Raw genomic sequence first — 144179 nt, forward strand, 5'->3', positions numbered from 1 at the left:
CAAGGAGAAGGTTTTATTTTTTTTTTAACTTATTATTTATTTACAAGATTTATCTGCTGCTGATTTAGCCTACTCTTCTCCCTTCTTTGCTAGTCTTCTGTATGGAGTATTATTTTGGTAAAGAAGGGGTAGGATTCTACTCCTGAAAGTATTTCATCTTGTGGTAATCCATTTGAGAAAACTGGGCCTAACGTTCTTTGGGTGTTTGTTCCTCTGGGCTGTAGGAAACAGTTCTTGATTTCATAAAATACTTTCCCTGCTATTTCACCATTTGCTAATTACATATTTTAATAAACAGTAGGGCTGTCAGCCCCACTTTGGGAAACTCTTGGAGATTTGGGGAAGGACTAGGATCTCAGGGGGATACAATGCCATAGAGTCCACCTAACAAAACATCTGGAGATGAGCTGTAATTTGAGGGGCTCCCCAGGCCCCACAAGGAGGCTGGCATCCCTCCTTACCGCCTGGTTCTTTTAACTGGAGATGCCAGGAGTTGGACTTGGAACTCCCGAATGGCAATGATATGATATATGGAGGGTGGCCAAAGCTCACAACAGCTGTGACTGCACTGTGAATGGCTTGAAAGAAGAACATGGTTCTCCTTAATAACAAAGTTCTCAAACACGAAAATAATCAAGAATCACTTTTTCTCCAGGCGCAGTTATTAATTCAGAGACGTTATTGTTGTGAAATGTTGGCATATCAACTGTGGGAAAGGGCCAGTTTCTCTGAAAAGAGTCTGTCATACCTCTGGGGTTGGGTTTAGTGATCATTCCCACCTAAAATGTACATAAGGAAAATTTGGCAAATGTATAATTTCCAACAGGCATATCTGCAGACGTTCCGTGATAATTTTCCTAACTCTGTTTTGTTCTTTAGGGCATTAATTCTATTCCCCAGTGGATCATTAGCTTTCTACCTGTTTTGATTAATTTAATCCACGCTACGAAGAGCTTATCCATGGCTTCATGAACGGAATGGGAACTTTAACTCTTGTTTTAACCTAACCTCCTGCCACGAGAAATCATGTCAAATCTAATTGTGTTGAGGGGAGTTTAAATGCATTTCCCATGACATTATTTCAAAAGCTATATAAGAGGCCTCTGTCTGTTCTTCATAGTTCACTGTACACTCTTCATGAGTTGCAGGCAGGACATTTCTCTGGTGTGCATCTAAATAACTTACAAATCTCTGATATAAGGAGAAGTTAACATAATGAGCAATGAAATGAACATGGACTTCTCATACTTTTCTAGCACCATCTGTATTTGGAGGTAAGGTAAAGGTAAAGGTATCCCCTGTGCAAGCACCGGGTCATGTCTGCCCCTTAGGGTGACGCCCTCTAGCGTTTTCATGGCAGACTCAATACGGGGTGGTTTGCCAGTGCCTTCCCCAGTCATTACCGTTTTACCCCCCAGCAAGCTGGGTACTCATTTTACCGACCTCGGAAGGCTGAGTTGACCTCGAGCCGACTGCTGGGATTGAACTCCCAGCCTCATGGGCAGAGCTTTGAAACTGCATGTCTGCTGCTTACCACTCTGTGCCATAAGAGGCTTTTTTTTTTTGGAGGGGGGGAATAGCAAATCAACCCCTCCCTCCAATTTCCACTGATATCACGGATTTAATCCTGGAGATACTTTTGACATTTTTATTAAGAAGTAATATTATGGCAGCATGCCACCAAGAGCATCAGTGCTCACACGGCACTTCTTGGATAATATCCCAGGATGAATTTGATCCCCCAAGATTCAGAAAAGTCAAGAAGTACTTGTAGACATCTTACAGACTGGCATGTCTATCTCTCCAGGATCACAAGAGCACCAGCATTTAAGGTAAGACAGGTGTATATAAAGTAGAATTTGTGCCAACACAGTCCTAACCTAAGCAGCCTAAAGGGGATTGCTGAGCTTTCTTGAAGGGGGTGTTGCCACCTTATTTATTTACCTTCTTATTATAAAATGTCGTCACTTTTTCGTTAAAAGTTTTGCTTCCCCACTTTTTCAGAGGAATTTTGTTTTTTTAATGGTATTTTTCAGAACTATATACCAGGGAGCCAAATACTGCTTTGGTATTTGGATCCTGTTTTTTTTGGGGGGGGGGGGTGATTTATTTGTTTGTTTGTTTGTTTATTTATGTTCTTTGGTTATTCCCTATGGAAAATATTTCCCAGGGTCTGTTTTTAAAGCTACTGGCACCAATATTGTCACAGAGCTGCAGGTAACACCTCTTTGAAAAATGCACAGATTTCAAGTGGATTGAACTCAGAGGTCCAGTTCTATGGGCTTGTCACCAAGGTGACTAAGCCGCCCTCCACTGATTCCTATGGGAAGAGTCTGTAAAACCTGGGAATTCATGCCAATGTACAACTTGAGAATCACCCAAGTCAAATGGAGTAGAAATGCTGCTGCGAGCCCAGAATATGTAAAAGCAGAGAATCTAGCTAATGTAAAACTAAAGAATCTCTAGCCATGTCAAACTGAGACTCCATTGCCAAAAGCCCAAACCTGATGCAAAGGAATTCAAGCAAAGGGCACAACTTTACAGAGCCAACAGAAACAATTTAAAAAGGGAGGATATAAGACAGACCCAACTGACAAACTGACAGCGAGCTCAGGAAGGCCCAGAAACTCCAGGAAAAAATGATGTCGGAAGGAACAAACCAGTTCTGGAAGCCTTCAGATCCTGACTCCCAATATTCCTGGGTAATTCCACATATTTCCAGGATTTTTCTGGAGTCATTTAGCGGTAGTCTAGAAAATTCCAAATACCACCCAGACACTCAAATATATCAGTAAAATATTAATAAGGTATTTTTTCAGGTATGTATTCTGCTCAGATATATCCAAATGCACATTCTTATTCTATTCTGCAAGGCAGAGTGTTTAAGTGAAATTATGGCTTAGACCAGTGGTTTTCAACCTTCCTAATGCCGCGACCCTTTAATACAATTCCTCATGTTGTGGTGACCCCCAACCATAAAATTATGCAAGGGTTCTTTCAGAGAAATAAAACTAAAACTGACCAAGGGAGTGAAGATCCATTGTTCATGATGGTATATAAATTGCATATAAATTGGTGGGTGCCTTCAGGAGCGGCAATGGTGGCGCCCCCCCCCCCCCCCCGGCCAAGCTGCTCACCCTGCTGCGACCCCTGTGAAAGGGTCGTTTGACCCCCAAAAGGGTCTTGAGAACCACTGGCTTAGATCCCATATTCAAGTTTTATGCAGGAAAGGTGGGATGATTTCCCCATCCTGCGGCAGACCTCTGACTCTGACCCCAGCTCTCATTCCCTAGGCAGCCCCAACCTTCGTAGAGAATGTCAGACAGGGCATCCAGCTCTTTAAAGAAGCGGTGGGAGGGGCAGGGAGCTCTCTCATCCAAGGCCATGCATAATTCATTGGCTCAGGGGCCTGTCACTCCCTGGGACTGTGTTGGGTGAAAGGACTGGCTGAGCCCAGGGCCCATTCCGCACACCTAGGATAATGCACTTTCAATGTGCTTTGGCAGCTGGGTTTTCCTGTGCAGAACAGGAAAATCTACTTCTAAAGTGCATTGAAAGTGCATTATCTATTGTGTGCAGAATAGGCCTTCCCTCAGGGAAGCATTTTAAAGGTATGCCCTGAAGCTGCCAGGGGGAAAGAGCCGGATCTGTTTTCTGGCAGTTGAGAAAAGGGTACGCGGTTAAGCCCTGAGGGGCAACTAGGTGAAAGGAAACACCTACCCTTTGTTCTGTCATGGGACATTTGCCCAATAAGAAGCTACCCTGGAAAGCGAGACCACGCTGGACTCCGGCTGAGCCCCAGCAGATCCTGGCACTTACATTTCATTATGACATTCCTTCATTCGCGTAACATATTACCAAACCGGTGGTGATTTCATATTTCCCTTCTTCCTGTATCCATTAAGGCAGATGTGACATATGATGCTCCAGACCCCTTGAGGATCTCCACATCCTGTGTCCTGAATTAGGCTCCCTCCCGTCAGAAAGAAGCATCCATTTCTTCACGCTGATCCGAAGGGCCTCCTGTGTATGATCAGATAAGCAAACCTGACCCTGGGCCAGTTAATCTCCCCGGCCTATTTATCTTGGCTGACCGTCTTTTTGTCCAGGGCTCCGTGATGATATTTCATCTGGGAGACTTGGAGGTTTGCTTTCATTGAAGCCCTGCTTTCTTTCTTTCTTTCTTTTTTACAGTGTCTACCCCCCTCCCCTCTCCAGTACATCATTACTATAATGAGATAAAGATCTCTAGCTAAGGAATGATTCTTATTATAGAGTTCCCATGTTCCACTAGGAGACTTCCCCAAGGTATATATTAAAACCAAAATGGTCCCACGTAATCATTTAAATCTACAAAACTCAATTCATTTCTGATTCCCTCCAGGCCTTGGTCTTACAAGTGACCTAATCAGGATGCATTCTGAGCATCTCCAAAGAGGGTAGGGGACCCTGGATCCTGTTCCCCAATAGGCTCAGAGAGAGAGACTGAATTATGGTTTTTCTCCTGTGCGCCACTTTGAGAATGGAATGTTTCAGATCTGTCAAAATGAAGACCGGAGTCTCGTTTGGGAGGGAGAAGGGAAGGCACAAGGGGGTGGGGGAGATGAGGTGTTCCAGGTTTGATTTAAGGGGTTACCGATTATCTCAAACAGTTCTCTGCGTGCTATTAAACAGAAACCTCAGCTTATAACAAACTGAAACTTTGGCCTTGTATGAAATTGTGAGGGGAGAATAAAGTACAGCAAAAATGGCTCCTCCTGGCCCAAATCTCAACCTCCAAGATGGGGCTTAAGCAAGCAAATTTCCACATCTGCTCTACGTTTCCTCTCCTGTCAACTGACTTAAGAGGGGAATACAGCTGCCAGGTGACATGTTATCTGAAGCTCTGACCATGAGGTTGGGAGTTCGATCCAAGCAGCCGGCTCGTTGACTCAGCCTTCCATCCTTCCGAGGTTGATAAAATGAGTACCCAGCTTGCTGGGGGGTAAACGGTAATGACTGGGGAAGGCACTGGCAAACCACCCCGTATTGAGTCTGCCATCAAAACGCTGGAGGGCGTCACCCCAAGGGTCAGACATGACTCGGTGCTTGCACAGGGGATACCTTTACCTTTATCTATTTCATGGGGAGGGGGGATATTAAAGCATTTTGGCCTAAAGGTTGTCTGCAAATGCTGTGACTACTTGCTCTAATTTTATTTCATTTTATTATCTGTTTTATTGCCGATCTATGAGTGTAACAAATCAACTAACTTGTTCTTGTATATGTCTTCTAGTTTGCCCTGACATGGACAGCCCCAGCAAACCCAACCCTGTCAGGTCATTGAAGCTAAGCAGGTCAGCTGCGGTCAGTATTTGGATGGGAGACCTCCAAGGATTCTGGAGGCAGTTCCTCCAAGGAACAGCAGAGGTCACAATGCGGAGACAGGCAATGTAAACCACCTCTGAATGACCCTTGCCTGGCTGCCAGGCAGTGCTTAGCTTAGATCCCCTGGCTATTCTACACACAGGCCTTACAAGAGATGAATAACTAATTTGGCAACGGGGGGTGCTGGCATGTGGACAGTATGCATACTTCAAACATGGAGTAAAACTTCGTAAGAATATTTAATTGTATCAATATGTGAGGTTTATCTAAGGTGATGTGCTTGTTAATATCTTATTGACTGCATAATTGACAATTGTAAATTATTTAACAATGAAGTTACCTGGACTGGTTCCAATAAAAGGCAGCGCAGTTACTCATTCTGCAGACAATGTGTGCATATGTACACAATCATAATATGCGCAGCAAGGTCTTTGGGGAACGCCCCAGCGTAGTCCATTTGTTACCGAAATGACTGTGATGACAAACATGAAATCATGCAATCAAGAACTGACTTGACTCCAAAGGTTCTCCTTCAGAATGTCCCATATTAACATTTAAATTCCTTTAGAACAGGCATAAGTCACTTCCCCAGATAATGTTCATCAGTGTTTCCCACGGCAAACCACCTTGGGACCTCACGGGCTGAAGGCCTCTAAAAAGGACATGCCCATTTGACCTTTCACCTTTGATCTTCAGGGCAACATCTTACAGAATTACATAAGAAATCCATTTGCCGACTAGTGAGTTAGCCTTCATGGTTGTTAAGGAATTTATCTTTCAATACAACATACTAAACCAGGCTTTCTCAACCAGGGTTTTGTGAAACCTTGGGGTTTCATGAAGTCCCAAGAAGGGTTTCACCAACTGGGTGGGAGTTAAATTTTAAAAATATATGAAAATTTAATTTAAAAAAATTATCAGGTGATATGACCATATATGGTCATGTTGACCCCCAAAAAAATGGAGACTAGAAGAGGTGGGAAGAGGAGGGCCCCCAGCCATACAAATCCTTACTGGTTAAGGCTCATTGAACATGGTAGTGATTGGAGTCTAGAGAGGTAAGTACTCTCATGTTAACTGTGAGAGTGGGGGTGACATAGGCCCACCCCAGCCGTATTCCTGGGCCAACAGAGTACGTCACTGGGACAATTCTGGCATTGGGAGTGTGAAGGAGCTGAATAGGTCTGCTCTGGCCCTGTTTCTGTCATGGGGGGGGGGGGGGGCTGGATGCAGCAGAGCGGCACTTCCTGTGCTGTGGGAGTGGTCTGGTGATGTCACATCTGGTGGGAGTATCTGGGTGATGCAACTTTGGTGAAATGTGACTTTTTGGGGAGTGGCAGGAAGGCATGGCCCACATGACTTCACTTCCGGGGTTTCTCAAAGCCTAAAGAATGCTTCAGGAGTTTTTCAATGATAAAAAGGTTGAGGAAGGCTGCCCTAAACCGAACAAACCAGCTTGGTTAAGAGCAGTGGCCTCGAATCTGAAGAACCGGGTTTGATTCCCCACACCTCCACATGCAGCCAGCTGGGTGACCTTGGGCCAGTCACAGTCCTGTTAGAGATGTTCTCGAAGAGTTGTGCCGTCAGAATTCTCTCAGCCCCACCCACCTCATAGGGTGTCTATTGTGGGGAGAGGAAAGGAAAGGTGTTTGTGAATTGCTCTGAGACTCCTTTGGGCAGTGAAAAGCAGGGTATAAAACCAGCTCTTTTCATTCTTTATTGTATTGATATTTCTTGTACTTAAATATGCTTTGTTATCGACTGAGAGCACTATGGTGGAGGGCAGAAGGAGGGTCCCTACACTCAAAGTTACTATTACTGTTACTACAAAGTTACTACAAAGTTACTGTTCACTGTATAAAGAGTATTTGCCATACACCCAAAGTTACTGTTCACTGTCCAGAATTTCACTCAAACCCTTGACTTGTGTTTTGTCACCGTTTCCTTCAACCCCGTTATCTTAGCCCGAAACCAGCTTGCTTTCATTTACTGAGCGCAATCCCAATTGTTAGGACAGATTCAAGCACTTCCTCTTCCTGGAACTCACCAGATGTATTTCAGCCAAGTACATTTGAGGCATGTGCAAGTTATTTTAATGAAAGGCTGCAAAAGGCACATCACCAAGGAGTCTTTGGCCCTGCATCGGAATGACTGAACCCCACACAAACAAAGGCCTTTGACCCCTGTGAGCTACGTGTCACCTTTAAATGTGCTTATTGCTACTTGTGTTTTCGTAATGGGACTACCACTTGGAATAAAACAAGGAAGCAACACTGGCTTCCCCCGTGGAAGGGATGGGAAAGAAGGAGATGGGATGACCTTAGCGTAGAGCTTCAGGAGATGGTGGGGTTAAAAAAACCATGCAGGGATGCACATTGCTGCTGCTGTGACCACCCCCCCCATGTCCATGGCCACTACTTGTCTCCCATCCATCAAGTCCTGCATCACCTCTCCCTCCAGTGCTGCCAAGTAGCTGGTGTGATCCGTGAGACTCAGCATGGAAGCTGCTCTTGGTGGAAAGCCCCAACGCCCAGGCTGAGAAGGCAGTCCAATAAATCACATAATCGGTCATCTAGCATTCTGCCACCGTTGCTTGGAATCAGTACATTTCAAGAACGGAAGGTCTTATACACTCTGTAGAAGAAAGATACGGCCCTTTCCGATAGCTACCTTTTATCCAGCCACCATGGCATGCTCCGGTGCAGTTCCCCTTGCATACAAATGAGGACAATCAATTTTCATCCACAAAGGGCAGAGTTGCTCGACGTCACAAAAGTCGCTTCCAGAGCTCCAAACGAGCCCATCGATATCTCTTAATGGTTCGAGGAAGGGAGCAAGCGGAGGACTCTTGCTCCCACTCGTGCACACAGACACGCGCCAATTGCATTACACACCAGAGAGAGATTGCAGCAATGTGTCTTCCTCGCCTGTGGCTGATCCATCACTCTTGGAAGCTGTACCGTCCGGAAGAACTGCACTGCCGCGCCTGTTGTGGGCGGTTATCGAAAGAGCGAGCGCGATCAATAATGTATTTGCCGAGCTCAAAGGGTCACCTCCCACCCCCAGAAATCCTTTGCATAGGAAAAGCAATCCATGGCCCACCACAATTAGAATACGTAAGGACACCCAGTTTGTCTGCTGACCTCAAGCGAACACATTATTGTCTCGGATAGATGTTGTAGTGTTTGGAGCTACCCCCTCCTAAAGACCCCCCTGGCTAAAGCAAGTAGCTGAGAGAGCAGGCCTTCAGGTTACTCTGAAGAGGAGACATATGTTAAAGAACTCTATCGTTTTTCTGTCCTGATGTTGGGATGATGGAAGATGGAAAAATATCCGCTGGCAGAGAACGCAGATCAAGTGTGTCATCGGCCGTGCCCTCAGAGTCATTCTTTCGATAGGAATGGTTAAGGTGAAGGCTGTGAGTGGCATGCCTCTTTCTGGATTTATGGAGATCTGGAGACTCTTTGTCCCTCAGGCAACGCTAGAAAAGGAAATAAAGAAACCTTGAGATCAGTGTATGTTGTGAGGACAAAAATGCTGATTTCGCTTTTTAAAATTTCAGCAATTCAGACTTGGCTTCCGCCTGGCGGAATGAGCTGGCAGTGGAGGTCCAGGCCCTGACGGAGCCATCAAAGTTCCACAGGGCCTGTGAAATGGTGCTTTTCCACCAGGCCTATGGTGGGCCTCCCAGTTCTCCTAGTTCAAGATTCCCTCCTTCAGATGGCATCCAGAGAACACAGTAAAAATTACATAAGTGCCCTGCCATTCCACCATCTACCAGTCTCTAGTTGGCCATTTTTTGCTGTTACAGTGCTGGGATATCCTGGAGTAGGGCTGAGGGAGCTCTGAGAGAACTGCTCTATGGAAACAGCTTTAACAGGACTGTGACTAGCCCAAGGTCAGCCAGCTGGCTGCATGTGGAGGAGGAGTGCGGAATCAAACCCGGCTCTCCAGATTAGAGGCTGCCGCTCTTAACCACCACACCAAGCTGTCTTGGGGTTTGGGAGGGATCTCAGCAGGGCCTAGTGCCACAGAGTTTGCCCCCCAAGGCAGCCATTTTCTCCAGGAGAACTGATCTGCGTAGTAGCTATTTCCTCCCCCTGCTGGAACAAGATGCTTTCCCCCCTTATCCAAATAGAGAATGTAAGAATTAATCTCTAAAAACACTTGGCCTCTGATATCTCCAGGATCGATCTGATAAAAGTTGCCTTTCAACCTTTAATTGCTGGTGGTGCAAACAAATTAATTGTGAGTTTTGTTCTTTGAACTAAGGCCAGCAAACTAAGCTAGAAACTTCCACAGATGTTATCTTTTACTGGGAAAAAATGATAATTGTCTTTATCAGATGAGATGTGAGAAAATACAAGCACGTGAAAATTGACCCTGTGGCTACTTGCAAAAACAAGTGCCAAATGTATCAAAACTCTTTTATCAAAACATTTCTCAGCCATATCACAGTAAGTAAAACTTAAAGCAAAACAGATATCAGGTTATTGTCTTAAATTGCTTTTAGGGATATTTCTGTAAACTCAAGTCACACACACCGAAATCTCACCTAATCTCTTTTGAGAGTCCCATCCAGAGAAATTTGTTTTGCTTTTCAAATTCAGTGCATTTTTATGAGGAAATAGCAGCCTTATCTCACACTAAAGTTTTCTTAACTTAGACGATGTTTGCTTTAGGACCTGTGCACGACATTCCTTTGGTTACACTAGATGTTAGAATCCTAGAGATGAAAGGGGGCATATAGGCCATCTAGTCCAACCCCCTGCTCAATAGAGGAGACAGGAGGGTGTGGTTACGTTGAGGAGATTATCCCTGCTTTTTTGAGATCCCATGGCTATTGTGCTTTATCCGCATCCACCCCAGCAATTGGGAAACCATGAGATCCCATCCCTGTGTGGAAGACACCAATGTTGGAAGCACCTCTGAATTATTAGTAAAGACGAAACCATTCCTGGATGGGGAGTCTTACATAATCCCTTTCTTAAACCTGGTAAAGGGGGCATAATGAACAAGTGCAGAAAGCAGCTAGTCTGTCGCAACGATCTCTACCCCACCATGTATGCACATTTGCTGGAATGCCTGTATAAAGTCAAGGACTGTACAATTCTGTATGTTTAAGGATCTCTCTACACGATAAAAGACCCAGAGTTCATGTTCTCATTAGCACACATAGTTTGGGATGGAGCTCTGTGCTGGGATCCTTCTTTCTCACATGGGTCCATCATTCCCCCCTTAGAACATCTGAAAAAATGCTACCCATCCCCTATTTCAAGGCTGAAACACTGTCAGTGTGTTATCCTAATAGATCCAGGTTTTGCCATAGACCAATGAGCCTTTAAATTCACCAGGAGGCCTGCAGACAGACATTGTAATTTATGAGATAGTAAAGAATATATGAGCTGCAAAAAGTTCCCTTTTTTTGAGATTTAGGCTACATTAAAGATTAATGACAGCTGATTTAGTGGCTCTGGACCTTTACTTCCACAGAGGGTTATGTCACATATAATTTTTCATGGAGATGGTCACTGCTAGTATAAGGTTCCACATTGTTTTAAGCACAAAGCTTCCACAGCAAATGAACAGCAAATGAAACAGCAGGGGTGGCCAAACTGTGGCTCTTCAAATGTCCATGGACTACAATTCCCATGTGCCCTTGCCAGCATGCAGCTGGGAGAGCACAAGTCTTAGCTGTGTCCTCCACTCGCAAGGACTCATGCAGCCAGATTAGATTTATCCAGATTGGAAATGTCTCTTAAAACCTATCAAGTCACCTTTTGTTGAATTACAAGCATTATTGCTAAAGACTGTCATTCTCAAAAAGACATACACCAGAGGTGGATGGGCACCACCCTTCTCCCCAAATTGGGGTGTGCCCTAGGGCAGGGGTAGTCAACCTGTTCATGGACTACAATTCCCATGAGCTTCTGCCAGCGTTTGCATGTCAATGCTGGCAGGGGCTCATGGGAATTGTAGTCCATGAACCTCTGGAGGACTACAGGTTGACAACCCCTGCCCTAGGGGGCTGCTCAGAGATGCAGGCCAAGCCCTTTTCCTCATCCTCCCAGCCCACAACTTGCCTCCTTGCCTGATTGAAGCAGGGCAGAAGGCTGGTAGCAACTTCCTGTTGGACCCCTTGAGGCACGGAGGTCAAGCAGTGGCTTCTTTCTGCAGCGTGGTGGGGGAGAGATGAGAAAGATCGAAGCCACGTTCCCTTCTCTCCATGCCTAGGGTGCACAAAATCTTTGGGCTGGCCCTGGCAGAACCATAACTCCAGGTGACTGGACAGTGGTACAGCAGTTTTTCCTCCAGAAGGTCTTAGGCGACCTAAGGAACCAAGAGGGCCCATTTCACCCTCAAAGCTATTTCTGGTTTAGTGCACTCGTTAGCGAAAACTTGTGGCTCAGAGAGAGGCTGAACTGCTCATAAACTATCCACCTGCTTTCGTTCTCTAGCCTACGGCAAGGCTATGCCAACGCAACTCAGAAGGCACTTGGGCACGAGTAAGCGAATGAGTAAATGCACTCTCCAAAGTCAACAGGGGCACAAGCCTAAGCAAGTCTACTTGGAAATCAGTTTCATTTGATTTCATCCCCCGTAAAGTGTTCTGAGGATTGCAGTCTCGTCTTAAGGATTGTGTTTTAAGGACTGGAGCCAACGAGTAGGTCGGAAACAACTTACACAGGTAAAAAAAATGAGCAGCAAGTAGAAAAGTCCAAGCGAGCACAACAACAGAAGCTCCGCTCTGTGCTTTTTAAATGTTGCATCTTCTAATGGCTCTGGGCAGCCTGGAAGGCAAAGAAGAAAAGATACATTCGTTTCATTATGCTCTGAATTATTTAACGCACAATAGAAAATAAAAATAACCCTTATTTCTCATATGATACCTTTTACTATTAATGTAATAGTGTTACTTTCGTTGTGCTTTCTATCTGATGGGTCCAAGGTGCACTTATATGTCCCACTGTCGTAGATGGTAGCATTTTTTATCCTCAAAGAATCCCGTTGGCTGTTGAAGACCTCCGAAGAAGAATTAAGTTGTCTCGAAGAGTTCTGTTCTTTATTATACTGCAGCTTCTTCCACTCCACCTTTGACAATTCTTCACTCTTTTTGTTGAGCTGTAAAACATTGGCCTTTAATGTCAATGCTGAATTGTAAAGTCCCAAGTATTTGTGGTTCCCTTGCAAACATCAAGCATAAAGTTCGATTCCAGTGGCACCTTTAATATCAATGAAGTTTTAATCAAGTTATAAAACTTTGCAGGTCTTCAAGGTGCTCCTGGACTCAGACTTTGTTCTGTAACTTCAGACGGCTACCCACCTGAAAGAATCAAGTATGCCACTACTTTATCACCTGTATTCTCTCCCTCTTTTCCAATATGTATGTGTGACACGTAGAGGTTCCTGTGTTCATATAAGTATTTTGCATTCCAGCGACTTTTAAGTCTGCACTATAGAGTTTGTATTGACTTTGGGCTTTTGGTCATTCTCAATTTCCTCCCTCCTGCATTCCTATTGCTTGGGGGGGAGGTCTGTTCCATATGTGTTTTGCTACCTCTAGTGGTCAAATTGGTTTACTTCCCATATATCTCCCTGCAGATTTAAACTTCAGGTTTTTATGCTGGACATAAACTGATGTAAAAATCAATTTGACCACTAGAGGGGGCAAAGCACATGAGGAACAGAAGAGGGTGGAAAGCAAAGCAACACAACCTCATAAGCAAGGAAAATGAGAATGGAGGAAAGCCGTTCATGTGGTTACAACAGAATGCTTTTTACCTGGTTTATAGACAAGGAAGATAAGGAAGTTCTTGAGCCTGCTTGAATCCCCAGCTGTGCTGACCTTTTTGCATACTGATGTCCTTTGAAATTCAGAGGGAATTTGGAAGGCATGGCCAATCATAAAATATCCGGGAGCTAGGGCAATTATATCTCTGAGGGTAACATTTTGGCATTTGGGGCAGCAACTCTGTATAACAGGCTGCCTTTAAAAATGAACATGCTGTTTAAAATGTTTCTTGCTTCCAAAGAGTACCTTCAGTCACATAGAACGTTTCTGCACTAACAAATATTGTTCAGATTTGCATTTTTAAAAGGCTGACTTTTCCATCCGTTTCCACATTAAAATCTGCCTTTCCAAGCACAGTCCCAAATTTCCCTCTGTCTTGCTGAGCATTTTGGAAATTCCCAGTTACAGCAATTTCATCTGTCAAGGTGGAAGCTAATTTGGGTCTGCCCAGTGGGGAAATCCATGTATTTGGGTTTTTTCCTGTGCCCACCATTTCGAGTCATTTGGGCCCACCTCTTTCCTCATTGCCATCCTCTCTCCCTCCAGTCCAAAAAGCCTGCTTTTTTAAAAAGGGGGGTGATTGCATGATAACACTGTTTCTACGTCTATAAAAAAGCAGTCTTTCACAGCAGCATCGTATCATGTTAACCTAGGATTTCTTGGGGGGAAGGCAATTCAGGACGCATAGTGGTGGAATTAAGGGGCGCAACAAAAACAAATGTGCAAGCAGGCACCATTTTGCAAAAAGAAAAATAAGAAAAAGGGGAAAGAGCAAAGCATGATGGGAGGCTGCCTCTGTTGGAAAGCAGAAAACATATATGGCAAATTTCAGTCTGGAAATGAGGAGAGGAAAGCCCAAATGCAGAAAGCCTAGAGTCGACTTGCACCATTCAAAGGAAATCCAAAGAGAGGCACAGACCAAATATGAGACCTCCAAGATGTTCCTGTGAGGCAGTGGTTCTCAACCTGGGGGTTGAGGCAGGGCAAGCAGCTTGGCTGGGGGGGGGGGGTGCCATCCACACAACAGCCTTGCAGGGTAGATCGAGATAGAGCGTTCTTCTATATGGAGCAGCGGAAAAGAGTGAGATTGGCATGGTGGGACAAGAGGCAGAACTGAACTGAGAAACCCTGGGGGGGGGGGATTTATATCCAATCATGAACAATGGATCTTCACGCCATTGGTCAGTTTCGGTTTAATTTCTGTGAAAGAACACTTGCATAATTCTATGGTTGGAGGAATTGTATTAAAGGGTTGCAGCATTAGGAAGGTTGAGGACCACTGCCATGAGGACTCTGACAACTGCATTCTGGACCAGTTGCACTTTCCAGAGCAGGACACACATAGAGTGACTTACAGAAGTCCAATCTAGAGGTGACTGTTGCATGGATAACTGCAGCTAGATGCTCTGAGCCCAGGGAGGGCTCTATTTGGCGAAGGTGGGAAAACGCTAGCCGTGCTATTTTTGTGGTAGCTCACAGAAGGCCACTCTGAACTGGTCAGCACCCGGAGCACTTACTAAGTCCCTGAACACTCCTCATTTTCCCAAATGTGAAAAGCTACCTGGAAGGAGAGTGTTTGACTTCTGGGCTGATGGTATGGAGTAAAATCACCCAGCAGCTTTATCCATATTATAAGGAGTGAGTGTGTGTGAGTGTGTGTGGCAGACACAGTATGAAGTGACACTCTGGGCCCATACAGCTGTCACCCCAAAACTGCCACCAGTCCTAATCATCTCCATTCAACAGGGCCACTGCAGTTGCTTGGCAACCTAGCCCTCCAGTAAAAAGGCATCCACATAATCACTGCTCCTGAAGGCAACTCTCATTGGTCCACCAGGAAAGCTGGCCTTGGCCTAGTCCCGCCTCTGTTACCAAGGTTCCAACCAGAGAGCCCCTATAAGAAGTTCGGATTCATGGCTTTAGAGCAGCCTCTCTCAACGTTTTTAGCATTGAGAAATCCCTGAAACATTTTTCAGGCTTCGAGAAACCCTGGAAGTGGCGCAATCATGCAGAATGTGGTTGGGAAGCATAGCTGCGGACATGCCCACCCGGGGTCCCTCCCCTTCCCACTCCCTCCCGACCAATCATTGGCCATTTTGAAAGGGCGGGGGATTTGACATGAGCATATATGGCCATATCACCTGATAAATGTTAAACAAATTGTAAAAATATATGTTAAAATAATTAACTCTCACCCATTTGGGAAACCCTTCCAGGTCCATCAAGAAACCCCAGGGTTTCACGAAACCTTGGTTGAGAAAGCCTTCTTTAGAGAGAACTGTGCTACCTGAACATTTTTGTGGGATCATGTGTGTGGCAATATATAACTTCTTTCCACTGTGGAGTACGAAGCGTTCTGTGTACTGTAAACATATGCGCCCGAAACACACCTTCAAATGTAACCAAAACAAGAAGAACTAAGGCAGGCATCAATACTGCCTGTTTGATCTATTACACAAATGAAAAATGTATAAATGTACGTGTAGATCTCTATCGAGATGTTCTCATTCTGAATGCATACAAATGTTACACGCTCTGGAGCCGCCCTCTTCCTGCCTCTTTCAATGACAAGGCTCTTTAATCCCAATGCAATACACTTCCCCCTTAAGATACTTTCCCTTCACAGCTGAATAACCCTGCAATAATTTTTTGCAGAGGGAGACATCTAGTGGCAAACTGTCAGTTTTGACAGCAAGATTCATCTTCACAGATGTGCAAGGGTTTTGCTAGGAAATCCTGCTTTAATTCCGCACATGGAAACGGCTGTTGAGCGCAGCCACAGTCCTGAAATTGCTTTTGGGATTTACCTCCCCCATTGCCAGTTCTGGCGCTATAAAGTTTTGCATTTGCAATATTTTATATGAACTTTAAGAGCTTTCTTCTTAAATGGCTTAATTACCAGAAAACATCAGAATCAATTTAAGAATGTGCATAACTTCTCTCCATATCTCAATGTAATTTAAAGTAGTCAGTGTAATATTCGGAGTTACAAATACAACCATGCAAACATATATTATTTATAGCAACATACTTTTATCTCAAAGCTGCTGAAGATTATGGAAGTACCTCTACATCAGGGGTGGCCAGACTGGCTCTCCTAATGTCCATGGACTACAATTCCCACAAGCCCCTGCACATACTGGCAGGTGGGTCATGGGAATTGTAGTCTGTGGACATCTGGAGAGCCACCCTTTGGCCTCATTTATTGTTTCTGCATGCTGTTATTTTGATATTCTGCAGCTGCTATTTACTTATTTAAAAAAAATTAAGGCAGTTTAATTTTTAATGTTTTAACTGATATGGCTGAAATCTGGCCCAGAAACAATGAGTTTGGTAAGGTATAGATATTATAAACAAATAGCAGAATAATATTTAAGAACCCATTCTCATACCATGACTAGACTGACAAAATCACACCTTAACCCCCCCCAAACATGTCCACCCTGTTTTTACCCACCACTTCCATAAGGTCTCGTTTAATGTGTCCTTTGTCTAAAATGACATCATTATGCTAACTTTTGGTCTCTTGGGAAAACCCACATTTTCATATGAAGAAGAGAAAGCTTTATGCCCTACCTTTTCCTAAGGAGTCCCAAAGTGGCCTACAATTCCTTTCCTTTCCTCGCCCCACAACAGGCACCCTCAGACAACCTGGACATCCCTAAGTCCCTTAGCCTTTCCTCATAGGGATTGGTCCCTAGGCCTTGGATAGTCCTCGTCACTCTCCTCTACACCCTTTCTATTTTGACCATGCCCTCTTTGAAATGAAGCATCCAGAACTGCATAAATCCAAAGTGGCCATTTTCTACAGGGGAACTGATCCCTTTAATCTAGTCTAGAGATGAACTATAATTCCAGGGGATCCCCAGGTCCCACCTGGGGATTGGCATCTCTAATCAAATCAGATACTGATGCAGATAATTATTGGAGAACATGTCTTACAATGCTGTGGCCTATCTTGCCTCTTCATGTCTAAATATTTTGTCCTTTCAGATTTATTTTTATTCCTCCACATACAAACCAGGCTATGAAAGATCTTCTGATTCAGCTACAGTTGATGCAAGCAAAGGCACATTCTGTCCCGTTAATTAACAGGAGTCATTTAACCCAGATTTCGAGAAGAATGCCCCCCCATCACATTTTACTCAGACAAAATACAGAATGTTTTACCCATTTACATGCTAAAAATGGACTCATTATCATACTGATTACTGGGAATTACTGAAGCAAAATGCTTGCCTGAGGGGGGGAATATCCCTCTGAGAAATGCCCTTCCGCCTGCCGTCATGAAACAGACCTTTACGAAAACTGAATGGCAAAATGAATTTGAGAGCGGGTTTGTTATAGTTACATTTGCTTACAGCCACGTCATTAAGAAACTTCATAGAATCATAGAGTTCAAAGGGGCCCTACAGGCCATCTAGTCCAAGCCCCTGCTCAGTGCAGGATCAGCCTAAAGCAGGGGTAGTCAAACTGCGGCCCTCCAGATGTCCATGGACTACAATTCCCAGGAGCCCCTGCCAGCATTCGCTGGCAGGGGCTCCTGGGAATTGTAGTCCATGGACATCTGGAGGGCCGCAGTTTGACTACCGCTGGCCTAAAGCATCCAGGATAACCTTCAAATTTTACAGATATTGGTAAAAAGTTTTGATCAAGAGTCCTTTTGGGTTTTTTAGAGTGGAGGGAAGTATTGCTCAAAGAACAGCACTGTATTTAGAGTTGAAAGAAACAAACTTTCAAGAGGCCAAATTACAACAGATGTATATATATGCTCCAACCCTCCTCCCCCCAAAAACTATTTAAAAGTTACCTTGTAATTTTAGAATACTAGGAATTCAGGAGACACAGTGTCATGTTAGAGCGTTAAACAAGAATGCGGGGGACCCAGGTTCAAATCTCACTGGATGACCATTAGCCATTCACTCTCACTCAGGCTACTTTACAGGGTTGTTGCTATGAGGATAAAATGAAGGAAGGGGAGCTCAATACTGTGATCTGCTCTGGGTCCCCTCTGGGGAGAAACGTGGGGATAAAACTAGAAATAAATAAATATTTTAAAACATATAATGGATCATCCTTGAGATGATAAGAGATTATTATCCATGCTAGCTCTTTTCTAGTGAAAGGATATAAACTCTGAGATACTGGGCTCTTTTCATCACCTGAGTGTTCCCATTGTCTGCACGCATTTTGCTCCCAGTGTGGTCGATTCAATATTATATTGCTGTATTTCCCTGCAGATGTAAACTGCAGGTTTTGATGCAGGATCTACAGTGATGTAATATCAAATTCAACACTAGAGGGAGCAACACATGTGAAGAGAAGAAAAAACTGAAGCAATAGTGAGACACAAGAGATGTAAATGAGAATGTAGAAGAGCCCAAGATAGAGAAACATACAATAGTGTTGTTCAAGAAATATAGAGGTAGTCAAATTGAGGCTCTCCAGATGTCCAAGGACTACAATTCCCACAAACCCTTGCCAACATGTTGGGAGATGTGATGGGATGTGATGCTGGTAGGGGCTCATTTGTAGTCCATGGACATCTGGAGAGCCTCAGTTTGGCCACCCATGAAGTAATACATTCCAGCATTTTCTCCCATTTAGAAGAAGAGTTTATTTATTTATTTATTATTCTAATTCATTTATATTCTGCCTTTCTCCTCAGTGAGGACCTACAGTGGATAAAAGCATTCTCCCCTCTTCCCTTTTATCCCCACAACTAATCCTGTGCAGGAGGTTAGGCTGAGATAGTATGACTGGCCAAAGGCCACCCAGTGAGTTTCCATGGCATGAGTGGGGATTTGAACCAGGGTATTCCAGAATTTAGTCCAATACTTTTAATCGTTATGCCATGCTGGCTCTTATGTTATCCAAGCTAGATTTAATTGGGGAAATGCTAATAAGAGGGGTAACAATGCAATCTCCACCTATGTATACCAGGATTATTCCATTACAAACACTCAAAATGAACCAGACTGGATTGAAAACAAAAGTGATTTTTATTAGGAGAACAACCAATTCAGTAAATAAACCTGTACACAATATTAAACTCACACACACAAGATCAGAAAAACAGGGTTGAGAGGGTGCGATAGGGGGCTAAAAGGGGCGAGTATAAAGGATAGCTACTGTTGTGATGTGAATTTTGCAAGAGAAATGACTAATATCTCTGGAGGAAAGTGAATTAGCCTGCATGCAAGCAGATGGTATATGTAAGACATCTAAAGAAACAAACACACACAGAGAGGGGTTCTAGCATGTGCCTGAAATAGCAACATTTGTAATTTGACACCAAGGTCTGCAATTTGACACTGTAGCCCCTAAAACGATGCACATGATATGATTACAGCTCTGCTCCATCTTATAATAGTAGGGTTGCCAATTTCCAGACATGGCCTGGAGATGTCCTGAAATTACACCTATATCCCAACTACAGTGATTCGTTTCCCAAGAAAAATAATGGCACCTAAAGGCCACCTTTTCCAGTATCTACCCACAAATCTTTAGGAATTTCCCAAGATTCAGTTGCCAACCCTCCATAGCGACGCTGACACTTTCTATGGCAAATTGAATGAAAACATACATTCAAATGTTCCTTCTGTGTGACAACAAAATGCAACCATTTTTCAAATTCCGAACAAAAATTCATCAAAATGCATTTTGCTGTGGTTTTTGAACTGAGGTAATTAACTTTCAATTCTTTTGGTTGTAGAACATGGATCCATATTTTATCCACAGGAAACTAACAGCAAACACAGGGAGGGACTTTTAGGATGATGTTAAAGGAAATCAAGTTACGGGACTTTATTACCGTCTCTTTGCCATCTCTTTGTAAGTTCAATTGTCGTTTTAGATTACATTAGACTGAAATGGTAAAATTCAATATATTCTTTCTACACCGCATTGTCTTTAGATAAATAAACAGACACTTATTTTTAAAATATTGTTGTAAGACAAGCATGACATCCTTGCTCAGAGGATATTGTGTCGCTTCAGCGGGGTCACAGAAATGGCTCGATGGACTCCAACCATTGTTCAGAAACCCCAGTAAAGCCTTGTTAGCTTTAGAATCTGATCATTAATTCTACATAAACAGCATTGGGTTCAATACAGCCCCACCATCCTCTTTTTAAAAAAAGAGCACTAGAAGTCAAAGGTTAATTGTTCACATTTACTGCACAGTTCAGACTGACCTGGTACAAGACATTTAACCTAAGAACTGCTTGAACTTTACAGTGTGAAATGCCACACTATTTGTCAGAATTACTGTTTAATTGGCCTCCTGAGAGTATTATACACTGCTTATTGATTAGGTCCTCAATAGATTTTTGTGCGTATGAAGTGATTAATTCTCCAATTTGCTTGCCTTGGTACAGTCTGTCATTTTCTCTCTCCCATAACCCCCCTCAACGTTTCGAGTGAGACTAAGATTAGTTATGCAGAACGGAGGAACCAAGTGTAGAAATGCCCTGACTGGTACTCCAAGTCCTACTAACGGCATTAACATTAGGTTGTGTCGGGCATGTGAACCTGCCGAAGAGCTGAGCTTGAGGCCCGAGGCAGGATCGTAATCCCACTCTTGTAATTGGCCAGTGCATGGCTGGATCCCGACTGCCATTTCCAATCAGGAAATTCGCAGGAAGGAATCTACTATTGTTGGCACTTGTATAGATGTTAGGGTTTTTTTTGGGGGGGCGTCTCAGTTCAGTTTGAGTTCTCTGTACTTTAGAACTGGGATCAATAAAGAGCTGAATGATTGTAATGGCCTATGGCTGGAAACAATAAAGTCTTATACATACATAAAGAGCTGAAATGAACTCCCAGTGGCCTGGTCTCCAAACCCATGGATTTAACAGGATGTACCATGGAAGTGACCCAATCAGACCAGAATATTAGGCTCTTCGGACTAGAATCTTTGTGGGGGAATTCCTGGAGAATTCGGGGGTGGAGACTGGGGACAGTGGGGTTTGGGGAGGGGAGGGTTAGCCCAGTATAAAGCCAGAGGGTCCATCCCCAAAACAGCCATTTTCTCCAGCGGAACTGATCTCTGTTGCCTGGAGACCAATTATTATACCAGGAGCATTCCGAGGCCTTAAGACTGATTCATACGCAATGTTTTCTTTTACACTTGGCTATTCTCAAGTTCTGCTCACTTGATATAGGAAACACAGGCGTCTGTAAGAAAGAGCCAACAATGTGCACTCTTCCTTGGCCAGCAGTGAAGAATGGGTGGGTCGGGTTGCCAGATCCAGTTGGGAACTCCTGGAGATTGGGGGCGGAGCCTGAGGAGACAGGGACCTCAGTGGGGTATAATTCCATGGAGTCCACCCTCTGAAGTATCCATTTTCTCCTGGGGAATTGATCTCTGTAGTCGGGAGGTCTGTAATTCCAGGAGATCATGAGCTTCCACCCTAACAATCAACATTTGTGTGCATGTGTGTGTTGTGTGTGTAGAGAGAGAGAATGGCGGAATGTGTATTTTCATCTATGGTACATATAATCTGGAACACTGGAATTTAGGGTTCCAGTTAGGGGTGCCAATCTCCTGGAGGTGGCTGGATATTTCTTGATTTCCAAGCAACAGTGATCAATTCTCCTAGGGAAAATGGCCATTTTGAAAACCAGACTCTCTGGCAAAATACACCATTGATGTCCCTCCCCTCCCCAAACCCCACCCTCTCGGCCTCAGGCTCCAAAATCTCCAGGTATTTCCCAACTCAGAATGGGCGACCCTAGTTCTGGTACACATATACTGAGGCAAGAAATGTGTGTCTATCAGGAGGACTAAAGTGTACAGCATTCTCCGCATACATATGGCAACCCCTAATGACCAAAGACAGTTTATGATTGTTCCAGTTCATACCTATGTCAGCCTTTCTCAACTTTTTTGCCATTGAGAAATTCCTGGCCCATTCTTCAGGCTTCTAGAAACACCAGAAGTGGTGCGATCGTGCAGAATATGGTTGTGAAGTATAGCTGTGGACATGGCCACCCAGGGCCCCTCCCCTTCCCACCCCCTGGCCCATCATTGGCCATTTTGGGAAGGGGGAGTGCAGGTCGACATGACAATATAGGATCATAGGTAAAGGTAAAGGTATCCCCTGTGCAAGCACCAAGTCATGTCTGACCCTTGGGGTGACGCCCTCTAGCGTTTTCATGGCAGACTCACTACGGGGTGGTTTGCCAGTGCCTTCCCCAGTCATTACCATTTACCCCTTAGCCAGCTGGGTACTCATTTTACTGACCTCGGAAGGATGGAAGGCTGAGTCGACCTTGAGCCAGCTGCTGGGATTGAACTCCCAACCTCATGGGCAGAGCTTTCAGACAACATTTCTGCTGCCTTACCACTATGCGCCACAAGAGGCTCTTTATATGATCATATCATTAACACATTTGAAAATATATTAAAAATTAATTAGCTCCCACCCATTCGGGAAGCCCTCCCGGGGCCATTGAGAAATCCCAGGATTTCAAGCAACCCTGGTTGAGAAGCCCGTCTTATGTTCTCTATGCAAATATATCCAATAACATGCATACCCCCCATTAGGCACTAAATAAAATGCTCTTATGTGTGGGAAATGGAAGGAAAGCAAGCGATCAACAGGTTTTTACCTTGTACCAAGAGATTTCCTTGTAAGTGACCTGTGGGTCCCAAACAACTCGACAAGGGAGCAACGCATCTTCGTTGCAGGTTGCCACAACCTCCCTTGTGGCATCAGCAATGCCATAAATCACACGCCAGACTGCAAGACACAAAGAGACAAGTATATATTTACATTATATTATTTACTAGAGGCAAATCCCATTGTATCCGGAAATACAATGGGCGCTAGCCTTTCCCTGCAGGGAGCCCCCGGCAGGCGCACGGAGCATGGCTGGCGGGGGCTCCCTTGGCCGGCGGCCTGACGCGTTGGAGGCGCCGGCAAGAGAGCAACTGCAAGCTGCGCTCCGTGCGGCTCGCAGTTGCTCCCTTGTTGGCAGGGCGGGAATTGGCTGGGCCAATCGGCAGGCGTTTTGCGCCTGCGGATTGGCCCGGCCGATGGTCTGTCCGGAGGAAGGGGCTAATCGGCACCCTTCCTCATCCCGGACAGAGCCCGCCCTAACTCCTCCCCCTAAGCCCTTACAGCTTTATTCATTCTGCGGCGCCCGCAGGCACCGCAGGTTGTGTAAAGATAGTCCACTTTCTGCCCCACTCCCACCCCCCACCCTCCAGGACTCAAGGTGGATTATGCAGTGAGTGTCAATACAATTGACAAAATGGGGGATTCCAGTAACTACTGCATTCAGGGTTTAGACGTCTGGAGCCATCAGAAAGAATGGAAGCGGAGTACACGTATCCACATGACACATTAAGCGGGACCGAGATTTCAAAATAGAACCCTATTTACAATGCAGCAATATAACCCAGGGTCCTTAATCATTTATCCAAGCAAGTCTATCAAACCATATTGTGCAGTTGTGAAGAGCTGGCTTGGTGCAGCAATCCCCTTGTGAAGAGCTGGCTTGGTGCAGCAGTTAAGAGCAGCAGCTTCTAATGTGGCACACCAGGTTTGATTCTCCGCTCCTCCTCCACATGCAGCCAGCTGGGTGACCTTGGGCTCGCCACAGCACAGAAAAAGCTGTTCTGACCGAGCACTCTCAGCCTCACTTCCCTCACAGGGTGTCTGTTGGAGGGAGAGGAAAGGTGATTGGAAGCCGCTTTGAGACTCCTTTGGGTAGAGAAAAGCAGCATATAAGAACCAGCTCTTCTTCTTCAGTAATATCTGAGCTCTCTCAGCCTCACCCACCTCACAGGGTGTCCGTTGTGGGGAGAGGGAAAGGAAGGCAAAAGCTGCTTTGAGACTCCTCTGAATAGTGAAAAGCAGGGTATAAAAGCCAACTTTTCTTCAGTTGTTCAGTTTTTGCATGGTTTGTGGAAAGGCCGGAGTGTAGGGGCTTCCCTGACCTCCTCTGGCAAACCGTTCCACAAGTTGGCAGCCACAACAGGGAAAGGAAACATACGGCTGTTGTAGAATAATTCAATCCCCAAACTCACCTACGGAAGCAGGGAGAACGGTCGTTGAGGACTTACCTTGAGTTAGGCAGAGTAGCTGACAGCAGCAATGTACCGAAGATCTGAGCATGTTGCACAAGCGGTTGAGAGATTTGCTCTTTTCAGGAGAAGCTAAATGACAGAAGTGAAAGATGTAAAGAGCATGCTGCTCTTTACAATGCAGGAAACAGACGGTTCGGGATTTCCCAGCTGAAGGCCCCTACTGAAGGGGAAAGTCCGGCAGGCTTCCCTCAATCTTCTCTTGAATAACAACTGATCGTCATCAGGGAGGGGAAAATGTCAGCAGCTTGATCACAAGGGGGAATCGTACTATTGGATCTGGGGCATGGGGAGATGGAAGGGAAGACTGTTTTCTTCCTTGCACATAGCAAAATGGAGGCACAATGTTACAATTCCAGTGCCTGAGTGGCCAGATTGTTTTGGACATGGAAAGGAGGGAGAGGAAAGGACTCACTGGATGCAAAGGGACATGCGGAATGAAAGGAAAGCGGGTCAGGTGACAGGTGAAGGCACAAGAAAAAGTGAGCTGGAGAAGGAGACAGGAGCTAACCGGTAGAGAAGGATGAGGAGAGATCTGTAGGAACAGGAAAGGGGGGGTAGTAGACATGGGTCATGTTATATATGTGGGCATCCTATGCCACAAGGCATTATGTGAACAAAGGCTTGTAGACTTCACAATTGCTACCAATCACTAACTGATTAGAGCAGGGGTAGTCGAACTGCAGCCCTCCAGATGTCCTTGGACTACAATTCCCATGAGCCCCTGCCAGCGAATGCTGGCAGGGCTCATGGGAATTGTGGTCCATGGACATCTGGAGGGCCGCAGTTTGACTACCCCTGGATGAGAGACTCTGAAAATGGACCAATGAAGTGCTCCCATTAAGGACCAATCAAGTTCTCTGGTGGGCTAGCCAAACTGTATATAAGTTCATGTTGTGTTTATATTCCCCATTCAGTGTTTGGAGTTGGTGTTGGATTGAATAAACTTTTCGGAAGAGCATTGTGGAGGAGCCCCTGCAATAATTTTTCAGGCTTAGAGGAATCCTGATGTCAGCTGACCAGACCTAAATGCCATGCTCCCTAGAAGTGACATCATTTCCTGTGTTAATAGGAGGCAGGCTCAAGGAGGACTGAGTGGGGGAGAGACAGGAGGCAGTTCAAAGTGGAGTAGACAGGCAGATGCATTAACCATGAGAGAACTGACTCATGTTCGGAAGGGGGAGCTATGGAAGCGGCCAGTTCCCTAACTCATGGCTGAGTCCATTAAGGCAGGACGGGCAAGGCTGCAGACCCCCTCCAGACCTCCTGTGGACCCCTGGGAGGCCGTGGGGCCCTGGCTGGGAACCCCTGAACTAATGAGATGGCAGCTTCTGTGCTGGTCCCCCTGCTTTGTCATGCCCCTGCCTTCAGGCCTGCCTGGCACCTGCTTACTGCCCTTGAGGTGCCGTGCCAAAACTCAGGCTTTTGACAAGGGTTCTTTCCAATCTTTCCAGCTTTTTAAACGCCTGTTTCTGATCTCAGGTCTGTTTTAGACATCATTTTATGCTGTCCTTGGACTTGCTTCCCTGGCCTGGCAGTGTTTGTTTGTTTATTAATGGATACCTGCTTGTTTTAATTGTTAGCGGCTTCTAGCACAGCTCTGATGTGGCCCCGCAGAAATCTCCTCAACAAACAAAAAAAAGGACAGAGTGTAAATGGAGGGTTTTGATACGTTGCCAATCTGACCTCCCCCGACAATGAAAAGTTGGCAGATGAAGAATAAAAGCTGGCTTTTTAGATCCTGCTTTTCACTACCTGAAGGAGTCCCAAAGTGGATTACAAACAGCTTTCCCTTGCTCTTTCCCCACAACAGACACCCTGTGAGGTAGGTGGGGCTGAGGGAGCTCTGAGAGAACTGTTCTGTAAGAACAGTTCTCAAAGAACCATGACTGGCTCACGGTCACCCAGCCGGATTGAGGGATCAAACCCAGCTCTCCAGATTAGAGGTCACCACTCTTAACTGCTACACCATGCCAGCTCTCATGAAAAAGGGGCATAATGTCTGTCAACAACATGCCATAAAGATAACCTGTGAAACCCAGTGTGATGCAGCGGTGAGTGTTGGATTAGAACTTGAAGGATTCAGGTTCCAATCTCCACACTGCCGTGAAAGCCCTTGGGGCACTTGCTCTAACCTACCTCACAGGGTTGTTGTGTATAGGGTTCCCCCCAGGCCAGGAGAAAGATGCCCTGAAGAGAAACTTAAAATGTGGTAATGGGCTGCTGCAGCTTTTCCTAGCATGGAAGTAAATAGCATCCCATTAGACCTCTATCTGATTTTTAAAATTATTTTAGAAAATAAAGAAATTATACAAAAGAAGGAAAGAATTACACGGTATTCTGCACAAACTGGATACTGCACTTCCAATGAACTTTAGAAGTAAATTTTCCTGTTTTGCACAGGAAAATCCAGCTGCAAAAGCACACTGAATCCAAATGTGCATTATCCAACATGTGTGGAATACATATTATATTAAAGAGAAAGGATTTCTTTCTCTCCCTCCAGAACTTTGGTAGGCCTAGATAAAGATAACATGGAGGAGGCATTCCCTTTGGGATGGTGGTATAGAAATCTTCTAATAAATTAATTTAATAAAATAAATAAGGTACAAACACTGTTTTAAGTACTTGGATCCTCGCTGATCCTTGTGATGCTTAAACAGGCTCCACCAAAATACATTGTAAGACCACACCCATGCCCTTGGAATGACCTACAAAAAGTTATCCGAAATGGGCAGTGAATAATCTGGAGGATGTGATGACTTAAATGCCGTTGAATTGTCACCTATGCTTTTATTATATTTTATATTGTTAATGTTGTTACTTGTATTGGTTTTAATCCGTTATTAATTTTTAATTGTATTATGTAAACTGCCCTGAGCCATTATGGGAGGACGATTTAGAAATTTAATAAATAATAACAATAATTCTACACTAGCATGAACATTGTATTAAAATGAAAAATCGCATTCATGTCCACAGGTTCTGATGTAAAGACTTGCATCTGGAACTTCTTGCTGCCACCAAGGGCAGAGATATATTTTTAGAGCACCTCATCTCATAATCAAGTATTAAGTTGGCAATTTTAGCAGTGCTTGCTGTAGATCAGGGGTAGTCAAACTGCGGCCCCCCAATGTCCATGGACTACAATTCCCATGAGCCCCTGCCAGTTTGCTGGCAAGGGCTCATAGGAATTGTAGTCCATGGACATCTAGAGGGCCGCAGTTTGACTACCCCTGGTCCATATCATGACAACCATCTGGGGTACCTCCAACAGTTTCAGCTCCTTAAAATGCCACGACTAACGCTGCCTAAGCCAGTGCCTTCGCCTCACTACCCAAAGCCGTCAAGTTTGCGCTCCTTCCAAAGCCTGCCTAACTGCGCTCATCCTGGGACAGGCGGACCATTGCCCGGGGAAAAGGGTCCGTCGGTGCCCAGCCCACCCGGCTCGCGGGGACCGAGACGGAGACCAGGACGGGGAAAGGATGGGCGGAGCGCCGTCGGTCTCGCCTGCTGGTTCCGCAGAAGCCAGTCGGAGTCTGGCGGCGCCACTGAAACCGACTAAACTGCGCCCCGAGCGGAATCCGGAGCCGGCGCTGGAGCGGGGCGCGGCCGCGGAAGCTCCCGGCCCGGCGGGCTGAAACTGGCTCGTCTTCTCACTGGCCTCTGCTGCTTCGGGCCGACGCCGCGTCCCTTGCTCACTTCCTACAGCGGCGAGGAGGGCAGAGCCCGAGGAAGTGCCTCCTTACCCCTCCCCTCGGTCTCCTCCCCTCTCCCGCCCAACTCCCATAGACGGTGAGCTGCCATAGAAGGTAGCAGGAGCGAGCGGGACGCCTCATCGGGGCGGAATCCGATTCCTGGCTGCGCTGATTGGGTGTCCCCCTGCCCCGCCCTCCCAGTCGAAAACGCTGCCGGAGGGAAGGAAGAGCGCGCTTACGAAGCTTCTCGAATCGCTTTGCTTTCGCTTTCACTTTCCCTCCAGCTTCATTTTCGACGGGGAAGGCGGGGCAGGGGCGAGTGGGATGCCTCTCTGGGTTAATTGGATTCCTGGCTATGCTGCTTGGCCGTCCGCCTGCCCCGCCCTCCCCGTCGAAAATGCTGCTGGAGGGAGGAGGAGCTCTCAAGAAAGTTCCCGAAGCTTCCCGAATCACTTCGCTTTCATTTTCCCTTCTTTCCTCCAGCAGCGGCATTTTCGACGGTGAGGGCGGGGCAGGGGCGAGTAGGACGCCGCATCGGGGGGAAATCCGAGTTCTGGCTGCGTTGATTGGGCGCCGCCTGCCCTTGCCCCGCCCTCCCCGTCGAAAATGAAGCTGGAGGGGAGGAGGAGCTCTCTTAAGCAAGTTCCCGAAGCTTCCGAATCACTTTGCATTCAGTTTCCCCCACGTCATGTCGTTTCCAGAACCGCTCCCACCTGTCGCTCCCACGGAGGCCGCGGAAAGCAGCACGAGCCCAGGCCCCCGGCGGGCCTTTCTTTCCCGCCTCGTTTGGTGGTGGCTCCAACTCTTGTTTCGGGTTTGCAGCCTGGCGGCGGCGTTGGAACAACTCTTAGAAGCGGGCCAAGCCTTCTATGCCTGTTTTAGCGAAGGCCGACTGGCCGGCATGTACGCACATACAATCAATATACTCCTACATGCCGGGATAGTAGTTTGCTGTCTACGGCAGATCGCAATCCTCATTGGTCTTCGTCAAGGCAGAGGCTGCCAGGCGACGCCCCCTTTAGAAGGCGTCCAAGTAGATTAAGCCTTACATTCAGCACGGAAGCTCGCATGCAAGCGCAACCCTTCGACGCTGCTCCGGCGCTTTGTCATTGGCTCTGACCACGCCCCAAACTCCGGAAGACCTTTCAGGCGAAACAGCCGCTCGCATTGACAAATGCTTATTATTTTATTTATTTATTTATTTTTGGCGGCTGGAAACCGACGTCCTATGGAGGTGTGGCTGAAGAAATGTCTAAACTGATGGGGTGGGACAAAGTTTTGAGTCCAGATTGCATCTGAGGAAGTGAGCGTGCACACGGGAGCTCATACCTTGAATCAAACTTTGCTGGACTTCCAGGTGCCCCTGGACTCAAACTTTGTTCTGCCGCCTCAGTCCCACAGGGCCACCCACCTGAATCTGGCGACACGGATTCAAGAAGCATTTTTATTTATTATTATAGTTATATTTTTGCTATTTTATTATAGCATGTTATATTTATGCTTTTGGGACTCACAGGAAACGTCTTATGGTATGGTGACCAGATTTTAACATTGGTAAAGCAGGACACCATTGATTACAAAATTAATTAAAACTTTGGTCTATATGGAGCAACAAAAATTTTCATAAAACGCATAGAGTGCAAAAATAGTATATTAATTTCAATATAAGTACAATTTGCCAGGTGCCCCCAGATGACCCTCCAAAAGTGGGACAATCTGGTCACTTTATTTTATGGGCGCTTTCAGCACGAAATAACACACTTTTAAAGCACTTTGCAGGCGGACTTTACTTTGGCAAATAGCAAAAAACTTCAATCCCACAGGGATTTCCGTTCCCTTCAAGACAACAGACGGAAGGCAGACAGTCCAAACGTCTTCGAAGGAGGATCCTCCGCACGATCCGCGAAGAGACGGTGTCTCCTACCCAGTATTAATTTTCGGGAAAGAAGAGCCTGAAGAAAAGCGATTCCTAACCTCGGACGGGCTTTCGTCTCCCGTGAAGTGCCTGTCGCAGGGATGCCCCTGGAGCTTCCATGTTGGGAAGAGGCGGCCGTGCCGTCTTGCATTATCCTTAGCTGAACTGTACTGCATTATATTGGATTAAAGTGCATTGTACTGCATTGACTGGTACTCTACTGTCTTGAATCTCCGGTCAGGGATCGGGACCCTCTTCCGGCTCTCTGTCTCCCGGGGCGAGCAGGAGCGCCGCGCGGGCACCCCGAGACGGGTGGGCGGGGAAAATCCGGGCCCGGCAGCCCCCCTTAACGGGAGGGCCAGGGTCCGGCCTGGTGTGGGGCCCGGGGTGGGCGAAAGAGGGGAGGAGACCCAGGGGAAGCGGGGGTAGAGCGGAGACTCTGCCCTCCTCGTCGCTGCAGCCCGACCTGAGCAGAGGAAGGCGAGAGACTCGGAGTCGGCCCGAAGCAGCAGAGGCCGGTCAGAAGACGAGCCAGTCCCAGCCAGCCGGGGAGGAAGCTTCCGCGGGGGCGCCCTGCTCCAGCACCGGCTCCGGATTCCGCTCGGGGCGCAGCTTAGTCGGTTTCAGTGGCGCCGCCGGACTCCGACTGGCTTCTGCGGAGACAGAAGGCGAAACCGACGGGGCTCCGCCCGCCCCTTCCCTGTCCGGGTCACCTTCCCGGGAGCCGAGAGGGCGGGTGGGCTGGGCACCGCCGGCTCCTTCTCCCCGGGGCAGCGGCCCGCCCTTCCCCCTCCTGGCCCAGGACGAGCGCAGTTAGGGGGGCTTTGGAAGGAGCGCAAACTTGACGGCTTTGGGCAGTGAGGCGACGGCGTTGGCTTAGGCAGCGCTGGTCGTGGCATTAAACAAGTCAGAGATGCCCCAGATAGTTGTCAAGTTATAGACTTCGGTCCTCCCCCCCTCCCCCCCCCCCCCGTATGTGTGCCTTCATACATCTTTTACAAAACAGAAAGATACAAGTTTCGAATATATTTTTAAAAAGGGATAGATAAAGAAATATGCCAATGACATTTCCAAGTTTCTGTACAGCAAACACTGCTACAACTGCCTGCTTAATACTTGATTATGGGATGAGGTGCTCTAAAAATATAGTAAAGTTGTCTCAAAACAACTCCCCTTAATCCCCGGCTCCACAAATCTAAAAAGATTACTCACAACTAACTTGGTCCACTACTTCCTTTAGATGCCTCCTTCCTCCCCAATGTGAGCAAGGGGGGTGATTTCATCCTCCTATCCTCAATTTTATGCTCAAACCCCCCCCCCCCCCCGCAAGGTAGGCTAGGCTGAGAGAGTGTGACTGGCTCAAGATGGCTCAGTGGGGATTTGAACCTGGAGCCTGATAATCTCTGCCCTGAGTATTTTTTACAGCTTGGCAGCACCAGGAAGCTCCAGATGCCCATTCAGCGCAGCCAGGAATGGGATTCTGCCCCAATGAGGCATCCCACTAGCCCCTGCCCCGCCCTCCCCGTCGAAAATGCCACCGGAGGGGAAACAATAAAATCAGAGTCCAGTGGCACCTTTAAAACCAACACAGATTTATTCCAGGTGTGAGCTTTCTAGTGCAAGCACTCTTCCTCAGACTTTGTGGATCTTAAAGGTGCTACTGGACTCTGATTTTATTGTGCTACTTCAGACCAACACTCGTGTGAATTTGAACCAGAGGGGAAAGTGAAAGCAAAGTGCTTCGGGAAGCTTCGGGGACTTTCGTAAGACCATGCCTCCTTCCCTCCGGCGTCGTTTTTGAGGGCGGCCGCCCAATCAGTGCAGCCAGGAATCAGATTCCACCGCGACGAGGCGTCCCGCCCGCCCCTGCCCCGCCCCCGCCGTCGAAAACGGCACCGGAGGGAAGGAGGCGAGCTCCCACGAAAGTTCCCGAAGCTTCCCGAAGCACTTTGCTTTCCCTTTCGCCCACGTCCTGCTGTGTCTGCAACCGTGTTCGCCTGAGCAGCAGACCAGTGGCGCCTCCGTAGTGCCGCTGGCCAGAGGAATCTGCTGGGATCTGGAAACAGAAGTCAGATCCTCATGGATCCTCCGCTTTTGAAAAGTGAACTTCAACAAACCCAAAGACTTCTAGGTATCGGCGCTCCTGCTCACCCCGGGAGACAGAGTCAGAGTTCGGGGTTCACTCTGGTCCCGATTCTGGACTAGAGGGTCAAGACAAAGCAGTTCAATACAATTCAATACAATTTAGTGTGATGGCAATTAAATTCAGTGCAATGCAAGACAATACAAGGACCTCTTCCCTGGGGAACTTTTGTAAGAGGGATGTGATTCTCTCTCCCCAGCCAGCCACAGGCTCTGTGGGCCAGTAGGTTGGCCTGGACTGGGCACCGTCAGCTCTTTCTGCCCGAAGAAGTCCAGATTGTTATGGTTTTGGCCAGTGAAGCTAAGGCATTGACTTAAGGTGGTGTTAATCACAGCATTTTAGACGATTAAATAACTTTTAGATATGCTTGGGATGGTGGTTAGCCTGTAGACTAGGGGTTCCCAAAAGTGGGCAGAGCCAGCAAGAAATTTGGGGGCAGGAGGGGGACAGCGGACTCTGAATTTGTTCTGCTGCTTCTGACCAACACGGCTACCAAATTGAATCTGTAGGCAGTCTAATGTGTTTTGCACGTGCAGTAGACCTAACACCAGGGATGTGGGGGAGGGGGGGACTAGGGATGTAGCCTGGGAGCCAAGGGAGCAGCTGCCCAAAACAGTTTGGGAACCACTGCTATAGACCTTGGTATTCCCCCCCCCCTTTTTTTTTTCCATTATGTTTGTACTCGTACTTAAAAAAAAAAGACAAAAGTTCAGAAACATTTTACAAAGGAAAAAGGTAAAGAATATACTAATGAGATGTCCAAGTTTCTCAATGACAAACACAGCTACAATTACCAACTTAATACTTGATTATGAGACTATATCAAAACAATCTTCTTTGTTTTCTTTGTGTAAAAACTCCCCTTAATATTCTACACCACAAATTTGTACCCACAACTATGCATTCCTATGCCACCTTCCTCCCCAGTGTAAGCAAAGGGGTGACATCATTCTCCTGTTCTCAATTTTATGCTCACCCAAACCCTGCAAGGTAGGCTAGATTGAGAGTGTGTAACTGACTCAAGATCACTTAGTCAGCTTCCATGGCAGAGTGGGGATTCGAACCTGAGTCCCATACATTCTATGGTAAATAGACCCTGCCAAGGGTTGCTTTGCTGTGACCAGCAGACTCAGCAATGAACCCAGACCTTATCCCCAGTCTGGAACGTTCTCACCTGGGCCCCTGAGAGTAAGCCTTTTTCTGTGATTATTGGGCCTTCTCCAGGTACCCAGTTACCTGACATACATACTCACCTGGATCAGTTATCTGGTGGATTCTGAATCCATCAATCACCTTTGGTCCCCTAAATCCTCTGGGGTTTCCTGCCATAAATCAGTTTGAAGAGGTCAAATCCAATGGAAGCCTGGATGGGGGGGGGGGGGCGCTTCCCTGATTGCAAACAGTAGCAGATCAATATATAGATGTCATGTCTTAGTAGGAGGTACTGCCACCCCAAGAGGCACCGATGTCCGACTGCCCCTCCCCCAGTCTGGCATGTCCATAAGGCTGGAGAGCTGGTGGGGGAACAAGACCCACCAAGATCAGAAGACCCTGTGCTGCTGGGTCCTAGCCGTGAGTCTACCCCAGCCTTTCTCAACTTTTTTACTGTTGAGAAACCCCTGAAACACTCTTCAGGTTTCAAGAAACCCCCAAAGTGGTGCAATCTTGCAGAATATGGTTGGAAAGCAGAGCTGTGTACATGCCCACCTGGAGCCCCTCCACTTCCCACCCCCTCCAAGCCCATCACTGGCCATTTTGGAAGGGGGGGCAGGTCAACGTGACCATTTATGGTCATACCACCTGATCAGTATTTAACAACATTTAAAAATATATTTAAAATTAATGAACTCCCACCCATTTGGGAAACTCTTCCAGGGCCATCACAAAATCCTGGCAGAGTAAGCCTGGCCGGCCCTGTCCAGTGCATCAGCGGTACCAGAACCCACCTTGCCGCCTACTTCCAACCCTGAGGGGTCCCCAGAATAGCAGCCCAGGTGAGCTGGCTTGACAGCCTGCTGGCAGAGGGTGAACTTGGCAGCTCACTCTCAGGCTAGATGCAACACATCTGAGGACCCTCCCGCCGACTAAGATTCCCCCCTTCCCCTCCAAATGTCCCAAATGGATTTTTAAAAATCTTACAACGTTATAACATTATAACACTGCTGTGTAAGACTGTAAGACTCCTTTAAAAAAAAACAACTTAGAAATCATGTTGCAGTGCGATCACCCGTTAAAAAAGGGGGGGGGTAGATTTTTCGGAACAGGGAGAGAGGCAGGGAGGGAGGGAGGATGGCAACAAGGAGTGTTCCCAAACAACTCAAAATGGTGGGTGCAGGGAAAGCTGGTTTCTAGGTGAGCTGCAGTGCTCTACCTCTTTTGGGTGGTCCATTGTTAGACCTTTGTTGGGGCCAGGAGAACCCTTAATTTGATGTTGCTATTCCTGCTTTGGACATTTCAGAAAGTGGGGGAGATCCCCCCAAAACAGCCACTTTCACTTTGATCCTCACCCCCTGAACCTTCACCCCCACACTCTCCCCTGGCATTATCTGGAAGTGACGTTGGCCTGTCTGAGTCATTGGGGGGTGATGTTCTGGGTCTGGGCCAGAACTCTATGTTTTGAGGCCAGTTTTTTACCACAGAGTTTTCTCTGAAGCCAGAATGTCACCCTGACATCTCCAGTGTGCCAACATTACTTCCAGGGGACATCAGCAAGCCAGACACTCTTCTGGGGTTGGATAAGGGTGGGGGAGAGTTCCAGGAAAGTGGACCCCTCCCCTGCTGACAGTGTGGCATGGCCTGACAACTAGGCTTGCACACTCCGGTGCAGTTTGGCCACTTTGGCAATTACCGAAGTTCAAGTCTCCCGGCGCTGAAAAGAGGTGGGGCGGTGCTGGTGGCACCCCACCAGCTGGCACCCGCACGCAGGCGCAGAGCGATGTGCTTGCATGCGGGCACCGGCTGGGTCGCCGCTGCCACCGGTGCCCCTCCTGTCCACGCCCCTCTACTGGGTACCTCGGGCTTTGGTGATTGCCAAATGCGGCCAAATCGGGTGCAACCCTACAGTACAACCCTATCTATTGTTGCAGTGAAAATGCTGTTTTAAGTTGTTGACGATAGCCTGGCTACTATATTGTGAACCAACTTAATTTCCCTCAGGGATACCAGCCTCCTGGTGGGACCTGGGGATCACCATGAATGACAGCTCATCTCCAGACTACAGAGAGCAATTCCCCTTCCAGGGGGGGGGGGGTGGAAGGGTTGTTAGGTACATTCTATAGCATTGTACCCTCTCCTCATTTGGCTCCATCCTTGAACCTCCAGGAGTATCCCAATCTGGATCTGGGAACCGTACCTCCCAGCAGTGGCCAGGAGGGACCTCCCAGCAGTGGCCAGGAGGGCCTATTCAGGCCATTTTCAATGACCACCCCATACTGAGTCCCTTACAATAATTTAATCTGATGGTGAGGTTTTTTCTTTATCTAATTCAGGGGTAGTCAAACTGCGGCCCTCCAGATGTCCATGGACTACAATTCCCAGGAGCCCCTGCCAGCGAATGCTGGCAGGGGCTCCTGGGAATTGTAGTCCATGGACATCTGGAGGGCCGCAGTTTGACTACCCCTGATCTAATTGCTCTGTTTTAGGCCTGCAAGGAAGTTGAACATGTCATACCGAACAGAAAAGGTACTGGAGATAGTAGTGCCAGAGGTCAGCCTGTTTCCCCCTGGTCAGTCACGGGGGTGTTGGGGGGGGGGGGAGAGGCCTGAGTAGCACGAGAAAATTAGGAGCCATGATATTAAAAGTCAAAGCCCATGATGACCTTATTCCTTTCCGGGTAACTGAGAAATGAGTCATATGATGTGAAAGTTGTAAAGGGGAAGCACTGCTGAGAAGGTGGTTTTAGGAACAGACGGTGTGGGGGTGGATGAAGAATTACTTGAAAAGGAGAACTGAATACTATGAAACTTTTTTTCCCCTTAGACTTTCCAAGACCTATGATCAGAACCGGGTTAAAGAAATTTGTGGAGCGTACATTCGGGAGGCCAGCCGATAGGTGGCGTCTGGGGATCCTTCGTAATTACAGCTCATCTCTTGACTACAGAGATCATTTCTGCTGGAGAAAAGGGGTGCTTCGGAGGGTGGCATTTCACCCCACTGAGGCTCCTGTCTTCTCCAGGCCCCAATCCAAGAGCTTTGACGCAACTCGCAGAAATCCACATTCTTCCAAAATAACAAATTACATTAATGCTTAATGCTTAATGAATGATAAAATACTCCTATAACCTTTATTAGGTAAAATTTGGTGGTGTGTTTTTTTTTTTTTTTTGCCCCGCCAAGATTTTGTCCCAGTAAATAGAACAAATGAGTTGGGGAAATTAAGGCAGGGCCGTTCAGAAGACTGGTTGTTTCCTGAACCGACTCTAGGTGGCAACAGTAGTCTGCATAGAGGAGCAAAACAGTAAAGCAAAATTGTGTTACAGGTATTGTGTACAGGTATAAAAACAAAAGCTAACAGGACTGTTGAGGAAATGTTATTTGCCCTCCCAGAAGAGAGCACTAGTTGCAAAGCTAGAGGTTCTACATGGCATTCACTTGACTCTGTCTGTTTTCAAAGGCAATAAAAATATTACCTGTACTGGGAGATGAACCACGGGACTGTGACTCCTTTTAGCAGTTTTCGATATCATTAGATACGGTATCCTTCTGAACAGTCCTTTAGGGTTGGGACTATTTTACAGTGCTTTCATTCCTACCAGGATAAAGGTTTCACAAGATGGTGCTGAGAGCCAGCGTGGTTTAGAGTGGTAGACTCTAATCTGGAGAACCAGGTTTGATTCCCCACTCTTCCACATGCATCCAGCTAGGTGACCTTGGGCTAGTCATAGTTCTTTTAGAGCTGTTCTCACAGAGCAGCTATAGCCCCAGCTACCTCACAGGATGTTCCAATTGGGGGGAGTACAGTGTAGGACCCCTGGAAGTGCAGGGGCCATAGCCTGTGCTACATGGATAAACTGGCCCTGCTCTAATTTGGAGAGCCGGGTTTGATTCCCCACTCCTCCAGCCAGCTGTGTGACCTTGGGCCAATCACAGTTCTGTTAAAGCTGATCTTGAAGAGCAGGTCCATCAGGGCTCTCTCAGCCCCACCTACTTCACAAGGTTGTGGGGAAAGGAAGAGAAGGCGATTGTAAACCACCTTGATACTCCTTTGGGTAGTGAAAAGTGGGTTATAAAAAAAACAGCTCTTCTTGTTGTCTACCTTAACTCACAGCAGCTTAGCAAGGACTGTTGTGTTTACATGTGACACAATCCTTGTGTTCGTTGAGCAACAACAGGAGGACTTCGGAGCAGGGATCATGGAGTGTTTTCATCTCTCTGTTTACGCACTGGGAACTTCACTGCCCCAGCTCCTGTGCAGGAGCACAAATCGGGGGCAGATGAGGCACACCAGGCCAAATGCTCCCCCATGTGGGTGCGGGAAGAGGTGGAGCAACCTGCCACAACTAAACTCCAGCCCGCAGCCCAGCATGAAACCTACAGTGCGTGAACGGTCTCAGACTCACACATGTATGCTCTCCTCCTCATGACTGGGGCATATTGGCTAAACATCACATGCCTCCAGCCCCTTGCTGTTTTCTATTCCTTTTCTTCGTTTCAGCTTGGTCCTGTGGAGTTGTTAGTGGTTCTCTTGTGAAACTTCACACAGCCCTGTCAATATCCTGGGGAAGGTGCCAACAGCAACCCCACAGGACATATTAAGGAGGAGGAGAAGCAAAGAAGACGTGGAGGAGAAGGCAGCCACTGCTTTCCCCCACGTACCCGTTACAAATAAAAAGAGAAAGGGGCGCACATGAGTCTGAGAGTTGAATGTCTGCTTTAAAAACCTACTGGGATCACTCAACAAACACATGGATTTTGTCAGGTGTAAAAGGACCTTGAAGGTTTTCACATTCCCATTCATAAATGGATGTTATTTATTGTTGGCCTGATTTCAAGCAAAGTGGTACAGGGATGTGGGTTTCATACAGGGGATTTCCTTCCATTAATGAGCCATCACTGCAGGAGCAGAGGCATTTCAAACTGTGCCGCTTCCCCACACACACAAACACACCCTCTGCCCTTTTCCCCTGCACAATCTTCCTTGTCACAGTAGGAGTGCCAGCTATCAGCTAGTATACACTGGGAGAAAGAAGTGGTGGAGACCAGGGTGTAAACTGCACGGAGCTTTTATTCCAATCCCAGGTCGATTCAGTCCCTGCCCTCTACACAGAATGTGATTCCATTTGGATTTGGGGCGATTTAAATTTTCCTTCTGCAGCAAGAAGGATTGATCCGGAGTGACCCTACCTTTATTGTGCGATATCTTAAAAGGTAAAGGTAAAGGTATCCCCTGTGCAAGCACCGGGTCATGTCTGACCCTTGGGGTGACGCCCTCTAGCATTTTCATGGCAGACTCAATACGGGGTGGTTTGCCAGTGCCTTCCCCAGTCATTACCGTTTACCCCCCAGCAAGCTGGGTACTCATTTTACTGACCTCGGAAGGATGGAAGGCTGAGTCAACCTTAGAGTGCTTTTAATGCTCAATATTTTTCAAATCCAGAGAACCTCTGATAGGCCACACCTGGTCATGTGACAAGCTTACCTTAAAGGAGAAGTTCCTAATTTCTCTCAACTTCTATAGGTCCTGGGTTTTTCCTCCCTCCTCTGCCTTTTTCGATCCTCTCCCCACCCTCTCCAAGAAAAGAAAGAGGCTCCCTGCTTGGCTCCTCTCCCCCCCCCTTCAAGAAAAGAAAGAAAGAGGCTTGGCTCCCCCCCCCCTTCTGAGCCTCCCTAACCACGTACAGAAGACTTTCCTGTTTCAATGGGGAGGGGGGGGAGGAGAGGAAAACCCGAGTTCAAAGCGATCTGAATTCAACAGGATTGACAATGGAATAAAGAAAGTAAGTGCAGACTCTGCCCAGGCTGAATGGCATCACACCACTAGTGCAGTAATCTCAAAGTGACATCCCTAGGGCATGATAACGCTAGGATCTGCCTAACCTCTATTGTAAAGCCATAAAGTTCTGGCCAAATCCTAGAGAATTGTCAGCCCTTTAAACCTCATGCCTGACAGGTGAATCCCTGAAGTTGTGAGGCTGAAAGGGCTAGCAGCCATTTTAGCGATCCATGTCACGCCCTCCCACATGGACATGTGTGCCTGTCCGCTATAAGGCTGAAATGGCAGCCAGCTATTAAAAATCTTTATCTCACTCCCCTCTGTTTGGAAGGGGGGGGGGAAGCTAAACAGAGGGTTTACATGGCCCGACCCCACACCTAACTGGGCAAAAGGTCTGTGAAATATTTGGGAGAGGTGCCTCCACTCAACCTGGAAGAGCAGGCACAAACTGGATTGCGTCCATCCCTCATTTGGGTGGGGCTTTCCCAAGTCTCAAGGGGGAAATTGATGGAAATTGGTTCAACAATATATACGAATACTGGCACCTTTTTAAAAACAACGACAATTAAAGCATTGGGTGGCTGTGTGGATAACATGTAGCTTGCTATCGTTCCTTGGTGCTTTGAATGAACTACATTTCCTTTAACATAATATTTTGTAGCTTTTCATTTATTCATAATAAATTCTGAAATAAGTCAGCTTATCCTTTTTTCTGATGAATCTGTCCCACTGATCCAATGAGGACTGCTGTTATTTATGATGTTTCCCATTTGCTTTTATGAATCCCCAATAAAATTCCTCTCAGGTTTACGGAGAGTTCCCTACTTCCCTGTTGCAGACTACGGCTGCTTAGCTCCTGTTCCCCATCCCATCCATCTCTTCTCTTGCAGTGTTCTGATCTCTCCCATCGTCCTTCATGCATAATTTTTCACTTTCTGTCTCAGGTAACTTTCACGTTCTGCCTCTTAGCTGTGTCGGTTTCACCATTATCTTTAAAGGAGCAGAGAGACATTCATCTGCACTTTCCGGCAAGAGTGATCAGTTCCCATATAGGGAGCCTTCCACACGAGTTGGCAATGCAGATACATATCTAGAGGTGCAAAATGTCATTAGAGCTCTACTGAATGGGCTAGCTGCATCTTTTAATGTGAATGGAGTTGTTCTCTCAGTCCAGGGTCGTAGGTTCGACTCACGATAATTGCTGCTTGGATCTATTGACTGTAGCACAGCCAGAAGAGCATATGTAAGAAATTATAGTTAATATTGACATTCATTTTTCTGCTATGATTCTTTTCTGCACACCTTCAATTATCTCTTACAAGTCATGTCTTTTCCTTTAGTAAATGAAGGTAAATTACACTTCCATATGGTATTGAGCACCAACAAAACCTTCCATAGTCTGACACTAGTAATGTGACCAGATTGTCCCACTTTTGGAGGGACATCTGGGGGTACCTGGCAAATTGTACTTATGTTGACATTTAAAAAAATATATTACAATACTATTTTTGCGTTCTATACATTCTATGAATTTTTTTGTTGCTCCATATTTTTAATCAAGAACCCCCCCCCCCCTCACCCCATCAATGGTGTCCTGCTTTACCAATGTTAAAATCTGGTAACCTTATAGGCTTAACTGAAGCGTGAAGGGAAACTCTTGTGTTGTATTTTGTCTTTAAAGGCATAATCAAAAAGCCATATTGGGCTGTAGATAACTAGGAACTGGACACAGTTGTCTCTGCAAAGTTCTAAACCAGCCTTTCTCAACTTTTTTGAGAAATCCCTGAAACATTCTTCAGGCTTCAAGAAACCCTAGAAATGGTGCAATCATGCAGAACATGCTTGGGAAGCACTCCCAGCCGAGCCCCTCACATTCCCACCCCCTCTAGGCCCGTCATTGGCTATTTTGGGAGTGGTGAGTGGGTCAATATGGCTCAACCCCAGTTGAGAATGCCTGATCTACTCCGTGAGGGAAGCCTTGATAATGATTTGATGTCTGGGGCACCCAATGGCTGTCCTTGGTTGGCAGGTTCACTCCAGAGCCTAGGAACATTTCTCTGCTCAGGACTCTATCTGTACTCCATTTACAACTAGTTGTAGCTCTTGGCTATAGCCTTAGAAAGTTCCAGACACAGCTGTTTCTGTTTAGTAAGCCAACAAATTATAATGGATAACGATTCAAATTATTTACTTCATTATTCGAATAATTACAAAGCAAGACATATATTGTCCAAATGTACTTTGAATGCCTTTTGTTATTTCCCAGTGATACACAATATGCGTAACTTTTGGGAGTAAACAAGAAGGAAAGTAGGTGTCTGAGGTAGATAAAGATCAGCAATAAGTCTCAGGTAAAGAGGAAGTCTGAGGTTTTTAAATCTGAAATAAGATTACGAAACTGGAATTAACTATACTACCCAATTTGTAATCCACTCCTTGATTAGGAAAGTTTTTTAGTAGTGAGTAAAGATACTCACATGGAAAGTATGTAAGAATGGGAGTATGTAAGTAAGAAATACGAATGGAAGGTATGCAAATGAACCTCCTACAGAGTTCACATCCAGCCTTACAAATAGATATAATTTGGGTGTCACAGAAAACATGCTCAATAACCAGCCCATGGGGATTACCCCTCTTGATGCATCCAAGTTTCTTGAAGTAGGCGTACAACAATGTTTTCCCCATGATATATTTAAAAGATACAGAAAAAGAAACCAGTAAACCTTACTTGGTTTTAATAATTTAATCAATTAATCTTCAATGTGGGCTCAAAGCACCTTTTATCCACTGTGCTCACAACAACCCTGTGAGGTAGAGTGGGCCAAGAATGTATGACTGGCTCAAGGTCATTCAGCGAGCTTCTGGTTGGGTTTCTTATGTTTGGATTGTGAAACAGTTATCATAAATTAAGTCTACCCATATTTCCCACATTTTCTTGGAATAGCTTAAAGGTAAAGGTATCCCCTGTGCAAGCACTGGGTCATGTCTGACCCTTGGGGTGGTGCCCTCTAGCATTTTCATGGCAGACTCAATATGGGGTGGTTTGCCAGTGCCTTTCACAGTCATTACCGTTGACCCCCCAGCAAACTGGGTACTCATTTTACCGACCTTGGAAGGATGGAAGGCTAAGTCAACCTTGAGCCGGCTGCTGGGATTGAACTCCCAGCCTCATGGGCAGAGCTTCAGACTGCATGTCTGCTGCCATACCACTCTGCACCACAAGAGGCTCTTTGGAATAGCTTACTAGCAGCCAATGCATAGAAAGTGACTCTCTTAGATACATAAGGATAAATGTCAGAAAGCAGAAAAATCAATTTATTGTGTTCAGACATAGTAGGACCATTTGGAATGATGATGATGATGATGATGATGATGATGATGATGATGATGATGATGTTTTTTTTATTTTTAGCCAACTCTTCCAGTGTTGCCCATGGCGGGTAACAAAATTATTTTCATCAAGAACTTATTCCTAGGTTCAATTGGCAGTCTAAAATAAAATGCATAACATCTTCAATCACTGAATTCTCCCAAATACACACAAACTGGGACATTGGGGGTATGAATGTGCTGTCATAGGTCCTTATGGGGACTTTGTGGAGGATCCACATACAACCTGTGATTGCTCCGCTGCACTGGCTCCAGCCTGGAGACCAAATCAGATTCAAATTTTTGGTTCTTGCTTTAAAGGTCCTTAATAGTCTGGGACCTTCATATCTTTGGGACCACCTCTTCCACTTAACCTCCCAAAGGGCACTAAGGGCTAGCAACCAACATATGCTTAGGATCCATGGCTACAAAGAGATCAAGCTGACTGGCTCCGCCTGGGGGAACAGTGAGATCAGAGCCCTATGAGACCTATGACAGTTTTGCAGGCCTTGCCAGGCAAAGCTGTTCTGCTAAGTCTACAGTTGAGGCCTAGCTGACATCTGATCTCGTAGACCAGTCTTCCCCAACCCCCGGACTGCGGACCGGTACCTGTCCATGGAGCCTTCGGTACAAGGCTGTGGTGGTGGGGAGGGAGGCACAGGCACCGGCGCACCAGTAGGCGCGCCTCCCTCCCCCCCTGTGGCACGGCGCTTGCCATGCTGGGAGCGATCGGTCACTTTGGCAGCCGATCGCTCCCAGGCCCCAGCGCAGTGAGCGCCGTGCTGCGGGGGGGAGGCGTTTGTGCCCGCCAGCGCAACAGCACCCATGCCTCCCTCTCCCCCCCGGTCCCCAGGCCTCCCTGGGGACTGGGCCATTACAGCATCCAAGAATCTAGGTTTGTTACTTTGTTTTTCACCCAATATTTCAGGACTGCTATGTTTGCCCGTGCTCTTAACAAAGGAAGTCCAAACTTCACCCTCATAAAGGCCAGCAGTGCTAGAATTCATAAACACATATTGTGAAGTTTCTAAATTATGAAGTATCGTATTTGCTCTTTCTATGATTCTCCTGCAGCCCTGCAAAAGCTTTGTGTGTGCACGCTAGTCAATTTCATTTTCATTGTCAACTTTCCGCAGGGCCTGCAAGTTGGAGCTCTTCCACCAGGCGTAAGGTTGAGGCCACGGCGGCATCCCGATATTCAACCTGGGATCCCCCCATGTCCATCTGTCCATCTGTCTGATCTGATACCTCCCTCCCTCCCGGAGAACGCCAACATATCAGCAGGAAGATTGGCCCCTGACTGGACCAGGGGATGAGATAGTTAGTGGGTTTTTTTTCGCCTGCCGCCTTAGTAGTTGTAGTATATTCTTAAGGGAAACTATGGGATTTTATTGTTTTATTCTTTTATTCTCTGTAAACCACTGTGAGCCCACCCAGGAACAGCAGTACATAAATCTAAATATAAACAAACAAATAAATTGCCAGTTACCCTCTGTCCAAGCATAGACAACAGACTATGGATCTCATTGGCTATGTGGCATGATGAAACAGAGCCAGCATGGTGCCAGTGGTTAAAAGCAGTGGCCTTTAATCTAGAGAACTGGGTTTGATTTCCCATTCTTCCACATGCTCTTTCCATCCTAAACATTTTATGCCATAAAGCTAGGAGAGGGTTAAATCCATTAGAAACCCACCTTTTGTGTAGAACAGGGGTAGTCAAACTGCGGCCCTCCAGATGTCCATGGACTACAATTCCCAGGAGCCCCTGCCAGCGAATGCTGGCAGGGGCTCCTGGGAATTGTAGTCCATGGACATCTGGAGGGCCGCAGTTTGACTACCCCTCGTGTAGAACTTCAATATAACTCCCATGTTCTTTAATGCTGTCGCTCTTACTGTTGTCATGTGTGGATTCCAGGATAGTGTTTCACTAAAAGTAATTCCTAGATATTTAAATGCACTTTACTGTTCAATCTGTGTACCAAGAACACTCCACGAAAATCTCTTGGTTTCCACCTAGAAACCATTACTTTTGGTTTTGTGTAGTTTATAGTTGGCACCTTTTCCTTGCAGAAGATAAGTTTGATAAATGTAATATTATTCTAGAATGATTAATTTAACTTAATAAGCATCTCTGTATTTGAGAACTTGTAAAGTTTTGCATCCAACTTTCTGTTTACTGAATAAAAATGTCATTAAGAAAAAAGATAAAAATAAATATATGACTCTAAAAAATCATCCATTTTTGTCCATTCTGACTCTATTTTTGGCATATCACTGGTAGGCATAATGACGAAACTCCAGCTCACTTACTATGACCATATCATGCAATCCAACTCAAGGGAGAAAGCAATTATGCTAGGATTGGTCAGAGGTAATAGGAAATCAGGCTGTCAAAGAATGAGGTGGTTAAATATGATCAAAATGAACACTGGCCAGAACGTTATGCAACTAAAAGGAGGTGCAAAATCAAAAATGATGGTGACAGTTGAGCCATTGGATCGGCAAGAGTCAGACATGACTGAATGGCTAACAATCATCACTCAGAAATGTTGACCATTTGCAACGTACAGTTAGATTTGAAGGATTTGGCATAGATTAGACATTAGTTCAAGGTATACCTATTTAATTGACTATATATAATTGTCTTTGCATCTGTATAGATCAGTGATTCCCAACCAAAGCTCCCTGGAACCCTAGGGCTTCATGAAAACACCACAACCTTTCCCCTATATCCTTCCTTAATGGATTCGGCCCACAAGCTGTTCCTGGCATTGCTATGCAAGCAGGGAGCTGGGCACTTCCATTAACCTGAGAGGGCATTCTCACGTGCTTTCCGCTCCTGGAAAAGCGGGTGGAGCCTGGACACCTACTCCCACCTCAAACCACCTCCTTTCTCTCTCACTCAGTTCTCCTTGGGTGTGATAGGGATCCATGGCCAGCTGGTTCCTTCTAGCCTGGTTCCAGGGCTCCTTGAGTTCCGAAAAAAAATCAGGGCCTTCTCCATGGTCAATAGGTTGAAAAAGACCAACAAAGTTTAGTTCTGGGTATGCTCCTTCTGAGCCTCTTATGGCGCAGAGTGGTAAGGCAGAAGACATGCAGTCTGAAAGCTCTGCCCATGAGGCTGGGAGTTTGATCCCAGCAGCCAGCATAAGGTTGACTCAACCTTCCATCCTTCCGAGGTTGGAAAAATGAGTACCCAGCTTGCTGGGGGGTAAACGGTAATGACTGGGGAAGGCAATGGCAAACCACCCCGTATTGAGTCTGCCATGAAAACGCTGGAGGGCGTCACCCCAAGGGGCAGACATGACCCACTGCTTGCACAGGGGACACCTTTACCTTTATAAACTTCCAACATGGGCAGACTTAAACTTTGTTGGTCTTAAAGGTGCCAGTGGATTTAAACTTTATTATCTTGGTGGATGTATGTGTATGAGTATCCCTACACACTTGTGTATACAGGTAAAAAGGCAATATTTTATTTTAAATTACTTCAACCATATTTTCCCTTCTATTGTTTAATGTTACCTAAGTATGTCACTTTTAAATAATTCTGTCTCTACTGTGCATCATGTAGCATTTTTAGTGATCATTCAACCTTGTAACGCTCCCACACTAACACAGATGGATATTAAGTAGTCTGCTGAAAGCATTATTCAGCATTGGAAAGTTACAATTCACTGATGTATTGTTAGTTAGATGTAGAATTATACATTTCTTAACACTAATTGAGACTCAGTGGCTGTATAGAATGTTTGGGGAAGCACCATTACAGCTTTTTATATTATGAGAGTGTAGCCTTTCCATTTGCTGAATTCTCTTATTGTCATCTGTAACGCGGATTCGAATTCCTAGCCATAAATTTGCACTAAAAGCAAAAGGAGAGCCCTGTCGTTTTTACTGCACTTAGACCAACAAATGCAAATGAATATTAAAATAACATTCTGGGATTATTAGTTTGTTCAAAATGATCTTCAAGCGATGTGTCCATATGTGACATACCTGCTTGGAAAAGACAAAGCATGTAAGAGGGAAACAATTCATTTGTTCTCTTGTGTAAACCAAAGTGCTTACTCATCAGTAGCTGCTGCTAGAAACTGTTCGGCTGGTTGAGAAGGGGAGGAGAAAAATCTCTGGATAAATAGTATAGCCCAAGACTCACTGAATAAAGGCACCGTGATTAATGATGAAGTCTGGCATCTAGTGAAACCTAGTCCATTCGGTAAGTAAGATATTTTTCCTTCTAAAATATCCAAAATATCCACAGGCCCTTAATACGAAGTAGTGCCATTAATATATTATCAACACTAATGAGTGTAACCAAACTAATGACAACTACTAAGTCACCAGGGTAGATCTTTAAACAAGTGCTTTTCCTTGTGTGAGTGGTTTTGAGTACACAACTAGTAGAGTTGTAGTTATTCTAATTTAATTATGCTAGATGATACAAATAAGCTATGCAGGGAATTTAATCACAGAATGCTGCTGCACAGGAACAGGTTTTTTGATGATCAGCTTGGGTATGTACATGCGGGAGGGTACTAAATCCCTTGTGTTATGACTGAGTCGTACAAGCAAAGGAATTTTTCCTTTGTTCTTGAATAAATGGCACTTCTCAAAAGCTTTGGGTTTGTGTTGAACCTCTGAATAACTAAGCCAGTAGGACGCTAAGTATCTGTGCAGGGAATGGATACTGCTCGTTTGATGGAGTGAGTTTGCTTTCTTTAAAAGCTTGTGCTGGAATAAATTTAATTCATCTTTTAAGGTGGGGAGAGACTGGCTCAGTGGAAGAGCCCCCGTTTGGAATGCAGAAGGTCCCGGTTTCAATCCTTGGCATCTTCACTTAGAACAATCAGGCGGTGATGGGAAAGACCCATTTCCCGTGACCCTGAAGAAAAACAAGGTGTTATGGGACTCCTGGGTTCAGCATGAATATATTAGAATGGTTTGATTCTCTGGAGATAATTCTGGCAGTAGTGTCAATAAAGATATGTTCTTAACAAAGTAGAAGAATATGCCATGTTTCAAAAATATAACTTCGTCACTACAAATGCATCCTACTTTTCTTCCCTCGTTTAATGCAAATGGTGTGCATATATATTTCTCAGCAAGGATCCTGTAGGGCAGTGACCAAACCCATACATACTTATCTTTCCGCAAGGTTGCAGGATCAAATATCTTCCAGCCATAGGAGTATTTCTCCCCTCCCTCCCGGACAGTCTCACTGACATTATTGTGCATTATTTATTGTACACCACCTTGAAGAAGCTGAGAAGTGAGATAAAGTGGTTTTTAAACAAATTAAAATAATTAAATACAAAAGGTGAACTTGTATCACTTAAGAAAAGTGCCTTCCCCCATCTCCCATGCTAGCATATTTGACATTTTTAATAGTTCCTGCGTATAGTCAAGCCTTGTTGCTAACCAGGGTTAATGTGCTCCCCTCTGATATTCTGAGGAACTGCTATATGAGGATCTCATTCCAGGACAGATATTGCAAATGTGGACAGAAAGAGCTGGAAACATTGGATTATAAGATCTTGTTTTGTCTCTGGTAGGATTTATGTAGAGCGAAATGGCTAGATCCCATCCTGGGGAATTTTGTGCTTGTTGACAGAACTAGGCTATGCCGTTTTTATTAAAGGATGATGAAGATCCTTCCTAGAACAACTAAACCATGGCAATATTCTTCTCCGTGGTGATTAAGTGAAAGGACAAGATGAACTTTTCATGATGGGATGAAGAAAATTTATATTAAAATGTACCACTATAACTAATACAAATCATAACAAGTAATAAGCCTTCTCAGGAGCAATGCAAATAAAAGGACAGTTTGGGGAAAATGGTGCCTGCTTGCACGTTTGTTTTAAGTGTGCCACTTCCATCAAGCATTCTGTGCCATCAATTGCTTTCCCCCCTCTGATATAGTGCATGCTTTTTAAATCTCAGTTATGATGTTAGGATGCTTTTGCATTGTAATACAAAGACAACTCTTTTGTTGTACTTGGAGAAAGCCACAAGAGGCTGCTGGATGAAATTAACAACATTCCTAGTCTCCCTGCATGAAATTGACCAAGGCTCCATTTCTTGCATAAAATTGACAGAGAGTGTTTTGTTGAAGGTTCAGTCTTGCAGGAGGGGGAGACAGGGAGGTGGTGGAACTGTGTTGTAATGCAATTGTGTTCAAAAATTTTTAATACAGCAGGGAGGGGAGGAGGGCTGGCAGAGATACAGCACTGATCAGATCTCAAATGCCATCATTTTGAGGTGGGAAACAGCGGAGGAAACCAATGCAATTTTTAAACTTCCTCTTTAGGTTACTGCAAATTCCTTCCAAGGAATTTTCTCATGATTCACAAAACTCACAGCAAAAGGAAGTGCATTCACTGCTGTGCCTAAATCGTGAGATTTTATTGTGGAAGTAATTCCGTGGAGCTTTATGAGCATTGCCACGTAGTATTTAGTGACTGCAGAAACCATCTGTTATTTAGCAAAGTGAAAGTGAATTGGGTGTTTTGAAACTGCTTTATTCAGCATGTGTGAAAGCGTCCTGAACAACACATTTTGATCTATTCATAAGGCAGTGAGATGGCCAAATCCACTTGCAAAGGATCATGGGAGCAGACTGAAACTGCATTACTCATGTGTGAAAACGCACTAAGCAATGCACTTTCAATCCACATCCAAGGCACTTTGCAATCTGTTTTTACCGTGTGAAACGCCAGAACTCTCTTGCTAAGGGTCACTGAAGTGGTTCAAAACTGCTTTATTCAGCATGGGTGAAAGTGTCCTAAACCAGCTGTCCCCAACCCCTGATCCAGGGACCGGGACTGGTCGGTAGATCAGTTGGGACCAGGTTGTGGCACCTCCTCGTCCTCCTCCCCAGCTGCTGCCTCAGAGGCTGTCCTGCCACCCTGCTGCTGGCTCACCTTTGGTGTTCTCCAGGGGCCGCCATGGCTGGGGTTCCCCCTCGGAGTGGCAGTGCGCAGCTGCTACTGGCAGCGCCCCCCAGTGGAAGTCAGTGGCGCCAGCAGGAAAGCAAGTGGAGCAGGGGCTCAGGCGGCAGCAGTGACATCCCTCGGCCCCGGGCCTCCTCACAACTCTATTACCCCCGCCCCCGGGCCTCAGTAAAATTGTCAAGTGTTGACCGGACCCTGGTGATAAAAAGGTTGGGGACCACTGTCCTAGACAACGCACTTCCAAATCACTCCCGAGGCACTTTGAAACCGGATTTTGCTGTGTGAGAAGGATTGCAGAAGTGGACCAAAACTACATTATTTGGCAACTGTGAAAGTGCGCTTCAAGAAAGCACTTTCCATCCACTCCCAAGGCACTTTGCCCCTGGATTTTACTACGTGCAATGGTTTTGCGAATGGTTTTGGAAGTGGATTGTAAGTGCATTATTCAGCATGTGTGAAAGTGAACCTAACCGCCATTTTCAGCACACGTGAAAAACAACGCACTTTCCATCCACTCCCAAGGCACTTTGCCCCGGGATTATGCTGCCTGAGCGCCCTCAACGACACCCTTCCAGTCCACCTTCACGGCACTTTCCAGTTGGCTTGGTCGCTGTGCGAGATGGCCAAACCCGCTTGCAAAGGTGTGCAGAAGCGGACCCCGAACGGCCTCATTCCACGCCCTTCCCACCCATCCCCAAATCCCCTTGGCCGCTGGATTTCGCCATGCAGAGGGCCGGTTGCAAAGGGTGGCGGGGAGCGGTCCGACCCCGCATCGCTGGGCCTGTGTGCACGTCTTCCTCGGCGGGCCCCGGGCCCCTGGAGCCGGCCGCTGGGCGAGAGGGCCACCGGGTCGCGGGAGCGGGCGGGCGGGCGGCCCCCGGATGACCCAGCCAGACGTGCTGGTGCGTGCCAGGGAGCGCGGGAGGGAGGCAGTGGCGGCGGCGGCGGCGCTCTCCCTGCTGGGCCGGCGGAAGCCCCGGCGTCTTGGTTGGCGAGCGGCTGGCCGGGCTGGGAGGACGGGTCTGCTCGAGGCCCCCCTGCTCAGGGCCGCGGGAGGCAGCCGCCGGTTGCTATAGCGACGGCCCCGGCCCGGGCTCGTGCGGGCGCCAAGCAAGCAAGCAAGCAGGCAGGCAGGCAGTCCGCGCGCTTTTGCCAGCCAGCCAGCCAGCCAGAGAGGAGGAGGAGGAGGAAGGAAGGAAGGAAAAGCGCCGGCCGGCAACAGAAGCCCGCCCGCCAGCCGCCAGCCCCCCTCCGGCCGCCCCAGCAGGTACGCGGGAGGCGCCCCTTCGCCCGGCCCGCAGAGCACCCTCCCCACCCCTTCCGGGCGCCCTTGCAAAGGCAGCGACGCCGTTTTATTACTGCACCAGGCTGGCATTGGAGGGGCGAGGCTGGCACCGCGGGAGGACGACAACAAGCCGCCCGGCCGGGTGCGTTGGCTTTGTGCCTCTGCGGTGTCTGCCCGCCTGCAACAGACGGCAGCGCTGCCCTCCCCTCCGCCCCCCTGTCAGAGTTGTGATGACCGCAGTGTGGGTTGAGGGCGGCGGGAAACTTTAGATTGCAACGGGGGTGGGAGTTGGACGGCGTTGGCTGCCTCGTTTTGGGAGGGGGGGGGGTCCAAGGGGCTTGTGGCTTGGCGCCTGGCTTTCGCGTCCTCTGGGTATGGGGAAGGCGACTGGGGCTGTCTGGGAGCTGGTACGTCAAAGAAGGCTGCATGGAGGAGGGCGAGCTGCATGGGACTTTGGCCCTGGGACCGGTGGAGATGCCACCAAGGGTTTTCCTCCAGTCCTCAATTGCCCCAGCGGTTTAACAGCGCCGCTTGATGGAGGGCATCAGCGAATGGGTTGATTTAATTCATTTATTTGGTGGTTTGGGGGGTTTTTGCTGCCCTGGCGTGGCTTTAAAGACGTCTTGATGCTCAATGGGTCGTTCCATTTGCAACTGGTGGGATTCCTGTTTCCCATTTGTCCTGCAGGAGACGTTTAAAAAAAAAGAAAAAAAGAAAGAAACCCTCAGCAGTAAAGTTGGTGATTTACAATAATGGCAGGGAGGAAAGAAACTAGTTCTCCCTTGGAACTGTTCTCCTGCCACCGGGAGGTGAAGTCCTTGGAAAGTAGTGATGGATTTTAAAAACAAGAATGGCTTAAAGAGTATGTTTCTGGAATTAACAGTCCTGCGATTCGATTCAATGTACACTTCAAGAGCTTGGGGAGTATTTACAGGAAACATGCTTAAATTCAGACCTGGAATGAAAATATCTCTTAAATTATGCCCAAACTTGATGGGAAAGACTTTGCTACCTGGAAGGTGAAATATTTTTGTTTGTTTGTTTGCTTCTTGTTATTTCTATACCGCCCTCCCTTGTGGCTCAGGACCAGGGGTAGTCAAACTGCGGCCCTCCAGATGTCCATGGACTACAATTCCCATGAGCCCCTGCCAGCAAACGCTGGCAGGGGCTCATGGGAATTGTAGTCCATGGACATCTGGAGGGCTGCAGTTTGACAACCCCTGCTCAGGACGGTTAATCCATAACTTCAGTTATAAACAACAATAACAGTGGTCTCCATAACTGAAGATAGCAGTATGATAATATTTCAGATAACATTAACTTACTAACTTTGATCCCACAGGTTAGTCGGTTTGGGATTCAGTTCATGGGGAGGAGTCATTTCAATGACAAAAAAAGAGCAGTGCAAGCCATTTAAAAGTACACAGAATGAAGCATGCATGTATGTTAAGTTACTTCTTCCAGCCACCCCCCCCCCCCAGCATTAATTTCATCTTATTCCCATGAAAAGCTGCTTAACGTTGGGTGCTGTTTTCAAACAGAAATAATTTAGTCTTCTACTGGGCCAGATCCAGAACTGTTTTGCTTTAATTCCCTCATTTATTGAATGGTTTGGGGATTTCCATGGGGAAGATTTCTTTGAAAGTCAGAAGACTTGTATAGTTGCCTAGAAGTCTCTTAAGAATGGGTGGGATAAATGCCACAGTGGATAAAAAGGAAGACTAGTAGCAAACATCAGTGCTCTACATCAGGGGTAGTCAAACTGTGGCCCTCCAGATGTCCATGTGAATGCTGGCAGGGGCTCCTGGGAATTGTAGTCCATGGACATCTGGAGGGCCGCAGTTTGACTACCCCTGCTCTACATGAATACTGGGTACAGTGACATTATTTGTGAGTTTGTGGGGAATGCAAATAAACCAAAGTGTTTGATTGCTCTGGAAATCTTACATCTAAAACTTTGTTCAGCAATTATTAGCACTAACAATACTGCTCTTTCACTGGAACTCTGCCAAGTAAGGTGGATTAGACCTGAGTTCGTACAGGGTTATGGCTGTGTCTTAATCTAAAACAATGCATCTTCCCTTAAATGTTGTAAGGGATGAATCCTAAAATAGTGATCTGCAGGGGACTGGCTCTATGCGCAGGATGCTAGATGGACCGCTGGTCTTATTCTTATCTTCTTATGCTCAATGTAAAATTATTTTCTTTCATTGCCTGTCAAGGTATTATGGATCAAGTTGCTTTGCTGAAAAGCTGTTTCTTTCTCTCTGCCCTTTCTTCTGACACCTTTGTGTTTGTGAAACGTGCAGCATACAATGACGTGTAATTGGTAGCTCAGCACAAAAAGCCAGGATGTTGCTAGACTTTTTCCTGAGAGCTATATTAAATAGAATGCATGCAATCTGGTAGTGAAAAGTCAGCTGCGTATACGTTGTTGTTTTTTTCAGAAAGCTCTGGATCACTGCTTCCATCATGTACGTGGCACAAATGAAGGAAAGTGCTGGAACCCAATGAAAAAACCCTTTAAAAACAAAAAAGAAAGCTATAATCGCATCTTCCACTTATCGTATGCATGTTTTCTTTTTCACAGCTAAATCCCCCAACTTCCCCAAAAGAAATTGTGATAGAATCATAGCCCAATATACCGAAGCACTTATATAGAGTAATACCTTATAAACGCTCCTTGGGTTTCAAAGACCAGGCTACAGCAAGCATCCTGGTAACCCATAAAGACAAAATGAGAAATAAATCAAGATGTTCTAAAGCCAGGAGTGAAGAAAAGGTGGAACAGGGTCCCTCTGCCCATATTGTACATCCTGCTATTTTGGTTGCTATATAAAAAGCCTGTAAATGTGAAATCTAAAACAAAGGGAGGAACCCCTAAAATGAACATAAAAATACATTTCTATAATGCAATATGCATGAATTACACAGAGTTTTAAAAGTTCAAATGTAGTGAATTGTGCAAAATAAGGAGATGCACCTAGATAATTAGTACCATATGTAATCGGAAGTTTACACCCAGAATAAAACATAATATGGAAAATGGTACAATAAGTGTGAAGACTTGCAGAATAATACTGCTCAGAATGCAAATGGTGTCTGTGCTGTGCAGTATTATGCACTACTTAATCCCTTTTAAGACACGAGTAAAGGATCCAGCTTATCTAATATTTTGTGCCAAGGCCATCTTATGCCCTCTAGAGCCTATCCACTTGACACATAATTTGGGCGAAGGGAAGAAGCATGGCTTTGAAAAGGTGGGAAGCCGCTGGTAGAAATACAGTATAACATCTCACATGCATCTTCTCAAAGCCCTGGGTACCTGCCAAAAGCAGCTTCAGACGCATCCAGACACTTGCCCAATGACTCCCTAGAGACTGTGATTTCATTGTTGCCATGGCTCACTAATGGGACCGTGTAGGATATGTCTCAGGAAAACCTCCTGTGGCTGTTACAGACATTCTGAAGTGAAGTTGCTTCTGCCTATTTATTAAGTTAATGATGTAGCAATAACAAGCTATTGACATCCACCTGCACCACAAGGTTCTTTTCAGACAGCACACCCTGTCAGCCCAGGTGAGACTCCCTGTCTTAAACCGCAAGGTTGCGCTGCTCTGAAATGTTGTCTGAAATCATCCGTTCCTTGCCAAAGAACATCAGATACACTTTAAACCCAGTGGCGTATCTTATTTTACCAGGATGTTCCTAATTCCAATACTTCATTCCTCTGGAACAGACTTTCAGAAAAGTGTGCCTATATTTATTTATTTTATTTATTCAATCTTTAGCCCACTACTCCCAAAAGGCTCGTGGCGGGTTACAAAATATAAAACCCCCAATAAAATTCCCCTAAAAACAATATAAATTACACAGTACCCAAACAAGAAACCAAGGTGCAATGTGGTGGGTTAAAATAACTAAAGGATCCCCCCTACCTAAAACCTTCAGGGAGGGGATATGGGAGAATTGATCTCCAACAGCCTATAAGATGTTAAAAAAGAGGGGGGGGGAGAGGTCCAGATCTTCCTTAGCGCACTGGCCTCAACCGTAGACCTTCAGCTTCCTAATGTGTCTTGTTTTTGACATGATCTGAATCTGCTTGCAGGAAAGAGCGGTATAAAAATCTAATTAATGTAATGCAAACCGCCCTGAACCTTCTGGGAGGGCGGTATATAAATATGAATGAATAAATATATAAATAAAATAAATAATCAATAACAGCAACAACAAATTCATTTAAAACAGAGAATGCTTGAGAAGCTTTGAGAACTTATTTGCCTGTTTGTCAAGGGCCAATGTCCAAAGCTTACTGAATAGCCAGACTACATTTACCTAAGCAACTTTTGTGATGTATGAAAATAGTGTTTTGTGACATGCACACTGTATGGGGTTTTATTAATTTTTTTTGATGATTCAAAGAAGTGATATATGCTTTCATGTCTATATTGTTTAATTTGAGATTGCTGTTGGTGAAGAGGCAGACGCAGCACCAGAAATAAATATTTGGAAAGCAAAAATGATCAGGATAGATCCCAAGGAGTCAAGCAAAGCAGAATTAACTCAGCAGGTCAAATTACTCCAAAAATGAAGATGCTGTGACAAAAATAATCACTTATTGAATTTCTGACTTTTGCATCTGTTAAAGAGATAAGAGCTTTAGTTAAGAACCATTTCCAAGCTGTATCAAAGATGCCTTAAGTTTGGTTTAGTAAAATAATCTAGAGAATTCAAGCTGGTCTTCTCAGAGAAGCCTGGACCACTGCCTTTTGAGCCTCACCCCCAATAAGCATTAAAAAATGACACAGGATATACATGAAAACAAGTTGTGAAACTTATCAAATGCCTACAAATTAACCAGTGTCTAAATTGGAGGTCTTCTTTTTGAATTTGAGGTCCAGACCAAATGACGCCCTAGTCCGAGTAAATGGTACTGGCCTTTTTGATTGATTGGTTGATTGACTTATCAGTTTGTTTCTTTACTGCCCTTCCTTGCAGCTCAGGGCTGTTTACATCAATAGAACAACACTAATAACAATGGTTTCATAACAATTCATATTCATACTAGCATTAGCAACATGAACACTTTAACTATGACACCAAAGGTTAGCCAGTTCAGGATTCAATTCATGGGGAGTTCAGGATTCAGTTCTGGGGGGGCCAGTAGATGGTGTTGATTTGGCCAACCTCAACAAAATGCCTGGCGGAAGAGCTCTGTTTTGCAGATCTTGCGGAACTGTGCTACCTCTACTGGTCTGATTCAGTATAAGGCAGCTTCATGTAAGTTCATGTATTCTGAAGGGTGACCCAAAGAACCCTCTAGCAGTGAGAATATGTTTGTTTCCTAGGGGGTGGTTACTGTAAGCCCACACCTGGTAGGCAGCCCTTCACACAAACCGTTCATGCTGAAGTTGAGACATCCTCATAATGTGAGTTCAGAAAACAGAGGAAACTAACGATTTGCACAAAAGTCTCTTCCCTTCCAGTGTCTGTGGTGAGCCTTCTCGCCAGAAACAAAAATCAGTGGCCAAGAGGCGGAGGGTTGGTGAATGAGACGCAAACTCTTTCTAGAAGCTCTTTCCAGAAGGGACAGACCAGATCTAATGGGATGAAATTAATGCAAAAGAATTTCCGTCTAAATATCTAGAAGAAGTTCCTGACAAAGCGGTTTCTCAGTGGAACAGGCTTCCTCGGGAGGTGGTGGGTTCTCCATCTTTGGAAATTTTTAAGCAGAGGCTGGATAGCCATCTGACAGAGTGGCTGATTCTGTGAAGGCTCAAGGGGGTGGCAGGTTACAGTGGATGAGCGATAGGGTTGTGAGTGTCCTGCATAGTGCAGGGGGCTGGACTAGATGACCCAGGAAGTCCCAACACTATTATTCTATGTCTAGATTCAAAGCCTGTTCCTAAGAACGGGCTTTGAAAGGGCCCCCCCTTAAGGGAGTGGGCAGCCCCTCCCCGCAGTGGCACTGCTGTGGGAGGCTCCCTTTAGGCCTGGCAGCTCCCTCGCCACGGCAACAGAGCTGCAGGGCCTACAGGGAGTGCGCAAGCCCCCCACCCCAAAGGGAGCCTGGCACGCTGGCTCTGGTCGGCTTGGTGGGCGGGAGTGGGCGTGGCCAGTCCGGATGAGGGCCCAATCAGGACGCACCACGCGTCCCTATTGGGCCCTCACCTGTACTGGCCATGCCCATTCTCCTCCCACCAAGGCCTTAGCCAAATATGTAGACAGCAAATGCTGTTTACAGATTCTTCTGTAGCCCTGCAAAAGCCCTGTGTGTGCACACTAGTCAATTTCATGCTCTTTGCCAGTTACCCTCTGTCCTAGCATAAACAACAGACTATGGATCTCATTGGCTATGTGGCATGATGAAACAGAAGCCAGCTTGGTGCCAGTGGTTAAAAGCAGCGACCTCTAATCCGGAGAACTGGGTTTGATTCCCCGCTCCTCCACATGGCCTCACCTACCTTGCAGGGTGCCTTTTGTGGGGAGAGGAAGCATAGGCAACTAACTGTAAGCCTGTTTGTGACTCCTTCTAGTAGTAAAAAGCAGGGTACAAAAAATGGCTCTTCTGCACGGGGCAAATCTGCTGACGGAGATAATGTTGGGGCTAGAGTCACAGGACATGGTGCTCTGTTCCAGGGTACTGGTGTGGATGGTAGTGTCAAAGCTGTTGTCTTCCAGGGATCTGGGGCCTCCTGCAGCTCTTCCGGCATATAGGGGGCCAGTGAGTGCAGGGGACAGAGCGGGACTGTTCGGCTTTCACTCTCTGTCTTGGTGTTTGGGGGGGAGTGGTGGGGTTGACGTGGAGCACACACTTAGCCTCCCACTGTCTTCCCTGGTGTGTGGGAGGAGTGGCGGGGCCAGCATGGCTTCCTGCCACCCTCACTGTGCCACCATCCCTGTGGCCAGGAGAGCAGAGGGATCAGGGCAGGCCATGCAGAGAGTGCCTGTCTGGCTTTCTGTGGCTTCCATGGGGGCTAGGAGGCTAGAGAGCAAGGTTGGTTGGCTGTCTCTGCCCTGCTCATGGTGAGTAGTAGTGGAAGCGTAGGGTGGGTGGTGCAGTGCAATGCTGGATGGGTGCCGCCACTGTCTATGAGGCCGGGAGAGGGGAGCGCAGCAGGGCGGGGCAGAGCACAGCTGGCCTGCCATCCCCAGCTCTCAGGCTGACCGGCTGAGGGCTTGCTCCCTCAGCCATGGAAAGTGGGAAAGAGCCTTCCCACGACATGACAGTCCTCTGATTGGCTCTCATTTGGGGAGGGCCATCACCCTATTGGGCAGATTGTCTCCCAATGAGGGCCAGTCAGAGGGCTGGCATGTCATCGGATGGACCCTTCACATTTTATGGATGATGATGATGATGATGATGGTGATGATCAGAGTTGCTTCCTAATTTCATCGCACATCAAATCATACCTATGCAACAAAATCAAATTTAAAAAGCAACCTTCAAAACAGAAGAAGTTATATCAGGCTATCTTCTTTGATTCATTCGATTACTAATAAACTAAATCAATTATATCAGGCTATCTCAACCAGGGTTTAGTGAATCCTGGGGTTTCTTGATGGCCCTGCAAGAGTTTCCCAAATGGGTGGGTGGGGGGGGTTGTATATTTTAAAAAATGTTAATCATTTTTCTGGTGATATGACCGTATATGGTCATTTCAACTTGCCCCCTCCCCCAAATCACTACTCATGAGCCTGGAGGGGGTAGGAAGGGGAGGGGCCCTGGGTAGACATGTGCACAGCTCTGCTTCCCAATCATATTATGCATGATCACGCCACTTCCAGAGTTTCTCAAAGCCTGAAGAACGTTTCAAGGGTTTCTTAACAGTAAGAATGTTGAGAAAGGCTGAGTTGTATTCACAAAAGCTCACTATGCTTATGTACTTCACAGTCTCTTCAGGATGGCTTTGGCAAGGATACGGTGTCCCAAACAATACAAATTGAATCCCGTGAAACTGGACAAGTAAAGCTCCGGGGGAGAAACACAGTCACTTGCTATTACTCTCAGAGTGCCCTTCGAAAGGAAGCGAATTAACCCGTTGCATCAATTAATTGTCCTTGTGAGCAATGAACGGGATTTTGGGAAACATCTTAGAAAGAGACTCATTCTGCGAGCCCTAAGCAAAACATTTCTGTACACATGCACTTTGTCTGGAGAACACGCAGCAATTTGGATCCGTGCCTACTCATTTAGCTGCTCGTTCAGAAAGGTGATACCTGCTGCTGAGTCGCTCAGCAATTCTATCTTTTACACCAGGGATAGTCAACCTGTGGTCCTCCAGATGTCCATGGACTACAATTCCCATGAGCCATGGACTACAATTCCCATGAGCCCCCTGCCAGCAAACGCTGGCAGGGGGCTCATGGGAATTGTAGTCCATGGCTCATGGGAATTGTAGTCCATGGACATCTGGAGGACCACAGGTTGACTACCCCTGTTTTACACGGTCTGCTATTTCCAGAGTCGTTGGTGTACAATCAACAAAGAGCAAACACCTCATTATGTTCCGTGTGGGCAAAAAGCCATTCTGTTTCAAGCTTTTGGGACAGGACTTTACAGTAACACAGCCATAAATACGATTGTCCTCCTGACCCGACGGCACACAGCAGTGCTTGCTTGTGTGAGCCATCTCAGTCTATTGCTTAAAAGGGTCTTACTCCCTGCTTGTTGTGTGTGGATGGCCCAGACTGAAGTGTGAGACAGTGGGACGTCTGTGATAACTCTCTATGCAGAGAAAGGATCAGAAGATTTTCCTAGACCGATTTCGCACAGAGGGTGTAGCATCGGGCTGCCTCCCGCCGTTAAAGCTGGGAGGAGTTTCCTACCGCCATATGTGGTACCGTCCCACCAACACTTCCCCATGTGGCCTGAAGCACTCCAGTCACATGAGGGAGCCAGGCGACAGTAAGCCAGGAGGGACCATTATGGTTCCTGCTGCGGAAACCGGATAGTCTGCCGACACACAGCCATGCGTCAGCAGAGGCCTCGTTGGTGCCCTGACTGCCTACTGGAACTCTGAACTGCATTCTCTTGCCCCATGGCTTCTGGGTGCCTGGGTTGGGCCAGGGCCAGTGCCAGACCCTGGCTGGTGTCAATGTCATGTGGAGTCGGGATTTCCCCCTGCCTCTGGATGAGCAGTACGTCAGGTCACCTTCCCTGTGTGGAATCGTCTCTGGTGACGTCCTGGCCTTTCCACGGTCATCTGGCAATTTGGGATTTAGCCTGTGAAACTTTTTTCATCACAGGACGCTAGGAACACCCCCCCCCCTTTTTTAATGCTGGGTTTCCCCAGCTTTTATTTTTTATAGAATATAAAAGAAAGAAAAAGAATCACAATAGAAAGTACAAAGATGCAAAAATATTGAAAATATAGTTATGATTCACCCTTATTTAACTTATACATTTATTTACTGTCTGTATATAGCCTGTATAGTGATGCCATAATTCTTTGACTTCTTCTGCTGGCCTGTGGTTGATTAGACTCTTTAGTTTAGCCATTTTCGGTCCATTTTGGGCCAGGTGTCTTTTGTGATTTCATAGCAAGTATTGCATCATTGACTTCTTGAGCTGAAACTTTTTGATTTAAAATCCTACAATGTTCTTCTAAAAATCTCTTAATCAGAATGGTCCTCAGAAAATTCAGTTCTTTTTCTAAGGTATCTTGTTTATCCACTACTTGTTATAGGCTTTGAAAAAGAATTGTAAATTGTACCCTTTTCTGATAGGTATTCCATTCCTTTATATTTCAGTCGAGTGATGGACTTTTTCTGTGAGGTTTTTCTGCAGTTTATACTACATTATCAGAATATTCAAAGTCCTTTTGTTTTAGAAAATATAATTTCTTCCTCATCTCTTCTATTTCAATGTGGTCTCTCTTCAACCTTAAAAGCTTGATTTGTTTCCAGATTTGCTTTGACTGTGTAGTCTGATGTTGTTCCTCCAACTGATGTAGAGAGTCGTGAATTATTTTCAGTTCTTGAGTTTTCTTCCCCTCCTAATCACAGAATTTTGTCTGATTAAAATCCCTTTCATGTAGGCTTGCTGGCATCCCAAACTGTAGAAAACTGCACATCGGTAGTTTGATTAATCTGAAAAAATTTTTGAAAATCTGCTTCACATTACTATAATATTTGATTACCCTCAAGAATATAGTCATTCATCCTCCATCTTCTTAAACCACTTTTTGGTAATTTAAGTCCAGTTCCAGTGGTTTATGATCAACAAATATGTTGGGCAAAATTTCTAGGTTGGCCACCATTGAAAGTAATGAATTAGAGAGCCAGTATTGGTCAGTTCTGGAATATGAACCATGTTGATGGGAATAATGGGTATACTTGCATGCTTGTAAATTAAATTCTCTCCAAATGTCAACCAGTGATAAATGCTGAAAATTAGACAATGCAAGCTTTGATAATTTGGCACCATGTTTTTTGTGCAACTTAATCAAGAAATGAATTCGGAACAGTGTTTAGATCACCAATTAAAACCACATCTGTATCTAAAATATCTAAGTAATTTTGAAAAAAAATCAAAAATTTGTCCTAAGAATTATTCACAGCATAGATATTTATCAGAATTAGCTTCTTTCCATCAGACAGTGGGATCTTAAGTGTGAGATAATGACCCTCTGGATCCCGTAGCAAAACATCGACTTTGATATTTGAGTTTACCAGATAGATTGCCACACAGTCTCTTTTGGACTGTGACCAAGACAGTATGAACTTTCCCCAACCTTTTAGTATCTAAGACTTTGTAGTGTTTTTGTTTAATATGGGTTTCTTGCAGACTAATAATAGCAACCTGAAAAGTTTTTAAGGGTCATTCAAACCATTAACATTTACAGAAAGTATCTTTAATTTGTCCATGGCCTTATACTGTGCTAGAGGTGCCCTGTAGACTGCTGTTATCTTGAGGTGCCTGTTGACCAGGTTCCTGAGAAAGTTGATCAGCTAAGTCTTGTGCTTGCTGAAGAATATTAACAATCCTTCCTGTAGGCATAATAACTTCCAAGGAAAATGGAATCTTCCAAAAATACCTGATCTCTATTTGACGTAAGAAACAGAACTGGGCTCTTTTATCTAGAGTATTGTTGGGTTAGAGCCTCTTGTGGCGCAGAGTGGTAAGGCAGCAGTCTGAAAGCTGTGCCCATGAGTCTGGGAGTTCAATCCCAGCAGCCGGCTCAAGGTTGACTCAGCCTTCCATCCTTCCGAGGTCGGTAAAATGAGTACCCAGCTTGCTGGGGGGTAAACGGTAATGACTGGGGAAGGCACTGGCAAACCACCCCGTATTGCGTCTGCCATGAAAACGCTAGAGGGCGTCACCCCAAGGGTCAGACATGACCCGGTGCTTGCACAGGGGATACCTTTACCTTTTACCTTTTATTGTTGGGTAGATCTTTGGATAGAATATCTTCACCTCATGTCCTGCGATTTTAAGAGGGTCAGTGTGGGTTTTTTTGAAGTATTGTATCTCAAACCACCTTGTTATCAAAGCTCGTTATCTCTTGGGAGTTTCTTTCATACAGGCACTCTGGAATAAACTCTGTATACCTTATCAATCTGGATATCGCTGTCTGAAATATATTCTTCAAGAGAAGTTATTATCTCCTGGTGTAAATCTTGTTTGCCAAAACCTTCTGAAGCACCCTTGATTCTGCTTCTTTAGTAAGTTCTTACACAAATAGTTCTTTTATAACAATGAAGGAAAGGGGGCAGGGGAGAGAAAGAAATTCCAGGAACAATAAAACTCACAATTCCGATGAACTCAGACCAGGATTAATTTTAAAGGTGCTGATCCACATCTGCAAAGTATTTAGTCCACTAGGACAGGGGTAGTCAACCTGTGGTCCTCCAGATGTTCATGGACTACAATTCCCATGAGCTCCTGCCAGCGTTTGCTGGCAGGGGCTCATGGGAATTGTAGTCCATGAACATCTGGAGGACCACAGGTTGACTACCCATGCACTAGGAGGTTCATAAATGGAGACAAAAACCCAAGAAAAAGATAGAAAATACTACAAAGAAAAAATGGTGGAGGCGGCGCTGAGACAGCAAACACAGGAGACTTCTGATCTATAGGATTATACTTATACGGATCTGTTTAAGGCCACTGGTACCCCTGAAGAGGAAAGATAGAGGGAGGAAAACACACCTCCCCCACTTCTACCGATCACAGCCACGAGCAGCCCTCACCTGGTTCAGGAGCTTGCTTGAAAGCAAACTTATTGCACTGCCATCTTCTCCACCCCCCCCTACCCCCCGGAAACCCTTAAGTTGTTCATACTTGTTTTTAAAACTACAAGAGCTCTTCAAGAAGGAAATATTGACAACCCAAAGCTGAGAATTTAATTAGTTGACTTTAAGCTTTGTGTGAGTGTTATGTTCATAGAAGAGGAAAGGATGTGGCTTCTGTTATTGGATATTGATATGACCCTGCTCATAAATAGATTCAAACTACATCCAGGAGTTTTTCCTTTCCTTTTTGCTCTACATTTAGCCTTGCTTTGACAGTCTTTGTATCTGAAGAAGTACGCTTGCACACAAAAGCTTATATCCAGAATTAGCTGTTCTTAAAGGTGCCTCTGGACTCAAACTTTTTTCAATCATGAACATTTTTATGATGTTGCATCCGTATGCTTGTATTGTGTCTGTGGACCTGATGAGGACAGACAGGATCATAGCTTTCAGTGTAATTGACCAATGTGTGGCTTGATCCTGTCTACCAGATCCAGTCAATTCAAACTGAAACCGACCAACAACAGGAAGATCCATTGTTTGCTTATGTATATAAGTTGGGGGCTGTTTTTTCAGTGCACTTTTTCTTGTACCATGCTGAGGTCCTAATAAAAAGCTCAAATCGCTTCCAGTGTCCATGTCCACCTCTGAATTCACAGATTTAACAATTTGTAAACTGTTGTAGGACTGTTATTGAAGGGCAGTTAGGGAGAAATTGCCAAGAGGGTTAAAAAAGAGGGTTTTTAAGGAACTTTCATCTCATGTTGTAAATTGTGCCTTTTGGACATTTTTGACATTGGCAATTTATTTAGAACAAAAACTGCTAGTTACGCTAACATGAACATCCTTTTACAAATAGCAGTAATATATATTTGTGAAGGAAGAAAGGGAAGGGGAGAAACATGAAATCCAAATAAAAGAACACTAGTATAATGCAATAACACCGATTTCAGCACGAAATAAATCCTTACTAGAGAGATCAGAGGATTTAAGACTAAAATTTAAACTATATCTGCTTTAAAGTAATTCATATTCCCCAATGCTTGTATGATTCTAATACTGCAGGATTGACATGTGATTTCACACAATATGATAGAGATGTGTTTGTATTCTGGTCCAGGAGACTAGAAAAATACATACCACCACCCAGCCTAAAAACGGTCACTTGCAAAAGAAATACAGATTTTTAATATTTTTTTTGCCATCAGTAACCTCATAAGGCAGGGATGGCCAAACTGTAGCTCTCTAGATGTCCATGGACTACAATGCTCGAAAGGGCTCATGGGAACTGTAGTCCATGGACATCTGGAGAGCCACAGTTTAGCTAACCCTTCCGTAGGGTAAGAGATGTTCAGACGTGGTTTATTTGCCTCCACATATAATTCCTTCACATTATGACCCTGGTATCCCTTGGAGGTCTCCTATCCAAGTAATAGTCAAGGCTGACCATGATGAGATCAGGCTAGCCTAGTTTCTCCAAGCCAGGGCATACAGTTTTACCACACCTTTGTTCACTTTTCCCACTTTCTCCCTAATTTCTATACATTTGTATTGCTCTCAACATTGTTTCTATCCTATTTGTACCTCTCTTTGACCTTTTCCGCACCAGAAATTTAGCACAGTTCTGTGCTCATCCAGATGTGGGGCTTTCTTGCTTTTGGATGACATCAATGCTGGAAGCAAGAACTAGCCCCACAACCAGATAAGTGCTTGTTGTTGTTAGGTGCGAAGTCGTGTCCGACCCATCGCGACCCCATGGACAGTGATCCTCCAGGCCTTCCTGTCCTCTACCATTCCCGGGAGTCCATTTAAGTTTGTACCAACTGCTTCAGTGAATCCATCCAGCCACCTCATTCTCTGTCGTCCCCTTCTTCTTTTGCCCTCAATCGCTCCCAGCATTAGGCTATTCTCCAGGGAGTCCTTCCTTCTCATGAGGTGGCCAAAGTTTTTGAGTTAGAACAGCAGGCCCATTTGCAAGTGGAAGCCCCCCAGCCTCAGACCCTGGCCCTCCCGGACGCACAATCCTTCTTTTCCCCTTCAAGGATCACCGCCTTGTCGTGGCAAAGGGGCTTGCATAGCTCAGTGAAGCTATGAGCTATGCCGTGCAGGGCCACCCAAGACGGACAGGTCATAGCAAAGAGCTCTGACAAAAGGTGATCCACTGGAGAAGGAAATGGCAAACCGCTCCAGTATCTTTGCCATGAAAACTCTATAGACAGTTCCAAAAGATAAGTGCTAGACCAGGCCAAATTCCTTCTGAGGAAAAGATCTTTTGGATACATTAGCTGAAAGGACAGTAAAAAAATACGTATTTGGAAAGGTCTGATAGAAGTAATTTTCTGCTTTGAGGACTGATGTTTTGTTTTTCAACTTCTGTACTAACAATATTAATCCATGTGACTGTTCTCCATACAGACTATATTTTAAGTCCGCAGTGCCTTGCATTGTAAGGCCAGTGGCAAAATAAGTGTTGGATCTACATTATATTCCAACAAGATGTACTTCATGCAGATGCCACAATGTTCATGAACTCACTGCTAAGGAAAGGAATGGAAAGTACATAGTGATCAGCTGATTAATTGTGCTAGAAATGAGCAGTACAAAAACCCTTACTCAAAGCAGTTTTGGTTTTGTTTTTTAAAAAGTAAATTGATATTTAGTATGCAGAATCTAATATGTGCTTATTGAGATGCGATGTGATGCAACCCTTTTTAAAAGGTACAAAGTTCATTTTATTGTTCTAGAATGAAAGCACCCAGCTTGGGGTAGTGGTAAAGAGCATTGACTTCTAATCTGGAGAACCGGGTTTGATTCCTTATTCTTTCTGATCAAGCCCGCTGAATGATCTTGGACTAGTCACAGTTCTCAGAGCTCGCTCAGCCCTACCTACCTCACAGGGTATATGTTGTAGGGAGAGTAAGGGAAAGGTACTTGTAAGCTGCTTTGAGACTCCTTCGGGTAGTGAAAAGCAGGGTATAAAAACCAGTTCATCTTCTAGCCTAATACCAAAGATAGTTCGTTTATTTAAATGGTGTTAGAGCAGAGCAGTAATAAAACACAAATATAGAAACATTTTTTTTTTCTTGTTCGTCCAGAAGAGAACAGCATTTCTTCTGGAGAATGAAACTCATTGGGCTAGAAGATGCTTAAAGTTTGGTATGGTCAATTTCTCCTGTGAGGTAGAGTAAGTTCTGTGTGCATGACTGTCCCAAGGTCACCCATGCATGATAGAGTGAGTATTGAAAACTGGATCGTCAAGATCTTCCAGTCTGATACTCTTACCACTGCACCACATTGGCTTTCACAATTGCTGTTGAACAGCAGTGGTTGCCACAGGGCCTAGGTGAGTCACGCAGGTCATTCAGTAGCTGCCAGATCTGACGTCAGTGAGTCCTTCCTACAGGGCAGGAGGTAAAGGAAGAGGGGTCAACTGAAAGGCCAAACAGCCTGGTAAGAGCTCCCCACCCCCACTCCTTCTATGCCTTCGCTTGAAGGCTGGCAGTGTTTGTTTTTTTAGATGCCTAGTAACCCTCACAATATGAGCCTCTTGTGGCGCAGAGTGGTAAGGCAGCCATCTGAAAGCTTTGCCCATGAGGCTGGGAGTTCAATCCCAGCAGCCGGCTCAAGGCTGACTCAGCCTTCCATCCTTCTGAGGTCGGTAAAATGAGTACCCAGCTTGCTGGGGGGTAAACGGTCATGACTGGGGAAGGCACTGGCAAACCACCCCGTATTGAGTCTGCCATGAAAACGCTAGAGGGCGTCATCCCAAAAGTCAGACATGACTCGGTGCTTGCACAGGGGATACCTTTACCTTTAACCCTCACAATGACCACTGAGGGCCTTCTTTATTACAGAGAGTTACAAAGAGTTAGTTTCAGGTTTTTCTGCAAATCCAGGGCTTTTTTCAAGCCTATAGAAATATCTCTTTATGGCTTCAGTTTCCAGAGAGGGCTACATTAAGTGTTGGGCATATTGACAAGTGGAAGAGCTACAAGGACTTGCAGGGGCGTCTCATTCTCCTTTCCTCCACTGTTTTTTCTTCTTCCTCTTCACTGGCAGCCCTCATCGTCTCTCCTCTTTTCCTGCTTCCTTCTTCATCAACCATCCTATTTTTATCTGCCCACTGTCTTTGGCTGTATTGATATTTATTTACTGAATTTATGACCTACTTTTCTCCACAATGGGTTTCTCAACAGTAAAAAAAAGTTGAGCAAGGATGCTCTAGCCACTCTGCCATTTTTATTTTGTCAAATTCAGTTTCTTAAAAAAAAACATCAGATGGGAATTTGGCCAGAGAACCTAAGAAATGTTCAAATGTTCTTTGAGGTTGCATGGCTGTTTCCAGTGTAATTATTTTTTAAGAATTGCATCCAAGTATTAAAAGAATCCTTATGACCTGAGGGGTTATTTTCTGTGTATAGCTTAGAGACCCCCTCAGAGCGGGGCAATCCTAGCGGGGATTGTCACAGTAAATCTATAAGCTGCATAATGGCTCTTTTGGGCATGGCACATTGACAGCAGAGAAGTAGCAGTGCTTCATTTAGATGCTACTGGATCACAGAGTCCTTCAGACTTGATACCCTGCCAATGGGACTGCCACAGTTCATGAATTCATAAACCCTTCTCCGATCTCTTGTCTGTCATCTTGGCTCACGCGTAGAGCTATGAAAGCGGACATTGTTCTGTATTGGGAAGTAAATCTAATGTTGCAGAACACTGATGGAATAAACAGGATGTCCTTCTCAGTTCCAATTTACGAGGGATGATGTGAGAAAGCATTGCTTGGGCCAGATTGAAGCAGCGTTTCACGCACTTCAAAGTGTGACATGAGCTTTCCGTCATAGGGTACTGACAATGATCAAGGGAGATGCAGATTGCTCTTTTCCCCTCTCTGCACTGTATGTTAGTTTAGGATTTAGAATAGGCATGTGCACTTCAGATCGCTTTGGTCAGAAATTCTCTTAAGCAGGGCTGTTTCGGGGACAGATTGGTCCGAAGCACAAAATCCCACTAAGAGACAGATCCAAAGCAGCAAGGCTGTCTATGCTTCGTACACGGCTGTTTACAATTTAAAGGGGAAGGCAGACAGAGGGAAACACAGAAAGCCTTACCTTGATGTTCCTTCCTGCTCTGTCTTTCCTGCCCTTTGCCCAGGCTCCTCCAGGCCCTGGAGCAAAGGGGAGGGAGGAGGGAGGGAGACCAATGGATGGGCTGCCTGTAGGAGGCCAGCCAATCATCACTTCTCCCAGGCTCATTCCGCACACGTTGGATCATGCGCTTTCAATATGCTTTCGCAGTTGAATTCTGAAGTGCACTGTGCAGAATGAGCAGAGGTTATTCACGGGGATGGAAAATGCTTCCTGAGCATGCTCTGAGGAATTCATTATTTTACACAAGCCAATTTCAATCAAGCAGTTTGTAATGAAGGATTACAAATCAAATACCAGACCGAGTACAAGAGGGTGTTCATTTTTTTCTTCACCTCTCCCATGGCCCCACAAACTCCCACGGCAAATTTCCCATGGCAGATGCAAGTGGCAACCCCAACAGAGTAGAAGTCTCACTCCAATGCTGTGTCCAATTTTTTCATTATCACTGTGGGCATTAAAGAACAGTTTACCTCTATAGACATGCCTCCCAGAGAAGGTAGACAGAGAACTTAGACACACAATGCATTCTTCTTAGGAACTGTCAAGCAGGTCGTTCTGTGAGTTCCTGTGCAAAACTTGATTCCCAAATGCATGGCTTGATTCTGAACTTACCTGTGGTAGTCAGGGAGCATGGGCTTTAGAGGTTCCTCTGTGCCATTTTCCCAGCCTGAAACAAAGCCCTTTTGAAGGCTGCATAAAAGTTTCCCTCAACAAAACAGACAGGCCCATTATGCACAGAGTGGAAGGTCCGCATTCGGGGTGGAATGGCGGCGGCTAAAATCACCAATTATGCACGCTGCAGGCGGCAACCGGGCGCAGAGTCAACGTATGTCACCAAAAAAGCCGAGTTAGCGAGATGCGGAAGTGGAGCTTCCAGGGAACAGGGCGCAACCAGAAGCGGCTCTGGAGTAGCCGCGTGCATAATCAGATACTCTGGGTTTTGCTGCCATTGCATTCTGTCCCGTGCGTAAGCGGTTTGCTTCGCTTCTTCCTCCTCCGTGTTCTCCATGCCGCCATTTCAGCAGCCGTGCATAATAGGCCACAGTGACTCCCAGTGGCCCTTTTAGGTCAGGAAAATAGTGCTGGGAGAGTCCCCTCTTCTCATTCTGCCCAGTGGTCCCAGTCAACATTGGGGGCTCCATGTGGGGAAATCTACCAAGAATACCTAGAAGCATGTCTGCTTGGCGGTATCTGGAAAGGAGTTGAGAACATTGTAATGCATACATACACCCCCAGTGCAGAGGTACTAGAGGGGAAAGAAGGTACAGAACCATATGAATTTATGGCAAGATTTTAGGTTTGTGAAAGAGAAAACCCCAAGGAATAAAAGCATAACAAAAAAATCAATGATTTATTTATTTCATTTAGAAGAAGAGTTGGTTTTTCACTACCAGAAGGAGTCTCAAAGCTGTTTTTTGTACCCAATTTTTGTACTACCCAAAGCAGTCACAAAGTTGCTTACAATCCACCTTCCCTTCTTCTCACTGAGAGAGCTCTGACAGAATTGCGTTGCAAGAACAGCTCTAACAAGACTGTGACTGGCCCAGGATCACCCAGCTGGCTGCGTGTGGAGAAGGAGTGGGGAATCAAACCACTCCCATTCCACCTTTTTATGGAGCCAACTTGGTGTAGTGATTAAGAGCAGTCTCCTCTAATCTGAAGAACAGCATTTGATTCCCCGTTCCTCCACATGAAGCCAGCTGGGTGACCTTGGGCTAGTCAGAGTTCTCTCAGGGCTCTCTCAGCCTCACTTACCTCACAGGGTGTCTGTTGTGGGGAGAAGGAGGGTACACGATTGTAAGCGCTTGGAGACTGCTTTGAGAAGTAAAAAAATGGGAGTACAAAAAAACAGCTCTTCTTTTCTCCCCAATGGGAACCCTTATACCGTTCTCCCCTTCTGCATCTCAACCTCACAACAACTCTGTGGGGTAGATTAGTCTGAATATGTGTGACTGACTCCAAGGTCATCCAAGAAGCCTCCATGGTAGAGTGGGGATTCAAATCTAGGTGTCCCTGATCCTAGGACAACACTCAGACGTTTATATCGTGCTAGCTCTCTCCTACACTACACTGGTTCTCAAAGCACAAAGGATTGTACCACTCTGTCTGCAAAAACATTAGAAAGAGTGAAACACCCAGCCTCATTCACAGCCAGGATGCAAACACTTGGGGTGTACAGACCAATTTCATTCGTTCGTTCATTCGTTCGTTTATTTATTTATTTAGATTTTTGTACCGCTCTTCCCTACGGCTCTGGGCGGTTTACAGAAAACATTTCAGAACATTTACGTGGAACAGTATTAGTATCAATATAACAATATAGCAACAATAATATACCAACTAGAACTAGAACAGTATTTCTACAACAATAACTTTGACACCCTTGGTAGGTTTGACCTCTCAGTCTGGGGTGGGGGGGACCTGTAGATGTTATGGGTCAGTCGGCCTCAAGCAAATGCCTGGTGGAAAAGCTCCCTCTTGCAGTCCCTGTGGAACTGTGGAAGTTCTGGCAGGGCCCTGATCTCTTCGGGGAGCTCATTCCACCAGGACTGAAAAGGCCCTGGCCCTCACATTTATCTACCTGGGGATTAAGAGGTAATTTTTAAGTGGAATGGAGAGAAATTTTAGACAGAAGTAAAGAGCCTTTGGTTTTGGTAAATAACACCTCAATCCTAAAGACCCTTTCTTGGGAGTAAGCTCCACTAAGTATACTGGAGTAGGATTTTGAGTAGATCTATCTGTATCTGATGGGACTGTAAATTCTGATAATTTGCCGTCTCTTTCCCCCCCCCCCACACGCACACACAGAGATTCATTTCTGAATTTCTCACTACAGTTTTGAATCTTGCCACATAGTTTTGTGTCTTGTGAGATCTCATAGAATCATAGAATCATAGAGTTGGAAGGGGCCATATAGGCCATCTAGTCCAACCCCCTGCTCAACGCAGGATCAGCCCTAAGCATCCTAAAGCATCCAAGAAAAGTGTGCATCCAACCTTTGCTTGAAGACTGCCAGTGAGGGGGAGCTCACCACCTCCTTAGGCAGCCTATTCCACCGCTGAACTACTCTGATCTCTTGAGAGGCGAATGTAGGTATGCTAATTAAAACAACAAAGAATGTGTAGTATGCTCATAAGCAAATCACTTTTCCCTGGATACTTAATGGTGTGTGTATTACTGGTGTGGGGTTTATTCCGTGTACGCCAGCTTGTGTCAACCAGTGCATGCAATAAGCATAGGCAGGACACAATGTGCTGCTAAAATACAGTTCCATTTTGGATTTAATTCGTAGTAAAGGATGCATGTTACTTTATTTTGCTCATCCCCGCAAGGCCTTCTGCTGGTGCCAAATTGCAAATAGGCAAAGTCAGCAATTGCCCATCCGCGCACCTCCGTTATGGCCCCCACCTTGTGGAATGGACTGCCCAAGGAGGTCACGAAAACACCCACTTGCCCAGCTTTCTGTGAACTTTGCAGAACTGATTTATTCAGGAGGGCTTTTCTATGGAGGCAATAGTTTGGTATAGTGGTTAGGAGTGCGGACTTCTAATCTGGCATGCCGGGTTCGATTCTGCACTCCCCCACATGCATCCAGCTGGGTGACCTTGGGCTGGCCACAGCACTGATAAAGCTGTTCTGACCGGGCAGTGATATCAGGGCTCTCTCAGCCTCACCCACTCCACAGGGTGTCTGTTGTGGGGAGAGGAATGGGAAGGTGACTGTAAGCCGCTTTGAGCCTTCTTCGGGTAGGGAAAAGCGGCATATAAGAACCAACTCTTCTTCTTCTTCTTCTTCTTCTAAATCAGGGGTAGTCAAACTGCGGCCCACCAGATGTCCATGGACTACAATTCCCATGAGCCCCTGCCAGCAAATGCTGGTAGGGGCTCTTGGGAATTGTAGTCCATGGACATCTGGAGGGCTGCAGTTTGACTACCCCTGTTCTAAATGATTCACAGAGTTATTTATGAAGCTTATTAGGGACAGTGGTCTATACTACTGTAGACAGCTTGTTGAAACGAGGATCCTGCTGTGGATTTTGGCACCGTTTAATGTGTCATGTGGGTTTGTGAAGAAAGGCTGGTTTTTATACCTTGCATACTGAGATAGTATAGATGTGCACTGGCTTCTCATCAGTAGGTATCTGGGCACATTAAAATTGGGTCAAGGTACTTGAAGGACTGTCTCTTCCCATACTGCCCAGCCCACCAGTAATATCTGTCTCCTACACACTGCTTTCTTTGACCTTGCTCACAGAGATGATATGGATTGCAATAAACACAGGACGTTTTCAGTGGCGGTGCCTCAGCCCTGGAATGCCCAGTGGGCTGCCAACTCAAGGTGATTGGCATTGTGTCAGTGGCCCCCACTCCCCTCAGCTGGAAGAACTGGTGGAGGTCCAGCCTCTCTAATTGGGTTATGGCGAGCCCTTACCAGCAACTGTTTGTATTCTGGGGCGCAATTCCCTTCACATATCTGAGGACATGGCTCTGGAAAGCTCATCTGTAACCACTATGCCAAAATTCCCAAAGGTCAGTCCTCTCCCACACTCAACGAACATTCCACACCACACGTTCTTGACACCCATATCTCCACACCCATGGCCTCATTTGCCACCATGCCACCACAACCTCCCACACAACACACACATTCAACCCCATGCCCTTACAGACTGGACAACTCCTCCCCTTCCTCTTCCCACTGCCAAGCTCTAGTACCCGTTGTATTCTTGGATACAATGGGCTTTGCCCCTAGTCCAAGATATAAGTCATGTACCCAAAGGCAGTACAATAGAAAAGAGCGAGAGTCCAGAGCGGCTTAAAGATTAATAAAATTTGTGACAGGGCAGGAACTTTTGTGAATCACTGCTCACTCCTCCAGATACCAAAAGGAATTTTGATGTTGAGAACCACTATTGGTTGTAGCATCTGATCTGATACTAATATAATACTGCATTGTGGTATAGTAAAGAATAGGGAGGGGCACGAACAGGTTCACGAGCCAGAATTCAATATGAACATGGCCCAGTTTGGAGCCTCTGAACCAATGTTTTGGCGACTGGTGCATGGTGGGGCCCTCGCGAGTGACGTCTTTTCCGACCATAAGTTAGTTGTACGGTTTCTGCCTCCCCCCCCCAATTGTTTGAAATGGTTAATTTATGTATCAAAAGCATTTGTCAAATCTTCTTTCTCTGTTGCCACACATTTCCCCTTTTTGCATTCGTCATCTTTGCTGCCTTTAATAAGTTTTAACAATATGTGTGGGAGCATTTTATGACAATTAGCAGAGATGCTGGCTATTGGTTAGATTGCCTGTCTTCTTTCCAATATTTTTGCATCTTTTTCAAGGATCACAACTCTTCTTTTAACGGCGTCTTAAATCTACCGAGTACTTTAAAAAAAATTCCTGCCCTTCCTCCAAGGAGTTCAGGGCTGCCTTCTCCTTTTCTTATTTTATCCTGACAATTGGCCTCTGAGACAGGACTAAGTGCATAATTACATGTTACAAAGCCCTTATATCCCCAAGCTCCAGGTGGCCAGACATGCTCTGGGAGTTCTGCGCATCAAACTGATTCCCATATTTTATGAACTGAAGCATGATAAACCAATAAAGATATTGATACTTCAAACTGAATTCCCAGGTGTATGGAGGTCTACTTCAGATCAAGACCATAGGTGTTTTTGCCTAAGCTTATTTCCTGATCTGGAACAGCTCTGGGGAGTCTGCTGTCCTTGCTGTCCTCAATTCACATGGTTAATATGAAAGATTCAGAGGGCATTGCTTCTAAATCGTCACAGGTCAATGATTTCCCTGTTGTCATCCCGTCTTGTTTCAGAATTGGTTTGTGGTGATTTTCTTTTCTTTCAAAACAAAGAGGATCGCAGCATCATTCGGTGTGGAATGACAAAATGCTACTGATGAATCTGGCAGGGGGAACAGCTAGGTCGATCTGGAAATGCCCTCACTCATTTCTGATTGCATTGCTCATTAGAAACGTTCTGCAGGATATTCTTTTCCTCCAATATGTTTCAGACTGCTGGGATTGCAAAGGAAAGAAGTTGGTTGCAATAAGGTGAAGGGGAAGAAACATGCGTTTTTACCCAGTTGGATTGGTTCTTCCCCTCCCCCCCTGGTTAGCATGTCAAAGTGTGCCCGTCGAGTACACCGTGGGCCAACCTGCATTGAAAAACCTGCGGGGTTACAATCATCATGTAAGAAGTTCAGTTATTAGTATCTAGTAATGTTACCGTCCTTGCCATTACTACTGTGATGATGTAATTATTGAACCTTCATTCTACACATTTTTATGAATGTTATGACTTTTATGACTTCATGTTCCATGTAAACCACCCTGAGCCGCAAGGGCAGAGTGGTATATTAATTAATTAATTTAAATTAATTAAAAGACTGGAGAAGGATCTGGGAGACGAAGGCTTAGATTTACAGTCCACTGTGTAACTGTGCTGAGTGACCTTTGACCAGGCACATGCTCAGCCCAGTCTGTTTTGCAGGGCTGTTGTGAGGATAACGTGGCGGAGAAAGACTTAAATAACATGAGGATAACGTGGAGGAGAAAGATATGCCCCATTGGGGAGAAAAACTGAGTTTAAATGAAATAATTTGTGATAGCAGGCAATGTATGTGCATCTTTAAGGGGATATGTGGGGGAAACATGATAAGGAAATGATTTATTAAAGAATTGCTAATGATAATGCTCTGGAATAGCGGTCCCCAACCTTTTTCCAGCTGAAGACCGCCTCCGGTGGCGGGGGAGAACTGCTGGCCCGGGCGCCGCGAATGCGCGTTTTTGCCAGCAGGGGCGCTAACACGCACACGCGCTTTCACTAGTAGGGGGCGCTAACATGTATGCGCGGCTTCACTCGGGGCCTGGCAAGCTTCTCACTGCGGGGGGGGGGGGGGTGAGGCAGGCTGGCGGCCTGGTACCAAGGCCTTCACAACCCGGTACCAGGCAGTGGACCGGGGGTTGACGACCCCTTCTCTGGAAAACAGTCTGTTCTGATGACACCAAATGGGACAGTCCTGGCTAAATAGACTTGAGATCTTGCTTCTTGTAGATGGGCATTGTGGGATCTTGACATGGATACAGAGGTTTATTAAATGTGGTGCGGAATCTCATCTTTAGTTCTGTTTCTAGTCGATTGTGGAAGAATTATTCTTCAGCAGTGCTAAAAGAATCTTGTATAGAGAGATCCATGTTCTTCTTTATCTTAGAGGTTTATTACTCCCATTGGAGTGATTTCATACATGCTTCGGTTTGATTCAGCGTCTTCAGATGAATACCGGCCAGTGGCAGAAATGAGATTTCAGTAGTAGGGTGTTTGTTTTTATTTTTTTGCTATCTAGCATAGCCAACCATATATGCGATAACTGAAACAATGCATAAGGTTATCTTTGATCAAATTTGAAATAAATGTTATTCTTGCATATTTAGTGGCTCTCTGCTTCTCATAATATGAGAGGGTCTTTCTGGGTTAAACGTCTGTTTACTCACATTCTGGCTGATCGCTATCTCTGGGTAATGTACCTAAGTGCAGTCTTTTTCAACCTTTTTACTGTAGATGAGCCCCTGAAATAATTTTTCAGGCTTTGGGAGGCCCTGGAAGTGATGCCAGCTAGCCAGACCTCCCTGCCACCCCCACCAGAAGTAACTTCACCAACCGTGTTAAGAGACAGGCTCATGAAACATTGAGGGAGGAGAGACAGGAAGCATTTTAATCGGGAGGCTCCACCCCCTCCCAGTTGAAGAAACCATGGGAGAATTCACTCATGCTCACCTGGGGGAGGGAAGCTTTTGGTTGAGTCCACTGAGGCAGGAGGGGAAAGCTACGAATCCACAGGGTTTGATGACCCCTGGTTGGGAATCCTTGCCTTAGCATACCTGTTTACAATCTGTTGCCAAAGAAAGGCATACCTGGGTGTCATCTGCATACTTGTGACACTGGACCCCCAAATCTCCAAACCTAATCTCTCACATGGGAGTCAAAATGGAACTGTGCAGAACATCAGAAGTGCAGGAAAGAGCAGCAGTCTTCTGGGATCACCTTCTAGATCTCATAGAGCTCAACTTAGAATGTTACAAAAAACCTCTGAGAACAATCAAAAGGCAAAGGGGGGGGGGGAGCGGCACGGTTTGAAATTACCATAGAGCTTTTGAGACTGAAGGAGATTCGCTGTATGAAATCTCCATCCCTGTATTGCTTTACTTGAAATCCAACCCACAGCGAATAACATCCGGTTTAGAAAATTTTCTTATATTCGTCTAGGCCAGGGGTAGTCAAACTGCGGCCTTCCAGATGTCCAGCGAACGCTGGCAACGGCTCCTGGGAATTGTAGTCCATGGACATCTGGAGGGCCGCAGTTTGACTACCCCTGGTCTAGGCTGTGGCCAGGACTGTCACAGCAGCATGTTTTCATCTCACTCCATTGGGAGGAAGGAGGACAAAGGCTCCCCCATACGGAAAAGGTCCAGAGAGCCATCCCGAGGCAAAAAATAATGGGACATTGCAAAATAATGGCTGGGTGATTCCTCCATACAGAAGTGGTCCTTCCTCTCCCCCAGCCTGCTCAACAGCAGCCGTTGCCTTTGTGTTGGACCACCCGTCTGCCTACTGTTGCAGAAACCAGCCAGGGATTTAGCCAGCCCATTCCGCATACATTGGATAATGCACTTTCAGTGTGTTTTTGCAACTGAATTTCCTGGTGCAGAACAGGAAAATCTACTTCTAAGTGCATCGCCTAAGATGTGTGGAATGGGCAGGAAACCTGGCACTGGGTTTAGCTTCCCTCTCCCAGAAAAAGTAGCCCTACCAGAGCAGGCTGATGCAGCCTCTCACTGAAATAAAAATAGCTGTTTGAAAAAGATAGAAAACCATAGACTTTTTAATGGGATCTTAATTGCCTCTTCTGTTAGCGTCTTCCTGTTATCATTCAAGATAACCAATGATCTTTCTGATTAATTCTGTTAATCTCCATTAAATGTCTCATTTGTGGAACTCATAAATAATTACATTGTTTGGTGCGTGCTTGCAGTACATTTTTTCCTACAGAAAAGTCATCATGTACCAACCGCCACTCAAAATACCTGAGTGCATTTGAGTAAAGATGTCCTCATGCGGCACCTGTTTGGCCTGCTGATAATAGTTGCAAGGAGAGGGGGGCTGTTCCAGTGTTGCTTGGTGGCCCAAGGTGAGAGAAGTCTTAAGACTTGCACAAAAGACTTTCATTTTGCTTGCATTTTGCTTGAGAGCTAGATCAGGGTGGGTAGACTAACAAATGCGGCTAGTCTTTAAAGTGCTACCGGACTCTTGCTCTTTTCTACCACTTAAGAGCTAGATTCAAGTCCAGTTGCCCATTAAAAGACCAACAACAATTTCAGGCCCTGTAACCAGTTGAGTCTAAAAACTCCCTTCATCAGGATGTCCTTGATACTGTAAAATCAGCAGTGAGTAAGCGGTTACAATTTATGGTATTTATATCCTACATTCTCCAATGCAATGTGAAGCTGTTATGAGTATGGCCAATTCCGCATGGTGGAAGCTGCGTCGGGCTGCCGGTGGTGCACTGCTGCAGAGGTCCATGCTCTGCACACAGGATACATTTAAGTGGGACACCTGTTGTCTTGCTGGAATGTGTCCCCCGCTGGGAAATAGTGGCGGATTAATTCAGCTGCACGGGGGGTGGGAAGGTAGGATTGCATTCCATGCAATCCCACCTTCCTGCAAAATCAAAATGAATGCCCCGGTCCACCCCATAGTGTGGCAAAGCACCATAAAGCTGACTAGGGCATTCTTTGCCCCCTCTGGGCCACTGTAGGGCAGGGAGGCCTGGCTCTTCCCTGTCTATACGGATCTACTGCAGGACTGAGCTTGAAGTCCAAGGCAGGATCGAAGTGGGCAATATAACTGACCAATGCGCTGCTAGATCCTGATTTCAGGATCTTTGGGGTTTCTCAGTTCAGTCTTGCCTCTTGTATCACCTTGCTGGGATCCTAATAAAGAGCCGATTGAACTCCCAGTGGTCCTGGCTTCCTTCCAACCCACGGATATAACTGTGTGACTGGCCCAAGATCCTGCAACAAGCTTCCAAAGCACGTAAGGACTCAAACCCGGGTTTCCCAGAGAGTAGCCTGTCACTCTTCCCCATAGCACCACAGTTCAATCAGGAGTTCAGAAAATATTGAAAGCCAGCAAAAGGTGAACCATAAATTGGATGTGGAAAGTGCCCCCAGAGCTTTCAAGGCAAGTGGTAAGCACAGGTGGTTCGCCTTTGCCAAGGCGCAAGATACTTGAAAATGATGATGTCATCCGTTCAGTCGTGTCTGACCCTCGGCAATTCCATAGAGAAGTTTCCTCCATGCATCCCTGTCAATACTTGAAAGTACAGATTAGATTTCATGAATCAAGTAGCTGTTATGATTTCCTGTAGTTACAAATTTCAACGTGGTATTCTGTCAGGATTCAGCCTTTCAAGCAAGGCTGCTGTCATGCATGAAAAACAAGAAATTGATCTGGAACTGGTTGAAGCCACTTCAACTAAGTATTCAAGCTTTCACATCGTAGCTTCTTGAAATCTGGAAAACAATTGCCAAGTGTTAATTAAATTGCTCTTGGATCCTTTTCAAGAGTGTTACCAATTTTGGCTTGAACAGTGAACGATATTGTCCAAGAAGCGATGCAGTGGAAGGGAGCAAAACAGCACATTTTTAAAAGTTAAATGCTTGAGATAGAAATATGCTGTTTCTTTTTGTGTGGGATCAGTTCCCTCCCTTCCCCAAGTACCTCCAGCAAACCAGAAGAAAAACACCAGGCCATCCAGAGACATTCTGTCTGAGTTAAGGAGACCAGGGCAGAGTCTGCACACATAGGATAATGCACTTTCAATATGCTTTGGCAGCTGGATTTTCCTATGCAGAACAGGAAAATCTACTTCTAAAGTGCATTGAAAGTGCATTATCTATTGTGTGCAGAATCTACCCAGAACAGCGGACTGGTAAGGAGGCAGGGTTACCATTTCCCCACAAGGGCTAGCGGATTCCTTGCCGGGCTCCTGTTTCCCACTGCCGCTCCTGTGACTAACGGTGATGTTTTTAAAAACACTGCCAACGATGGTGTGATGTTGTCTCTGGGGAAAAGGAAGGCATAATGGCAGCCTATTGTAGGAATATCTGGAAACTCTACAGACAATGCAGCATGGAATCCAGTGGGAAAAGATAAGCTTTGAACTGTTAAAAAAGAATTGAATGCAAAAAAAGAGTATGCTAGTATCACCTCCTACATTTTTTTTTGCTTAAAATTGTGCATAAAATTGTATGCTGCAAATAAAATTGTATGCTGCAAAGAAGCTAGACATGATAATGTGCACACTTTTCTGGGAGAAAGCCTAGATTAGCTTGTGCTCCAAAACCTCAATGAAGGAGCAACCCACTAGGCAGAAAAATATATTAGCATCATCTCCTCTTCCTGAGAGTAATTCCAAAGCCAAGCAGGGTTATTGGATTTTCGCTAATTACCAGCATACACGCATCCCACTTTCTGTGTGCTATTTTCGGTGGAGACTAAAGCTAATAGGCCCAATCAAATCACCAGCGAGACGGGAGCAAATCTCGTTGACTTTTGCCCAGTTTGTAAGCAGGCAAATGAGGAACATTTACTCAAAACCAGCTTAAGCATGTTCTGTACTGCATTTGTAGGCAAAGGACTTTGTGCTTATTGACAACAATCTGATCTATAAAAATGTTATAAGAGTTCTTGCAGAGAACCTCTCCAGAATGTGCCTGGGGAACTTAATATTCTTAGTCCTTCCTGTATCAACTGTCTTTGAACTAAGCTACATTCCCACTGCAAGAAGATAGGCCCAGAATTTGCCTATACACGTTTCAATAACAGAACCAATTTGTATTTCAAAGTAAATTACTGTGGCTTCCTTTCTCACTGTAGTATCCACAGGCAAATGGAGCAAAGTGTGCTTGCTCGGAAAGCATGGCCTTTTGTCCTTGTTGGTATACTTTATAGCAGGAGTAGTCAACCTGTGGTCCTCCAGATGTCCATGGGCGACAATTCCCATGAGCCCCTGCCAGCATTTGCTGGCAGGGACTGATGGGAATTGTCGTCCATGGACATCTGGAGGACCACAGATTGACAACCCCTGTTTTATAGAATCATAGAATAATAGAGTTGGAAGGGATCTCATGGGTCATCTAGTCCTGCACTATGCAGGACACTCACATCCCTATTGCTCATCTACTGTAACATGCCACCCCTTTTGAGCCTTCACAGAATCAGCCTCTCCGTCAGATGGCTATCCAGCCTCTGCTTAAAAATTTCCAAAGATGGAGAACCCACCACCTCCTGAGGAAGCCTGTTCCACTGAGAAACCACTCTGTCAGGAACTTCTTCCGGATGTTTAGGAACTTCTTCCGTCCCTCTGGAGCAAGAGAGAACAAGTCTGCTCCATCCTCTATATGGCAGCCTTTTCAATCCCCTCTCAGTCGCCTCCTCTCCAGGCTAAACAGACCAAGCTCCCCCAACCTTTCTTCCTACATCCCGGTCTCTTATCAAATCCCCTCTCAGTCCTCTCCTGCTTGCAAATGCAAAATCTCCCGTTCTGTATTTAAATCACTCCGCTCTTTACCACAGAGATCTTTAAATTTTGGCAACAGCAACTTTACCTGCCAACGTGGCTCATCATTGTCCTGTCCCACCTAAGGGCATAAAAATACACTCTAATATTTCACAGATGCTCCTCAACCCTTTTGGACAAGCTTGCCCAACAATTGCTTTTCTAGTATCAATTAAATGCCATTGGGCCCTAAGCAGAGGGCTGTACTCATGTTTGAAAGTTTCCAGCTGTTATCTGATTTAGACGAAAATACCCCACTGGATTTCTGCCGCTTAGAGTGTGCAGCTTGTTAAAATTTAAATCTGCTTTCCTTGTCCCGGTGTCTGTGCAGATGCGTTCGAAGCCCTTTCGCTCAACCTGTTTCATGCCACATTTTATGCCGGCTCTGGACAGCTTTGAACAATGAGCCTTTCCCTGTCCGCTTTAATCAATGTGTCACATTGCAATGGAGTTACGGGATGCGGCTGATCGATCTCCTTTTGGTTCATAGTCAGGAGGGGAAGCCGTAATACAGTCTGCACATGACAGAGAGGTTCTTAGCAGCAGGGGGAAAGTGTGTGTTTAAAAAAACCCACGTCTCGACAAGCACACCCAAAAATTAAATGAACGGTGACAACAGAAGACGGCATCCCATTGTGAGTGTTAACATTCATCATTTTGTCATACAGGCCTCCAGATGAGTTACTAACGTACTAGGCATGAAAACAGATGTAAAACAACAATTGCTATGGCCTTTGTGCATCACTCTTTCTGTGGATCGAACTAGGCGCACGAATGGTTTGATTGAAATGAGAACCAGCTTAGCGTACTGGGAGAGCCAGCTTGGTGCAGTGGCTAAGAGTGGCGGATTCTAAACTGGAGAGCCGGGTTTGATTCCCCGCTCCTCCGCATGCGGCCAGCTGGGTGACCTTGGGCACCTCGCAGTCTTTTTAGTGCTGTTCTCACAGAACAGTTCTGTCAGAGTTCTCTCAGTCCCACCTACCTCACAGGGGCAACGGTGACAACAGAAGACAGCATCCCTATATGAGTGTTAACAGTTATCGTTTTATCATGCACACCTCCTGATATATACTTAACATATTAAGCATGAAAATAGATGTGAAACACCAGTTGCTATGGCCTTTTTGCACAGGTGGTGAGCTAGGTGATATGAGTAGCTCAATCACTCTTTTTCTGGCCCAGTGGATCAAAAATAATGGACAGAGGTTCAGAGATGACATCTGCAAGTTCTTTTATTACCCTTGGATGCAATTCATCTGGACCAGAAGACTTTGTTTCATTTAAAGAAACTAGGTGTTTGTGGAATGCCTCCACAGTGATCCTAGGCCACCATTCCCATCCCCCCTGTTGTGATACATTTTTGGCACAATGAGCACTATTTCCCTCACTAGAGAAGACTGAGGAGAAATAGGAGTTAAGCAGTTCAGACCTCTCGTCATCATCGGTTATAATTTCACTTTCTTGTCCTCACAGGGGTCCTACGGTGTCCCTATTCTTTTTCTTACTTGATATTAGTGTTCGGTCAAAACAGCTTTATCAGTGCTGTGGCAAACCCAAGGTCACCCAGCTGGCTGCAGGTGGGGGAGCGAGGAATCAAACCCGGCTCACTAGATTAGAAGTCAGTGCTCCTAACCACTGCACCAACCTCACTCAGCTATCTGTCAGCAATTTTCAGTGCCTTCTCATATTCAAACCGTGTAAAGAAGGTACATGCTATTTGTCCTTACAATAAAAATACAACTAAATGCAATAAAAATACAACAATAAAAACTGCTATTTATCGTTGCAATAAAAATAATTTCTACACAAAGCTTTATGTTTGTTTGAGTATTATTTTTAATTAATGCATTTTGCCCCCCTAATCTAATATTTCAATTCAAGTTTTTTTTTTTTTTTTTTTTTTTTGCTGTTGAGACATAAGATTAACAAGAGATACCCATAAAATTTATTCTAGCAATAAATATGCCAAGGCAGACTGCCCTTTATTCAGGAGATTGGGAAAATTTCCAAGTGATATTTTTCTAGGGAAGCCATGCCACTGATTTCTAAGAATGTGTTGTCATGAAAAGAATGCGTGAATCTCTCTGCTTTCTCCCCTTCCTAAGACAAAAACCACAGAAGCTCCTAGTCCAGGAAGGTTATTAGAAAACTGTGCTGAACGAGGAATAACACAATAGACGGATTACTTTAGAGGTAAAAGATGAGCTTGATTGAGGTTTCTTCTCATTCTGTTCATGTTTTCTCGTTCATTTCAATGGGTCTATGAGGCAACATGTAATTTGCAAAGAAGCAGATGCTGGAAAGCATCCATCTTGCCCCGGAGGTAATGAAATCAATAAAATACCGAAAAGGAGACTGACGGGTTTGATGAGCAGAGCGTAAGAAAAGAAGACAAATGTCAGATTTGAAGTGTAGACATTTTAAGCTAAATTCAGTCTACCCCACATTGTTCTAGAATTATCCATTGCAAGTTTCCCATAAAGGCATGCTTCTTCTGTTTTGGTCTGTGGGCTTAAAATATTCTTACAGATACTGCATTTGTGCAATTGAAACAGCACAGTTCGTGGAATCGATAAAAATTAGTTATGGGGAAATATGGTGGTTTGAACTGCAAATATAATCCAGTGATTCTTAGGCTTCGTGTAATGCCTGATACATCTTGCATACCTTTTCCGCAGGGGGCTGGAGGGTTATTTGGACTCAGATGTTCAGTGGGGGAACTCAACCTTAATACCTGTCTGTTCAGCATAGCAAGGGAGGAGAAGGAGCTTCTGGTTTCCCCTCACTTTCATCAGTATAAATGGTGGGGGGTGGGGGCACTTTGCCTCTTTGATTCCATGTGTCATCGCTATGGCACGTGGAGCCAGAGGGAATGGTCCCCATGCGATCACAATCCACTTGTGAAAGCAGTACAAGAGGTAAACCAAAAGCTCCTCCCCCATCAGAGCACTGAGCTAACAAGTGCTATTTAAGTTGCATTTCCTCCAATGTATGACTATCTGTGAGACCAGTTGTATATCTGGAACCCAACATGTGTCAGGGATTTCATGGATTTGAACCCCAAACAGTGAGGTATGGGGTGTGTGGCTTTTTTCATCCCTCTCATCAACTGAACTACCTTAAAAACTGGTTTTCTGTGGAAAGTTCTGTATCATCTCAGGAGGTCATTAAGGCCACAACCTAAGGATGCTGCCCTGGAAGTAATCTTCATTGAATAGCATGACCTCTGTATCTGAGTAGACCAGCTTTGGCCTTTTCCCCTTGCCCCACATTACTGAAGTCAGATTACAATTCAGATATACATGCCGCTTCTCTAGAAGCTTGAAAACAGGAGTCCCAAGCTTTTTGAGTCCATGGGCACCTTTGAAATTCTGACACAGGCTGGTGGGCACAGCCACAAAATGGCGGCCAGAGGAGGTGGAGCCAACAAGATGTCAGGCTTTGGTCATGTATAACTCTATATCTTTACCAAACGGCCACCAGAGGAGGTGGAGCCAACAAAAATATGATTATATATAACTGTAAGAGCAGGGGTGACTTACCTGTGGCTTTCCAGACGTCAGTGGCTCGTGGTAATTGTAGTCCATGGACATCTGGAAAACCACAGTTCAGCCACCCTTGGCTTAGAGGATGTACTTTTAAAGGAACATGTTTAACATTAGCAAACCATATATTTTCCAAAACAACAGGTCACTCGCTACCTGATTGGCCCTTGGCCAGGAATGGCCCTCCTTTGTAGCTTAGCCCCTGTTGGGAAGAAGCCCTTGGCCAGGAAGGGCTGATAAGGAGTCAGCTGTTCACCCCCAACTTCCTGCCGCCCTTGGAATGTACTGGGTAGAAGTGAAGCCATCCCCAGTGACTTTCCCTGATGTAGAGGGTGGTGGTGGGGGTGATGGGTGGGGGGAACAGAGCCTGCCCCAGTGTGTTGCCCTGATGTTGATGTTTGGGGGTGGGGGAGAAGTAGAGCATGCCTCAATGAGTTGTTCTCAACCAGCCCTTTTCTCCAGGGGAACTGATTTCTGCAGTCTGATGAAGAGCTGTCATTCTGGGGGATCTCCAGGTCCTCCCTGGAGCCTGGCATCCCTGGATCTCTGTGGGGCACAAGGCTGCAATCCCCCCTCTCAATCTCCCCTATTCTCTAGGGAAACAGGTCTCTGCAGTCTGATGAAGAACTGTCATAGCAAAAGTCCCCCTCCAAAACAGCCCTTTCCCCCTGGGAAGCTGATCTCTATAGTCTGCAGATGAACTCCAATTCCAAGAGGTCTCCAGGCTGCACCTGGAGGTTGGTGACCCTGGATTAGGAATGTTCCTTGAAGTTTGGAGGTGGGGCCTCAAGAATCTGGGGTGGGGGGAGTAAAGTCTGCCCACCAGCCCCATGGGACCCAGCACGACTTCTGACATCCCTCCCTCCCTCCCAGCTGTCTGCTCCAGAAGAATTGATATCTGGAGATTAATTGTTATTCCTGAAGATCTCCCAGCCCCCACCTAGAGGTTGGCAACCCAGCTAGCTGCACATGGAGGACGAGTGGGGGATCAATTTGGGCTCTTGAGATTAAAGTCTCCTACTATTTAATCAGCTCCAACACGCTGGATCTCAGGATCTAGTGGAGACCTGGGCAGGGGGGAGCACCCAAGAGCACCCAGGAAAGCCACATTGCAGGCATGTGCGCTAGCGCCTGTTGTATTTCTGGGTCCAAAGTATAAACTGTTATTTCTCAAGGATACTACCCGAGTAAATTTTGATTAAAGATATTAATAAAAGAAGATAGATAAACAAATTAATCTCTCTTTCCCCCCCCCCCTTCTCTCTTCTAGGCAGAAAACCCATGTTGTGTTTAGCATGTCGATATCTGAGAGATTTTGGAGGACCATGCAGATAGTCATGGGGATAAGCTGAAAATGAATGAAGACCACTGGTGCTTTTCTTCCCCTGGCTGATTTGGGTGATGTAATCATCCCAATGGTGATATAAAGTCCCCGTGAACTGTCTTTGGCTGGCATCCCCCCCAAGTCTACACCCCATTGGAAAGAAATGACCACCCTACTGCCAGAGGACGCTGTAGAATCCCAAGGCTCAGATGAACTGGAGTGCAAGATCTGTTACAACCGCTATAACCTGAGGCAGAGGAAACCTAAAGTCCTGGAATGCTGCCACCGAGTATGTGCCAAGTGTCTTTGCAAGATCATCGATTTCGGGGACTCTCCTCAGGGAGTCATCGTTTGCCCGTTCTGTAGGTTCGAGACGTGCCTGCCGGACGATGAGGTCGGTAGCCTCCCCGACGACAACAACATCCTCATGAATCTGGCTTACGGGGGGAAGGGTAAGAAGTGCCTCCCCGATAACCCTACAGAACTCCTGCTCACTCCCAAAAGGCTTGCCTCTCTCGTTAGCCCTTCTCACTCTTCCTCCAACTGCCTGGTGATAACCATCATGGAAGTACAGCGGGAGAGTCCACCGACCCTGAACTCAACCCCGGTGGTGGAATTCTACCGGCCCACCAGCTTTGACTCTGTGGCGTCCGTGCCCCAGAGCTGGACAGTGTGGAACTGCGCATCTTTGCTCTTCCAGACTTCAATTCGAGTCCTAGTTTGGTTGCTAGGTTTGCTGTATTTTAGTTCTTTGCCTTTAGGGATCTATTTACTGGTATCAAAGAAAGTCACCCTTGGGGTAGTCTTTGTCAGCCTGGTCCCCTCGAGTCTTGTTATCCTCATGGTTTACGGCTTTTGCCAGTGTATATGCCACGAGTTTCTAGATTGTATGTCTTCTTAATAGCACTCGCAACGAAACAAGCAATGAAAATGTGAAATTGCCATAGATGTAGCAGAGTTCACTCGTACTTCCCCTTTTGTATTCTTATTTATTGCCATTGTCCATCCAACTGAGTAGGAACGGCGACCATGGCTTTGTGGCCCCATTTATTGTCCTTAAGCATAATTGAATGATGCTCTGATAACTCTGTCTTGTTTCATTAGCAAATTTAAACAGTCCGTTTCGAGAGAACTAAGCAATAGAAAGGGACGACGTGCGTCTAGGTGCCTGATCCTGCAACAGAATGACCCTTTTATTTTTCCACTGGATTACTCCTGGAACCTACTGGAACCTTCCCAGATGCCTTTTATGTTTTAAACCAGGGGTAGTCAACCTGTGGTCCTCCAGATGTCCATGGACTACAATCCCCATGAGCCCCTGCCAGCAAATGCTGGCAGGGGCTCATGGGAATTGTAGTCCATGGACATCTGGAGGACCACAGGTTGACTACCCCTGTTTTAAACAATCTCTTCTTTCCAGTAACATTGCTCAGAGAGTTAATCGACTGTGGAACTCTTGATTCACGAGTCCTGTTGCCCCTGTGGACAAGCAGATATTTAATAGAACAATTGAACCTCTTGTTGAGGCTGGCTCATAGAGTCCAGTGGATTGCCCCCGCAAAAATGTACAAAGGAAATAGATGCCATCACCATATTAGACATTTTGTAGGCTCCCAAAGACAGAGCTTTTTTAAGAAGCTGGTTGGCTTCTAAGATCCAAATCCATTGGATGAATAGGAGACCACAAAAGGAAGGCATCATTTATCCAGATGTATGACCCACAGGTATGCAGGAACTTTTTTTTTTCCTGTTTAAAATCACCATGTCAAAAGTGCAAGGTTTGTTGGAAGCATGACGAAGCCTTATCTCTTTACACAGAGGTAGTCTCCCAAGAGGATACCGTGCAAACAGCCGCTATCTCTTCCATGCGCAAGAAAAACCAAGCTGAGTCCAGATGGATTTGTTCTGCCTATGGCACCATGTCAGCATAATTATGATGCACATAGTTTGTGCAAGGCCTTAGATGCCTCCGAACCCAACTTCCCTTCCCTTCCTGACCCTCTTTGTATTGTGGTACACATCTCTAAGCTAAAACTAAAATAGAACACACCTAGAAAATGTTGTTGTAAAGAGGCCGAGTAGGTAGTTTTTATTTTTAACTTTCCCAAAAGGATTTGGGAGAGGAACACCACTATACCCAACAGACCTACGGCTTTTAGACGTCTAATGGAGCCTAACGGCATGGCTTTGAAACCTCAGCATCTGGCCGAAATCAAAAAGCGTGCTTCAAAGCAACACCCCAAAACTCTCACCCCCACTGCGGGAGAATGTGGTTTCAAACCGTTACATCCGAGTCGGAGGTTATATTAACGTGTAAAGTGTGACAAGTTGTGTTGAGATATATAATAAAGATTGCTGTTTTGTTCTGTTTTAAATAGACGAAAATATGAATGTTTAGAAACCTTTGAGGACTTTACGACATGCGGTAGCATTAGGACAAGCATGTAATGAGTCCCGACAAGAGAAAAATAGCAAGTAGTGTGAAAACGTTATTGCATATGAACAAAAAGAAAGTAGACCGTCGTATTTTTACACAAAACTCCTCTATTCCCATAGCAGTACACTGTTACAAAAAGACAATAACAAGATATGAGCAGAATCAAGCCTACATTAAATACTTTCAGTTTTCCCAGATTTCAGTGGGAACAGAGGAAGGTAAGCAGATGTTTAATTCTCCCATTGAAATCAAAAGTTTCTAAAATTATTATTTTTCCAGGATTTATGATAACATTGCAAGCCAGTGGTGTAAAGAAAACGCCTGTCTTGTCCAGCAGTAATCACTAGCATTAAAAATTTGATAGTCCTTAGAATAATCTATTACTATTTCTTGAAAAGTGCTTGTTATGTAACGCATGATCCGGCTTCTCTGGTTAACAGCAAACCACAAAGTGTAATTAACTCATGACTGACTCCGATGTGGAAGGTCCATCGAACCAAGATTCAAAAAAAGGACATGTTTTGTATTATCTGTAATAATGTTTGTAATGACTTGTTTGTGCGTGCGTACGTTAAAAGGATTTATATATTTGTAGGGAGTTTACATTCGGTTTGTCCAAGCTGTCCTGTCTCCTAATAAACAGGTTTCCTGTTGCAGGATGAAATGTAGGCAAATGTGTGCCTTTTCTGAACATATTTGTAAAGTGTAATATAATTCTATCTGGTGCTTCTGTAGGGTTGCCAGCTCTGGTTTGGGAAATACCTGGAGATTTTTTTTGGGGGGGGACCAGAGGAGGGGAGGGTTTCAGGAGGAGAGGGGCTTCAGTGGGGTGTGATGTCATAGAGTCCACCTGTGACCCCTGGAGATCAGCAGTAATCCTGGGAATCTCCAGCTACCACCTGGAGTTTGGCAGCCCTCTGCTTCTGCCACACAATATTTAACCTGTACACTTTAAAGAATATTAATCTGACACTGTTTTCACTTTTTGTTTTGAAAAGGTGCCTTACAGCTAGGTTTGGTTTACTGACCACTTCCTAAGGCTCCCATCATGACGACATTGCAACGTTCTTGTGAAACTGCACTGAAAATTTGCTAGAATGAATCCTGGTAATAAAACATTCCTGCTGTATCGTTCTGGAACCGCAATGTGATGACTTGTGCGTGACGAACGACCTCCAGTAACTGAGCATCAGAGTCTGAGTTTTCGTTTCTCTTTGAGTTCCCACGAGCCACACCTTTCAGGCAGAGGAGGGGAGCTAGTACCTGCACCCACAGCTCTACAAGCAATCCCGAAAGAAGACGCCGAGAGATGCCCAACCATGCACGACTGCCCACATAGAGTAAAGCTCTTAGGACATTGAAGATGGTAATACAACGTGGGGCAATCCTGTGATGCAGGTGAACTGGCCACAGTTTTGGTGGAATCAGCTAGTGAGAATAGTTGCTGTCCTACACCAGGCGCCCACTGACCCCTTTCCTTGCACCCGCCACGTGTTTGTGGTGGGGCTTTCGCCTAACAGGGCTTCTGATTGGCCTTGGGAGATCTGATCGGAGCAGCTGCTGCCGCAGCAAAAGGTAAGGTTGGCTGCCAACTGCCACGGCAGAAGTCCAAAGGTCCCTGCAGGCTGAAAAAAGCCAGGGACTCCAGTAGCGGTAGCGATAATAAAAGCCCAATGAAAGCAATGTTTAAAAGAGAGACTGTAGCCGCAGTCATGGCCACTCCCACAGACCCCCCAACAGCAATGTCATGGCATGCAAGCTAGTATAGAACCGTGGATTCCTCAATGTGGACTCAGAAGAAAAAAGGAAATCCCGAGGCACAATGATATAGTAGTCTTCTCTATGTTTATAAGTGAAAAGGTTATAACATAAAGTCTAAATGGTCAAACATAAACAGGATCCTAGGTTAAGTGATCCGCTTTCTGTTTTATCTTCATCAGTGGTTGCTCTTCCAATATATTGTCATAGTAGTAGTTGTAGTATCACTCAGTTGTAGTATCATTGGCAAAATGCTCATAATCATCTGGGGATTTCATAAAGTGCCCCCAAATCCCCAGATGATTATGAGCATTTTGCCAATGTGATACTATGACTACTACTATGATAGTAATATTGGAAGAGCAACCACTGATGAAGATAAAACAGAAAGCGGGTCACTTAACCTAGGATCCCGTTTTGGTTGACTCTGTTTGACCATTTAGACTTTATGGCATGCAAGCTACCAAGATGGAACAGTAAGACCGCTAGAATAACATGACCTTAGGTAAACGGTCATGACTGGGGAAGGCACTGGCAAACCACCCCGTATTGAGTCTGCCATGAAAACGCTAGAGGGCGTCACCCCAAGGGTCAGACATGACTCGGTGCTTGCACAGGGGATACCTTTACCTTTACCTTTATTTGAAACATGGGAAAGCTAGGGGGCAGGTGGGAAGAGAACAAGGGTAGAGGGGCAGTGACTGCTGGGGGAGCGGGTAGATAGGGAGAACTGCAAGAATTTCAGAAGAGTTGTTTTTTATCCCTCACCTTTCACTACCCGAAGGAGTTTCAAAACTCTTTACAATCACCTTCCCTTCCTTTCCCCAGAACACACCCTATGGGTCCAAGAGAGGTATGACAGAACTACTCTGTGAGAACAGCACGATCAGGACTGTGACTAGCCCTAGGTCAACCAGCTGGCTGCGTGTGGTAGAGTGGGGAATCAAACCTGGTTTGGCAGAATAAAAGCTGCCGCTCTTAACCACTACACCAGGCTGGGATGAAGAGATGGGGGGGGGGGGGGATTGATTGTCAGATAAGGGGAATGGAGAAAAGGCAGGGGTAGGTTGACAGACAAAGGAAGGGGAGGAGTGGAGTAGGTTGGAGAAGGAAGATAGATTGATGGGGGAGAAAGGGGGGAGATGGTTAGAGGAACAGAGAAGGAAGCATTTCTGGCATATCTCCACTTGTTTGTGCCTGAATTCCTGAGGCAGAAGACAAATTCTATTTCAATTTCACTGCCTGGCCTGCATTCATTGTTCTCATTGATTTGTAACTGGTGCAAAATGCTCTTTTCCCTGAGTCCCCGTCACCAGAGTCTGCCCTTGCGTGCCCACAGCCCTCTGGGGTTGATGACTGGTGTAGCGTCATGCTGCATATCTTGATTTATGAACTGTTTGACCTTTCTGGGGCTTCTGTTTGCCTGCAGCGGTGTGGCTGCCATGACTGGCTGTGGATTTAGCTAGGGGAGGGCTGTGGCTGAGTGGTAGAGCGTCTGCTTGGCCCAGGTTCAGTCCCTGGCATTTCCAGTTAAAGGATCTGGCAGCAGGTGCCGTGAAAGACCTCCGCCCGAGAGCCTGGAGAGCCATTACCAATCGGGGTGAATACTGACTTGGATAGGCTAAGAGTCTGATTCAATAGGGGTAGTCAAACTGCGGCCCTCCAGATGTCCATGGACTACAATTCCCATGAGCCCCTGCCATGGACATCTGGAGGGCTGTATGTCTCCTGTGAGGGCTTATTAAATCTGCGTAAATTTGCATTTGAACAAAATTAGGGTGGTAAACAGCATCTGTTTTCTGTAGATCAGTGGTCCCCAACCTTTTTGAGGCTGGGGACCGGCAGGGCAACAGCCCACCTGCGCCTGCGCGCCTGCACATTGTGCACGCACGGCCAGGCCGCGCATGCGCGCATGCACCATGCGCTGCCCAAATCACGCATGTGCGGCACTTTCGCGCATGCGCGGTTTCCTCTGCGCCTGGCACATGTGCGCATGCACGGCCCGGCCGCGGCCCTGATTCCCTCTCCCCCCCCCTCCCGCAGTAAGAAGCTTCCCGGACCGCAAGCTTGCGGCCTGGGAAGTTTTTTACTGCAGAGGGGGGGGCGGGGAGAGGGAGCCGCGGCCCGGCACCATGGCCTTCGTGGCCCGACACCGGGCCGCAGCCCGCGGGTTGGGGACCACTGCTGTAGATGATAGATGTACCCACCTTCACTGGCCATCTTTTTAAGTTGGGCCTTTCAGACTCAGATACTTATAACTCACCATTTGTGTTGCATTGCAGGTACCAAATGTGGGGAACTGGCATGCCAGCCTCTAAGCGATGCCCCTGAATTACGGAATCCAGATTACAGAAATCAATTCCCCTGGAGAAAACGGAAGCTTTGGAGGGTGGATTTTACGGTCCTGGGGCAGGTGGTATAGCCCACTCAGTTCCCTGTCCTCCCCAGGCCCCACCCTCAACTCTCCTGGAGTTACTCAACCTGGATCCTGCCACCCTAAACCCCCATCTCCTGAGAGTGGGGAGTGGGTGGGGGCTGGCAAGCTGCCTTGGCAGTGGTGGGCCCGGGGCAGCTGCATCTTCAACATCTCGACCTTCCAAAGGGCCAGCAAACCTGCGCTCTTCCACCAGGAATTGGGTTGAGGGCTGGGCTTCACCTTAACTATCCATCCGGGCCCCCTGCCTACCCCCACTTTGGGGACTTTTGTTGGATAAGCACCCCCCACCCCCCGCCCCCGAGCCAGGCTCTTATAAAACATCCCAGTCTGTGTGTCTGGAAATAATAGCATTTAAATATTCATTTTTAATTGGATTGGAATATTTTAAATTGTTATATTTTATGTTTTGTTCTCTTTTACTGTCGTACACTGCCCTGGAGAGATTTTTGGGAGAGGGTCAATTTAGAAACCTCAGTATAAATCTTTGGGTTTTTTTCCCCCAGTGTAATAGCTCTGGCTACAGCTAAGATACACACTTTGGTATTGAACGGAAGGGGCTTTCCTGATTCGGACAGGGGTCCCAGCTTCCCATACGTTTTCGGCCTCTGAGGCAGTTCTACTGAGACCTGTGAAACAATGAGACCTAATCTTTGCATCTCCAGTAATGAAGAAGAGGTGATTTTGTACCCTGCTTTTTACTCTCTGCAGGAGTCTCAAAGCAGCTTACAATCACCTCCCTTCCTCTCTCCACAACAGACAAACTGTGAGGAAGATAAGGCTGAGAGAGCCCTGACAGAACTGCTCTGGGAGAACATCTCTAACAGGACTATGACTGGCCCAAGGTCACCCAGCTAGGTGCAGGCGGAGGAGGAGTGGGGAGTCAAACTCTGCTGTCCAGGTTAGAAGCCGGCGCCCTTAACCACGACACCAAGCTGGCTCCTGAAGAGATCCCACATGCTCCATAACACGGGAAACTGCACAAGCTCCTAAATGTCTCCCTCAGCATACACAGGGGAGGTGAAACATTTGGAGCGAGGTGGGCTGTAAACCCAGAATAGGCATCCAAAGTCTTGGGGGAAAAAGCTGTCTCATTTTCTCTGTTCTGCTGTAAAAGATGAGTCAGGCTAGACTTGGGGTAGTCAAACTGCAGCCCTCCAGATGTCCATGGACTATAATTCCCAGGAGCCCCTGCCAGCATTCGCTGGCAGGGGCTCCTGGGAATTGTAGTCCATGGACATCTGGAGGGCCGCAGTTTGACTACCCATGGAGAGGCTGCTTTTCCAATTGCTGTGAAGAGCTATTGTGACATCGTGATTTGTGTTGCAGCCCCCAGAAGGTATATAAATGCAATTATTTTTAATGGAGCAGGCACACACGGGGAACAGGTGCATGCCGTACTCCTATTCTGCATGTAGATTGGCTTCCCAGGTCAGAATGTTTTTGCATTTGTCAAGAAAAGTGGGGAGGATATGATTTCCTGTAGTCACAAAACGTTCGCCTCCTGTTCTCAGTCATTTATTTTGAAAACGGGAGCACAATTCAAGGATTGGAGGGGGGGGGGGGTTGCAGCCCTTATGTGTCGTATTTGCATTTATGGTGCTGATGCATTTTGTACTGGGGAGAGGAAATCAGGGAAATTGGAGATGAAGAATTTTTTTCATCTCATTGAAACCAATTCCCTCAGCTAATCGGGTTAGAGTTTTCTGCTCTAGAACTGAGGTCTTTGCCTAATCTTGTGTTAAACCAAATAATGGGAATTATTAGATTTCCCATACTTCTGCAGAGAGATTTATGGTTCATTCTACGGGAATCGTATTGCTACCATTCACTGACTGACATATGCTGTTCCTTTGCTCAATATGTCAGATTTATTAATGCATTTAGGAATTTGCTTTCAAGCAGTAGAATTTTTTTAAACTGCACCAATAAGTATATTGATGGTGGTGCACATTTATGCTCTACTTACAATATTAAGGCACAACGGCAGCCTTTTTTTTTTGGTCATGATTACAGAAATAGAGGCAACCAAATATAAAGTGCATGGGAGGACCTGCCGGCATAGGCTCATGGCAATTGTAGTCCATGGACATCTGGAGAGCCACAGTTTGGCTACCCTTGCTCTAGGGCAGTGCTCCCCAACCTTTTTATCACTGGGGACCAGTCAACGGTTGACAATTTTACTGAGGCCCGGGGGGGGGGGGTTGTCTTTTGCCGAGGGACGTTGCCCACTGGGGGGTGCTGCCAGCAGCAGCTGCACGGTGCCACGCCAAGGGGGAGCCCCAGCCATGGCGGCCGGAGAGCACCAAAGGTGAGCCGGCGGCAGAGTGGCTGGCAGTCCCCAAGGTAGCAGCCGGGGAGGAGGACGAGGAGGAGCCATGGCCCGGTACCAACTGATCAACGGACCGGTACTGGACACCCAACTGTGGGTTGGGGACCATTGCTCTAAGGGATCCTGATTAGGTTACCAACTGTATTGCATACATTTTTGTAGGGTAATACTTGGAGGCTTTGAAAGATTGAATCAAGTCCCTGGCCAACAGTCTAGATAATTAAATCTGGACTTTTCCAGATTTGCATTTCCCGCATTTGTTTGTTCTTCTTGTTTCAGGGGGGAGGGTCCTGTTCTACACATGTTTTGCTCCCTTTAGTGGTCAATTCGATATTACATTGTTTTATGTCCAGCATATCACCCTACAGAAGGCTTTCTCAACCAGGGTTTCATGAAGCTATGCTTCCCAACCATATTATACACGATTGCACTACTTCTGGGGTTTCTTGAAGCAAGTAGAACTTAAAGTGCAGGGTTTCATGCCAGACATAATGAGCTACAATAATGAATTGACCACTAGAGGGAGGAAAGAAAATTTATGTGGAACAGAGAGAAAAACCTCCAAAAGGAACAGGAACACACAAGTAAGGAAAATGGGGATCCCCAAAAGCCCTTTGAATTCCAAAATCAACCTGGAGTAGTCACTAGGCTGATAAATATCTGGGATCCTTTTCAGACAGTCATTTTCTGCTTCTTCAGTTCTGTGTCCCACAGAATACATGATCACTGCAGTACCCATCATGGCCATTTTATATGATAGGTGCAGAGCACCTATTTGGCAGCTTCTGAAAGCACAAATACATACTCCGCGAAGTCTGGTTTTCAGGCACAGCACACTGAAGCTATGGGTGGCACGTTTCAGACACAGTTGTGTAGACTAAGAGGACCACGTGGAGCTTGGTCTTCTAGTATCCAGAACTGGATGGACAGAAGCACAATACCAAGAAAACATGGCAGGATGTTGTCAATTTTACAGGCACCAATTATGTGGTAAAAGGAACCGAAGTCCTGGGCTGATTCTGTTTCTTTCCGTTGTGGATCCTGTTGAATTCAGATTGATTTGAATTCGGGTCTTCCTCTATACCCCTCCCCCCTAATTGAAACAGAAAATGTTCTACACTCGATTGGGGAAGCTCAGAGCAGGGAGGGGAAGTCAAGCACAGAAGGAGTCTTTGTTTTCTTGAATGGGGGAGGGGGGAGGATTGGAGACAGCAGAGGAGGGGGAACAAATCCAAGAGGAAAATCTCTGCTGAGAGAAGTTAGGGCTTCTGGAGCACAGTCATTTTAATGGAAGCCTTGCAACTGGGAACCTGGAAATCTCTGAACTGACGCCCTGGCCAGTCAGGGAAGACTGCTTTGCTACAGTGTTGAAGGCACAAGGCAGGAAACTAATTCACAAAAAGCAGAGATCGGCACATTTACTGATGCCGATTTTTGAAATAGCGAGGGTTATATCCACTTCTGGATATTGAGGGGGAAAGATAGAGTCAATCATGTATGTTGCAAAGGGAAAATTTAAAGCGCCCAAAATCAAAGTGGAAATTGAATTCAGTGTAGACGGCAGGGATTTATTTGAGCTGAGAGTGGGTAAAAAGCCCCGTGCAGACTACACCCTGGAGGCTCACATTGCCTGGAACTACCTGAATGAGTCTGCCACGGGTAGCAGCAGTTGCTCAGAATTTAATCTCGCTCAAGCAACCAGGCCTTAAGCACACAGCAGCAGGAGAGAAGAATCATTGCATTTACTACCAAGAGGTGGCTTCTCCCATCAGGAGGAGACCTGGTAATAACAGCAAAGGACATAAGAAACCTGGAGCAGGAACTCTGGGCCCTGTAGTCATCATCAGTCTTTGCTCTGTGAAAATTCTTATCTGATTTCTTATCAACTCTTTTGACAACTCAAGGCTGCCATGAAAACTGCTACACACGGGCCATGAGGAAGGCCCATTGCTGCTGTGCTCTCCTGAATCAACAGCTGCAGGAGCAATAGAAACATGGGTGCTTTCACAAATACTAAATACTGCAGTTTCAACTGACCCTTTGTGGGTGGATTTTGCCATTTTGCACATTAAAATCCAATTTGCAAAGTGCGTTGGGGGTGTATTGAAAGTGCATTTTTAGTAAGGTGACCAGATTTTAACATTGGTAAAGTGGGACACCATTGACCAGGGGGGGGGGAGGTTCTTGATTAAAATTTGGTCTATATGGAGCACCAAAAATTTTCATAGAACTCATAGAAGGCAAAAATAGTATTGTAATATATAGATTTTTACTTTCAAAATAAGTACAATTTGCCAGGTGCCCTCGGATGTCCCTCCAAAAGTGGGACAATCTGGTCACCTTAATTTTTAGAGCACTTTTACACATGATGAATAATGCAGTTTCAATTCACTTTAGTGTTTTGCCATTCCACACAGTCAGATCCAGTAGCAAAGTGGGTTGTGCATAGATTGAAAATATTATTTAGGGCACTTTCATTCATGCTAAACAATACAGTTTAAATTGGCGTTTTGCCATTTCACACAGCCAAACCAATTGCAAAGTGCATTGGATGTGGATAGAAAGTGCATTATTTAGGGTGCTTTCACATAGGCCCATTATGCACGGCCGCCGAAACGGCGATTTCGGGTCACATGGAAAACGCGGAGGGGGAAGACGCGAAGCACACCGGTTATGCACGGGATGGGATGCAGTGGCGGCAAAACCCAGAGTAACCGATTATGCACGCGGCGATCCCGGCGCCGCTTCTGGTTGCGCCCCGGTCACCCGGAAGCTGCGCTTTCTTCCGCGTTCCGCTAACACGGCTTTTTCAGCGGCGTGCATCGAATCTGCAGCCAGTTGGCCCGGCACCGTGCATTATCGGTGATTTTAGTCACCGCCATTCCACCCTTTGGTGCCCCTTTGCAAGTAGCTTTTGCAATTTCGCACAGTAAAATCCCATTTTAAAGTGCATTAAAAGTGGATTAAAGGGGTGTTATTTAGTGTGTGTGGGAAACACCCACATATCACAAAAGCTGGCCCATGTGTGAGAAATCACCCTGGGCCAAGAGGTCTGAGGTCACCCAGGGAGCTTCATGGCAGAAAATCAATGGTGAACTTGCAGCTTTAGAGGCAGGCTTTAGAAATAGAGTTCATAACCAGAGAAAGCAGAAGTGGGTCACGCCATGATCCCTTTAAATAGTTTCTTTCGAGCTGCCTGACATTTAATCAAGCTGAATGGTGAGGGGGGTTTCTTCTTACCTCCTGCTTTGAGGCTTGATTGTACTAAACTAGTGACATCACTGGAAACTGCAGGTGGGCGATACAGTAGAAAACCATCCTCTCTGACACTGTTTGAGATGCTTAGCTATTGGGTGATATTTGTTTCTTCTCAAAAAGACAAATTTGTGTGGGGCTCATTACTCAGTTACAAAACACATGCTTTGCATATAGAGGGTCCTAAGAACATCAGAAATGCTTTGCTGGATCAGGTCCATCCAGTCCAGCATCCTGTCTCACACAGTGGCCAACCAGTTCCCCTGGAAGGCCAACAACAGGGCATAGAGGCCAAGCCCTTCATAGAATCATAGAATAATAGAGATGGGAGGGACCTCATTGGCCATCTAGTCCAACCCCCTGCACTATGCAGGACACTCACAACCCTATCGCTCATCCACTGTAACTTGCCACCCCCTTAAGCCTCTCTGTCAGATGGTTATCCAGCCTCTGTTTTAAAATTTCCAAAGAGGGAGAACCCACCACCTCCCAAGGGAGCCAGTTCCACTGAGAAACCACTCTAACTGTCAGGAACTTATTCCGGATGCTGAGACGGAATTTCTTTTGAATTAATTTCATCCCATTGGTTCTGGTCCATCCCTCTGGGGCAAGAGAGAACAACTCTGCTCCATCCTCCATATGGCAGCCTTTTAAATACTTGAAGATGGTTATCAGATCCCTCTCAGTTGTCACCTCTCCAGGCTAAACAGACCAAGCCCCCCCAACCTTTCTTCGTATATCTTGGCCTTCAAACCCCTCACCAACTTTGTTGCCCTCCTCTGGACACGCTCCAGTTTGTCTACATCCCTCTTCAATTGGGGTGCCCAAAACTGAACACAGTACTCCAAGTAAGACTGAACCAGAGCAGGGTAAAGTGGTACCATCACCTACCGTGACACGATACTCCGTTTGATACAGCCCAAAAAGAACGTTCAAAAGAACATAAGAAGAGCCTTGCTGGATCAGACCAGTGGTCCATCTAGTCCAGCATCCTGTCTCACACAGTGCTCAACCAGTTCCTCTGGAAGGTCAGCAATAGGGCATAGAGGCCGAGGCCTTCTCCTGGCACTGGGATTTATACTAGTAGTGCCTCTGAATGTGGAGGTCACCTTCAGTCACCATAGCTAGTGGCTATTGATACCCTGCATAAATCTATCTGATCCCCCTTTAAAGCTGTTCATTTAAAGCTGTGGCCATCAGTAAATCTCTGGCAGTTAATTCCACCTTTTAATCACACTCTGTATAAAGAAGTATTTCCTTTTCCCCATCCTGACATTACTGCCCACCAGCTTCATGAGATGACCTCAAGTTCCAGTATTTGGGGAGAGAGAAAAAATTGCTCTTGATCAATTTTCTACACTCTGTCCATCATACATAAAATCCTTTCCGTGCTTCCGGATGATATGCAACACTGATTGGCACTCATCGGGGAAGAATTCCACAATAGGGTAATAGCTCTGTCCCACTGAAGAGGCTAATCACAAGCTCTTTCCCACTCCTGTCCTCCTTCTCCTCCTCCCAGAACTTCCCACAATGACGAAGGTAAGCAGTGGCTGTCCTGCTCTCCTGCCACGGAGGGCCAAGTGGCCACGTTCCATGCTAGCCTTGCAGCTACCCCTTGTCAGTCCTTTTAAATGGTTACTGGTAGTTGAATCTCAAACAGTCTTCCAGTGAGACAATGGATTTGGTAATGAATTTACTGTGATTTTTGAAGTGGTGCTCCCCACCCCCACCCCCCAGGGTATATGTTGTGGGAAGAGGAAGGGAAAGCGATTATAAACCGCTTTGAGACTCCTTTGGGCAGTGAAAAGCAGCGCATAAAAAGCAGGGTATAAAACACAACTCTTCTTCTTCTAGGTGCTCAATAAAGTTTGGAAATAACTTTTGGAGCGGTCAATTGCATCCTGCTGCTCAGAACTAGAAGTCAACTGCTTTTTGTTTACTGGTTAGAGGTTAGAGATGCTTGCATACAAGCAACATCACTGGTTAAAAACCTCCTATTTACCTAAGGGTGCCTAGGAGTGAGAAGCAGCGTTTGGATGCCTGAAAGCCTTCTGGTACACTTCCGTGCAATGTTCAAGAATGTGCCTATTAATATTCATAGGATCTCAGAGTCGGTGCTCCGTATGTTGAGCAGCTCTCCTCATTTTAATAACTTCATATTTCATTAATCTTCCCCCCCCCCCCATCATGACACCCTGACTGACAAATTGATTGAAAAACTCACCTGCTATAAACTTGGGAAAGTCAGGCGATGTGGTGCCCGAAGGCATGCCAAGTCAATTAAATGGAACACTTCCTTTGATATTTTCTCCTGCGCTGTTCTTTAGAGTGCTGTGTTCTGAATAGCAATGCAAAGAATCATTTTCCACTAGCAGAGATCTAGGAGGAGGGCCAAATTGGAAGGACACTTTCTTCTGCCTAAACTAGCAGCAGAAAAATCAATATTTGATGCCAAGGGGGCATCAATTCTCAAGAATCCTCATCGCTGTTCCCTAATGTGATCATCCACCTCGGAAAGAGTACTAGCCTCAGATCAATTTCGGTTGAGATTCTGCAGCAGGGTTGCCAGCTTTGGATGGGGAAAAACCAGGAGATTGGGGGGGGGGGGTTGGAGCCTGGGAAGAGGGGTTGGGGAGGGGAGGAGCCTCAGTAGCATACAACAACACTGGGTCTGCCCTTTATTTTTTTAATTATTTTATTTGAGTTTCTAATTAATTAGAGAGCAGAAATAGGGGGGGGGAAGAAAGACAGTTAAAAGTTTGCTTTTTCAGGCATATTAAGAATTTGTTCCAGTGTCTTGAAAAATCTTCAGGTGGTCTATGATTTAGCCATCACCGCCATTTCCCTGAGCTTTTCGCACCAAGAGTCCATCTGCAGCTCCTGTTGTTGTTTCCATGCGGAAGCAATGATAAGTCTTGCTGCTGTTGTCGCGTGAAGAAAGAATTCTGCACAATCCTTAGATAAGCCTGTTGGAAAAATACTCAGTAACATATATTCTGGCTTACGCATAATTTTATACTTAAACATCATTTGCAATTTAATGTGCAACTTTATCCAATTTTTTTTTACCAATTTACAATTCCATCACATATGAAAGAAGGAACTGACTGTTTCATCGCATTTCCAACATTCACCAGTATGATTAGACATTCTAGATATTGCTCTAGGAGCCAAATAAAACATTTTGTACCAGTTTTCTCATCAAGCCTGGCATTTTGTTCATTTGACTGTTTTACATCACAAGTGTTCCCAGTCTTCCACCTTAATTGATTCTCTGCAATTCTGCATCCACTTTATCATACACTTTTTAACTTGTTCAGTTTCAGTTTCGTAAGTTAGTAGGAGTTTGTAAATTCTTCCCCAAACGTGGCTTATCTTGCATAACCATCCTTTCGATTTCTGTCTGTTGTCTTAAACTTAGCTTAGAGTCTTTTAGTTCTTCTTTTAAGACTGACGGCCATTGCCTATAGACAAACCAGTTAATTGTTTTTCCCTCCTGTTGCAGTTGTTGGCAGTTTTTCATTTTCCTTTCCTCAACAATTAAGTCTTGAATGTGGAAAAATTCCACCAATCTATCTATTGGTCTCCTTTGGATAATTATCTTCAGTGGGAAGGAACTGGGACTTATTCTGTCTCTATATTGTGCCCAGATCTTGATGAAACTATTTCTCCAAAAGCAAGCTGATCCAAGCAACTGCCAGTTGGCTTAGAAGTGCCTGACTGCCCAGTTTTTAATAAACCAAATGGCACAAACAGAACAGAAATTAAAGAATTCCACGACTTTTAACAATTATTCTGGCTTGCGTTTGGGATTAGTTCTGCGAGTCACTTTTCTTTACAGAGTTTATGTTGATATTTCTTCCTGCCACTCTAGGAATTCATTCTCTGGCTTCTTGTAGTCTCGGTGCAGATAGGAAGTCTTGTGTCCCCACGTGACACTTCACTATCTGAAGCTGAGATCTCTGAAGCAAGAAAACAATCAGTAAACTGGTCATTTGGAGATCAATTTTCATACCACGAAATCTCCAGATTGGCAGCTCAATTCTTCACCCAGACCATTATGTAAACAAAGTAATTTGTGATTCCGCCCACCAAATAAAAGAAACACATTTGCTGTTTCAGTAAATCTCATTATTTTTTGCTTAAGCATCTTGCAGACACCTCTTCCTCTTGGTAGACCTCAAGTTGTACAAGTTGTATCCAGGAGTTCACATTGGCCACAATACAATGTTTTTGTATTTTTGGTAGAGTTTAAATTTGCAAAGAGGTGAGAAGAATCAAGAGGCTTTAAAGAATAAAATAGCTTTATTTCTAGGAGAAACAACTTTGTAAGGAGAGAGAGAGAGTCATAACTAACTGTTCTCTCCATTCACTCTGTCCTGGAGGCAAGCAGAGAGGAAGTGCCCTCAAAGGAGCAGGAAATCTCCAAGGCACCAATCAGGACCCTGGAGGAGAACATCAGAAAGTTCCTTAGCTAACTATGCAATATCCAACTCTCCTCTAATGCCTCCTACAGATCATGCAATTCCAACACTAATATCCTGTAGAAATCCATGGAGTTCAAAGGAAGCTTCATTTGGTGCTGAATTTTGGCTTGACTGTTCCTAGGGCATAACTGCTACATTTACCTGCAGATAAGAAGCGACCAACCAAAGGGACACATCAATAAACTGAGAACGCCAGGGTTTCACCTTGGGCCATTTGAGCCACCATTTATTTTTAAAGGAAAATGAACGGAAGAGTTTTGCTATCAAAACATTTTTGCGTGACGATACAATTCAGACTCTCTTTGCGTAGACTTTGAATCATCCGCAATCACGGCAGATTACTTACTGCTAAGTGTAATCTGATTTTCTGCAAGGGAACGTTTAATATCTCTTTAACTCCTCTGATATTGCATAAGCTTTTCATAACGGCTAGCTGCTGTTGACACCAATTTTCAGCAAATATTTTTAGCACAATGCACTAATGTGCTAGCGGTAAGCGACTTAATGAGTCCCGGGGGAGCTTTCTTCGATGTGTTTTAAAAAGCAGCCGCAACAGAGAGAACAATTAGCTTTCGAAGAGGCGCGATTCTGTAGGGTATTCTGAAAGCACGGTCTCTGTCTCTTTGGCAGAGCAGCGGAGACTTTGCATCTTAATATATAAAAAAGTGAAGATATTAACAGAGCCACTACACAACACTATGAGCACAGCTGTTTAGTGCATTGGGTAACATTCGATAAAGCATCAAGGTATATGCTCCGTTAGGGTTACTGCCTCTAGGTGGGGGAATTTCTGGAGAGTCTGGGGGTGGAGCCTGGGGAGGGGAGGGTTTGGGAATGGGAGTGTCCTTGGCAGGGCATCATGCCATCAAGTACACCCTCCAGAGCAGTAATTTTCTCCAGGGGAACCGATCTTGGTTGTCTGGAGATGGATGGTGATAGCCAGAGATCTCTGGGCCGACCCCCCCTCCCAGGGCTGGTGTTAGCACCTAGGTTGTTGCCAGCTATACCCCCTCTCCCTCCCCGATAGTGGGCGTAGCAGTCTTTTGGGCACAGGGATAATTTGTCGCCTTGTTTGCTGTGGCTTCTGTATTGTATTGGTATGTCCTTTTAATGGGGGTTTTAATGAGTTTTTAATGAGGACTTTGTGACCCATCACGAGCCATTGTATGGGAGTGGCAGGATATAAAGCATGCACATAAATAAATAAATAAATAAATAAATAAATAAATAAATAAATAAATCAGTAAATCAGTAAATCAGTAAATACATACATACATACATACATACATACATACATACATACATACATACATACATACATACATACATACAACCAAATGGTGAGGGTAGAAATATATAATAAACAGTTGAGACACAAAACTCTGATTTTTTCCCCTTCCGCTGTTTTAAATAAAATTCAAGAGATCTCCATGCATAATTTTTCTCAATTGCATACAAAAGTAAGATTAAAGTCAATCATCATCCAGTAAAGCCTGTTTCCACTAATTCCACAGTCATCATCACCATCACAGTCATCAACCCATAGATACAAAAAGCAAAGAATTTATACAAAAGGACTATAATCAGGTCAATCCTCTACATTAATAGTTTGAAAGCTTTCAAACCAGTATGTTATAGAGTCTTCCAATTTTAAAAATCCTCTAAAGATATGTAGAGAGCCTCTTGTGGCACAAAGTAGTAAGGCAGCAGACATGCAGTCTGAACGCTCTGCCCATGAGGCTGGGAGTTCAATCCCAGCAGCCGGCTCAAGGTTGACTCAGCCTTCCATCCTTCTGAGGTCGGTAAAATGAGTACTCAGCTTGCTGGGAGGTAAACAGTAACGACTGGGGAAGGCACTGGCAAACCACCCCGTATTGAGTCTGCCATGAAAACGCTAGAGGGCGTCACCCCAAGGGTCAGACATGACTCGGTGCTTGCACAGGGGATACCTTTACCTTTACCTCTAAAGATATGCAGGAAAAATAGACAGATAATGCTATGCAGAGGAGCCCAGGTCTCTTGTAGTCTACTAGTTAGCCAGGCAGATTTGGCAATCTTGGCTGTAAGAGCTCTGTGGGTGTCAGGCAAGATCAGTTTGAGGCATCCTTTCCGCATTCCGTGGGGGGCAGCCTGCTAGAATTGAGATTGGGACCAACTCGCATGTGATTATATCATTTGCATTCAAAAAGAGGTCTCTGTTTGTCCTTCATTGCATAATCGTGCACATTCTGCAACTGGAAATCTTTTAAATTTCCCTTCCAAATAAACTGAAGGGAGGGCATCATAGCATAGAAGAGTAAAACGTCTTCTATAATCTGGATTAGTGATGTGTTGCAGAGATATGACATTTTTATTAAGTAGATCCTTTCCAAATCAGGGATTCCTGATTGTATTAAATGGAAACTTTTCCCACCGGTCATTGAGAGTGTCTTGGGCAGGCTCTCTCAACCGGGATTTCATGAAATGCTGGGGTTTCTTGCGGGCCCTGAAAGGGTTTCCTGAATCCCAAAATAACATGTTCTGTGTCCAACTCCATAGCACTTGTGGTTTCTTCCTGTTGTTCCAGTTATGAGTTTTAATTTGTATGTGCTGTATTATAATTTTGACTGCCTTAAGTTTTATCCTGTATCTGTACTGATTTTGCTCGAGAGCAGGGAGGCCAAACTGTAGTATAATATATAATGTAAATTTATATAACGAACATGTAAACCCAAACACTTAAGTGTTCTAATGCAGTAGTCCCTGACCTTTTTTGGGCCAGGAACTGGGGGGGAGGCCTGTGGACCGAGGAGGGGAGCGGGAGGTAGGGGCGCCAGCACGCTGGCAGGTGCAAATGCGCAGGCGCAGCAGCTCCACGCCTGCGTATTTGCGCCTGCTAGCGGCTGCACCTCCCCCCCACAGTGCTATGCTACCGGCACAGCGAGAGCCCCAACACAGGGGGGGCGCCTCCCCCCCGCGGTGGCCCGGTACTGGTCCACAGCCTGGGGGTTGGGGAACACTGTTCTAATGCATAAGTATCTTGCCCGAATAAAATTAATATCGTTAATAAATGAAACTTCTATAAAACACCCAACTGCATAATATTTACCTGCGTTCAATTACTTCTGCAGAGAATTTCTCTTCCTTTGAGCTCAAGACATTAATCAATTTTTTACTGCGTTAGCTTAAATGATACATGACAGGAGTATTCAATTAAACCTATGTTTAAAGCATACAATTCAATACTACTTTTAAAAAGTGGTCTAGCTAAATACTTCTCTTGTACTAAGGAGCCCATGATTTACAACCCCATCTGGAAAGCCCTCCTTTCAACGCCCAGTATCGGGGACTTTTACATTTACGAAAGGTGAGATTTCTTTAGAGATATGTAGGCAAAATGTGTGGATAACAGTTTCTTGGTTTCTGCCCTTCTGTGGCCAGAGATCTGGGCTGTTCTGAAGTTGTAAAGTTCGTCAGGAAAAGCATTATTGAGTTTGCACATGCCAGCACGCAGTAGGGGCTTGGGAGATTTTTTCCAGTGGGAATTCTGCCCCGTTTGACCCTCCCCATGTCTAACCCTCCTTACAATTCCTAGCCACAGACACATGTTTATGTTTGGCAGAACAATTGTCCTGCCAATTGCAGGGTTCACTGGACATCTCCGTGAAACTCTGCATTCTGACTACACTGCCTCTGTGCAGGTACCATTGATCACCTCATTTTATTCTGTGATTGGTGGACACAGCTCAGAAATACCTGGATCACCCCAATCCCGAGTACATATCAGTTTTCTATTGAATCTTGCATGATCTCCTTTTGTGCTGGCAGATACCAATCCCGAAATAACATAGAATCATAGAGTTGGAAGGGACCTCATGGGTCATCTAGTCCAACCCCCTGCACTATGCAATCGCAACCCCCTGCACTATGCAATCGCACATCCCAATCGCTCATCTACTGTAATCTGCCATTCCTTTGACTTCACAGAATCAGCCTTTCCGTCAGATGGCTATCTAGCCTCTGTTTAAATATTTCCAAAGATGAAGAACCCACCACCTCCCGAGGAAGCCTGTTCCATTGAAGAAACCGCTCTAACTGTCAGGAGCTTCTTCCGGATGTTTAGATGTAATTTCTTTTGAATTAATTTCATCCCATTTGTTCTGGTCTGTCCCTCCAGGGCAAGAGAGAACAATTTTGCTCCATCCTCCATATGGCACCCTTTTAAGTACTTGAAGATGGTTATCAGATCCCCTCTCAGTCGTCTCCTCTCTAGGCTAAACAGACCAAGCTTCATACGTCTTGGTCTCCAAACCCCTCACCATCTTTGTTGCCCTCCTCTGGAAACGTTCCAGTTTGTCTACATCCTTCTTCAATTGGGGTGCCCAAAACTGAACACACTACTCCAAGTGAGGCCGAACCAGAGCACAGTAAACATGTTCCGTTGCCAACTCCATTGCACTTGTAGTTTCTGCTTGCTGTTCCAGATATGAGTTTTAATTTGCTATGTGCTGTTATAATGTTGACTGCCTCATCTACTTTGCAGGGTGTCTGTTGTGGGGGAGGAAGGGGAAGGTGTTTGTAAACTGCTTTGAGATTCCTTGGAGTACAAAGTGGGGTACAAAAACCCGGCTCTTCTTCTCTTCAGTTTCCTGTTCACAAAAGGTGGACTAAACTGCCAGAACAAACCTAAAACATGATATAAGGAACCACGTGGCTCCAACTGACAAATGATTTTCAGCATTAAAACATGATATAAGGAACCATGTGGCTCCAACTGACAAATGATTTTCAGCATTGATTAATATGCGGGCATCTCCACCTAGTGGTAAAAAATTCTCCACCCTTCCTCTGTTATAGTATAAATTCTATAATTTTGTTTTGACATTTTAGTTTTGTTGTGGTTGTGATGTATTACTACAATCATGGAAAAATATTAAAAGAACTCTTTAGTTCTAGCAATGACCGGGAGCTCCTGTTCATGAAGTTCATAACTTATCTTTCACTTCTTTGCATAGATGAATACATGTCTACACCATCTTTCTGAACTCTTTTACCATTGAGAAATCCCTGAAACGTTCTTCAGGCTTCGAGAAACCCTAGAAGTGGTATGCATGTGGTTGGGAAGCATAGCTGTGTACATGCCTACCCAGGGCCCCTCCCCTCCCAACCTTGTCCAGGCCCATCATTGGCCATTTTTGGGGGGGAGGGGGCTAGTGGACATGACTATAGAGGATCATATCACCTGATAAAAGTTTAACACATTGTAAATATATATATAATATATTAATTAACCAGCATCCATTCAGGAAACCCTTGCAGGACCATCAAGAAACCCCTGGTTTCTTGATCTACGCTGAGATTTGGTCCTCTGCAAATGTTCTAATGGAGTTAAAAGGAGAAGATGCAATAATTCAGTTGAGTTACTCAAGTTTGTTGGTTTTCATGGGCTTAAACCAGCATAATTCTATAAATAAAGTTCTTTTTGCCATCAAGTCACAGCTAACTTAGGGTAACCCTGAAGGCTCTTCAAGGCCAGAAACATTCAGAGGAATTGGGTCATTGCCCGCCTTTCACATCACAACCCTGATATTTCTTGGTCGTCTCCTATCTAAATATTAGGCAGGGTTCCACCCTCTTTAGCTTTCGAGAACAGGCAACATCTAGGTCAAGACAACCATTTTGAACACTGGGATATCAAACACCAATCACTCTGATCTGCATGTCATGAAACTGTCATTGATGTGTGTCCAGTATGCTTAGAATCTCAGCTTAATAAGAGGAAATGAAAAAAGCCTGGTGAAAGTGCTGCCCATTCACTTCTGAGTCATGGTGACTCCATGAATTAATGTTCTCTTGAATGTCCTACCCTTAGCAACCGTTCTCAGGTCTTTCTAAGTGAGGGCCGTGGCTTCCTTGAGTGAGTCATTCCATCTCATGTTAGTCCTTCCACTTTTCCTGCTGCCTTCTGCTTTCCCTAGCAAGACGGTCATTTCCAATGACTCTTGTCTTCACAGAATGTGACCATTTTGGCTTCTAGGGATTGATTTGGTCTATAAGCCTCTTATTTGGAGGGTTTGGCAGTCCATGGTATTTGCAAAACTCTCCTCTAACACCACACTTCACACCACCACCATCCCAATGGAAATCATGATCATTTGAGACAAGCTTTTTCAATCAGGATTTTGTGATACCCTGGGTTTTTCTTTTCATAGCCCTGGAAGGGTTTCCTGAATGTATGGGAGTTAATTAATTTTAATATTTTTTAACTTGTTAAACATTTAGCGTGATATGACCATATATGGTCATGTTGATTTCCCCTCCCCCTCCAGATGGCCACTGATGGGCCTGGAGGGGGTGGAAAGCAGAGGGGCCTCTGGTGGGCATGTCCACATCTCTGCTTCCCACCCATATTCTGCATGATCATACTACTTCTGGGATTTCTCAAAGCCTGAAAACTGTTTCAGGGGTTCCTCAATAGTTAAAAAAAAACAGTTTAAAAGGCTGGTTTAAGAGATCTGAAATGGATTTTAATATGTAATGTTAACATGCCCTAAATGGAGGCTGGGTTTGGTATCCTGTTCGACGGAGAAAAGATACTTTATAGATTTTCCATGCAGAGGTTTGGGCTTATGAGGTGTCTATAAGCAAGAGGTTTCTGGCTGCTTCGTTAATTGAAGAAACCGTCAGTAAAGTAGAAGCAGCGCTTCTCACAGAGCTTTTCACAGCTGGCCAGTTTAACTCCTGCCAGATTTCCTAACCAAATACGCTTGACATTTTACATGTTTCTCTTATGAGGCTGAGATTCTAAGCATAACTGTTTGTCACGCAGTTCATTTAAAAACAATATTCAAACTTTGTCTGTATTAGTCATTCAGTCAAATTGTTGTGACAAACAGCACTTTAAATGTATTTGAATGCTATTTGGGGGTGAAACTGCCCCCCACCCAAATTCTAAAGAGAGAAGACCGAAAAGAAAAAATGCTGCTAATCAGGGAAACTGAGTAGAGAGGAAATTGCACATCCCAAGGTCTAAACAAGCCCTGAAGGTTCATCTATCTATCTGTCTGACTGTCTGTCTGTCCGTCTATCCGTCCGCCCGCCCTCCCGCCCGCCCGTCCATCCATCTAGTTGCTAACCTCCATGTGGAAGCTGGAGATCTGCTATTAACATTGATTCCCAAGGGAGAGCAATCAGTTCACCAGGAAAAAATGGCCGCGTTGGAAGGAGGACTCTATGGCATTTGACCCCATTCAAGTCCTTCTCCTCCCCAAACGCTGCTTTCCTTAGGCTCCACCCCCAAATCTCCAGATATTTCCCAATCCAGAGCCAACAACTATATATTATATATAGCAGGGGTAGTCAAACTGCGGCCCTCCAGATGTCCATGGACTACAATTCCCAGGAGCCCCCTGCCAGCGTTTGCTGGCAGGGGGCTCCTGGGAATTGTAGTCTATGGACATCTGGAGGGCCGCAGTTTGACTACCCCTGATATATAGGTATATATGTGTAAGTATATACATAAGTATAAGAGCCTCTTGTGACGCAGAGTAGTAAGGCAGCAGACATGCAGTCTGAAAGCTCTGCCCATGAGGCTGGGAGTTTGATCCCAGCAGCCGGCTCAAGGTTGACTCAGCCTTCCATCCTTCCGAGGTCAGTAAAATGAGTACCCAGCTTGCTGGGGGGTAAACGATAATGACTGGGGAATGCACTGGCAAACCACCCCGTATTGAGTCTGCCATGAAAACGCTGGAGGGAGTCACCCCAAGGGTCAGACATGACTCAGTGCTTGCACAGGGGATACCTTTACCTTTATATAAAGGTACACACACACACACATATAGGATGTTTAGATGAAGAAGCCATCAGTTCCACCCAGCTGTCAGAAAAGGAGTTGTCCAAGGCAAAAAGGACCAAACCCCCTTTTGATATGCTTGCTTTTAAGTCTGTGTCCAAAGCAAATGCCAGTGACTTGAGCATTCTGTCCGCTTGAGTGAAGCTTGCTCTGGTTTCAGATGGAGAAAAGCCACTCTGAGATCTGAGGTTTGAGATTTCCCAATCAAGCTTTTATGGCAGTCACAACCAACAACCTTAGTCAACAGCTCTGTGAATGTGGGAAGCACTGGGCTGGATGACCCCTTTCTGTCCCTGAACATCTCCCCTCCATTGCTCCCTACTGGTAACATAAAGGGATATGGGAGGGATGGTTGTTCAGCAGACAGATAGCTCTTGCCCAGGGCAAGGCAAGCATCCGTAAGCTGTTGGTGAACTCTGTCTTGCTCTCCGAACCATCCAAAAAAAATGTAATCATCGCCCTACCCAAGCAGCTGAGTGCTAATTAGATTACGGCTCATGCTTTTCAGATTTAAGGGCCGCTTTCCGAAAGCCATCAGTCCCTCTCCGCATTACTTTGTGTCTGCCTCCTGCTTCCGTCTGTACACCCACCAGCCTGATTGCTTGGACCTTGACTCTAAGTAGGCAGATGGCACAACAGAGGCATAACTGCATTTGTTTTCCAGCACGACTTTGGCTGAGATCAAAGTCTCAAATCAAAAGGCATGTTTCCAAAGAAAATCAGGAAAAATGTGGTGGTGGGGGGGGGGGGGAACGTCCACAGCATTTATTTGACTTTTTTCTTTCTTTCTTTTTTTTACTGTTCCAACTTCCAACGTTTGGAGTAGCATTATTCTGAGAGATGCTAGAATGGACAGCCCCATGCCCCTTTCCCAAAACTCATCAAAGGTAGAGAAGGCCTCTGTAAAAACTAAAGATTTTTCATTTCGTGAAGCATTTTTCTAGTTAAACGAATCAGTAGCTTGATGGATTTCAGCTGTACACCCCTGTTAATACAAGGGTTCTCTCCTACTGTGTCTATTTAGATGTTTAAAATTAGACTGCAGGGGAGGGGCTGGAATGAAAGCTTAAATATGTAAATCATGCCCCTTGTCAACCATGCTGCTTGAAAGCAAGGGCTTTTGAAATTGTTACTGTAAATCTTCCCTTTACAAATGTGGACGTTCTTTTTTCCAGTCATGCGGAAACGACGTTCCTCCCTCTTCCACACAGCACCCTGAAGTGTATTTGTGGATGATAATTATTAGAAAAAACAAAACAAATCTCAGCAGTTTATATAAAGAGACATGGCTGGAGGCATAAAAGTTATGCTCATACAAATGTCCCCCTGAGGAACACAATGCTGTACTTTGCAGGGCTGGCCAACAATTTGTCGTCTTTTACATTGTAAATAGGCCAATGGTTGTTTACAGTGAAGCAAAATAAATAAATACATGGGGGGGACAGCTTCATATGTACGCATTTTACCTCAAGAGTCAGATCTAAAATATGTACCTCAAGTGGAGACCGAGGATGAAACTAGATGTAACTTTTTAAACAGTGGTAGAAGTGCCTCAGGACACCTATGGGTGCCCTTCACATAGAATCATAGAGTTGGAATGGAACTCCAGGGTCATCTAGTCCATCCCCCTGCAGAATGCATTTACAGATTTGCAATCCTCTGATAGAAACCATTTGTCTCACTTTTCAAGAGGGTTTATCAGGGCCTCATTCCTAACATCTATGACTTCTCTTTCTTCTAAATCCTTGGAGGATTTTTTTTCTTGATTTTAAATTGTTGCCGTGTTTTCCCCATTAAAAAATGAGTGTGTGTATGTGTGTGTACATGCACAAAAATGTGTGCATATACATAAACAAAAATAAACACATTAACATTTATTGAAACTATTATAATTTGTTTCAAGGTATATAACCTATTTCTCTATGTACTTTCCTTTGTGCGCTTGAACGTGTTACATTTCACTTCTCGTGTATGTCTATTGTTATATACAGGACAGAATAATTTATATTAGGACGCTAGCTCCTTTTGAAAGCTATTATAAAAGGATTCTAAGTACATTTACATTTTTTGCTGTTGTACATAATACACAGGAAAATTATCTTTGTTTGTTAATTAAGCTTACTATTTTTCATTTAAACTTGTCACTGAAGAAATTTATTTATGAAAGCGTTTATAGGACCGGGGAACCCTTCCACCCATTTACCAGCATTCAAGGACATGAAGAAATTCTAGTGGTGTAGCTTTGTGGTCCAATTTTTTCTTATCCATGTCACATTTTTTAAACAGACAGCCTGTCAGGTGATGAGGTGAGACAAGGGAAGAAATCCACGGGGTCCTTTTGACACTACCCCCTGGGTCCATAACATAAGTTTGTTTGTTTGTCTATTTGTTTGTTTATATAGCGCCCTCCCTGGGGGCTCAGGGCAGTTTACATAAGAACAAACAACAATACATAAAACAATCTATAAACAGGTGAATAACTTTACAATAATAACGAATGGTTGTAACCGTATAACAATGTAACAGTATAAATAATATAGACAATACAACAATGCAACAATACAAACAGGTCCAGAGCATGTTGGTGGAATTCTGAGGGGGGGCAGGGGGGGGAGCAGGGGCCTTCCAGTCGCTGTTGATTGGGTCTGGTCTCAACCAAATGCCTGGCAGAAGAGCTCCTTTTTTTTCAATGTTCAAAGTTCAATGTTCATTGTTAATGTTAATTTTTAACAGGTTTTAATGGGGTTATACTGTTTTTTATCATTTTATTGTGAACCGCCACGAGTCCGAATGGAATGCAGCGGTATATAAATACAAAAATAAATAATAAATAAGTAGCTAAGAAAGTATGGCAAGAAAATGAAGGAAATGTGAAGGCTTGGCATGGGGAGCAGACAGGAGGCTGCCTTTTGACCAGACTGGATAATGTCAGTTGGAAATCCATGTGTTTGAAACTTGGTCTGTCCCATTGCCATGGAAACAGCCAGTGGGATTCAGGGATTTAGTACCTCTGAATGTGGAGGCTCCCCTCAGTCACCATAGTGACCAGATTGTCCCACTTTTGGAGGGACATCTGGGGGTACCTGGGAAATTGTACTTATGTTGAAATTAAAAAATATATATTACAATACTATTTTTGCGTTCTATGCATTCTATGAAACTTTTTGTTGCTCCATATAGACCAAATTTTTAATCAAGAACCCCCTCGGTCAATGGTGTCCCACTTTACCTTCTTGAGGTGACATATAAAGAAGAAGACTACATACAACGTGTGTTTGACTAGAGATAGTGATTAGAGATACAAAAAAGAATGGACATATCATGGGCAAAGAATTATCCTCACCTGCTGCGGTCCTGATCCAAATACAATCCACACATGCTTGGGATTTCAGTTCCAGTTCAGAACTTTGGGCTCCTCTCTGGTTGAAAGTTCTCAAGGTGACCTGGGAGAGCCCAAGAACCAACCTGATCTTCGGTGGACAAGCTAGCCTGATCTGCTCAATTCTCAGAAGCTAAGCAGGGTCGATCCTTGTTAGTAGTTGGACGGGAGACCACCAAGGAATAGTGGGGTGGCTACTCAGAGACAGGGGATGGCAAGCCACCTCTGAGCATCCCTTGCCTTGAAAAGCCCACAGGTTCAGCATAAGTCAGCTGCGGCCTGTTGACACTTTCCACCACCAGGATCCCTGGAGGTCACCAAGGGCAGACAGCAGATGTAGCTCCCAGTCACGGCAACATCAAAGCTTTAGAAGCATCGGCCAGGTGGGGACAGAAATCCTGCCTGTCCCCTGTCACCTTGGGCAGTGCAAGGCGTGCAGCGATCCCTTATTCCACATCTGATTTTGGTGTGTGGGGGAGATCTACCTGCTCCCCCCCCCACACACACACACATACCACTCTCTGTGCCTCTCCTAGGAAGCAGAAATCCATGTCCTTGAACAGCTTGCCTGGCTCAGAAATCTTTTTCATTACACGGCTTTTCTTCTCCTGTCAAACATAACTCGATGTGAAACTAAAAGCCGCCACATTATTCGTTAAGAAAAGGCAGCCTGTTAACTTCCTTCCCCTAGCCACAAAATCCATTTAATAATCATTTAGAAATTGGCTGTGTGTGCTTTAGGGAATGTTTGTGTAATTTGGAAAAGGAGACAGATTCTAATGAAAGTCCTGGCCTAAAGAAAGAGAGGCTGCCAGCTCACTTCTCCTGTCTCTTTTCTCTCTGAATTGTTACAGCGATCTTGATTAGGGGTTGGAGACATTTTTCTCAGCAGGTTCTCTCCGGGCTTTGGAAACATTTGTTTAGCAAGTGGTTCTGGAGATCTTCCAGTAAAATGGAAAGCTATTAAAAATGATGATTCTTTTAAGAGGCAGATTGCAGGAGTCCTGTAGGTGGCTGTTTTGGCTGCTGGCGCTGGGTGTTTGGAACAACAGAGCACAAGGAAATGAGCTAATTTCTCTTCCAGGTAGCAGTTCCTGAATGCCAGCTCATCAGGGGAGGGCTGGTGGGTTGATTCTGCTTCTGAATGGATTCCTTATAACATCTCAAGCTTTCCTGACCCTGGCTGCTATTCAATCAGATAAATAAAAAACACAGATGACATTTGTGTGCCCCTTTTGCATGGTTCCCCCGTCCCTCTTTCATATGGTTTTTGCTCCCTCTAGGGCAGGGGTGACCAGACTGTGGCTCTCCAGAAGTCCATGGACTCCAATTCCCATGAGCCCCTACAAGATTGTGGCTCTCCAGATGTCCATGGACTCCAGTTCCCATGAGCCCTTGCCAGACTGTGGCTCTCCAGATGTCCATGGACTCCAGTTCCCATGAGCCCTTGCCAGACTGTGGCTCTCCAGATGTCCATGGACTCCAATTCCCATGAGCCCCTACCAGACTGTGGCTCTCCAGATGTCCATGGACTCCAGTTCCCATGAGCCCTTGCCAGACTGTGGCTCTCCAGATGTCCATGGACTCCAATTCCCATGAGCCCTTACCGGACTGTGGCTCTGCAGATGTCCATGGACTCCAATTCCCATGAGTCCCTGCCAGACTGTGGCCCTCTAGATTAGCGACCCCCAACCTGTGGGCCGCAGACCACATGTGGTCCTTCGACTAATTGGAGGTGGGCCTCGAAGGATGCCTTCTCTCCCCCCCACCCCGGCCCTTTACTTCATCCCCCCCAGCCCTTTACAACACACTTCATTGTTGTGGCGTGTCTGTATCTTATTTTGAAGGGATGTTTAAATATTACCATAGCGATCAGAGAACGTTAGGGCAGTGGTTGAGAGTAGAGGAGTAAACTACCCACCCCCCCATCGGGCCTCAGTAAAAGGCGTTGAGTGGTCCCCAGCGTTGAGTGGTCCCCGGTGATAAAAAGATTGGGGACCACTGCTCTAGATGTCCATGGACTACATTTCCCATGAACCCCTGCTCATCATGTGTTGGCAGGGACTCATGGGATTTGTAGTCTATGGACATCCGGAGGGCCACAGTCTGGCCACCCCTGCTCTACATCACTGTTGTTGTTGTTAGGTGCAAAGTCGTGTCCGACCCCGGTTTGCTCGCCTTGCAGTCCAAGGGACTTGGCAAGAGTCTTCAGGTTTTTATGCCGACATCACTGTATGTTGGCATAGAAACCTGCAGTTGAATTCTGCAGGGAAATATGCCGGGCATACAGCAATGTAATATCAAACCAACCTCCAGGGGAAGCAAAACATGCGCAGAAAAGAACTCCACCCGAAAAGCAACGACACACACAAGTGATGAAAATGAGAATGCAGAAGAGCCACAAATTCCCACTCCTACACATGTCAGAAGTAAACTCTGGGACTGGTAATCATTTCTGGCTATCCTGAATACCACCAAGACACTTGCGTGATTGAATGTAACCCTGCAGCAGTCTAGGGAAACTCACCGTGAATGTAGATTCAAGCAATCAATCTTGAGTCCACTAGCACCTTTAAGACAAAGTTTTATTCAACTTATGAGCTTTCTTGTGCATGCAAAGATCTTCACTCTGAAGAAGTATACACACACACAAAAGCTCATACCTTCCATAAAACTTTGTTGGCCTGAAAGGTTCTACGGGACTCAACATTTATTCACTGTGAATGGACAGCATCAAAATACAACTCAGGTTAAGGTGAGGTTTGTATAAGAAAATGACCATTACAGAAGGAATGTTCAATGAACATTTCCCCTCACTTCAATCTCTCTAATGCAGGGGTGGCCACAAGCTGTGGCTCTCCAGATGTTCATGGACCACAATTAACATGAGCCCCTGCCAGCATGCAGGGGCTCATAGTAATTGTGGTCCATGAACATCTGGAGAGCCACAGCTTGTGGCCATCTCTGCTCTAATGCCTGCACTGTGCTTTACCATCCATTAAACTCACTGGGAATGGGCCATGTCAAACTGCAATGCAAAGTAGGTTGATTTCCAGTGGGTTGGATGTGAGAGGTTCTAACAAAACTTTCTGGCATCTAAATACTCTTTAGATGCACACAGGCACGGATTAGGGTGGAACTGGCTGAGGCAGTAAGCAAATCTCTACAAAGCTTTTGCTGTACATGTAGATCAATGTCATCAAGTCACCGATAGGGATGCCAACCTCTAGGTGGACCTGGGGAATCCCCCGGACTTACAGCTCATCTCCAGATTACAGAGAAGCTTTGGAGGGTGGATGCACTGTACCCCACAATGTCCCTGTTCTCCCCGAGCTCTATCACCAGATCTCCAGGAGTTTCCCAACCTGGATCTAGCAACCTTAACCCATATTTTCCACCAGTGGCCATGGAGAACCTGGCAACCCTAACAATAACAACTTTATTATTATAGACCACACTTCTCAGCCAACACAAAGTAGGTAACAACAAGAACCATGCAGACAACCGAAATGGACACTGCAACTGATGCAAGACTTTGGGACAGAGGATCCCAAACCAGTGCAACTTTTTGACGACAACCAAGGGTGCATAAAGCCTGCACTAACAGAGAAGATCTACTCGAGAACTAAACACAGTGATGTGAAGCATCACCTTGTAAGGAACATGAAGGAAGATGGGCTTGTTGAGTTGGACTATTGTCCTAGGAATGAAATGACTGCAGATGCCCTCAGCAAGCCACTCTCCAGAGAAAACTTTCAAAGTCTACGTAAGTAAATAAACCTTGTGGACTTTGTCTTTGAGAAGGGGTGTTGGAATAGACAATGTCTGGTGTACAAAGAGAAGAAGTGAAGAAGATCCTGAAGGGGGCAGCAAGAAGACTGTTAGACCGTTTATGCACTGAGAACTTCACTGCCCCATCTCCTGTGCAGGAGCACAGATCGGGGGCGGATGAGATGCACCAGGCCAAATGCTCCCTCATGTGGGTGTAGGAAGAGGTGGGGCAACCTGCCACAACTAAAACTCCAGCCTGCAGCCTGGCATGAAACCTCCAGTGCATAAACGGTTTTAGAGAGGACGGTGAGGTCAAACCTTCTTTCCTGTTAAGTGTCCTTCCATCCAGATTGCTACTCTTAGGGGCAATTTCCTGCTTCTTCTCGGAAGCCACAGTCCCAGTCTGTCTCTCTTTCTTAATTAGGCATGTAGTCAGCTCCTGTCTCTGCCTCTCCTCTGCACTAAAGTACGGTAATTCCTGAATAAACCTTTACCTACTCTTAACTCAGGGTGTGCACCCTCACTGCCTTATTTACTCTGCTAACGATTACATGGATAACAGTTTCTAAATGCTGGTTTACTTTTGTCAGCCATCTGTACAAAATAAGAACAGGCTACATTCCAAAGTACTGTAAGATATATCAGCCCAAATCAATCTGAAGTTAGAAAAACCTATCCCAGATTTTGCTGGAGACATTTAGGGACTGGATATTGTTAGATGCTGGCGCCATCTATGGGCAGGATTATTGCAAACCATGATTTGTGAAGCATTTGTAAAGCTGTTTTTTATATGATGTGTTCTTGGTGTACTTTTGAATGAGGGGGGGAACCTGATGGCTACAAGTCGGTATCTCTTCGGGCTGTAGGAGTCAAACTGAAAAACCACACCAAGATCAGGTTGCCGGCTTCCAGGTCATGAAACGAACAAGAAGGCCAAACAGTGTAAGTTGAAAAAATAGGGGGGAAACCTGTGTGAACCTAGTAGAAAATCAAAAGTGGCATATAAGAACCAACTCTTTCTTCTTCTTCTTCTCTTCAAATAAATATTTTTTTCTTTCAACATCAGCAGCACTTTGACATGAGTTGCCTGTTGTGGGGGAAGGGAAGGTGACTGGAAGCCACTCTGAGACAAGTGAGGCCTGCTGGGTGACCTTGGGCCCACACAGTTCTTTCAGAGCTCTCTCAGCCTCACTTATTTCACAGGGTGTCTGTTGTGGGGAGAGAAAGGGAAGGTGACTGGAAGCAGCTTTGAGACACATGAGGCCTGCTGGGCCCTGGGCCACTCACAGTTCTTTCAGGGCTCTCTCAGCCTCACCTACCTTGCAGGATGACTGTTGTGAGGAAAGGAAGAGTAGTAAAAAGGACAGTTCCCTCTATCATAGACACTAGAAATAGATTTTAAAAGATAACTTCTTGTTTTGCTGGATAACTCAATGAAAAGTTTGTTAGCAGACTATGACTAAACCATGTGCAACTCAAATAAAGTAGTCAACTCATGTTAATTTTCCCTGATCATTATTTTATCTTACAAAATTTCTGAAGAAGAGTCAAAGGTTTACCTTGCATTACTAGTAGACCCCGCATGGGGAAAATGACATTTTCTCAGTCTTCAAAAACAAAAAGTGTTGCTAGTCTCAGCAGGCAGAGGGCAGTGGTGATGAAGCATATGCCATGGCATTACAGCTGAGATTTACTCGTCTTCTGAGATTATATTAATGAAATGTGTGTCTTATACCAAATTTGCTAACAGGCAGAACAGAGTATTAAATCTGCCCCAGTTATTACAGCAATTGAAATACTCAGACTTCTTTCAAAAGGGGAACATTTTGCGCTGGTTCATTTTTACAAGTGGAGACCCTTGTAGCATTAGCATATTTCAAGCACTGACATTTTAAAGAAGAAACAGCCCCCAACTCTTTTATATTTTTACACTGCAGCTGGAGGGGCTTGGGGGAGACAGCTGTTTACCCTACAGCCCAGGAGTATCTCTCTTCTGCTTAATACTCTTCAAAAGGCATGGCATAGAATTCCAAGTTTGCCGGTGGGGTTCCTTCCAGTTCGAACCTCAATCACCTACACATTTACTGGGAGGTAATTCTTACTGAAGAGCCTCTTGTGGTGCAGGGTGGTAAGGCAGCAGAAATGCTGTCTGAAGCTGTCTGCCCATGAGGCTGGGAGTTCGATCCCAGCGGCCAGCTCAAGGTTGACTCAGCCTTCCATCCTTCCGAGGTCGGTAAAATGAGTACCCAGCTTGCTGGAGTGTAAACGGTAACGACTGAGGAAGGCACTGGCAAACCACCCCGTATTGAGTCGGCCATGAAAACGCTAGAGCGCGTCACCCCAAGGGTCAGACATGACCTAGTGCTTGCACAGGGGATACCTTTACCTTTAATTCTTACTGAGCTTTTTTGGATTCACCTCTTATATAGGATTGGGATCTAAGAGTATATTGACAGCAGCTTAATAGTAACTTCTTCCTAGCGAACCTTAAGAAGTGATTGGTGAAGGGAGGGGGGTGTAAAGATTTTTAGCATCCTCGTCAGCTTTAATTTTCAGGATTCTTTGGAGGAAGCCATGGCAATTAACCAAGTGTAGCACAAGGTATTTGTTTGAGTGCACCTAAATATTATAAAGAGGGCCTTTCCGCATTCTCATTTCCCTTGCTTGTAAGTTCCTGTTTCTTGGTGGGTGGGTGGGTGGGAGGGGATGACCCTGTTCCACACACATCTCTTCCCTCTAGAGGGTGATTCAACATCTGGCTGAAAGTTCACCTGAAGGTAAAATCTAAGTACACCACACACCTCCTCAGGCAGAAATGCATAAGTGACTATGGGGAGGTTATCTTTATTTGCTCTAGTTTAATTTTAAATCCAGCTTTTAACTTTTAAACCTCTATTATATTACTTACTTTGAATCTAGTTTTTATTATAAGCTGCCCTGAACCCTTATGGACAATGGCATGGTAAAAAAATATCAAATAATAAATAAGTACATGATTTGGGTTATGTCTGGGGGAAAAACCCCTGCAATTTAAAGTGGTGGGGGGACATAATAGACATAAACCAGTGTAGTATCACCTCTGCCACTAGAGGGAGCAAGAAGCATGCTCATTATCCCACCTTGGTAACAGGCCTTACTGTGGGTATTTCCTGACATGAGTTAATGGCAAATCAACTCATGGCATGTTGTGAGAGAATATATAGTCACATACAAGCCATCACTATATGATAAGGGTGGCCAAACAGTGGCTCTCCAGATGTCTATGGATTACAATTCCCATGAGCCTCTGTCAGTGCTGGCAGGGACTCATGGGAATTGTAGTCCATGGGCATTTGGAGGGCAACATTTTGCCTCCTCCCCCACTCTATGGTTTTAATGCTTACCCTAATTCTGCTCTCCTGTCCCTCTGCTGTAAGAGGATAATTGCTTTTCTTCCATTAGAGTACTTGTCTCCTGAGTTGTGGGGAAAAGTTTTCAATTTTTCTTTTTTAAAGGAAAGTATGAGCAAGGAGGAGGAGGTGGCTTGATGGCCGATTTGTGTGAGAACCTGTATCCAAGCCCAGTCAGCTGATACGATCCCTTTTGGCTTTTCCTGTTTACTGAGGGAGAGCAACAAGAAAAGTTTTTTTGGGGGGGAGGGGGGGAACAGAAGGCTGTTTTAATCACCAACATCCCAGCTGTGTTATTTGTAGTACCACTCAGGAGTGCAATTTATAGGTTTCTCCTCCCAGATGGTCTTCAGACGGTTCGTCCAAGAAGTCAGCATTCGCACTCGCTCCTCCTCAGGCACGTATTCTGGCGCAAAGCAGATATGAGGGGCAAGGACGCTCAAGCCACAGAAATGCATTATCCCATGCTGCATTTGAAAAAAGCACAAAGAGAAGGGAAGTTGTCGGTAGTGAACAAATGGCATCAAAAGTGGCAAGTCGCCTTAGGCTTGGCGGGGCGCTTTTCAGAGCCTGTGAGCAGTTCCGCAGTTCTGACTAGGGTTGTGAACGGCGGTGTCCGAATCGGCCGTTCCAGGCCGATTCGGATGCTGCCATGCACAACCCTAGTTCTGACACTACACTGTGGTGCAGTCAAACAATGGCTGATACAAAATGGCTGCCGGAGGCGGAGCCAGCCACAAAATGACTGCCGGCCCTTAGCTTCAATCACACAGTGAAGCTGCTAGTGCTGGGGTGACAGCTGTTGCCAAAGCAATATATATTTTTTAAATCATATCTCCACTGGCCCCACATATCACATCCTGGCCCCACCTGCTTTCTAAAACACTTAGAGGGCACTCGGAAAGATGAAGTGGTACCCACAGGCAGCACCCTAAGGGTCACTGGTCTAGGGTAGCCGTATTTGTCTGAAGTAGCTCAATAAAACCAGAGTCCAGTAGCACCTTTAAGACCAACAAAGATTTATTCAAGGCGTGAGCTTTCGAGTGCAAGCACTCACACCCTGAATAAATCTTTGTTGGTCTTTTTTTTTTTGAAATTTTATTTTTTATTGTTATATAAAGCGTTTACAGAAAGGTAAAAAAGAAAAAAAATCTTTGTTGGTCCTAAAGGTGCTACTGGACTCTGATTTTATTGAGTTAACTGGCAGTCAACAAAGGCTGCTAAAATCTTTCATGACTAGAAGAACTGAGTAACTGATGAAGTCACTGATGAAGACCACAGATAGCTTCATTAAGAGGAATATGTTGCCTTGAGGGCCAGCTTGGAGTAATGGCTAAGAGCCGCGGCCTCTGATCTGGAGAACCGGATTTGATTCCCCATTCCTCCTCCACATGCATGCAGCTGGGTGACCTTGGACCAGTCACAGTTCTATCAGAGCACTCTCAGCCACACCTACCTCACAGAGGGTCTGTTGTGGAGAGAGGAAGGGAAGGAATTGCAAGTTGCTTTGAGACGAGTGAGGCCTGATGGGTGACCTTGGGCCAGTCAGTTCTTTCAGAGCTCTCTTGCCCCACCCACTTCACAAGGTATCTGTTGTAGGGAGAAGAAGGTAAGCCACCTTGGTAAGAAGGTAAGCGATTATAAGCCACTTTGAGATTCACGAGGCCCACCTAGTTCACAAGGTATCTGTTGTAGGGAGAAGACGGGAAGGAGGCTATAAGCTACTTTAAGACACATGAGGTCTGCTGGGTGACCTTGGGGCAATCATGGTTCTCTCAGCCCCACCTTCCTCACAGGGTGTCTGTTGTGTGGAAGGGAAGGGAAGGTGATTGTAAGCTGCTTTGAGACACATGAGGTGACTTTGCACCAGTCACAGTTCTCTCAGAGCTCTCTCATTCCCTCCTACCTTCCTCTCCCCACAACAGACACCCTGTGAGGTTGGTGGGACTGAGAAAGTGCTGAGAGAACTCTGACTGGCCCAAGGTCAGCCACTGGCCTCCTGTGTCTCAAAGGGGCTTGCAACCACCTTCCCTTCCTCTCCCCACAACAAACACCCTGCAAGGTAGGTGAGGCTGAGAGAACTCTGAGAGAACTGTGACTTGCCCAAGGTCACTCAGCTGGCTGCACGTGGAGGAGGCATGGGGAATCAAACCTGGTTCTCCAGATTAGAGGCTGCCGCTCTTGAGCACCACACCAACCTGTCTCTGAGGAAGAGGAAGTGGAAGAAGGAGACATACACTAAGAAGTATTTCCATTTTCCTTTCCATCTCCCTGAGCTGCTGCGTGTGCCAGGGCTGGACTGATTCCAACAGACAATGGGAGAATCCTCTCAGCCAGCCCCCACCAGGAAGGCCTATCCTGTGTAATGGGTCCAACGTCACATTCACTTCAACAGAAAAAGGGAGCCTGGCTCAACTTGCTTCCCAAACATCGAAGACTGTCACTGGCCAAGAGGACGGCGGCTTGTGACGGCCACTGCCGTCCGCTCCAGGGAGCCCTTCTCTGTCTACCGTAGATGGGTTAAGCTCCATTTAAAAACAAGCTGCACCAATGCGGAATGGCCCTGAGCCAGAAGCACCCGCAGTCCCCAAGGAGGTTGGTTTATGCTACCTGCATGGGCCACAGGAGGTAACGGATATTGCCGCAGATTCCTTCTTCTGAATACAGCCCTTGGCCTCCTCCAGTGGTAAAGGAAAGCAGGGCTAGTTTGTTCTGGAACGAAACAAGAATTGAGGCATATCTCCTACCAACGATGAAGAGTCAGATAATGGGGCAGGCGTCATCCAAGGCCTGCAGGGCAAGCCCTACAAGGAAGAGCTGGGGGATGTTCAGCCTGGAGAGGAGGACATGGGGGGGGGGGGAGGACTGGATCATTCCCATTAAGTCCTGCATAGTGCAGGGGTTGGACTAGATGACCCAAGAGGTCCCTTCCAACTCCATGCAGAGTTCGCACGCGCAAACCCTTTTGACCGACTGTGTCGGAATGTGTTCGACTTCCCGGCTGACTTGTATCGAGCCATTTTATAAAGCATTTGCCGTAGTAAAATGTAAAGTTTACTCTCAAAAGCTGGGGATGAGGAGCTGGTGTAGGACATGCTCGTGGTTTAGAAACAGACGCCTCCAATGGACGTGTTTATCGATGTTGACAAGCTTCTCCGCAATATACTTCTAGGGTAGAATTCCACTGCGCTATAAAGAAAATATCAGACTGACCTGTTTAAAGATAGTCAATGTCATTCAAACAACCACAGTCATTGACAGATGCAGCAATTTGCTCTCTTCTAGGTTGCATTCAGATATCACAACAAATCTCTGCCTGTGATGGGCATGTTCCTATGCGCTGTACTTCCGCCTCCTTTTGTGCAGGTTTAGAATTCTGGTTTGTGGGGGAGGGAGGGGGGGAGGGAGAACATTCTCATTTTCTTTGCTTGTGTGTTCCTGTTACTTTGGGTGGAGAGAGGCATGTCAGGCATGTGTTTTGTTCCCTTTAATGGTCAAATCGATATCACATCAGTTTTCATCTGGCATAAAAACCTGCCATTTAAATTTACAGAGAGATGTCAGACACAAAGCCCTGTAATATTGGATTGACCACTAGGGGGAGCAAAATACATGCAGAACAGAACCTCACTTAAAGCAACAGAAGGTGAGGAAAATAGGAACGTGGAAAAGCCTTAAAGATGAAGGTTTTATACTAACGACCTACAGAGGGGTACACCTAGCAGGACCATGGCCTATCTCAGAGGGTTGCTATGAAGACTTGTTAAAGGAACTGTTTATCTGTCTTGAGCTTTAGGGACAGAGCAATTTTAAAGAGCCAGACAAAAGATTCAGCCACATATTAATGCATAAAATAATAATTGTTGTTATACTTCTACCCTGCCCTTCCTTTGAGGCTCAGGGTGGGTTGACCAGCAGCAGAATAGGTATAAGTCTAAAAAATTAAAATATCAAACATTTATTACAATATATGTGCACATATAAAACTGAAAAACATCCATGTATATCACGCTCTTTATTACACTCAGGCACAGAGAGGGCCTCTACAAGGGTAGCATTTTGAAGAATAAATATTTTAATTAGGGGTCTCCAAGAGATATATTTGGATCCTTTTCATTCGTGTGGGAGCCTCTCCATTCATATTGTTTACCACCTTCTAGTCCCCATTACATTCCATGAGTGCATTTAAATATTAGACCACTGAAGCAGACCCCAAGGGGGGGTTGAAACGCATTTGGTTATTTGGTCATACATCCATGTGTCAAAATGTTTTGGATTTGTGCAAGAGCATGATACGCATTGATGTTTTTCAGTGTTATATGTGCACATAGATTGAAATAAATATTTGCATTTTAATTTTTTAGACTTATACTTATTCTGTTGCTGCTCAACCTTTTAGGTTCCTAACTTGTGCACACAAGTTGGGTTACTTTGTTCCCTCTTTCATTGTTTCATTGCTCAGGGTGGGTCACAACATACTGAATATGCATAGTGAAATCACACAGTTTAAAAGATAACAAAGATGCATTCACATGCTACAAAAATAGCAGTACAAATTTCTACATTTAAATTTACTTTAAAAATATTTCTGAAATGACAAAAATGCTGCTGAGCCTAATGACACACACATTCTTGCCCCACTAAGAGGAGGAAGGCCACACAAGAGAGTTGTTGGTTCTCAAATGGAGATTTAACTGGATGGACTTGAACAGGGAGGCTGGTTAGAATTCAGATGTTACTGTCTTCTAGGGCTTGAATCATAAGCCTGGCAGAACAGCTCTCTCTTAGAGGCCCTGCAGAACTGTGTGAGATTCTGCAGGGCCCTGGTTTCACTAGGCAGAACTGTGACTCAGGAAGACATGACCCTTTATTCAGTGGGGTTCATTTCCAAAACTGTGTGCGTAAACAGGAATGCTAACCATAATGTTAACTTTTGAAAGAACAAGAGATGTTATCCTACAGGGTAGACACATTTTACAGATTGCATACCTTGAGTAAGCCGGATTCATAACATTTTGGGAAATCATGAGCGAATCCTTGAACGAAGACTCTGTCCACCCAGCCCTTCATGATTGCTGGCATGCTGAACCAGTATAAAGGGAACTAGATACAAATGGAGCAGAAATTGTAAGAAGAAGAAGAGCTAGTTTTTTATACCCCACTTTTCACTGCCCAAAGGAAACCCAAAGCGGCTTACAAGCTTCCTCTCCCCACAATAGACACCCTGTGAAGTAGGGGAGGCTGAGAAAGCTCTGAGAAAACTGCTCTGTGAGACCAGTCTGGAGAGAACTGGGACATGCCCAAGGTCACCCAGCTGGCTGCATGTGGAGGAATCGGGAACCAAACCGAATTCTCTACATTAGAGTTCACTGCTCTTTAATCACTACACCACACTGGCTCTCAGTGTGCTATATAATAATCTCATAGATTTCCTGCTCCAGTGGTTGCAAAGGCTGTGGAGTGCAAAGGCCCGAAGTTAGTCCTAGCTGTCCTCACCTAAGGCTGGAATTGGAAGATTTTGAGCCATCTAACAGAAATGCATGAGCCTCTTGTGGCGCAGAGTGGTAAGGCAGCCGTCTAAAAGCTTTGCCCATGAGGCTGGGAGTTCAATCCCAGCAGCCGGCTCAAGGTTGACTCAGCCTTCCATCCTTCCGAGGTCGGTAAAATGAGTACCCAGCTTGCTGGGGGGTAAACGGTCATGACTGGGGAAGGCACTGGCAAACCACCCCGTATTGAGTCTGCCATGAAAACGCTAGGGGGCATCACCCCAAGGGTCAGACATGACTCGGTGCTTGCACAGGGGATAAAGGTAAAGGTAAAGGTATCCCCTGTGCAAGCACCGAGTCATGTCTGACCCTTGGGGTGACGCCCTCTAGCGTTTTCATGGCAGACTCAATACGGGGTGGTTTGCCAGTGCCTTCCCCAGTCATTACCGTTTACCCCCCAGCAAGCTGGGTACTCATTTTACCGACCTCGGAAGGATGGAAGGCTGAGTCAACCTTGAGCCGGCTGCTGGGATTGAACTCCCAACCTTATGAGCAGAAAGCTTCAGACAGCATATCGCTGCCTTACCACTCTGCGCCACAAGAGGCTCTTGCACAGGGGATACCTTTACCTTTTAACAGAAATGCTGATTCTGTGAACTTACAACAGGTAACGTCAGCCATAATACTAGCAAATGAAATGATTTTCAAGCTGGCAATGGCAAATAATAGTTTATTCCACTATAAACAAATCCTCAAACTTTCAAAACATCAAAACAAACTCCTAGGTATTTTTTTCATTTTCGGTATCTTGGTCAGTGTTGTAAGATACTCTTTAATCTTTAAAAATAGGCCCTCTTTAAATGAATTCCTATCACATATCAGAAGGGTATGACCATAATCCTAAGGTAATATGTATGTGGTTCAATCTCCAAATGTTACTATGGTATCCACTATACAGAGGCCTACAAATATTAGCATCACCAAGCATAAATGCTCTTTAGTAGTGACTGGCCAGGGACTCTGGGATTTTTTTTTGGGGGGGGGGGGGGGAGAATAATCTGGACATGGAATTGGGGTCACTGTGGGTGGGTCAGGTAGTTGGGAATTCCCTGCATTCTGCAGGGTGATGACTCTGGAGGCCCCTCCAACTCTATGATTCTACAATTCTAAGTAATTTTAAAATACTGACCTGGAAAATCACTAGATCAGCTTCTTTCACTTTCCTCTGCTCCTCAACCAAATCTTCAGAGAGCTGCCCATTTTTGTAGGCTTCCCAGGCCTCTGCTCCATAATTAAACTGTTTGGGGTTGTGCAGATCACCTGTATGTGGGAAGTGGAACCACAGACAGGTTCCCAGCAAGGAGCATTGCAGTCAAATAATTGTAGGCAGCCATCTTTGTTTTCTGGACTAAGCGGTTTCAACCCCCCATTCTGTGGAGAGCAGGTAAGTCCCTTCACATTTTTAGTGCAACTATGCCCATTACTAACATTTTCTCATGCTCAGCTTCTCATGCGCAGGTGAGAAAAGCTACACCCCCCCTTCCCACTATTTTTACACAGTATTTGAGCCCCTGCAGCTCTTGCATCTAGTCACAGCTATAGCAAAGCCTCCTACAGCACTCTGAAAAAATTTAGAGTGCCACCCTAAGCATCTCTACTTAGATTCATACTCAGTGGGACTTACTTCCAGGAAAGCAGAACTGACCTGTTATTAGGGTATAACGGGGGGTGCTCCCCACGTGCTTTTAGAAAGTGAGCAAAGCTCCTGATTGGCCACTGGAGATTTGATTGGCTATTTAAAATACCACGTTGGCAGCTGCTTCTGCCACCACCGCACAAGGCCCTTCAGTGTGGGACTGAAAGTATGCAGGGGCGGCCATGTTGCAGCTGTGCCCACCATGTTCTGCATCACAATTCTGATGGGGCCCACAGGCTCAAAAAGATTGGGAACCCCGGTGATATGACATTCCAATTTGGACCGATCCACTTGACAAACTGGCCAGCAGCCCTTGGGTGCTGACACACAGAAGAGCCATATGGGTATGCCAGTGAAGGTTTTCTGAGTCAGAAGAACCACAAGACCTCCGTTTTAGAATTCAGACAGAGAAATCTCTCTCTCTACGATACTCACCGTTTATGTCACTTCTTGTTGCCCTTGGCTCAAACTGCATTCTGTAGAGGTCAGAAACTGTAACGCTGCAGCCTTGTTTAGTCAATTCGTCCACCGCGGTCGTTTTTAGGGATCCATTCAGAGATTTGGGTTCTTGGTGAGCATAGACGATTAATACTTTCTTCCCTGAAGAGAGAGGAAAGATCATGGAATGCCTCAAGAAGGCCTGTGTTTGAAATGCAGATATTAATTAACGAACACCAGATGTCCATTCCACGGAGTCAAGGTTGATATATATATTGAACATAATGCAAACAATGTGGATACTCACGTCAACATACGAAGCTGCCTTATAGGGAAATAGACCATGGGACTATTGTCTACTTTGATTAGGATTGGCTCTCCAAGCTCTCAGGCTCCAAACAGTCTTTCCAAACACCTGAGACCCTTCTAACTGGAGAACCCAGGACATTCAGCAGGCAGAGGAGATGTTCAGCCACAGAGCTGTAACTCCCATTTTCTGTTGTTGTGAGGTTGCTTTTCAGTTAGGAAACCCCATTCAAGAAAAAGTTCCTTTATTGCAAAAACAATGAGGCTATCAATGCTACAACTTTTGCTAAGACTGATGTAAAAGGGTTTCCACCAGTTACTCAACATCATCTGTAGCTGGACTCCAGCAGTAAGGATTTACCATAGTTTGCAGTTCCAAAACAGACACTCAAGTCGCAGGCATTTCTTGACACATGTGATTTTTGCTCTAGTAATTTTGGATCAGATCTAGGTCAGTGCATAGGAATGTGTTCTGTAATCTAGAATGACAGTAATGCAGGAATAATAAAAGCTAAGCTTTAATATTAAAGTCTACGCTGTTACAGAATACTTAAATTCCAGTCTGCTGTGTGATTTCTAAGTGTAATTCTGGTTCGCTTGAGAAAATCAGTTATTAAGGAAGACAGAACAAGAATGTCTGAGGAAGACCGACTAACGAAACGGGCCTAGACACTCGATGCTTGTTCTTACAGAAACAGTTCACGACAGAGGCTTTTGGGCACAGTTTAAAATAGAAGCTGGTTTTGTAGTATTACTAGGATTAAGACCTCCTTAATGAAGTGGAAACACATCTATTGGCACGCTCCCTGACACAGAAATGACTATGGATGTGATGTCTGTTTGTCCCACCCCAAGGGCAGTGAAGATGGCCCAAACAACTCTATGATGCTATGATTAGATAATTCTATGGCTAGGCCCTAGCTCCTATTAAAAACCTAGAAAGCACGCAAGTGAGCAAGCATGCATGAAGGACCTTACCTGCCATTTTTTTTATAGTTCCTGAAAGGCTTTTTCTCTAAAAAGTCAAAGGTAGCGGACAGAACCTCTGTTTGAAGAGTGCCTATCAAGGACATCAAGAAAAGAAAATCAGAATAACATCTCCAGATTTTTGTACAAAAGAGAATACATTTTTAGCTGAGACAGAAGGGCACTGCCAATGAAAAGAAAACGTTATGCTGACAAAAACATAATGTCAGGCTGTATCATGAAAACCCAACCAAGTAGTGCCCCAAACGGCAAAAGGGTCCCTTTATCAGCTCCTCCTCTTCCCACTCATGGCGCAGTTTCTCAGCTGGCAACCCTTAAAAACAAATGTGAGCACTGGGTGACATTTCCACCCAGCAGGTTCTTACTAGTGCATGGCTGAGTTGGACCTCTTTAAACCACTTCCTGGGTCAATTGTGCCATGCTGGAATCTACCAGTGGTGAACTATCATCACTCAACTTCTTTTATATAGCAGAAAAACAAATCAAGAGTATTAGAAATCCCCTGTCCTACATGGTCGCCGAAAGGGAACACTGAACTAAGGAAACCATATTTTGAAAAGCAAAAAAGAGGATGCATTTCCTGACTAACTACTTCAAACAAGTGAGTACTACGACCAATTTCATTTTTAATGCCCCTAAGATTTTTAAGCTGTGATCATTGGTATTAACTAGGAATCTTCCTGAACTTCAGGGACACCTTTAAGACCAATGAAGGTATGAGCTTCCATGTGCATCTGATGAAGCGTGCATGCATACAAAAGTGGATCCCTTAAATAAAACTTCATTGGTCTCAAAACTGCTTCTGAAAAAGGGTTGTTGCCCACGAAAGCTTCTACCCTGAATCAAACTTTGTTGGTCTGACAGATGCCGCTGGACTCACACTTGGTTCTTCTCCTTAAGACCCACCTGAAGCTATATTCTCCAACTACCTAAATCAATCTGTTTCTTGTTTTTACAAAACCAGAGTTAGAATCAGAGAGTTGGAAGGGACCTCCAGGGTTATCTAGTCCAGCCTGCTGCACAATGCAGGACACTCCCAACTACCAGCCTACCCACAGGGACCCCAATTTCATGCCCCAGTGATTCCCCCCCCCCAAAAAAAAAATCTCTAGAATCCAGCCTGGCCTGGAGGAAATTCACCTACCATCCCACAGTGTTCATCAGCAATTCCCTGGGTATGCAAGGGCAATAAAGGGCCACAAGAGACAAACACTGGCACAAATAAATTGAATAGTTCCCACAGCGATATGCAAGCAGCAGGGCTGCATTCCAAGCAAGCAGCGGCTGGATCCAAAGGATCACTTTGCTTCAGATGCCGCAACATGTACCTCTAGAGGCCAGGGGTAGTCAAACTGCAGATGTCCATGGACTACAATTCCCATGAGCAATTGCCAACTGGCAGGGGCTCATGGGAATTGTAGTCCATGGAAATCTGGGGGCCGCAGTTTGACTACCCCTGGCCTCTAGAGGTGCCAGCCCCGCCTACCTCCCCGCTGACAGGAGCAGGGGGGGGGGCTGGGGGTTCAGGTTGGGAAACTCTTGGAGATTTGGGGATGGAGCCTGGGGAGGGCAGGGGCCTCAGTGGGGTCCCAGGCCACAAAGCCCCCCTTCCAGCCCCTCCATTTTCTCCAGAGGAGATCCGTGTAATCTGGATTCCGAGGGATCCCCAGGCCCCACCTGGAGGCTGGATATCCCTACCACTGGATTGCCAGATCCAAGTGGGGAAATGCCTGGAGATTTGGGGTGGGGGGTTGGAGCCTGGGGAGGGCAGGGTTTCGGGTCCACCCTCCCAAACAGCCGTTCTCTCCAGGCGGAACGAACCTTGGAGATCCGCGGCGTCTCCTGGAGCATAGCAGCCGTAGCCTGCGGTCACCGGGTTTGGGGGGCGGGATGCATGCAAAGTGCCAAGCAGCCGAGAGGACGCCGGCGCCCTCCCAGCGCTCCTCCCTCCCCGAGCTCCGGGAAGCGCCGGGATGGGATGGGAAGGGATGGCCTGCCCCGCCCTGCGCACCTTGCGCGCAGCCCTCGGCGGAAGGGGAGCGCGGGGAGAGGCTGGGGCCTTGCAGGCGGGCGCGCCGGGGGCGAGAGAGGGGCCGGCGCCTTTGCAGCTCCGCCTCGCCGGCCGCGGCCACGCTGTGGGAGTCGCCGGGGGTGGGCGGAGGGCCGGCGGCGACCGGCTGGGAGCGGGGTGGCTGCACAATCTACCTGGGTCTGATCGTAACTTTGGGGAGGAGGCATCGTACGGGGACCCCCCGTGGGGTTTCCAAGGCATAGGGGTGCCAGCCTCCAGGTGGGGCCTGGGGATCCCCCGGAATTGCAGCTCCTCTCTCTAAACTACAGAGATCGCCTCCCTTGGAGGAAATGGATGCTGGGGAGGGTGACCTCTATGGCCCCAGGCCCGCCCAGGCTCAACTCCCGAATCTCCCAACCTGGAGCTGGCAACCCTATACCTGACGTATACCTCCATTCCCCATGGAGAGCGTTGGCAGGGGACCTGGCACCTCCAGCATCCAAATGGTAGCCAGGGCTGACCCTGCTTAGCTTCTGAGATCAGACCCATAGGCAAGGGGAACGGGGGGGGGGGGGGGAGTCGGTATGTTGAGTGGATGGATCTGTGGCTGAAACGGAATCCGGCATGTTTGTTTCAAGACGGGGTGGCATCCCCCCTCTCCCACATATACACCACCTATACACTCGGGACCTGTTTGTATGTTGCACTGTTGTATTGTTTATTGGTTATACCAGGGGTAGTCAAACTGCGGCCCTCCAGATGTCCATGGACTACAATTCCCAGGAGCCCCTGCCAGCAAACGCTGGCAGGGGCTCCTGGGAATTGTAGTCCATGGACATCTGGAGGGCCGCAGTTTGACTACCCTTTATACTGTTATATTGTTATATGTTTACAATTATCAGTTATTATTGCACGGTTATTCAAATGTTTTATAGACTGTTCCATGTATTGTTCCTACGTTATTATGTAAACCGCCCTGAGCCCCCGGGGAGGGCGGTGTGTGTATATATATAAATTTGTTCTCAGCCATCACATGAATCTGTGGACGCTGGGTTCCAGAAAGGGAAACTCAAATACATGTGGACACAAATAACTTGAAGGAGACCAAGGTGGTCTGTCTGTTCTTGTGGTGAATTTACATCTTCAGGCTGCAGAGATCTGTTCCCCTGGAGAGAAGGGGTGCTTTGGAGGGTGGGATCTAGGGCTTTGCCCCCCCCCCCCACTGAGGTCCCTGTCCTCCTCAGGCTCCATCTCCAAATCCCCAGGCCTTTCCCAACCTGGATCTGGCAACCCTGCTGCCTATCCCCAGGAGGGACCTGGCAACCCCAAATTAGGCTCCCTGCCTCCTTCAACTTGTTTGCTGATTGTGTGGGAGGAAGACAGCTGCGTGACCCAATCAATGGCTATGGGGCGGTGCTCTTAACCGGTCATGAGTGATGGTGTCATGTCAATGTTGTATCCATGGGTTCAGAGGTGGACACGGACACCGGTAGTGATTAAAGCTCTTTATCGACCCCAACATAGTGCAAGAGGAACTGAGAACTGAACCCACAATATATATACGAGACACACCACAGATCTTCCGGCCAGCATGCACTATGGTCAATTTCACTTTTAAATGGCTGGAGCCAGCAGATGGGACCTAGCCATTGGTCAATTTCGTGGAGGCTAGGATCCTACCTCAGGGGTAGTCAACGTGTGGTCCTCCAGATGCCCATGGACTACAATTCCCATGAGCCCCTGCCAGCATTGGCTGGCAGGGGCTCATGGGAATTGTAGTCCATGGACATCTGGAGGACCACACGTTGACTATCCCTGTCCTACCTGGGCTGCAGACACAACAGTGAACATGGTGGATGTGAGCAATTTTATTTGCAATAAATCGTCGCCATGTCGGTTTCCTGGGTCAGTATCCTCTGGGGCTTGAGATAAAAGGTGCTTCACGGCTCTGGAAAGCTCTGCCAGGTGGCGTTGTGCAGGCCCAACGGTGGCAGGAAAAGGGGGTGGCTTCCCTGCCCTTGACAGCCGCAGATTAGGCATGATAGAATGTTCTTGCCCATCTCTGCATATGTTCCCATTGGACAGATATTCTTCTAGATAGCGTCCCCTCCAGGGATGGGAACTGGGGATTCCTTGGAATTATAGCTCATCTCCAGACTAAGGAGATCAGCTCCCCTGCAGAAAATAGCTGCTTGGGAGGACGGACTCCATAGCATTATACTCCCCTGAGGTCCCTCCCCTCCCTGCCCATTCCCAATTCCACCCCCAAAGTCTCCAGGTCTTTCCCAACCCAGCGCTGGCAACCCTACCCCCCAACCCAGTTTGCTTGGGGCCGTTTCCTTTTCAGTAATGGCTGCCCCTGGATGCAGTGAATTGGAGGAAAGAGTATTGTTCTCTCTGGAATTGTTAAAAGTGTTGTGAGTCTGTGCTGTTTGCAAGGGCAATTTGCAGGACTTTGGTTGCCAGCAGGAGCAGAGGAGTCCCGTGGAGCGTTTTATGATTGGTTTATTTTTCTTTCCGGCCTTAGTGAAACATATAAGCCACCTTGAGCTGCACTCAATAAAAGGAATTTAGCCTATGTGGCCAGCCGGAATCCCTGCAGGATACTCACTGTTGTTTCAATCTAACAAACTGTGGTCCTCCAGACGTCCATGGACTACAGTTCCCATGAGCCCCTGCCAGAATGAATTGTAGTCCATGGGCATCTGGAGAGCCACAGTTTGGCCACCCCTGCATTCAGGCAATTCAGTTGCAAAGCATTCCTGCATACAGCAACTGCAGAACCATATAAGGGGACACATTGGGACAAAAAAAATCCCAGCTTCAAGTATAAGCTAATGAGCTCTGACCTTGCTCAAGCTGAGAGTGGGAAAGATCAGTTCAGATCAGATTCACTGATACGGTCAAAGCCCAGCACATTTGATTATTTGATGATTAACGTACACGAGATAAAGATGGAAATCTCAATAATAGAACATAAAAATCCGGCAACAATGAAATCACCCACTTGGTTTAAAGAAAATGTTCCCTTTTCTAAATGCTACGAGACAAAGTTTTGCAACTGCATTTGAAACTGTCTCTGTCCGGTCATCTACAAGGAATTTTAGCAGGGACCCCTCCGGAAATTTCAGATAATTATCCAAGGGCTTAAAGCGAGAGTGGGCAGGAAGGGGGAAAGATCTTAGGGTCATGGTGAATCACTCGAGGAAAGTGTCAGCCCAGTGCATGGAAAAGGCAGACTACGTCAGGGATGATTAGAAAAGGGACTGAAAATAGCCAGCACTGTCAGGCCCCTGTGTAAATCTATGATGCAGTCTCATTTAAACACCCCCTACCTCAAAAAGGACATTGTAGAGCTGTAACAAAATGCAGAAGAGGGCAACCAAGATGCTGTTATGATTGTTATTTATTGCATTATTATAATATTCCATGTAAGCATTCCACAACACTTAATGTAAACTGCCCAGGGTCTTAGGGAAGGGCGGTATAGAAATCTAAATAAATAAACAAACAAACAAATAAATAAAATGAATCCGGGGTTGGATCACCTCCCTTATGAAGAAAGGTTGAAGAATCTCAGACATTTCAGGTTGGAAAAGAGACAACTAAGGGAGACCTGATAGAAGTTTTTAGAATTATGCATGGGGTAGAAATAGATGGCCAAGAGAATGTCTTCTCCATCTCTCAAAATACTCGCACTTGAGGGCATCCAGTGAAGGTGATGGGCCATGGGTTCAGGACAGACAGAAGGAAATGCTACTTTACACAGATAGTGGTTAAAACATGGAATTTGCTGCCAGGGGATGTAGAGATGGCCACAGAAATGAACAGCTTTCAAAGGGGATTAGACTGATTGATGGAGGTTAAGTCTATCAATGGCTACTAGCCACAGTGGCTGATGGGAACCTCCATTTTCAGAACAAGGCACTCATCCTCTGAATCCCAGAGGAGGCAACATCAGGGGAAGGCCTCATCCTCTATGCCCTTCTGTTGGCCCTCCAGAGGAATTTGGTGACTAGGAGATTGGAACACTGGTCTGATCCAGTAGGGCTCTTCTTATGTTCTTATGATGCAATAATACAGCCCAAAGACACATATGGCCTTGCCTCTGCTGCCAAAAATATAGTTTTTCAAAACATCAGTAATTATCCTACGCAGCTCTTCCAGAGTATTTAGTCCAGAGGTCTCCCATGTGGTGCTCGTGATACCATGGCCCCTTCTGACATCTTTTATGGCAGTGGTCCCCAACCTTTTTATCACTGGGGACCGGTCAACGCTTGACAATTTTACTGAGGCCCGGGGGGGGGTAGTCTTTTGCCGAGGGACGTCGCCACCGCCTGAGCCCCTGCTCTGCTTGCTTTCCTGCTGGCGCCCCTGACTTCCCACCGCCCGCTGGGGAGTGCTGCCAGCAGGAAGAGGAGGAGCTGCGGCCCGGTACCGACTGATCCACGGACCAGTACCGGTCTCCGGACTGGGGGTTGGGGACCACTGTTTTATGGCATCCATCAATGTTTTTAAAGGAACTTTTTTAAAGATCCTGGATGGGCTTCTGCCCAGCAAGGCTTCTGATTGGCCATCGGCAATCAAATGGGCTGTGCAGATCCAGGATGGGAAACCTCTGGAAATTTGGGGATGGAGCCTGGGGAGGACCTAGACCTCAGTGGGGTATGGTGTCATAGAGTCCACCCTCCCAAACACTGCCATTTTCTCCAGGGGAACTGATTAGCAGTAATTTTGAGGGATCCCCAGGTCCCACCTGGGAACTGGCCTCCCTCACCAACATGTCAATGATCAGTAACATTCAGGTGTATCCTTTTGCCTGTGCAAACTAGCTTTCTTCTGCTGGCTCTTTGTTGGTTGCTTGCACGGACCTGAGGTCTTCAAGCACAGCAGTGATTTTCATTTGGGTGAGTTTCCCGACTCACCTCCCTTATGAACCCAGGCAGCTGTGGCAGAAAGGGAAGAGAAACAGGTACAGCTGAGGAGGAAGAAGAAGAACAGCTTGTCCTGTGCCCCTGGGCCTTTCGGTACAAAGAGTCACTGAAACAGAGTGAAAAAAAAAACCCACCAGCTTGAACATACAGTGGAGCAAAGTCTATTAAAAGTTCACTAGGAATCGAAGTAGCTGCTATCGAACCAATATGCAGTGTGTACAGTTGTAGCTGGGACAGCACCTTGTTGCACCTGTTGAGAGTTCAATCTTTTTTGTAAGAATGGGGAAATCACCACCACGTTCCATTCCTCTGGCCCCTCGTTTACTAGAACACCGACGGTCTCACCTGGTTCTGCAGGCTTTGTGCTGTTTTTGTTTCCATTGGAAAGAACAATAGAATAGAATAGAACTATAGAGTTGGAAGGGACCATCCAGGCCATCTGGTCCAATCCCCTGCTCAATGCAGGTTCAGCCTAAAAGCATCCAGGATAAGTAGCTGTCCAGCTGCTGCTTGAAGGCTGCCAGTGAGGAGGACCTCACCACCTCCTTAGGTAGTTGATTCCAATGCTGAACTACTCTGTGAAAAAAATTTCCAGCCAGTACTGTTCTACATGTAGTTTAAAGCCATTAGTGCAGGTCCTCTCCTCTGCTGCCAACAGGAATCTTTCCCTGCCCTCCTCCAAGTGACACCCTTTCAGATACTTAAAGAGAGCCATCCAATCTCTTCTCAACCTGCTCTTCTCCAGGGTGAGCATTCCCAGGTTCCTCAGCCTTTCCTCATTGGGCTTGTTCCTCAGGCCCTGGATCATGCTTGTTGTTCTCTTCTGCTCCCTCTCAATTTCATCCAGGCTCATTTTGAAGTGAGGCCTCCAGAACTGCACACAGCACTCCAGAGGGGGTCCGACCAATATGGTATTTGGTGGGACAATGACATCTTGCACATTTTGATATGATGCTTTTGTCTTTTTAACTGCTACCTCACATTATCTGCTCCTATCTAGTTTATAATCCACAAGTACCCCAAGATCTTGTTCACACACACTGCTATTTGGTGACCTCATCCAGGGATCCATCCAGAGATGGCTGGAAATTCTGAAGGGACAGGGCTGGTCAGCAGAAGGTTAAATGGGAGAATGAAGGGAGTCAAATCCCTTCAGGTAGGGTTACCAGCCAGTGGCAACAAGTGGGCATCTGGAGGCAGGCAGGGACATGGAGCCTGATGGCATTATGTCACTTTCTGGGAAAATCAGGAACTGATGTCACACCCTTCTAGAAATCTTTGGGAAAGCTATGGTTAAATCATAGCGTTTCTGGCAATTTTTAGAGAAACGTGACATCACTTCTGCTTTTGTCCTGGAAATGATGTCACACTATTTATCTGACAGTCATTTTTTTTTTAATTCTCCCACCACTGTTCCAAAATAAGAGGCAAGGAAAGGGAAGCCCCCTCCAGGGTACCTGGAAACGATGTAAACTACAGGGAATTACAGGCCAGTTAGCCTTTCATCTGAGTAAATTAGTACAGTGTGTTATTAAACAACGAATTATGAAGCACACTGAAGAACAAAGCCTTTTGGGACTCATTGAGCAGTGAACAAGTGGGTGAATAAGAGTGATTTGGCAGGTTTAAGATACATGGATTTCCAAAAGGCTTTTGATCTTGCCAAAGACTCCTTGAAACACTTATTAATCTGGGGATAAAAGGATGGGCCCTCTTTAGAGATACCAGTTCTCAGGAGGGACCTGGGGATCCCCCAGCTTTATCTCTCATCTCCAGGCAACGGAGATCCTAGTTCCCCTGGAGAAAATGACTGCTTGGGAGGGTGGACTCCATAGCCTCATACTCCACGGACGTCATGCCCTGCCCCAAATCCCACGCACTCTTGGCTCCACCCTCAACCTCTCCAGGTATTTCCCATCCCACCGCTGGCACCCCTAGCCTTCTCATAATGGAAAAGGTGGTTGAACAACAAGAAGCAGAGAGCAAGAAGAAATGAACTGTTCTCGCCATGGAGGTCAGTGAGCAACGGGAACCCATGAAGATCAGTTTTTGGACCAGTGCTATTTAGCCTATCCAAGCATGATTTGGGGTGAGGGGGGTGAGCAATGGAGGTGCCAAGTTTGAAGATGGTCCCAAATTATTCAGCCAGGAGAGCCAGTTTGGTGTAGTGGTTAGGAGTGCGGACTTCTAATCTGGCAAGCTGGGTTCGATTCTGCACTCCCCCACATGCAACCAGCTGGGTGGCCTTGGGCTCCCCACAGCACTGATAAAACTGTTCTGACCGAGCAGTGATATCCGGGCTCTCTCAGCCTCACCCACCTCACAGGGTGTCTGTTGTGGGGAGATGAATGGGAAGGCGACTGTAAGCCGCTTTGAGCCTCCTTCGGGTAGGGAAAAGCGGCATATAAGAACCAACTCTTCTTCTTCTTCTTCTTCTTCTTCTTCTTCTCTCTAGACAGCATATGTGGGCAGCCACTGGGTGCATGAGGTGGTGCTGATAAAGGTAACTGGGACAACAGCAAAAACAGTCCTGACTTTTTCTTCACTGCATATACAGCACATGTTGATTAAGTAAAACAGGTCCTGATGGTTGCTAGGATGAGAACAAATCTTAGCAGGGATTAGACCAGCCTTTCTCAACTTTTCTACCCCTGAGAAACCCCTGGAACATTCTTCAGGATTTGAGAAACCCCAGAAGTGGTGAGATTGTGCAGAATGTGGTTGGGAAGCACAGCTGTGTCCAACTCTCCATGCCCAACCAGGCTCCTCCCCTTCCCACCCCCTGCAGGCCCATCATTGGCCATTTTGGAAGGGGGGGAGCAGGTTGACATGATCATACATGGTCATAGGTAAAGGTATCCCCTGTGCAAGCACCGAGTCATGTCTGACCCTTGGGGTGAGGTCCTCTAGCGTTTTCATGGCAGACTCAATACGGGGTGGTTTGCCAGTGCCTTCCCCAGTCATCACCGTTTACCCCCCAGCAAGCTGGGTACTCATTTTACCGACCTCGGAAGGATGGAAGGCTGAGTCAACCTTGAGCCGGCTGCTGGGATTGAACTCCCAACCTCATGGGCAGACAGATTCAGACAGCATATCGCTGCCTTACCACTCTGTGCCACAAGAGGCTCTTATATACATGGTCATATCCCCTGATAAATGTTTTAAATATGTATTTTAAAACATATTTAAAAATTAACGCTCACCAACCATTTCCAAGGCCCTCAAGAAACCACAAGGTTTCATGAAACCCTGGATTAGAGAGCCAGATGGCAAAGAAGAGGGTGGTCAAGGGTGGGAATGTAACCTGTGACAGGTGGTGTATGTCGTAATGCCACTTGCTTGGGGGTCGTAGTGAGGGCACCTGTGCCCTTCGTGTGACGCCTGTTGGTTTCTTAAAACCATTGGGTAGAAAATGGAACGTTGACCTAGATTGGTGCCAAGACCCTAGTTTCAGGTGCCAGAAAACTTTGGCCTATGACAGGCCACCACACCAAATGAATTTTGATTTTTGGGTCTCCATACTGGTTGTGACTCCGGGGAATGGTAGAGGACAGGAAGGCCTGGAGGATCATTGTGCATGGGGTCGCGATGGGTCGGACACGACTTCGCAACTAACAACAACTGGTTGTGAAGCACTGGTTTAAAGCACAATTTCAAAACAATAACCCATTTCGATAAAGCCACCAGAGAGCGCTACGCAACCGAGCATTGGACAGTCTATATGCCCTGATGGAACTGTGTCATGCCAGATTTCTCCCTTAGCTGACTGAGTACACGTACTTTTCTTTAAAAATGTTTTCTTAACGGAAATCAATATTTTTATAGGCATGAGTTCTGTGCACCTAAAGTCTCTTTTTACTACCCCAAGGGGTCAAAGTGGTTTACAATAGCCTACCCCTCCTCTTCCCAAAACAGACACCCTGTGAGGTAGAAGGGGCTGAGAGCTCTGAGAGAACTGTGACTGGCTCAAGGCCACCCAGCAGGCCTCATGTGTCTCAAAGCAGCTTATGATTGCCTGCTCTTCCTCTCCCCACAACAGTCACCTTGTGAGATAGGTGGGGCTGAGAGAGTTCTGAGAGAACTATAGCTGACTCAAGGTCATTCAGCTGCACGTGGAGGAGGAATGGGAACTCAAACCCGGTTCTCCAGATTAGAGGCCGCTGCTCTTAACTACTACACCAAAGTGGGCTCTTGACTTCAGGAGGCCTTCCCACATGGCTTAATACTTTGAGAGCAGTCAATAATTGTAACTTTCAAGCAGTATAGTGACCTACATTACATGGATCCAGTTTTTAATTTTTTTTAATTGCCTGTGCTGATTAAATATGCTATGACAAAGCGAAGTTGAAACAAGGGGCCATTCCGCACAGATTCTTTGTAGCAGGAGTGTGGCAAATTGTTATTGCTACTAAAATGCAGTTATGCACAATGTCGTAGACAATCTGCCACGCTCCTGAAACCGATCCGCAAAAAGCGCTTCATTGTAGTGCTTCCAGGGAAATCCCAAAAAGTGGATTCACCCTCTGGAAAGCGCTACACTCTTGCAACCAATCTGCAACACTAGCGGAAAAGTTCTGTGCATTACCATTGTTGCGGTTTCAGCAAAGTCCCTCCCCCTGGCTCTCTCCTCTGATCTTCCGGCGAAGCGATCACCATTTTTTTTTCTCGGAGCGAGCAGAGAGCAACAAACCGGCGAGCCTTCATTCACCCGGCTTCCCCGGCTGCAGTCCCTCTGTTTTAAGTCACCAAGCACCACACAGCCCCGTTTGCTGGTCTATTTTCCCTTTATTTTTCCCTTTATTTTCAGCCGAAAATCGCACCCGTGCACAGGGAGGGGGGAAGGATTTTTTTTCACTTGGGGGAGCATGGCAACGATCAAACGGCAGCTCACATGCCACCTGCTAGCTAGATGGGTCTCTCCGTTGCAACGAATCAACGCAGATTCGTTGCAACGTGTGGTGTGTGTGTGTTTTTTAAACCTGCCTTAAAGGGAAAGGGGCTTTTCGGGAGCATAATAACAGCCGCCGATTGGCTGCTCATTTGATTGACAGCCAGGGGCGGGAGAAAACTCGGCAAATATTGCTTCCTGGATAGCGATTTTTGCCGAGACCGGAAACTTGTGGGAAAAGATAGAAACGCAACTGGATTCCACTACAAAGGCAGGTATGCATAACGACGAATTCCACTATTTAAAATGGCGTTTTTTCGTTCCGAAACCAATTTGCAACATTGATCCTGGTGCGGAATGGGCCAAGGTATTCAATACCAGAACCTTGTCGCAAATACTGGAATAAAAATAGAAATCAACTGTTATCCACATTTTTGAATTTTTTGGTTGCTTTTGCCAGCTCTACTACAGTATTTTTTCTTATACTGACGTTTCGATACAGCCAGCTTGCTCTGCTCCGTTTCCACTCGAGAGAGAGCGGTGAAAACACGACCACACATCTAAGACTATTGGGCAAAACTCATAGGGTGAACTGTCTGGTCTAGTTTTGGGTTTGGGGTTTTTTCTTCCTAATTACGAGATGCTATTTTCTGTTTTATTCCTCTAAATGTGGGGGTGGTGCACAGATATTTTGGAGGGGGGAAATCACAGTGTTGTTTACTGCAAGAAATATACAGCAAAAAGTGGTTTGAGAGGGATGGGTGTGTGGAGCTTAGAGGAGGGCAAGGGGTGATATGGTAGCTGTGTTGAAGAGGGAACAGCTTGTTCCCTGCAGCTTTAGAAACAAGGACTAGGAGCTGTGGGTTCAAATCATAGGAAAGGAGGTTCCATTTAAATATTAGGAAGCATTTTCTGACAGTGAGGGCTGTTCGTAGATGGGACATCCTGCCTCAGAGGGTGCTGGGGTCTCCTTCGTTGGAAGTCTTTAGGACAGTGGTTCTCAACCTGGGGGTCAGGATCCCTTTTGGGGGTGAACAACCTTTTCACAGGGGTTGTGACAGGGCGAGCAGCTTGGCCCCGGGGTGTGTGTGTGTGTGTGTGTGTGTGTGTGTAAGTGCCTCCACTGTTGCCGCGAGATCAGCATGGTCGGACAAGAGGCAGAACTGAACTGAGAAACCCCGGAAAAAAGACAATTTATATACAATCATAAACAATGGATCTTCACTCCCTTGGTCAGTTTTGGTTTAATTTCTGTGAAAGAACACTGGCGTAATTTTATGGTTGGGGGTCACCACGACATGAGGAACTGTATTAAAGGGTCATGGCATTGACCTTTCAATTGACCCTTGAGAACTACTGCATTAGGAGGAGATTGGATGGGCACCTGTGTGTGATTTTCAAGACCCTGAGAAGGTGGGGGGCTGGACTGAAGGCCCTTGGTGGTCTCTTCCAGCTCTGATCCTGAATCCATGTATCTCTGCAAGAGTCCCTGTGGTAGCCTGGCCTCTTTCCAATTCACCTTTATGTCACATGAGTAATTTCACGGCCACAAGTCCATCTTTTAGTCTCTCCTCAAGGAAAGCTGCAACAAGATTTCACGTCTACAGGAAAGGTTGCCTGTTGCATCTCTGCATGTTCTTCCAACAAGGAGGCAAACTCTTGTCATGAGCTCTTGCAGAAAGGCTCTCTAGGGCTTGGGGGGGCAGTAGATAACTTCTGCTGTTGCACACTTTAAAAGCCAACTTTGCCAGGAGTAAAAGCGAAGCCTTCTCCTGCTTCGTCAAGCATGAGTGCGCCTCAGCCATGGGAACCAGAGCGGCCTCAGAAGCAAAACACACCGCCGATACCAATCATATTGCTCCGGCTGCTTTGGAAAGCCTCTTTGCGAAGGAAGGAAGGAAGGAAGAGGACGTCAGCCACAATGAAACCAAACTGGGAGTAATGAAAGTACCAGCTGGGCTTCAGCCTGCCTTTTGGCTCCAGATTCTGATGATTTCATAGTTAGAGGACCAAAAATGAGAAGGAAAAAGAATATATTTTGCAGATCTTAAAAAAAACAAAAACCTAGAATCATGCTGATAACTATGCTGAAGTTCATATTTTGTCTAATAAGGATTTCAGGTTGGGCCTTTGGCACGTTTCACAGCCACTCCAAGAAATCCAGCATTTCAGAGGGGAGTTTGTTGCAAATCTCAAACAAACTGAGGGCAACTGCACAGCTGAGAAACCTTAAGTGAGAATCTGATCTTATAGAAAGTCCTGCCTGTGGTTGGCCTTGTATTCTTTCATGTCCCCCCCTCTCTCGTGTCCCTTACAACAGGAGTAGTCAACCTGTGGTCCTCCAGATGTCCACGGACTACAATTCCCATGAGCCCCTGCCAGCATTTTCTGGCAGGGGCTCATGGGAATTGTAATCCATGAACATCTGGAGGACCACAGGTTGACTACCCCTGCCTTACAATATTGTATACTGCAGGGGTGGCCAAAATGGGGCTCTCCAGATACCCATGGACTACAATTCATGCTAGCTGGGACTCATGGGAATTGTAGTCCATGGACATCTGGAGAGCCACAGTTTGGCCACTCCTGGTATATTTGGGGTCACCCTGTTAATTAGCAGTGGATGTCCTTTTGCTCCTTCCAGGAAGCGCTGCTCAAGTTTAGTAAAGCTAGAAGGAACAACAGCACGGAAGGGAACTCCCACCACCCCTTTCGCTCTCTGCCTTTGAAGAGCGATGTTCTGGTAACACTTCCAAATTCTCGTAAATAGCTCCTTTCATCAGCCAGACGGTCATGCATGTCTGCTGGTGTGACTAGGGGAGGGAAAGCGTTAAAAGAAGGTCGGATGAATCATACGTGTGAAGGAGGGTCTGGAGGCACCTCAAGGTGAAGAGTTCTAGGGTTGGGGAATTAT

General features: G+C 45.9%; 3 protein-coding genes across 10 annotated transcripts; 1 reads left to right on the forward strand and 2 right to left on the reverse strand.

Annotated features, from left to right (window-relative positions):
- Positions 1–8023: 8023 nt before the first annotated feature.
- On the reverse strand, positions 8024–28973 carry CD83 (CD83 molecule). Of its 2 annotated transcripts, XM_077353280.1 has the most exons (6): positions 28666–28973; positions 24234–24326; positions 22775–22905; positions 12258–12489; positions 12052–12158; positions 8024–8848 (listed from the first exon to the last, which is right to left on the reverse strand). In XM_077353280.1, the coding sequence occupies exons 2-6, from the start codon at positions 24283–24285 to the stop codon at positions 8642–8644; spliced, it is 729 nt and encodes a 242-aa protein (XP_077209395.1). In that variant the 5' UTR covers positions 24286–24326; positions 28666–28973; the 3' UTR covers positions 8024–8641. The 2 variants fall into 2 exon arrangements, with proteins under 2 accessions (XP_077209395.1, XP_077209396.1); XM_077353281.1 differs by lacking the exon at positions 28666–28973 and having other exon boundaries at positions 24234–24933.
- A 17423-nt stretch (positions 28974–46396) lies between these two features.
- RNF182 (ring finger protein 182) lies at positions 46397–88642 on the forward strand. 6 transcript variants are annotated; one of them, XR_013234296.1, is made up of 3 exons: positions 50147–50533; positions 85390–86708; positions 86826–88642. XR_013234296.1 is itself a non-coding variant. In XM_077353283.1 (2 exons), exon 2 carries the CDS (start codon positions 85607–85609, stop codon positions 86342–86344), a length of 738 nt encoding a protein of 245 aa, XP_077209398.1. In that variant the 5' UTR covers positions 46397–46529; positions 85390–85606; the 3' UTR covers positions 86345–88642. The 6 variants fall into 6 exon arrangements, 4 of the variants coding, with proteins under 4 accessions (XP_077209398.1, XP_077209397.1, XP_077209399.1 ...); XR_013234297.1 differs by having other exon boundaries at positions 85390–86694; XM_077353283.1 differs by lacking the exon at positions 50147–50533 and adding an exon at positions 46397–46529 and having other exon boundaries at positions 85390–88642.
- Positions 88643–118632: 29990 nt separating this feature from the next.
- NQO2 (N-ribosyldihydronicotinamide:quinone dehydrogenase 2) lies at positions 118633–131497 on the reverse strand. Of its 2 annotated transcripts, XM_077353286.1 has the most exons (7): positions 131254–131497; positions 129424–129505; positions 128137–128301; positions 127195–127325; positions 125509–125622; positions 123130–123231; positions 118633–120986 (listed from the first exon to the last, which is right to left on the reverse strand). In XM_077353286.1, the coding sequence occupies exons 2-7, from the start codon at positions 129428–129430 to the stop codon at positions 120813–120815; spliced, it is 693 nt and encodes a 230-aa protein (XP_077209401.1). In that variant the 5' UTR covers positions 129431–129505; positions 131254–131497; the 3' UTR covers positions 118633–120812. The 2 variants fall into 2 exon arrangements, with proteins under 2 accessions (XP_077209401.1, XP_077209403.1); XM_077353288.1 differs by lacking the exon at positions 123130–123231.
- Between the last annotated feature and the right edge of the window lie 12682 nt (positions 131498–144179).

The sequence above is a fragment of the Paroedura picta genome, chromosome 9 (assembly GCF_049243985.1).
Source record: "Paroedura picta isolate Pp20150507F chromosome 9, Ppicta_v3.0, whole genome shotgun sequence".
In the NCBI taxonomy this organism is placed as follows: Eukaryota; Metazoa; Chordata; class Lepidosauria; order Squamata; family Gekkonidae; genus Paroedura; species Paroedura picta.

Bases quoted from the DNA above. Each gene is read 5' to 3' on its own strand.
- CD83 (XM_077353280.1), bottom strand. From the start codon at position 24,285: ATGCTCAGATCTTCGGTACATTGCTGCTGTCAGCTACTCTGCCTAACT. The intron at 22,906-24,233 runs GTAAGTCCTCAA...TGTGTCTTGCAG, and splicing joins GCTACTCTGCCTAACTCAAG to TCTGGCGTGTGATTTATGGC. The intron at 12,159-12,257 runs GTATCATATGAG...TTTGCCTTCCAG, and splicing joins TATTACATTAATAGTAAAAG to GCTGCCCAGAGCCATTAGAA.
- NQO2 (XM_077353286.1), bottom strand. The intron at 123,232-125,508 runs GTATGCAATCTG...GTTTCGTTCCAG, and splicing joins ATGAATCCGGCTTACTCAAG to AACAAACTAGCCCTGCTTTC. The intron at 120,987-123,129 runs GTAGCATAAACC...TTTCAAATGCAG, and splicing joins ACCTCCTGTGGCCCATGCAG to CATGGGATAATGCATTTCTG.
- RNF182 (XM_077353283.1), top strand. From the start codon at position 85,607: ATGACCACCCTACTGCCAGAGGACGCTGTAGAATCCCAAGGCTCAGAT.